Source organism: Boleophthalmus pectinirostris, unplaced genomic scaffold (genome assembly GCF_026225935.1).
Source record: "Boleophthalmus pectinirostris isolate CB_2022bp ecotype Guang Dong unplaced genomic scaffold, ASM2622593v1 HiC_scaffold_8, whole genome shotgun sequence".
Lineage (NCBI taxonomy): Eukaryota > Metazoa > Chordata > Actinopteri > Gobiiformes > Gobiidae > Boleophthalmus > Boleophthalmus pectinirostris.
The window spans coordinates 16,487,578-16,622,770 of record NW_026571515.1 but is presented as its reverse complement, the minus strand read 5'-3'; the positions used below and the strand labels follow the sequence as shown (position 1 = coordinate 16,622,770).

General features: G+C 38.1%; 7 protein-coding genes and 1 pseudogene across 13 annotated transcripts in view; 4 read left to right on the top strand and 4 right to left on the bottom strand.

The window, feature by feature from the left end:
* The window catches only part of itpr3 (inositol 1,4,5-trisphosphate receptor, type 3), a 69,087-nt gene extending 36,082 nt beyond the window's left edge, over positions 1 to 33,005 (bottom strand). The window contains exons 1-4 of one of the 2 annotated variants that reach the window (XM_055165674.1): positions 32,558 to 33,005; positions 15,809 to 15,879; positions 12,482 to 12,603; positions 8,650 to 8,736 (exon numbers count right to left, since the gene is read on the bottom strand). In XM_055165674.1, coding sequence (XP_055021649.1) covers positions 8,650 to 8,736; positions 12,482 to 12,603; positions 15,809 to 15,879; positions 32,558 to 32,649 — 372 coding nt within the window. In that variant the 5' untranslated portion in view covers positions 32,650 to 33,005. The remainder of the gene's footprint in view (positions 1 to 8,649; positions 8,737 to 12,481; positions 12,604 to 15,808; positions 15,880 to 32,557) is intronic. The other variant, XM_055165673.1, reaches the window with a different exon arrangement.
* LOC129412467 (5S ribosomal RNA) lies at positions 1,990 to 2,107 on the bottom strand (annotated as a pseudogene).
* gpr37l1b (G protein-coupled receptor 37 like 1b) lies at positions 33,006 to 44,101 on the top strand. Its single transcript, XM_020922535.2, has 6 exons — positions 33,006 to 33,211; positions 33,788 to 33,870; positions 40,415 to 40,947; positions 41,622 to 41,948; positions 42,366 to 42,725; positions 42,877 to 44,101. The coding sequence occupies exons 3-6, from the start codon at positions 40,507 to 40,509 to the stop codon at positions 43,039 to 43,041; spliced, it is 1,293 nt and encodes a 430-aa protein (XP_020778194.2). The 5' UTR covers positions 33,006 to 33,211; positions 33,788 to 33,870; positions 40,415 to 40,506; the 3' UTR covers positions 43,042 to 44,101.
* A 2,606-nt stretch (positions 44,102 to 46,707) lies between these two features.
* LOC110157949 (ADP-ribosylation factor-like protein 8A) lies at positions 46,708 to 52,534 on the top strand. Its single transcript, XM_055166216.1, has 7 exons — positions 46,708 to 47,110; positions 47,712 to 47,792; positions 48,029 to 48,102; positions 48,234 to 48,327; positions 48,926 to 48,993; positions 49,079 to 49,149; positions 50,579 to 52,534. The coding sequence occupies exons 1-7, from the start codon at positions 46,988 to 46,990 to the stop codon at positions 50,629 to 50,631; spliced, it is 564 nt and encodes a 187-aa protein (XP_055022191.1). The 5' UTR covers positions 46,708 to 46,987; the 3' UTR covers positions 50,632 to 52,534.
* A 10,884-nt stretch (positions 52,535 to 63,418) lies between these two features.
* LOC110157936 (suppressor of tumorigenicity 14 protein homolog) lies at positions 63,419 to 86,484 on the top strand. The gene is made up of 19 exons (XM_020922333.2): positions 63,419 to 63,728; positions 65,595 to 65,745; positions 66,601 to 66,734; positions 67,803 to 67,873; positions 71,170 to 71,360; positions 71,462 to 71,497; positions 71,944 to 72,172; positions 72,674 to 72,807; positions 73,728 to 73,825; positions 73,952 to 74,055; positions 74,989 to 75,122; positions 77,122 to 77,226; positions 77,312 to 77,422; positions 79,301 to 79,417; positions 79,822 to 79,947; positions 80,061 to 80,241; positions 81,100 to 81,371; positions 82,271 to 82,407; positions 84,174 to 86,484. Exons 1-19 carry the CDS (start codon positions 63,687 to 63,689, stop codon positions 84,333 to 84,335), a joined length of 2,535 nt encoding a protein of 844 aa, XP_020777992.2. The 5' UTR covers positions 63,419 to 63,686; the 3' UTR covers positions 84,336 to 86,484.
* Positions 86,485 to 86,643: 159 nt separating this feature from the next.
* Positions 86,644 to 100,597, top strand: LOC110158000 (protein tyrosine phosphatase non-receptor type 7). Of its 6 annotated transcripts, none has more exons than XM_055166323.1 (12): positions 86,644 to 86,688; positions 90,604 to 90,693; positions 92,981 to 93,181; positions 96,165 to 96,345; positions 96,427 to 96,511; positions 97,258 to 97,331; positions 98,251 to 98,388; positions 98,603 to 98,728; positions 99,463 to 99,635; positions 99,735 to 99,848; positions 100,254 to 100,329; positions 100,407 to 100,597. In XM_055166323.1, exons 3-12 carry the CDS (start codon positions 93,030 to 93,032, stop codon positions 100,470 to 100,472), a joined length of 1,185 nt encoding a protein of 394 aa, XP_055022298.1. In that variant the 5' UTR covers positions 86,644 to 86,688; positions 90,604 to 90,693; positions 92,981 to 93,029; the 3' UTR covers positions 100,473 to 100,597. The 6 variants fall into 6 exon arrangements, with proteins under 6 accessions (XP_055022298.1, XP_020778077.1, XP_020778076.1 ...); XM_020922418.2 differs by lacking the exon at positions 86,644 to 86,688 and adding an exon at positions 90,123 to 90,185; XM_020922417.2 differs by lacking the exon at positions 86,644 to 86,688 and adding an exon at positions 90,178 to 90,318.
* A 2,866-nt stretch (positions 100,598 to 103,463) lies between these two features.
* LOC110158109 (uncharacterized) lies at positions 103,464 to 106,429 on the bottom strand. The gene is made up of 3 exons (XM_020922536.2): positions 105,998 to 106,429; positions 104,766 to 105,002; positions 103,464 to 103,959 (listed from the first exon to the last, which is right to left on the bottom strand). The coding sequence occupies exons 1-3, from the start codon at positions 106,427 to 106,429 to the stop codon at positions 103,846 to 103,848; spliced, it is 783 nt and encodes a 260-aa protein (XP_020778195.2). The 3' UTR covers positions 103,464 to 103,845.
* Positions 106,430 to 122,745: 16,316 nt separating this feature from the next.
* LOC110157993 (uncharacterized) lies at positions 122,746 to 128,417 on the bottom strand. Its single transcript, XM_020922409.2, has 3 exons — positions 128,007 to 128,417; positions 126,357 to 126,562; positions 122,746 to 123,545 (listed from the first exon to the last, which is right to left on the bottom strand). The coding sequence occupies exons 1-3, from the start codon at positions 128,257 to 128,259 to the stop codon at positions 123,231 to 123,233; spliced, it is 774 nt and encodes a 257-aa protein (XP_020778068.1). The 5' UTR covers positions 128,260 to 128,417; the 3' UTR covers positions 122,746 to 123,230.
* Positions 128,418 to 135,193: the final 6,776 nt, after the last annotated feature.

The window sequence follows — 135,193 nt, the reverse complement described above, 5'->3', positions numbered from 1 at the left end:
AACGAAAAAACAACAATTGTCTTAATTATTTGTCTTCCAAAACCAAAATGAAAAATGGATAACGATTAGTTTTTTCAGTTTTCAATTTTGTGTTTAAATGAATAATGGAAAAAAATGATAATGACTGTTTCCTGTTTCCATGACTTAAACTGTGATGCCGGACTTTTGTGCCGCATACAGACTGAACCAGGACTAAATCAGGTCCGAGAACAGACCGGAACCAGACTGGAACTGAGACCAGGACTTAGACTGGGACCAGACCAGGACTGAGTCTGGGATCAGACCAAAACTGAGACCGGGACTGAGACCGGGACTGAGACGGGGAGCAGAATGGGACTGAGACCAGGACTGAGGCCGGGACCAGACCAGGACCAGACCGTGATTGAGACCGGGACTGAGACCGGGACCAGACTGGGACTGAGACCAGGGCCAAACCCGGGGCCAGACCGAGACCAGACCATGACCGAGACCAGGACCAGACCAGAACAAGACCAGGACTGAGACTGAGACTGAGACTTGGACGAGACCAGGACTGAAAACGGTTTAGTCCTGGATTAGTAGTGTTTTATTCCTGGTTCAGTCCGGCATTACAGTTTAATTCACAGGAACGGGAAACTGCCGTTATCCGTTTTTTCTATTATTCATTTAAACACAAAATCAAAAACTGAAAGAAATGAATAATTATCCTTTTTTTTTGTTTGTTTGTTTGTTTTTTTGTTTTGTTTTGGGTTTTTTGTTTTTTTCATTTTGTTTTTTTCGTTTTCTTATGTTTGGTTTCATTTTGAACCACAAATGATGCACAGATTATGAAGGAATACCTGTTATAAGCACATTTAAATCTTATTAAGTCTTGTCAGGGCATTTTAAGAGGAAAATGTATTATATTCACAGTTTTGTTAGCCTCCACAATATATCGCAATAAATATCGTATCGTGAGATGTATATCGTGAAAATATCGTACAGAGAGATTTGTATATCGTTACATTCCTATTACATTGTAGTAATTCAGTGCAGTATGTATAATTCAAAAATCCTTTGGCGAGCTGTTTGGAAGAGGGCGGAGAGCTTTAGAGACCCCTGTTTATGGTTATGGTCTCGTAAATATAAAGTTTGAAGATAAAGACTCTCTACACATCCTTCACACTGCTGTGAAAGATAAACTACAACTACAGACTGGACTTTTGCAATAGTAATATGCACAGAGCGACAGAAAGGGGAGGGGCAGGGTCCTCTAAACTCACAGCGGTCATCCAATCAGAGAACAGAACACCCAACTCATTTTTAATAAACCCCACGTGATTGGTTAGAAACAGCGAGGCGGGCAGGTGACTCCAAAAGCAATATTTTCATTTGGGGCAGCGGTGGCTCAGTGGTTACACCGTTTGCCCATCCCAAAGTCTGCGGTTCGATCCTGGCTTCAACGAGGAGCATGATGTCATTGTGTACTTGAGCAAGACAGTTAATCCACCTGGCCAGGGAATGAATGAATCTGTGAGCCATGATTTTGTCAGTATATCCCAGGGCAGACGTGACTACACCACTGTGAGTCAATGAGTGACTAGAGTGTGGTACTATCATTATGTTTACAGCTGTATATATAAGTACAGTAGCCGGTAATGATTGGCAGATTCCTTGGGAGTGATTCATGAGTTTGCCCTGCCCTTTTGTAGTGAACCTTGTCACACCTGGATACAACTATAGTAAGTTGTAGTAAGTTTAAGTACGTTTTTATTTATATAGTGCTTTTCACAGACATGCAGAATGTCACAAAGACACTTTACAGATCATTATTCATTCACTCCATACCTGGTGATGGTAAGCTACTAGTGTAGCAGCTGCCCTGGGGCAGACTGACTGAAGCGCGGCTGTCAATCAGCGCCATCTGTCCCTCCGACCACTACCAACACTCACGCACACTACTTTCATACTAGGCAATGTGGGTGAAGTGTCTTGCCTAAGGACACAATGGCAATTTTTGTGACTGGCACCTCACTGTGGCACCTGATTTTCCCAGCGGTCTCCCATCCAAGTACTGACCAGGCCCGGCCTTACTTAGCTTCTGTGATCTGATGGGATCAGGCTTTGACAAGCAGGTATGGCCACATTATCAGCTTCCAAGATATCAGTTCAGTCAGTATCCCATTTTGGTTTATACAGTGGTGTAATAATACAATTTACTGGCCAAAGTTGGCCCAAAATGTCTCATAATAACTTATATTTTTACAAAGCTTTTATAATTAATTTAAATGATAAATGGGATATTTTTGTGTTTGTGTTTAAAGGAAATAAATTATATTTTCAGTCTCTGCCCCAGGATCAGTTGATATCGGTATCGGCAGATACTTAAAGCCAAAGTATTGACACTGGCATCCCAACTAAAGAGGGGGTGTGGCAAAAGTTCTCAAATCTATAATGTATCTCTATGTATTTGATCCTATAACTGCACAAGAGTTCATGTAAAAGCAAGAATTTACTCAGAAAAGTACTAGGAAACAATGTGTGTTATTACATAAAGACAGACATGAATCATGAGTTTAAACTCCTCCTCTCTGCTGTTGTCTCATATTAAATCCCTATAATTTAAATAAAATTATTAGTTGACTAATACAAATTTTGACAGTCGACTCACAGTTCAGTTTCACACGAACATGAATGTGAAATGCTCTCTGTTCAAAGCCCTGCAGTATAAGTCTAATACCTGTACTATAGTTCCTGGTTAATGTATGTACAGTGTGATATATTACATGGGTGAGGCAGGTGTGGCTCTATACGTCTCTATGTGAATGCACCAGGTCCACTTCAACTGTGTGATTATGAGAGACAGATAAATATGTGTGTGTGTGTCTGTCACTACCTTCAGCAGATAACAAAGTGTGTTCAAGGCGGTGCCAGGCTTTCCCTGTTTACACAAGTCCCCCGGGTCTGTCCGTGCAGTTAGACGCAAAACATACAAGTACACTTCTTCACAAATCTACAAATCTACTATACACAAAAACATATCTACAACCCGTCCACAGAAAGGACATGCAGCGTAATCTAGGACTGTGTAAAAATATTGAAATATCAATATATCGTGATATTAAATTTGGTGATACAGTATTGTTATCATGGACTGCTGTATCGATATATCAAAGAGTATTTTTTTTGTATCTTTTAGCAGTTTTTTCTGTGAAAATGTGAACTGGTTTGATGAGAAAAACTTGTATTTAATTTTAACTTTACACAAGAACTGTTTTAACAAAAAATATTGTTGCTAAAATGTGTTTGGTTCTTAAAAAAACAGCAATATATCACAGAATATCATGTCAATCTATTGTGATAATATCGTATCGCAGAGGTGGGACCAAGTCTTTACTTTGCATGTCTCAGGTAAGTCTCAAGTCTTTGACCTCAAGCCCGAGTCAAGTCCCAAGTCAAAGACAGGCAAGTCCAAGTCGAGTCTCATGTCACTGGTCCATAAGTCCAAGTCAAGTCTAAGTCGTCTGATTTGAGCTTCAAGTCATTTCTACAGTCTTTAGATCAAGGTACCAAATATAGCTTAGATTTTTGCAATTTATATAACTTTGAAACTAAATTGTACTTAAAAAAATTATAGTATATTTATATATGAGTATTTATAGAGTATATAAGAGTATAAGAGTTGTAGAAATTAATTTTGTTAATTTTTCCTCTTTAAATGTTTTGACAAGATCTTAGAGTGAATCATTATGGTCAGAATAGAAGGAATTCAGATTTAAAAGTTCTTCTCAAGTCAGAGGCCTCAAGTCCGAGTCATGTCCCAAGTCACTGACCTTCAAGTCCAAGTTGAGTCCCAAGTCTTAGTCCATTTTATCAAGTCAAGTCTCAAGTCCTAAAAATACTGACTCAAGTCTGACTCGAGTTCAAGTCACAACTTGCAAGTCCCCACCTCTGTCATATCGAGAGTGGGAATCGAGTAATAATGGGTCAGATTTATATAGCGCTTTTCTGGACACTCAACGACGCTATACAGAGCATTATTAATTAACTCCACACCTGAGACCGAATGATACTAGGCAATGTGGGTGAAGTGCCTTGCCTAAGGACACAAAAACAAGCCTTTCTGACACAGGCTCCCCACTGTGGCACCTGGAATTCCCAGAGGTCTCTCATCCAAGTATGAACTAGGCCCAGCCATGCTTAGCTTCTGAGATCAGGTTTTGATTAGCTGATTAATGGCTTATTATGGAGTGTTGTATCAAATCCTGAGGACTCTGCGATTTCCGGCCCTAGTTTGTATTCATAATGAGTCATAGTTTTTTATTCAAACTTCTACAGCGCAAATCTTTTACTATTCTACCAAAATTAACCAAAGTTTTCCTACTAGTATAATAAAAATTTCCCCACAATAAATACTGCCCCCCCAAAAAAGTATTGTTCCATCTGTCATGTACTGAAAGTCAGTATAGTAATTAAGGTGACAGGCCTATAATCTGATCCCAATAATGATGCATTTGTCAGAAATACTTCCCATAAACATTTCAGTTCCTACAATTTGATGAACTACAGTTGCCCCGGGGAAGAAAAACAGACACAACTGCCTTTTTGCACCTTGCACCACTTTCACTTCTTGTGTTGACTTTCTCGTGTATTTCAAATGTGTCACTGTGTCACCATAAGATTGTAAAGGCAAATACATGGGAGCAGCATTTGAATCTCTTGGAATCTCTGGAATTCTGTGCGGATTCACTCGGATTGAATCAGAAGAAAAACAAAATCCCCTGTTCCCTCCACTCCCTTTCTGGGAAAATGGGGAGGCCCTGAGCTGTAGGTGCACTAATCTATACCCCTTTTAATTCTTGTGTGTGCGTGCATGTGTGTGCGTGTGTGTGTGCGCATGTGTGTGTGTGCGTGTGTGTGTGTATTTATAAGATGAGTTATGAATCCCTTCTTGAGAAGCGCAATTTCAGATTAGTTTTGCATATGGACAGCTTAAGAACATTTTATCTTATGACTCTTCTTATGATTATTATATATGGGCATATTTTAGTTTACATTATAAATATTAAAACATCTAGAAGAGACTAAGTTGGTGCTGCTGTTGATCTGTTATAATAACATAATGACAGCATTATTTCACTAAATTAATAATTTTTTTTGATTAAACTATCAAGAAGTGTATTTTGATTAGACTGATTTTGTGATCAAATTAAATTGTCACAAAGTCGACACAGAAATATGAATGAATGTAATTTGTAATTTTCATATTGTGAAATAATAAAGGCCAAGCAGTAGCATCTCCAAAACAAGACAAGTAAGTGGCTGACCTTACAAAGAAAAGTTACAAAGTGCACCTTTAAGCCTCAGATGTTTGATATACACTACAGGTCAAAAGTTTTAGAACACCCTAATTTTCCAGATATTTATTGCAAATCAAATCATGCAAATCCAATGAAGAGCTTGAAATGGTACAAATGTAAGAAATGAACAGCCAGAGGTAAAAAAAAAATAAAAGCTAACAAAAGACACGTCCAAGCTCTGCCAAAACTACCTCAGGAAAAAAACCCAAAAAAAACTAGATAGTGAGCTTGAAAACATGGAGTGTCCAGCACAGTCTCCAGACTTAAACCCCATCGAGCTGGTTTTGGGATGACCTGGACAGAAGAGTAAAATTCAAGCAACCTACAAGTGCCACACTTTCATGGGAACTTCTGCAATAGACTTGGGAAGAACTTTCTGAAGAATATTTGATTTGTATAGTAAAAAGAAAGCCACAAGTGTGTACAGTTGTTATATATGCCAAAGGTGGACACTTTAGAGTATGTTTCGGTCAATAGTAAACAGTAAAAAACTGGAAAAAGTGTGGTGTTCTAAAACTTTGACTGGTAGTGTATCATGAGAAAATGTTTTGTACACTGAAGGACCAAATGCAGGGCACAGTGTAGAGAATAAATACATTTCCCAGCTCAATAAAGTCTATCTAAACTACCAACTTTATGGTGCATGATCAGAGACCATAACTCTTCTTAAACAAGCCTCTGTTTCACACAGATTAATCTCTAAAAAAACATTCTCAGAAAATACTCATCTTGGTCTCGCTTTGTGGTTATGACTCATTTGTTTTATGGAGTTAATTATGACAATTACAGGTGAGCCAAGGTCAGACACGGGAGAGGCTTCAGCTGATGTCATAAGTTGGAAATCAAACAGGAGCTGGCAGAGTCGTATTATCACAAACACACAGGCAAACAATCATTAAGAGCTTAATATTGACCTAGATCACAGGACATGGATAATGGTTTAATATAATATTTAGTTTAAAAATGATTACAAATACTGAGCAGAGGTGAATGAAGTACTCAGTTTTGTTGCTTAAATAGAAGTACAGATACAAGGACAAAAGATTAAAAAAGGTGCTATGTAACTTCTGAGATGGTGGGTCCGCTACTGGCTTGTCTCTGTGGAGATGTTATTTCTTTGCCTGGAATGTTCCACAGTAGGGCATTAAACATATCTCCCTTGCATTTGTTCAATTATAGGTGTTTTATATGGCTGTAGCTGAAAAATATCTTGAAAACATGAATTTTTTTGCCACTTACCATGTGCAGGCTTGTTTCTCCATAGATCTGACCATTACCCTGACTCTGTTCTGAATATCAAGTTTATTTCCATACTGTGAAATAGAGACAAGCAGGTGGCAGACCCTCCACCAGAAAAGTTACACAGTGCGCCTTTAAGAAAACAATATCTAGAAAACACTTTTTTGTGCATTTGTGTATTTAATTTGCTCAAAATTGGGGCATTAACACAAATCTAATATTAGGAGTGTGCATTACCTTGAGTCTGACGATACAACACATATCATGATTCGTGTGTCTCGACTCAATATATCATGATATATCTCGAAAGAAAAACACTGGATGATATATTGCAATTTATCAATAATTACTTCTAATAATACAGTCAACTGCACTTTCAAGAGAACACAATTGTATGAACTATAATTTATATACTTTTTTTTAAATCATGGGAATAGTGACATTTTTATGAAAATTATTATTTTGAATCAATTTTAGAATTGTGCGATGAAGTATCACTATATATGACTGAAATGATTTTTTTACACCTCTATTAAATATGCTAAAAATCATCATTCAGCCATTTCAGCAGGTTTCAAACCATAAAGAAAAATAGGTTTTAATTTTGGAGTAGAAAGTGCAGATACCTACTTCACTCAAATATAGTGAAGTAAAATTAAAACTTTTCCACTGTAAAATGTACTTAACTAAGTATAGATGCCTAAAAATTTTACTCAAGTATTGCATTTTTACTATTGTATTTTTACTTTTGTACTTTGTTAAATTCCATCACTGATACTGACCAGACCTAACCCTTCCTTGACTTTAGGGCTGTAGTTGATGATAAATGGGACAACCACAGAAAAAATGAGTCAGAGAAGAGTTATCTGAAGATTTGGTATTTTTTGGTATTTCTTTATGTATACCAAAAAATGTTATATTTATTTGTGTATTTTTATTTATATATTTTTTTTTAAGTTTATGTTTTAAGTGTCGTATTAAAACCCACTTTTTCTCAGGCTTTTAACACTGTGTGAGTTGTGTGGCCCTCTGTGTCTTTTATTTATTTATTTATTTAATTGATTCATTTTTAATGTATTTTATTGGTTTTATTTATTGCTATTCTGTGGTTTTGCTCTTATTTTATTTTACTGGTTTATTGTTTTTGGACTAGTATGATTAAATCTGAGCGTTTATTTTATCATTACATTGTTATTGTTGTTATTAATATGTATTTGTGCAGCACTTTCGAAACTCTCTGTTTGTGAAATGTGCTATAGAAATAAAGTGGATTGGATTGGATTTATATTTTATATATTTTTTACTCTGTGTTATTGTGATATAATGTGATGTGGGAGCTACTGTGTCCAAGTCATTTCCTTTGTGGATCAATAAAGTTTGTCTAAGTCTAAGTCTAAAAAGAAAACACAAAACACATGAATCACAAATGTATCTGTTTTCATATATTTACATTGTTTCCGAGTAATTTTCCTGCATACTGTGGCTATTTTTGCATAAACTCCAGAGCAGCTGTCGTCTTGTGAGTGCAGTTTGGGTCAGATACATAGAGTTACATAATAGTTTTGAAAGCTTTTGCCACACCCCCTTTTTAGTCGACTAATCAATCAGCACGTTTTTAGTGAACCAAGAATTTCTTTAGTCAGTTACAGCGCCTAAGGCAAGTAGCATGGATTTTGACAAGATTGATAGGGGTCAGTCTTAAAAGTCCAAGAAGATGATTTGTAGACCACACTATTTTACTTTCTACTTCCTGAAGTAGGAGAATAGAAGTAATTTTCCTGTGTTCTCATGGATACTGCTCAAATACAGTCACAGTGTATCATCTGTGTAATGATAATAATAGGTTACACAATATCGAGGTGTACTCAGTGGATCCTCCTCCAGAGGATCCATTGCCGCCAGGATTATAGTGACTCAGCATTTCCTAGTTGGAGGTTTCTGCACGTGTTTTATCCTCAGGGAAATCGACACAGACACGAGGAGAACATACAGACTCCACACAAATGGTCCACCACAGTCAGGGAATCAAACCCAAGACCATCTGATGTGTCCATAACTATATAAACACATTTTACTGGACAATGATAATTACCTGAATAACTGTGCCGTATTTGACAACATCTCCGTGGACCTTTTTGTTTTCCGTCTCGTTCTGTTTCTGCTCCAGATTCGCTGCATGCTGCAAAAAACAAAGGATAAAAGATTAAGACAACCAAATTTTACAAGCATTTACAAGTTCATGATTCTTCTTGAACATGTATTAGTTTCTGCAGTGTTCATAGTTATAGTCGGAACCAGTTACATTTGCTTGAGGACTTTCTGAAGAACAGCGCCAGGGAAAACTAGTGAGAGAGAGTGGCAGGAGGGTCACAGTAGCTCCTGAAATTTCCTTTAGAGGAGCTCATTCTCCAACAGGCTCCTACAGCTTCGCTCAAACACAAGGACTCCATACAACTGCACAACAATTCACCTTTATGTAACAGAAGTAACCCTATGCCCTGCCAATCATCAGATCACTTTTGCACTGTTTTCCTTACAGCCTCTTATATATAGCTGAATAATTTTTTTTATTACTTATTTTCAATTTTATTTTTACTTGTACAGATACATTTATATAATTATGCCTTATTTGACACCAGTCTCTTACTATTTGCCCTACTTATTTAGAATGTATTATTACCATTTATATTTTTTACTGTTTGTTATCATAATATATTGTGATGTGTGAGCTACTGTGTCCTGGTAATTTCCCTTGAGGATCATAAAACATTGTCTAAAAGGCCGCCATGCACTACAGGATTTTTTGGTCTTAAATGATTTTTAAACTTGCGACAAACACGCAGAACACAGACATGAGGAGAATCTTCCATCCATCCATTTTCTTCCATTTATCCAGGGTCAGGTCAGGCCCAGACATCCCTCTCCACACAAACGTCCTCCAGCTCCTTCGGGGGGACCCCAATGCGTTCTCAGACCAGCCCAGAGACATAGTCCCTCCAGTGTGTCCTGGGTCTTCCCCGGGGCCTCCTCCTGGTGGAACATGCCCGGTACACCTCTCCAGGCAGGCATCCAGGAGGAATACAGAACAGATGCCCGATCCACCTCAGCTGGCTCCTCTCGACAAGGAGGAGCAATGCCTCTACTCCGAGCTCCCCCCCATGTGACTGAGCTCCTAACCCTATCTCTAAAGGAGCACCCAGCCACCCTCTTTTCAACCGCTTGAACCGCTGAGGAGAATCTTATGAGATTGTAAACCTCTGATCGCAAAGACTGCAGCAGGATACGGCTGCAGACCACAGGTTCCAAAGGTGTGAGCACGATCGTGTCAGATGTTTCCTGTCTTCAGTAAAACCACTCGCTTTGAGACTTGAAGTGTTCAAACGATCAGAGCACTGCACTTCTAGTTTAGATACAAGACAAAACTGTATTATCATTATTATTATTTGTGAAATGTGGTGCAATATGAATGGTGATAAAGTGCACAGCAAGTAGAGTCACTATCGCTAATATGCAGCTTCACCTCGATCCATGTGCTGTGTGGATGTAAAAAGACACACGTGAGGAACTAGTCTCACCTTTTTACTTTTAAAGAAAGCTTCAAACTGGATTAATAGTGCAGTTTTGTGGACTGGGTGTCATTATTTGTAGAGGACAATATCTATGGATAATATGGATGAGATGCTGCAGTTTAAATGTACAGCTTTACAAAAGGTGAGTAATAAAATCTTCTCATTTTTTTCTCTACTTCCTGAGTTTATATCTTGTGCCTCTGTATCCGTCACTCCTCTGCCCCTGGCCTTTGTTTTATGGTTTGGTGGTTATGATCTGAGTCACACAGACACACACACACGAGGGGTGCAGTAGCTTCAAAATCATACACGAAGCCACAAAGTCGGGTCATGCCTCCCCAAACTTGCGGAGAAACAAATTGCAGTCAAAATCGGGCAAATTCTCCTGTAGTTTTGTGGCAGCCTTTAGTTGAAGTCTAAGTCTATAGCTCCCCCAAAGATTTTTGCCCAATTTTCATAGGACATTCAATTTCTTCTAAACTAAAAATGTTCAAATGAAAACTACAGAGAGTTAAAAATGAGAAAACAACAAAACAATAAGTCCATATTAAGGTTTATAAATCATTACAGGGGCTAACTACCATTGAAGAACTTAGCACCCCCTAATTTACCCTAATGTACCAGTTATTTAGAGTAAACAGTCGGTTACTCTGTTATAAGTAAGCAAGACAAGGGACTAATGTTGGTCATATTATTTCAGCATGCATTTGGCGTACTACTTCAGAAATACTACAGTTTGTTAAGTCTGCAAAATTACACACGGCAGATTAACTCATCAGTCTTTAAAGTGCAGTGTCTTATTTACACAAAACTTATTAACACAAACTATAATATTGACCCAGATCATAATCAGGACATGGACAATGGCTCTGGCGCTAACAGATCAACAGAATACTTTTGTTTAAGGTGTTTAAGATTACAAATACTGAGGAGGAGGAGGAGGAGGAGGAGGGGGAGGAGCAAACCAGACCTGACCTTTGACTGCAGGGCTGTGGCTGTTAAGTCGATTCATTTGTCAGCGGTGTCTTAATGTCATGATTATTGTAAATATAATATAGTTTTGCATCAATCAAGAAGTAATTTGTGAAGAAAAGTTTTAAAATCTGTTGAAAATTACAGGAAATACAGAGTTGAGAGAGTCCCACACTGATGACATGACACTCAGGAGAATTCTGTCCAAAAAGTTCAACAAAGACACATTTTTTCCTGATATTTTAAACATTATTTCAACAATTCCAAACATTATTTAGCAATACAGAACCCTTCAATGACTTGGGCCCACTGAAACAGCATGTGAAACGGTCTGTCACCAACCTTGGCATCAGTATTGAGAGTGATTTTAAATTTGACCAACAAGTGCATGTGGTTGTAAAATCTGGCTTTCATCATTAGCGACTTTTATCTAAAATTAAACCTTTTTTATCTTATTTAGATGACTGTAATGCACTTTTCTCTGGCATTAGCCTCCATGCACTTTCTCGCTTACAGTTGGTCCAAAATTCTACTGCACAACTTTTAATTGGAACCAAAAAACGTGAGCACATTACCCTAATTTTAGCGTTGTTGCACCAGCTTCCAGTTCATTTTAGAGTTGATTTTAAGATTTTACTGATTGTTTTTAAAGCTGTGAAAGGACTGGCCCCACAGTATGTCTCGGACCTCATCCAAATTCACACTCTGCCCCCCCACGTCCAAACAGCCCCCACAGTGAAGAGTTTTAAGTCTCGTCTTAAGACCCACTTTTATTGTCTGGTTTTTAACACTGTGTGAGTTATGTGGTCCTATGTATTTATTTATTTTATTTTATTTTACTTATTTACGGCTATTTTATGATTTCTATGGTTTTGCTTTTATTTGCTTTTACTGGTTTTATTATTTTAGGACTGGTCTGACCAAATTTTAGCAATTTACATTTTTGTTGTCTTCATTTTATGATCTCTGTGCAACACTTTAGAAACTGCTAGATAAATAAAGTGGATTTAAATCTGGATTTGAAAATAAATGTGTTTTTTTGTCATTTTATTTGTCAGATTGTTTTTCCTGTTTCATTAGATGAGTTTTGGACCTGTGAATCTTAAATATAATGATCTTAACTGTGTTTTATAAAAATGAGTGGTCTAAACTGTCACAGGCACAAAGATGTTTTGTCGGCTTTGTTGGATGAGAGCTCTATTTTTGGCAAGTCAATGAAATCTATCCGCATGTGTTTGGACAGAGTTTTATAACTGGTGAATGCGGCGTTTCAGAGGCAATAAAAACATAAACGCAATAAATGTACAGTCACAAATAAGATAACACCACCATTCAATATTTCATAATTTCATTTCATAACCACATTAGTATTAGTAATAGTACCTGTAGTTTTTGCAGTAGTACCACATCGCCAATCTTGTCTTTCTCATGTTTGGCCTGTTTCGCTTTCCAGAACTGCTTCTGTGCCGAGTATCTGCTCATGGGACATACTTTAAACAGGCAGTCTGAAAACACAAAGAAAATACACATAAATATGTAGAAAAACAAAAACAGTTGGTGAAGAACAATGTCCGGTAACTAGGACTGAAGGATTTGGGGGGAAAAAATCTAATTGGAGTATTTCTTTCAAGAAATACGTCCAAAAGAACAACCAGCAACATGTCCCCCAAATGTCAGACCCCGAATGATATAAATCACCAAGTTTATATACACAGAAATGACCAGAAGACATGAGCTCCTGTTGGCATTTATAGCTGGTTCATGTCATGTTGTGTGGTATATTTTACAGGAGAGAGGTCTGAAATCCAACTGTTTGATCTGATTGCATCTACAGTATATTCAAAATGCATTCATCGCTTTTTAACAAGATTAGCAAGCAAAAGGGAACAGAAGGGTTTACGCTGGAAGGTCTTACTAAAATTGTCTTTAACTACCAAACCAAATGAGTTTTAATTAGAAGACCAACTGTGTTTCTAAAGGATGAAATAATCTCACAATATGTTAATTTCCTTTACATACTGCATTGGGTGTGATGGACAATTTGGCTATGATCTTTGTGATCTGCAAAATGTATAGTGGACAGGAGTGACAGGAGCGACAGGAGCGACAGGTGAGGGTGTGATGACAAGTGAAGGAACAGGAGGTAAATATTGCCTTTGGTTCAGATCCTGTTTGTTCTGTTCAAACAGCTCTGGTCTAGTTACATACAATTAAACTATTACACTTTTTCATCATCACACTGGGACCACAGTATAAAAACGCCAGTCAATATCAATACTATATCCTCTTACATATATATTTTACTATATATTTTTGTACTCAGCATTTATTGTGTACATTTTCTTCACAATAGTGGGGAGATTTTTGTTATTTTTCTTGTAATATGGTCAGATCTGAGCAGCAGAGAGTTGAATAAGTCACTTCTATGGCTAATTACTGATTCATTCTATTATTCAGGGTAGTCGACGGGGAAACACACGGGTCTGTTGTCACGGGCCCCACGGTTTTAAGTGCCCAGAATTGGACCCTCTTCCTATTAACATATATTAATTGTGGCAGTGGCAGTAGCTCAGTTGGTAGAGCATTTGCCCACCGATCTGAAGGTTGGCGGTTTGAGTCCAGCTCTTGACATAAACATCACAAGTTGAGCAATCAGATCCACTGACCCACAGGTTGGCTGGTGTGATTTCAGCTCCTAAAGATGAATGCTGTCATTGTGTCCTTGGGCAAGACACTTAACCCACCTTGCCCACAGTGTCTGCGTACACTGGTGTGTGAATGTGTGTGTGGGTGAGTGGTTCCTTGTTGTAAAGCGCTTTGACCACCTTGAAGGTGGAAAAGTGCTATAGAAAAATGTGACCATGTAATTTATATTAGAGGGGGTCCCATGTGAATCTTCTTGCCCTAGGCCCCCAGATTTCTGGGCTTGCTACTATTTATTTGTTGCAGGACATGCCTTTTTTAAAATTATCATTCTGTATATTTAAGGCCTATTCATACTTCATAAGAATATAATAACTTTGTTCTTGTTCTTTTAGTGATAAGAACAAGAACAAAGTTTGCTTGAGCTCTGACATTTCTTACTTCAAAAGATGTTCTGCTGCCAAACTGCGCCACCCCCTCACTCCTATTAGCTGAGTATTAATATCTTACATCCGTCTGACTTGAAATAGAAGTCATATTGGTTACGTTTCCCTGTGTTTGTTGAGGTTTATAGCGAGGGTATGTCTTTTCGTCCTCAAACCTGACCACTCTTTGTTTTTGTTAACCCGCTTTTTGGCTTTCGCAAACTCTCACGGAGATTACGCCAGACTTTTCTACACTGATTTTTGTTAGAGCCTAAAATGTCTGCGATCTCCCTCCATGAATTTCTTGCCATTTGGTTGTTTTTATAGTCATTGAGTGTCCTGTTGTGTAGATTTGTAGTTTATATTTTCTCATCATTTCCGCCAGCTGTGACTCAAAACCATCCTTTTTTTTTTTTTTTGCTCAACACCGGCAATGAAGCAGCCATCAGATCTCCAGTTGGCTCCAGCAGATAAACCAAGCCTACATAATAACCAATCAGAGTGAAGATGTTGGACAGCGCTGCCAAACTTCTGAACAGGAGTTGGCCGAACAAAAGGACACCATTTTGTTCAGCCAGTCCTGAGCATGAGAAGGCCTTAAAAATGGTTACAGGGATTGTCTCGCTTTATTATTATGGTGCAGTGTGACATAAAGTAGTTTTAATATTATCGTTTATCGCAATATGTCTTTGTATCAATACATCGTGCTAGAAAAATATGTTATCGTGATAGGTCTAGGTAAACAATAGGTGACAACTATTCACCAGATGAGTGAATACAAAAAAATATATATCCCAAATCAATAAACCAATACATATATTTTTTGTTAATGAAAGAAAGAATTTTACTTCATAACAATCATAGTTTATCAAGTGTTCCTGTTTTTTTTTCTATGTGAGATTATGACTAACTTTCCAAAAACTCCAGTTGTGTGCTCCACTTAGAAACTGGGTCTGAACCAGGCCTAAACCAGGTCTAAACCAGGTCCAGAGCCGGTCCAGAGCAGATGGGCTGGACTCACTTCAGTCAGTTCTTTATTCAGACCGGGTCATGTGATCCCCAGAGTCATGTGACCTCTTCAGGGAAAACAGGAATAATCTTCATCTATATTAATATTTTGTCGATATCTGGACTTATCCGCTCTCTCACTGACCCAGGAACAGCCCCGAATTTGACATATTCTAGTTTAGTTTTTACCCTAGAATGATGACTATACCAGGATTATTTTATATTTTAATAAAAAACAAAGTCAGACTGTCTTTATTTCAATAAACCACTCAACATTTCGCAAACTGGAGGCAAGGTGGGTTAAATGTCTTGCCCAAGGACACGACAACAGCAATGTCAAGCGCAGGATTTGACCAACCTTCAACCTTCAGATCAGTGGACAAACTGAACCAAATGAGCTACTGTCAATATTATGATAATTTTTACAGCTGTAATGAGTCACATCTGACTTGCGTTGCCAGATAAGACAGTATTCATCAGCTTTTGAGATACATAATAAAATAAATATTTGAAATTCAAGGCATTTTTTCTCATGTAGATACTTATTTTGGTCATTTATTTAATATTGTTAAGCACAATAGGGAAAATGTAGATGTCTCCACTCTCACTGTAGTTTAATGTTATAAAATGTTACCTCTGAATTTCTTGGGAGGGTTGTCCAGGTCTCCGGCGTTAGGCTCCACCACACATCGATCATCCACCAAACTGTAACAGCAACAAGAGACAACTGAATAACAGGAATACAGATACAACAAAAAACTTATTTATTTACATATTTATTTATTTAAGACACAAACCACATTCACTGACAGGAGACTAATGGCTGTAAGAAAACCTCAAGATGAACTGCAGCCACATAGCCCACTGTTAACTAGTGATTTTAAAAGGCTCATACTATGCAATTTTCTGATCTAAAATGTTGTTTCCTCATCAAAACACACAGAGTTGTGTTTTGTCTCATGTTTAACACAAACCTGCATATTGAGGCTGAAATAGAAAATACTCTATTCCACATTGTGATGTCATGTGGTAATACAGGAAGTGCTCCACTGTGTTTTTAAACTCGATACACTTTCAAAAGAATCATTTGAATGATTTCAGTCCTGAGATTCAGTAGGTTTCCCACTCTTTTTCACTGACAAAATTTCAAAAGTTTTTCATGATTTTTTGTGACCTTAAGTGAATTTTCCATGAATTTACAGCCCCCACATGTGTAGAATTGATCAGACTTTTAGGGCCAAATATGAAATGTTAACCCTTTCCACTCACCTTATGGTTTGGTATTCAAGTTTAACATTCAAAATACTGTCAGTACATTTTAATTAATTTAATCTTTTAAACAAAAGGCGCATACATTTGGAAATAATCATAATAGCCTAATGAGAACTTAACAGAATGCTGTAGTTGTGTGACAGAGATACTAAAATTCCATGACTTTTCCAAAACTTTCATTGAATTTATAAAATTATATGACCGTGGGAACAGTCATGCATTGCCAGTCTCTTCTGAACTAAAGGTAAAAAGTAGCTGTTACCTTGAAAACTACCACTTCATGCATTTTGAGCTTTGGCGATGAGGTCAAACTAATAATAAAGGATTACTCAAAACTGTGAGAATGAAACAAAACACAACTCCAGGTATGTTTTTGATAAGGTAACAACATTCTTACATGACTTAAAGCTCACAACAGACCTTTAAACCAAAGCAACAAATCATGTCTTATCTTTTGATCACACAATAATAACATCTGTCACAGTTTTTAAATATTCCTTTTTATGGCAAAGAGTGATTTTAGAGTTGAGTTTGAGAGCGGTCTGCCGTATAGTTCAGTGAAGGATGAAGTTTTGTCTACGCAAAGAGACTCAAAAAGGTCATGAGTGGATCTGAGGGAGCAGGGCCTGACCAAATAAAGTCCTGTAAGAGTCCATACTAAAAATGAGAATTGGTGAAACGAAGCAGAGGAAGGTTGTGCATTTAGTGTTCTAAAAGAATGTATGGAAATTGAAAACTACTAGTGGGTCTGTTTTTATTTATTTTAGTATTAAGGAATAGTTTTGTTACAGTACTAAAATTTCAAACTCGATTTAGATACCGAGCAATGCACTCAATACTCAATACCGATTCTGATATCATGATAATAATTATAAAAGCACTCTTTATTTATCTTTTGATACTAGTTTTAATATCGATCAATATATGATTTTTTATACTTTTGAGAATCCTACTAAGAAAACTCCATGACTGTTTATAATGAAGTGTATTTATTTGTACATTTTCCCATCTCTTGCTTTTTAAAAAGTTATGTAAAGTGGATTGAAGTGTCTGTAATTATGCAAAACTGATCTCAGAAAAACGTATTTGGAGTTTTGTTTCAGCACATGCTTTGGAAGGGGTACAATCTGTGAAAATATGTGATATTCAGTAACAATATTATAGTAATAATGTTGTTTAATATACTTTTTGATCAAATTAATCCAGTTAAAGTTGCACTAGGGGGTCCGTCACCTGCTTGTTTCTATGGATATGTCATTGCTTTGCCTGTAATGTTCCACAGTGTGACATTAAACAGCTCTACCTTACATTTATTCAATTACAGGTGGTTTTATAGCTCAAAAATACCAAGAAAAACCGACGTTCTAACTGTGAAGGACTGCCTTTCCATAGATCTGACCTGTAACTTGTTCTCCATCAAGATAGACTGAAGAAGAGAGAAGAGAGAAAATCATTTGACAGATGCTTCACCCAAAGTTACTGTACATAATGCACCTTTAAATTAATAAATTCTGACTAATAGATGCATAAATGATTTACTAGTAAAACATAACATTTGTAATATAGACTAAACCAACATCCAAATATCAACAGAAAAATCAAGAAAAATGTTTACTTTTTTTGCAATTAACTTTCAGAAATCAGTAACTTTCTGTAAGATAAACTGTAGTTCTTTGAGTTTTTGCAACATATTTATTTTCTGGCATTAGTGATTACTGCATTAGCCAATTCTGCAATATCAGTATATTGCGACATATAATAATCTTATAATCTTGCATATTTAGACTGAATCTGTCAGAGCTCAAAACGATCGGCTCCACTGTATGTTTCATCAGGTTGTAAACAAAACAGTCTCGTCTGTGTTTTTAAAGTTCATACTACAATTTGTTCTTATTTTATATTGTAGACAAAGACTAAAGTGTCCAAAGTATTGAAACTGTCTGAATAATGGTCAGGTTTTCTAGCTGCAGTCTGTGGACACAGGAGAGTCTTGTCCCCGTCTCTGTGAGGAGGAGATCACTGGAGCGAGAATGGATTAACTTTAACCACAAACATGCACTCTCCTGCCTGCTCCTGTCTGTGTGCTCCTTTCTGTGTGCCCCTGTATTTTGTAATTGTGTGTTTATAAGTGTTTATTGTACATAATGTGTAATGAAATGTGAAATGTGGAAACTGCCACTCAAATCTGCAAAACAAATTTACCTACAGGTACGAATAAAGCAGCCTAACCTAATCCTGTCTGTCTGCTCCTGCCAATCGGTTTCTGTCTGTGTGTTCCTGTCCCTCTGCTCCTGTCAGTCTGCTCCTGTCAGTCTGCTCCTGTCTCTCTGCTCTTGTCTATGTGGTCCTGTCTGTGTGCCCCTGTCCGTGTGCCCCTGTCTGTGCCCTGTCCTGTCCTGTGCTCCTGTCTCTGTGCTCCTGTCTCTGTGCTCCTGTCTCTGTGCCCCTGTCTCTGTGCTCCTGTCTCTGTGCTCCTGTCTCTGTGCTCCTGTCTCTGTGCTTTTTTTGATTTTAGTTGACTAGAGGTGGGAGATATATAAAAAAAAAAGTCTAATATCTCAATTAAAGATCGATCGATGTATTGGTTAGTAGCTATAACGGGACGATATTTGGACTTTTCAGTGTATCAGCTATTGACCTTAAATCTCTAGCACAGGCCAATTTTTTGTTTTGGTCGATTTGCTGCCTAAAAAACACACACAAAATTTTATATTAACGCTTTAGGGTGAAGAGACAGCTGCACAAAACATGACTACACAACTCTCTTAACAGTTTGTGGTTAAAAAAAAAAAAAAAAAGGCGAGTTTGTAGTAAATGGAAATAACATAATTTGAGGAAAATCAATCAAAACTGTCCCTATGTATCGGCCTAAAATATCAACAGAGTTTATGACCCATCGGTTCCTCTGGATTCTACACAATCGATATCGGCATCAACCATAAAAAAAGTACATAATACGGTTAAAACTGCAGCAAGAACAGCAGATTAAATATAAAAATGCTGCGTAATCTTCAAATAATGCACAAAGTGATATTTTGTGGTTAATTTTACTGTCCATTGTTGAGCACTTGAACCTCAGCCACACCCTTTACACGTTTCTGCCTCATTTTTCATCAGAATACAATATTGTAAAAAGAAAACAAAACACTGGAGTAAATCATTTTTGTCAGTATCACCCATGCATCTCTAAACTTCCATCACATTTGACCCGTGACCCCCTCAGTTGGATGTAATGACATAAAATTAAAAATATAAAATGCAAAAGTGAACATAATGTGCTTGTTTTATTGAGTTTTAAACCCTTCTCTTTCTGTGTCCCTCTTTCTCTGAAGCACTGATTTCGATTCAGGCTGATTTGCTTCTGATTTGAATCCACAGATTTGATTTGAATTTAGTCAAAGTGAGTCCGACAACAGGAACCAGAGCACGATTATTATGGGCTTAATATTGAAATTTAGACTAAACTGTGGCTTTGACCTGAAACAGAGGAGTTACATATGAACATAGTATTTTAATTAAGTCATTATTTTGATGGCATAAGAACATCCTACATATTTACAAGTACATGTTTTTTTTTTTTTTTTTTGCATGATCTTGTCTTTAATATGCATTGTCCCTTTAATAAATAATTACATAGAATAACCTCTACTTTTACATAACAAAAAAGTATTAACTACAATTACAGGATAAAATTATAGATTTATATGAATTCAATATGTCTAGTACAATAATTATATGGTAAGTAAAAAGTTAATTAAACAAATATGCTAAAGTATGTTATTATCGATTCCAGTTTGTAAAGCACCTACACAAAACTATAGCCAGGCTGGCGCCACCTAGTGCCTCCGCTCAGTTTTATTTCTCTCCAGCGACTAGGTCAGGAATCTGAATACACTGGACGGTTTGCAAGAACCTGGATGTTGTAGACTGCACACCAGCCAGTCAGCAAAAAGATGTGAAGCCATGACGTCAAACTCAAGCTTCTGTCTGGGTCTCTTTTGTGGTACAGCACAACAGTAAACAAAGCGGTCGAGATGGATGTAGATGAAGACAGACATTCTGCGTTGGCAACGATTCCCAAGATCGAGGATTTAAAGTCGGAACCAAGAGAATGTTTGGTGAATTTTATCAAGGGGAAAGACGTTATTGCCCTTCTTCCTACGGGATTTGGAGCATTACATATGTCACGACCAAATAGCATCGATTGTTAAATAAAAAAGTACCCGCCTACTATTGAGTGACCGAATCCTAATGCTGCGAGGTCAGACGGTTTCCACGAAGTGAAACTGGCTGATGAATCAGGCTAACAAAACTATGCTTTAAAGGTTTCATTTTACGCTATTTTCTGATCTATGTTATAATGTTGTTTCCTCATCAAAAACATACCTGGATACCTGTTTGACACACAAAAACTGCATATTTAGACAGTTCTTCTCTCAAATAGAAAACACTATGTTCTACCTTGTGATGTCATGTGGTAATACAGGAAGTGCTCCACAGAGTTTTTAAACTCCACACACCTTCACTAGAATCATTTTGATCAATTCAGCCCTGGAATTACCAATCTCTAATGAAAAAAGGTAAAAGGAGCTGTTGACTTGAAAACTACAATTACATGACATCATACAGTTGAGCATTTTGATCTTATACAGATTAATAATAAAAGATTACTCAAACATGTGTGAATGAAACAAAACACAACTCTAAGTATGTTTTTGATCATGTAACGTCATTCTAACATGGCTAAACGCTCACAAAAATCAATTTTGTGGTATACAGAACCTGTAAATACTATTATTATGGATGTATTTTAGTATATATTTCATTTACAGTATTACAAAAAGTAAACAAAAAGTTGGTGATGGCGTGAATGGCGCCCTTCAACCAAATTGAACCCAATCCTCGCTGAAATAAATCAAATAAACCTAAGTAAAAACCTGTGTAATGAAAACGAGTGAGAGATCTTATGGGCGCTGAGTTGTTGTGGCAAGTTTTATTCAAATGACAGCAATTCTCATTCAAAGCACAACAGCCGCAGCGTCCACGTGCTCCCGGTGTGTGTGTGGCAGAGTGGTTAGCCCTGGGGCAGTGGGTGGGACTCCTGATCTTTCCTGGAGGTCTTTTTTTTAAATATAATGACTCTGAAGGACCATTTGAGATGAATGGAGAGAGGCGCAGGACGTGTCAGGGCAGATAAGACAGGTGAGACATGGAACAGTCACACTTGAGACTGGGACAAAGCCGTCGCCATGGAGACAAACAAGAGGAGGGGCTGCAGGTGAGGGTGGGGTGGGCAGGTGCGCGTGTTCTTTCAGTGGAGAAAGTACAAAACAAAATGCCCTGGGTCTTCACAAGAATAGTCACTGATTAGTTTCAAATGGCTCCAATTTGTGTTAGATGAACCAAAAACAAGTTTGCCCCACTAGTTACTCAACCAGAACACTAAACATTCACAATTTAAAGGTCTTATATTACGCTAAACTGACTCTTGTGAGCTGTAAGCCATATTAAAATGTTGTTACCCCATTAAAACATACCTGGAGTTGTGTTTTGTTTCACACGTTTGAGTAACACTTTATTATTAGTTCTTGTGGAACTTTATTACTGTTCCACCTTGTCATGTTGTCGGAATTTTCAAGTTAACAGTTTTTACCTTTTGTTCAGTAGAGATGGGCAATTCCATGGCTGAAATTATCCAAATTATTCTAGTTATTTTTTTGAAATATTGAAAAATATATATATATATGAAAAATTGCACTTCACATATACATTTGCATTTCATGCAAACAGTGCAAATGCAAAGTGATATCAATAAATGTTAAACTGTTAAAGCAAGGGGATATAAATACATATTCCAACTTAAAATATCATCATCATCAACATCATCATCATCATTATTAGCTTTATTCCGGACTCATGGTCCATTTTTAAAACAGACAAGGACAGTGACATTACAAAACAATAAACATTTATGTTTTTAAAAGACAGCCATACCAGTGTCTCCACATATTGGACTGATATCTTATTGCACTGAATCTTATATTGTGACTGATGTTAATATTTCATTGTCCAATCTGTTGAGCCTGTTCAATATCTTAGTTGCACGCATCAGTCGTGGCCTTCTCAAAAGCACCCGCAAAGTGTCACTGTAGGCCACCTGCAGTCTTTGCAAAATGGCTTTTTTGTAATTAACTCAGAGGTAAGCTGTGTACAAGGGTGTACAACATGATACAATGACAAGCATTTTACAGTTTTCAATTAAAAGTGTATAGAGTGTTTTCTGTTTGAGAGCCTAAATATGCAGGGTTTGTGTGTTAAACATGTGTGAATGAAACAAAACACAACTCCAGGTATGTTTGTGATGAGGACACATTATAACATAGATCATAAAATAGCCTAATGGGCCCTTTAAAGACACACTGCATATTTTCACCTTCATGATTCTATGGATATAACACTGAAACTTTACATCCGAACATTCTCCATAGTGATAGATATGTTTTATGCTGTACTGTGGAATATTAAAGCCAAAGAAAAACATTTCCATGGAAACAAGTAGGGCAAGTAAGAGTCATAAATAAGGTTCGTGGAGATGCAAGCACGCTCACAGTAAGGATGCAGGTTCTTCAGTGCAACACATCCAAAATAAATGCTTTTATATTTTTGGCTAAAATGGAGAGGAGGACAGAGGGGCTTGATCTGCCTCCAGCTCACCAAATTATTACAGGACTAGGATGTTCATCTGAAATACCAAGGTATGAGTAGAAATCAGGGAATTTCTCTAACACAATCAATTGGCTATTCACACAATCAGCAATCTCAAAGGTGGACACAGTTTAAAGGGCCCATATTACGGTATTTTCTGATGTAGTACATTATAATGTTTCCTCATCACCTCATTGTTTCATTCACATTGTTTAAAACACAAAGTCTGCATATTTAGGCTATGTTTATCGAATGACCGGTCTGAACAGAAGACCCAAAAGTGGCATTGCATCTTCACTTTTTATTCCGCGGTCAGGCAAACATTTTCAGGAGGAAATCTGCATGAATACGGTGACGCAAAAATGTGTGGAATTCGATTGGGTATGTTTGTACTTAAAGCAACAAGTGCATCTTTGGACATACAGAAGTTTTCACGTCACACATTTTCATCAGCTACTCCTTCCACAAAGTTGTCCCACTATAGACTGGTTCTCCCAGGTCTCGTCCATAGACGTCTGACTCGCCTGCGACGACCTGGTGCATCCAGAATTTAACAGAGGTAATTGCAGATCCTTCTCTCTTCACTAATAGTATCTCTGCATATTCTCTACATTTGTTGGGACATTTGTTTCTGTGTACTGTATGTATGTGACGTAAACACGTACACGACATGAGCAGATCTGACCAGAGTTTTGCGTCTTGGGCAGTGGAGACAGAAATTTTACGGCGGAGCGTATTCAACTTTTCCACTCTGGAGGGTGGTCTCAGATTTTTGTGTTTTTAAGCCCCAAAACACCGTCACTTTTTAAACGAAAGGCACTTCCGATAAAATATTTTGTAATTTTTACCCGCAAGCGTTCTCATGTAAACAGGCCCTTAGTCTGAATTCTTCTTTCAAACACAAAACATTCTGTTCCACCTTGTGATGTCATATAGTAAAACAGGAAGTGCTCCACTCTGTTTTTAAACTCCATATAACTTCACTTGAATCATGTGGATAATTACTGCCCTGACAGACTAATAAGAAAGGATTACTCAAACAATGAAACAAAACAAAACTCCAGGTATGTTTTTGATGAAGTAACAACATTATAACCCGACTAAAAGCTCACAAGAGTCAATTTTGCGTAATATAAGACCTTTAAGGAGGGCTGATGGTTTGATTCTTCATTCCCTTCCTTCATTAGGCAACACACTTTAGCTTTCTTAGAACTGCAGAGGTGTGAGATTCCAGGAGAAAATACACAATGTCCAAATGCAAATATTACTTTCAGATTAGGAATCTCATTAAAGTCTTTATCAGAGACACGCCAGGCTACAATTCTAATGTGTTTACACTTACTCAGACTGTCCTCAGGGCTAACAGGTCTGAACCAGGACTAAACCAGGACTACATCCAGATAATCTTCAAAATCTAACCATCAATGCATCAGTAATCTAAAGAAAAACAACTTCTTTATACACACACTCAATACTATATTTATCACAGCTGAATAGGAATTTTAATGGATAAAATTATCAAACTGTATACAAGGCAATTATTTAAACTGGGGGTGTTATTATATTTTATCGTGTATTAACTTGTAACACAAACATATTTAGATCAACATGTTATCTTTTATTGTTAGAAAATACTACATCCACAGAAAACAAAGTATTAATATATGACTTTCACTTTTGTTTCTAATGCTCTGAGACTCCGCTCCCTTTGCTCTCCTTGTTAAGTCACTCCCCCTTCAGAGTACGGTGCCCGACGGGGGGCAAACACACTGCAGCAGCCCAATGCATCTCAGGAGAGATCACTAAATTAAATAACTGAAACATGCATGAATGGATTTTTATTTTGCGTAACACCTCTCTTTAAAGCAGAACTATGCAAAATCGACTTTTCAGATCTTTTAACCATGTCATAGTTCTTCCTCCTTCTCATTTACACTCTCAAAGTTGTTTTTGGAGTGATTTGTGCATGTTTGAGTAAACTTTAATTACAGTATTTTTCAAACTATAAGTCACACTTTTTCATGGTTTGGGTGGTCCTGCGACTTATACTCCGACGGGACTTATATATAAAAATTTTCACACTGACAGCTGTGAGAGGTTCTAGGCTTGTGTGTCAGTATCTGCTGCTCCTATTACTCCTGTACCACTGTCACTTGGCTCGACTGCGCATGTCTCCTGCAGAAAGAGCCTCTGTCCTCCCTCAAGTAGTGAAATCTGCAGCCGAAAACAGTAATCCAGCAGCAGAAAAAAAATCTGGAGTGAGCAAGGAACTTGTGACAACCGTGAGAGTGCGACATCAAACTTTCCTGGAAGTCAATGGATGGATCGAAAAAAGCCTGAACTTCAGTGACACCAAAACCATCCTGTCGGGAGAAAGGCCGGAATAATTCTAACTGGAACTGATGCTGAGTCTGACGACAGCTACACAGAAGAGGAAGCAGCACTCCGTTTATCTCTGGAGGTCGCGGAGTTGTTCAGAAGTGATTCCGAGGATAAAGAATTCAATGGATTTAGTGATTTGGAGTGAGATGGAGAGTTAGATAAACTTGTTATCTTCTGTTGTTTATGTTGTAGTTATCTAAAGAACTCGTTAATATGTTACGTTAACATACCAGACACCAATTCATCCTGTTCTCTGTTCTGTTGTTATTATTGCTGTAACTTGACTTTCAAGATGAAATGTCGGTTCCTGGTCTCTGATTTTATAAAATAAATTTCCCCCAAAAAGTGTGACTTACAGCCCGGAGCAACTTATATATGTTTTTTATTTCTTCATTACGCATTTTTGAGCTGCGGCGATTTATACTCTGGAGCAACTTATAGTCCAGAAAATACGATACTTATTTTCAAAACGTCATATTGCTGATCAGTCCCTGTTTTCATCACCAACAGTTGACGCCCACTGCTCTGTACTTAACTTTGTTCTTCAGTTTTATTTTCCTAGTCAATGATACATGTATGATTTGGCAGTTTTGCAATTTTTGTGATGACATTTACAGCTCCCATTGGGCACCGAAGTTTCCTAATGCAGAAGTGAGCAGACTTGTTTCTTTTGTTGCTTTAGTTGTTGTTTTAGATCAATATTGTGGTTTACAACGTGCTAATTAAAACCATCAATTAGAACCATGGTGTCTTAGATTATAACTATAAAACAAACAAAGCACAATAGGTCTTCTTTAAAAATAACGTAATTTCTTTTACAAACAACTGACTGTTATTATTTAGATTAGAACCTGCCATTCAGTCTACACCACTTCAGACGTGTTCTGAAATGCGTGGGATTCTTTAATTAAAGTCTCAAACGTTAATCCTTCTGGACTTCTTTTTATTTTGTGTTCTGAACAGAATTCTGTCTATAAATCTCACATCTCATCACAATCACAATGCTTTCCCAAAAAAATGCATTTATACTTGTAGAATTTTCCCCAAAATGTCTGAGCCCTAACCACAATTACTGCTAAATTATTTTAAGATACACTCATTCCCTGTGTTCTGTCTCATCTCATTCACAGTTTGTTTGGAGGGCTGAGGCAAGTTTATTTGTTTAACACAACTCTAAAGCACCAGTTCCATCTTTGTAACTCAAGAAGAAGCAGACACTTTCAACTATCTTTTCTTAAAACAAAAAACAAGATTTAAATGGTCACAGTTTCCACAAATGACAAAGCACTTCCAAAATAAGTACCGTATTTTTTGGACTATAAGTCGCACTTTTTTTCATGGTTTGGGTGGTCCTGCGACTTATACTCCAGTGCGACTTATATATTAAAATTTTCAGACTGACAGCCGTGAGATGGCGCTCTAGATTACTGTGTCAGTATCTAGTACTACCTATTACTGTTGTACCACTGTCACTTCGCACTCTACTGCGCATGACTCCTGTAGAAATAGTCGCTGTCTCGCTGCAAATAGAGAAATATTCAGCCAAAAACGGTAATCGAGCAGCAAAGAGAAAGTGGGAATGGAGAACAGAGCTTCATGGCAACCAAGCAGGTGCACCATGAAACTTTCCTGGAAGTCATGGGATGAATAGACAAAGCCTGGGCTTCAGTGACAACTGAAACCATCCTGTCGGGATTCAGGAAGCGGCGCACTGTTTACCTCATGAATCTACGGTTTATCTCTGGAGGTCACGCAGAAGTGACACAGAGGATGAAGAATTCAATGGATTTACTGCTTTGGAGTGAGATCGTGAGTTAGGTAAACTTATGTTCTGTTGTTTATGCTATAATTATCTGAATAACTGTTAATATATTACTTTAACATATTAAAGCCTATTCAGCCTGATGTTGTCTATTTATACTATAACTTGCCTTTCAAGATGAAATGTCGGGTCCTGGTCTCTGATTTTACAAAATACATTTCCCCAAAAAGGGCGACTTATAGTCCTGTGCGACTTATATATGTTTTTTTCTTCTTCATTGCGCATTTTTTGGCTGGTGGGACTTATACTCCAGAGTGACTTATTAGTCCTTATTAATACGGTACATGTATTGATGTTACACAGCAATTTTAATGTCCTATATGATGCAATATCAACTCTTGTGAGCTTTAAGTCATGTTATAATGTTACCTCCTCAAAAACATACCAGGGCTGAAACCATCCAAATGATTCTAGTGAAGGTGCTCCTGTCTGTCTGTTCCTGTCCGTCTACTCCTGCCTGTATGCTCCTCTCTGTTTGCTCCTGTCTGTTTAACATACCAAGGGCTTAAATCATTGCAATTCCAGGGCTGAAATCATCCACATGATTGTAGTGAAGGTGTATGGATTTTAAAAACACAGTGGAGCAATTCCCGTATCACCACATGACATCACAAAGTGGAACAGAGAGATTTCCATTTGAGAGAAGAACTCTTAAAAGCCTAAATATGCAGGATGTGTGTGTTAAACATGTGTGAATGAAACAAAACACAACTCCAGACATGTTTTTGATGAGGAAACAACATCATAGATCAGAAAATAACGTAATATGGGCCCTTCAAGAAACTTTTTTATTTATATGTATTTGTATCTATTTATTGAAGGGACAATGAATATTAAAAGACAAGATAATGCAAGAGACTAGGAATGTAATGATATTTATTGTGATATTTTGTGGAGGTGTGGATTGTGAATATGCTACTTTTTCCTCTTAAAATGCCTTGACAAGGCTTAATCCAAAGAACTAAGATTTAAAAGTGCTTAGAACTGTTATTTCTTCATGTAGTTTGCAGGAAAATGGGGCAAAGGATCATGGTCGATGTAGTTCCCTCTGTTTTTTTAGCTATTGCTGCACCATAACAATGAATTTAAGCAAAGAAACTTGTGACTCGATATATTGTGATGACCCAAGATATTATTGAGAGACTTTTGACAATACAATATCATGATATTTTGGTTATTGTTACACCCCTACAAAAGACTGTAATGTACTTTTAAATATGCAGGACTGTAGAAAAAGCTAATTTCCATCCTTAGACCCCTCCTGGACCAAGGTCAGCCACATCACCCGCACAAAACATGATAAAAGCCGACAATACCCCCGCCCACATGTATCTCTCACTCATACACTACAAAACAAAAGTTCAAATTAATTCATAATGGTATTCAGACAGATTCATACAGTAGTACACATATTTTCTTTTTTGGTAATGTTTTGCGATATAGTCGTCACCATAGATTTCATTTGATGGCACTCAAATTAACTCAAAAACTCACTAATTATCATTAACTATAGATTCTCTTCCTCAAATCAATCATCCTAAAATACTATATACTTATTCTAAACTTTTGCCCCGTTAAAGTCTTGTATTCGCTGTATTTCCCAGAGTTCAGTGGGAGTGAGGGAGGGCTGTTCTAATCTGTCTCACCACACTTCCTCAGAAGAATGACCTTTTCTGTCTCAAAGCACCCTGTGGTACATTAACTGCGATTGTACAACTGCTCTTGCTACAACAGACTACTACGACTACTTCTACTACTACTACTACTACTGCTACGAGTCAGACTTGAGTCACTATTTTTAGGACTTGAGACTTGACTTGATAAAATGGACTAAGACTTGGGACTCGACTTGGGACTTGACTCTGACTTGAGGTGTGTGACTTGAGAAGACCTGAAAAGCACTTTTAAATCTGAATTCTTTCTATTCTGACTGTAATGATTCACACTAAGATCTTGTCAAGACATTTAGAAAAGAAAAATTTACATTTCTACAACTCTCATATAAATACTCATATATAAATAGACTATAAATTTTTTTTAAGTACATTTTAGTTTAAAAATCATATAAATTGCAAAAATCTAAGCTATATTTGGTATTTTGGTTTAAAGACTTGAAATGACTTGAAGCTCAAAGCAGATGACTTTGGACTTGACTTGGATTTGACTTGGACTTATGGGCCAGTGACTCGATTTGGACTTGCCTATATTTGACTTGGGTCTTGACTCGGACTTGAGGTCAAAGACTTGATATTTACTTGAGACTTGCAAAACAACTACTTGGTCCCATCTCTGACTACTACTACTACTACTACTACTACTACTACTACTACTACTACTACTACTACTACTACTACTACTACTACTACTACTACTTATACTATTACCAGTGTTGGGAAGTAACTAAATATGTAATCTGAATACTAATTTAAGTAACTGTATTCCAGTATAGTTATTCATTTGGTGGCATTCCAAATACTTTTACTTTTCTAAAATCAAAGTTATACATTATGGTATTTGCTCATGTATATTAAGATTCATCCTGCATGTTTACTTGTGAGAAATATAGACGACACTGCTCTTGTGGTGAGACATGTGTGGTTTTTACTTTCTCCAGTTAGTGATGGTTAAGACAGTTACATACAGAGAAACAAATGTAAAGCTGTTTCTAATCCTATGTTGCGTCTTTACACTGTAATTTAAATGTGACTCGATGTAAAGGTATTCTAAGTATTCAGAATGCAGTACTCTGATTGGACCATGTATTCAGGTATTCAGTATTCTGTAACTACAAACGTTTTCAAAGTGTTCTTCCCATCACTGCTGTTTCACCTGCTTGTTGCTTTACCCTTAGTCTACTGCAGTGCTACAACGATAACTGCAAACTAGGGATGTAACCCAAATATTGTGATACTGTATTGTCAAAAGTCTCACAATAACACTGTGGGGCGTCACAATATATCAAATTACAAATTTCTTTGCTTAAATGCATTTTTTTATTGTAGCAACAGCTAATAAACATCGGGAACTACATATTCCATGATTCATTTCAGTGTACCCAACAAGAAGAAATATGTTTTTTACTTGAATTCTTGGGATTATGACAGTAATAATTCACACTTTACATTCACTTTACTGCAAACTGATGTAATACCAAAACAGTATAGGCAGGAGCTAGAAGAGACACAATTCCCACAACACAAAAAGACTCATTTATAATATAATAAATAGTGTATTACAGTTGACCATTTTGGCCTCAATTTGATTTAATATTTTTGCTCTCTAGTAGGGATATAACAATATCCAAATCTCTCTGTACGATATTATCACGATATGCATCTCACGGTACGATATTTATTATGATATTTTGGAGAAGCTGATATAATTGTAGATGGGAATCTATTTTGCTTCCTTGATTTTGGCGTGAATTTTTTCCATTATAATCCCAAGAATTCAAGTAAAAAACATATTTCTTCATGTTGTCTGAAATGAATCACGGGATATGTATTTCTCTCTGTTTATAAGCTGTCGCTATTGTAAAAACCATGTATTTAAGAAAAAGAAAGTAGTAATTTGATATATTGTGACAGCACACAATATTATTGTGAGACTTTTGACGATACGATATCACGATATTTCGGTTATTGTTACATCCCTACTCTCTATATCACTGAATTTTGTATTTACACCTCCTCAAATTGTACTTCCCCAGCACTTTAATGTCCAATATAAATGTAAACTTCTGAAAAAATCTTAAAAAAATATATATATATATATTTCTTGTTGCGTAAAATCTTGTCTTATCTCTAGTTGTAACCAGGGAAATGTCTGACTGATTTTTAGATAAAACCATAGACTGTAAATATTCTTTATAAAGTGTACGGATAGAACAAATAAAAATGACTCTAATGTCAATATAAAATTTACTCATCTAACTACTGAGCTCTGCCTGGGACTAAAGCACAACCAGGACACATATCAGATATTGGAAAAGATTGTTACGTACTGTGATGATGACGATAATACTGCAATATATATTCAAAAAAATTTGCTCTGTCATAGTCTGACCAGAAAATCTTGCAATGTTTGAACTTGTAGTTAAACAAAGTTCTTCTGTAGCTCCCTGAGAGTTATATAATAGCTACATGACACAGTTGGATCAGTTTTGTCTTATTTTATTTTAGTTTTAAGGTATCTGCAGATCCTTAAAGTTATAGTATCGAGATCAGTATCGAAACTGAACAAGCTCGATGCATATCTATTTTTTTCGACTTTTTGACACAATAATTTCTGTAATACTGAAACTAAACTGTGCATCTATCAGTTCACTAAAAACTAAACCAAAACAAACCCTAAATTAAATGAAAGCTACAGTAGAAATTTAGGACTTAACATTACTTTTCTGTCAGCCGTTGAGCCTTGAAATTATTGCAATGTATTTAGTGTGTTGCAACATCAATCATTTTGGCATTATATTGTGCAGTCTTAATGATTTGAGCGTTTCATGGGAAAGCCTGCTCCTGTGCACAATGAATGAATGAATGAATGCAGAGTCAGTTCTTCTGGGCTGTGGTTAATTAGTGCTGAAGAGTTCCACAGTGATAAGAGCAATAAACCTGATAACTCCCGCAGATCCAAACTGGACTGAAGATAAGACCTACTGTGGGCCTGAGGTGGGTCTGTAAACACAGGCAGGGACCAGGATGACCACTCTGCCGCTTTTATTCAACTATTAACTTGAATTTGTAGTTACATGTTTACAGTAGTACAGATCTACCCATTCATCACAAGTGAAAAAGAGCAAATGAAAGTACAGGAAGAGTGGACCCCACATTGGGAAACCTTGGCATGTGCTGAAAGAGTCTCTCATCCAAGCTCCATACTGGATGAAGTTACAGTATATGGGCAGCTACATGAGTGCTTTTCAGCTGAGAAGAAATCAGAAATAAGCATAGTACATAAAATAGTACCTTTAGACACCAGGTCTAAGGTAAGTCCATAAAGATCTAGTGTAGCTCTTGTTTACAGTGAAAAGTGTGTTTGCAGTGACAGACAGTAGGGATCTGCGAGAATACAGGAATTGACTGGGAAGCACAAAGGCGCACAGTGCAGGTAGACTACAGCAGCCGACAGAACAGGACTAAACTTCAAAACAGGCCAAACAAGACAAAAAACTACTTTAACCGGGTCCAGCTCTGATCTTACCCCAAAGTACTGATGAAGCCATTGACAGAGCCCTCCGCGAACAGAGACACGATGTCTCCAATGTGGAGGAAGCTGGAGGCGGACTCGGACATCCTGCGGGCCGGGGCAGGTGGTCCTCAGGTGGGCTCAGCTCCGAAACATTCCGCTGCAAGCTCCGGACTCAGAAACACGCGAACCAGTGGCCCGTGACGCGCGGGTTGTAGTCCTTCAGTGTGAGTTGTAGTCCCTGAAAAGTGCGCTCTGAGCTCCTGCTCAGTGTCCGAACGTGCGCCAAAGTCTGTGCGTCCTGTCCGGAGGCTCGCGCGGGTCAGGACTGACTGTGCGCGCTCCCGTGCAGAGGTAGGGGCGTGTGCACGTGCGGACACGCGCTCGCGTGGAGCGAGTTTAAAATGAACAAACTTCAGAAAAAAGCCGGAAGTGGAACAAGTGCGAGAAAAGGCGGATTCACACACGCCTCAAGTAACAACACGAGGAGGAAGTTCAATCGTTCTGCTTAGTTACACCCGGGCGAGTCCTGGTTGGGACCTGGTTTAGTCGTGGTGAAGGATCTAATCCATATTTGCCCCTGTTCCTGGTTTAGCCCACAGTGTAGACTTGATTTAATCTTTTTTAGACCTGTTTTCCTTGTTCCCGGTTTCGCCTAAAATAGTCGAGGTCAGTATGATACGGTCAGTGTGCAGTGATGATGATGAGTGATACAGACATTTTTATCTCGATAAGAAAACCACCCCACACCCCTTCCTCCGAGAGCTGCAGCTCACAGCTGACTTTTGTATCTATTAGATTTAGAACATAATGAGGATTAGAAATGATTACAGGAGCAGACGGCACAGGCGCCATGCAGAAGAAACATTACAAACATTATTTTCATTATTGTAAATAAGTGAATATAACATTTTATAGGGTTTCTTCTTGTTATTTTGACTCTCAGTTTATTACAGTTACAAGTGAAAGGAATCTGTACATCTTATAGGCAAAAATGTGTTGAGTTGTATTTATATTTATGTCTATAATTACTTTGCAGTTGAAGCTATAGTAATTATAGAGTAATTTATGGTAGTAGTGGTGTATTAGCAGCAGGCCGAGTCACTTCAGCTGCTGTGGAGTATCTCAGTGTGCTGTTTTCCATGTGTTTCCAGTCTGTTTCTTTGTTTCAGTTTCTTTATGCGTGCTCTGCTGTTCTTGGTTGATCTTGTGTCTAAATAAACTGGCTGCTGGGGTTTTGTGCAGGGCTGGACTCAGATCAGAACCAGTTTGGAGATCAGGAACCGGAAGAACTCACTGCACCAGAAAATCCTCCTTCCATTCTCCGGGTAACAGCTACTAGACCGTGTACTACTACTACTCCAACTACTACAGGTTATCTGAGCTGTCAATCACTGCACAAGTGAGAGTCAAGCTAATACTACAACTACCTCCAGGTACTACTACAACTGTCACTTAACGTTGCATCAGTGATGGAAGAAGTACTTGGTTTTGTTACTTAAGTAAAAGTACAGATACCAGGGCAAAAAAAAAAAAAAAGAAAAATACTTAAGTAAAACAAAAAGTGTCACATTAAAAATCTACTTAGGTAAAAATATTAAAGCACTTGTTTAAAAATGAAGTATTTCACAGAGATTTGTTGTGATTTCATACAAATTTGTGCAGATGTCGAACTATAATAAAAAATTCTACTGAAGTTAAGTACAGATACTTAAAATTTTTACTTAAATACAGTACTTTGTTACTTTTAGTTCATTACTTTCCACTACTGCGTTGCAAATAGTAGTCACAAAATGCATTCTAAAAGTTTTATTATGTTTATATATCCAAACCTGCAAATAAAATACTATTCGTAATATTAGTAGCAGTAATAATAATAAAATAAAAATATAAATCTACATTCAGGACCCAAAAAATGTTCCACTGGTTTCTGGTCCAAGTCTTTTACTCCTTCCTTCCTCCATATATTTCCCTCTCTCTTTGTGCTTTGGCATGATTGGTCGATTCCTCTGTGTCGTCACGGTAACCGGTCAGCTGTTCACTCCTGTTGTCATAGAAACCAAACAAAAACAACAAAACCGCACATCAATTAAGACGACAGAACCAAAGAGGGAGCGCTTTTTCACAGTTTCCCTCTGTAGTGGATACAACTAAAGGTTACAGTACTACTACACGCGGGCTCTTAAAGGTGCTCGGTGTGAGTTTTGGCGGCCTCTGGTGGTGACTTTTAGATCACTTTTGCCAATCTGAAGTTCCTTTTACCATAGTGAAATAATTGATCTGTGTCCTTTTGTCTGTATCAACTAAAAATATATGACAACAATTCATTTATTAATTTGATTTTAGATTCATCAAATATAACATCATTTAATCACAATACTCCAATGTTCTCCATCCTTACACTAACATTACTTAAAAGTAGGGATGTAACGATGTCCAAATCTCTTGGTATGATATTATCACGATATGCATCTCACGGTACGATATTTATTGCGATATTTTGGATTGGCAAATATAATTGTAAATAGGACACTTTTTTGCTTTTAAAATACCTGGACAAGATTTTGGTGTGAATTATTACTGTCAGAAAAGTAAAAAACATATTTTTTCATGTTGTCTGTGCTGAAGTGAATCGTGGGATATGTAGTTCCTTATGTTTATAAGCTGTTGCATCTATAAAACCATGCATTTAGAAACTTGTAATTCGATATATTGAAACAGTCTATGATATTATTATGAGACATTTGACGATACGATATCACAATATTTTGGTTATTGTTACATCCCTACTTAGAAGCTTAAAAATTATTTATATGTTACACGCTCAAGTTGTATTCTGGTCTGGTTATGGACAGATACTGGCGGAGGAGGACTTGGACTCAAGTATGACTCAAAATAATGTGATATTGTATCGTTAAATCTCTAACCATGATATTGGAGTCTGTCACAATAAATTGGATTACATGCTCCCTCGCTTAAAGTCATTTTTTTGTTGACAACTAAAAAACAGGGAACTATCATGATCCTTTTCATTGCAGACAACACAAAGATATTACAGTTATGAAACACTTTTAAAATAAATATTAATTCTTAGGATTATGAGTAATGATTTGCACTAGTCTTTTCAAGAAATTTAAAAAGGAAACCCTTTAAAAGTAGTGCAATTTAGTAAAAAATATATATATTTGAAATGGAAAAATACAAGCTGTATTCTTAGTTTTTTTAAAGTCTTGAAATGACTTGAATCTCAAAACAGCGGACTTGGACTTGACTTGGACCTGTGGGCACTGACTCGTGGTCTTGCCTGTCTTTGACTTGAGAGTTGACTCGGACTCTACCCAAAGACTTGAGACTTACTTTGGACTTACAAAGGAACAACTTGATCCCACCTCTGGATGTTGGTCTCTCCACTCTAAGGCTGTGCAATTAATCAAATTTTGATTCGCAATTTTGATTTGCATGTCAAACGATCTCCAAACTCATATAATCGATTTGAAACGATAATGCGTAACAAAGTTTATTTTGGTTTATTTATACAAATAAGCATATTTATTTTATTTTTAAAATATGGAGATTGTAGAACAGCTGGATATATGGTTTGTTTTGGATACATTTATGTTCTTCTGCCTTATTTCATGTTCAAAGTATATTTTATTTATTTTATATCTTATACATTGCAAAACTGCTCTAAGGTTCATATTTGTAGCCTATATTTATTTTCAATTTGAAAGTTTTGCGTAAATTTACATAAACAAAGTGTTTAGGTTTTTTTTGAGAGGGAGAAATGCTGAATAAATGCATCCTGTAACTAAAATAATCATCATTTTAAAAATCATGATTTCAATATTGACCAAAAAAAATCGTGATAATATTTTTTTCCATAATCGAGCAGCCCTACTCCACTCCACTATGCCGACTCTCCACAGATCTCCACCTTTACGTTTTGTCTCTTTTGATCCGAATCCTTGTTCCTTCCTGGTGCAGTTCGTTGTAGCCTTACATATTGTCGTGGCCATATATAGACTAGTGCGTTTTAATATATGCATGTGTTTTTCTTGTACATGACTGGTGGATTATGGAGCTCATAGTTCAGACGCAGACAGCTGTAAAAACACTAGGCAAAACTAAAAATATCTGTAATAGACAGGAGCTGGAAAACCCTTCATCATCCGGACAGCTGAGATGTTTTGAGGTTAAGTTGATATGGGCATGTGTCTGTTGTGTAGAAGGATGCAAAGATTATGGAGATTAACAAAACCAGCATCGGTGGCACCAGCTCTGCTTCTCTCCATCTCTCTTCACTGTCTCCCGGGTTTCTGCACTCATCACTTCTTCAGCGTCTCTTGGAGTTTCCGTCCCTTTTATGGACCACCTCAAGCTCAGGTTAAATTTAGTCTGAAAAACCACAAAGCGCTGCCTTTTTCATCACAGACATTTTGAAAATATCAAGTTCAGAGTCAACAGTGACGAGAGGAAGTCTAATTATCTTTGCAGAGCCGAAAATGGAGAAGAGGCACGTTGACACAAAAATGGGAAGTTTGAGGTCTATTCACACTAGAAAATGTATTTACTGAAATATTACAGCTCTGCCTCACATATTTGAAAGTCATGTTATATTATACAGAGCTGACTCTAGTGAGTTTTAAGTCATGTTAGAGCAGATCAGAGCCACATACGGCCGTTTGGTTGACTCTGACTGACCTGTTTAAGCTCATTTGGAATTACAAAATAAACATATTTTATCATTTTACCTCATGCATCAACTAAATCTGCATTGCTTTTATTTTAGAGGTGTTTTTTAATAACTTTTTTTGTAAGACAACCTCACTTTTTCATTGCTTAGTCATAACATAAACTATTACCAGTCTCATCAGCTTATCAAAACAATGATATTTACTGCTTTTTATAAAGAAATAAAATTAATATTACGCAGAGTTGTGTTAAGCATTTTGGGCTGACCCTCCACAATATTTTCTGTTTCTCATGTGGCCCCACAGAAAAAATAATTGTGTTTTGTTTCATTCACACGTTTGAGTTTATTTATTATTCATCTGTCTACAGCTCAAAAGCTCAATAGTGTTATATTCCACCTTGTGATGTCATGTAGTGGTAGTTTTCAAGTTAATAGCTCCCTTTACCTTTACCTCTTGTTAACATGTATGGAGTTTAAAAGTTTAAAAGCACAGTGGAGCACTTCCTGTATTACCACATAACATCACATCACAAGGTGGAAAAGAGTGTTTTCCGCTCGAGAGGATGACTTTGAGAGCCTAAATATGCAGGGTTTGTGCGTTAAACATGTGTGAATGAAACAAAACACAAATCCAGGTATGTTTTTGATCAAGAAACTTTATAACCAATCAGAAAATTGTGTAATATGGGCTCTTTAACACCCATACCCTTACTGTGAATAAACCAGAAGGACTCCATTATGTTTTTAAAATCCTTTCATTACACTCACTGTTACTGAAGTTGTTAAATCACCTTCACTCTGCTCCAAACCAATTTCAATATTATAGCAGACATGTCAAACTCAGGCCCGGGGACCAAATTTGGTCCGCGATATAATTATATTTGGCCGGCGAGATCATATTAAATATGTATTAAAGAATACAAGAGACATTAAAGAGACATTATTTAAAATGTTGTTATTATTATATTATTTTTATGTTTGTTCTGGATTCAGTGTTTAAGCAAAACTATTATTAAATATTTATTTAATAAGAAAAGGTTTAAAATTACATATCTCGAAAGAAGAGAAAACAGGCAGATGTTGTTGAAATTTTTTGATAAATATTTAGTTTGGACCATGACTTTGTGACTCTGTGAATTTGAGTTTGACACCCCTACTATAACATATATTTTTGTTCGCCTCATTATAACAGCTTCAACCTTTAGTGCACCAACAGATGGAGTCCTGGCGACCTCCGTTTGCACTTACACACAAATAAAAGGCCATAGTTCAACTTGTTTTTAAGACATTTCATACATGATTTTAATTCATTAATTTTAATCGAATCGAAAATCGCAGGTTGAATGGACGCAATTAGTAAAAGTAACATAATTTCTGCCAAAAAACAGCAAAATGTCAGGTCTTTTTCTGCATATAAACATTTAAGATCTATACAAGCATGTTCTTAAGTGTGATTATTTATTAGTTTGTTAGATCTTGGCCTATTTGAGTATTTCTGTCTCCTGGACATGTTTAAAAAGTGAACTGTCAACAGAATCCCTTAAAACAATCGCAATGCTTGTCAGGTAAATCATAATTAGATATTTTTTCCCAAATCGTTGAGCCTTACATGATAAACGACATGAACGCCCAAGCCTAAGGTCCTTCTTTAACTATTTCTATTGAATAAGCATAAATCAAGTGAGCGCAGGTCTCTTTGTGTCCAGCAGAGAGCAGCGTTTTCACATAAACACACTCTCCTTTGCTGTTCGTTTATTTATTTGGGGCCAAACCTGAATTGAGACAAAAGATTCCTCCTCCTCCTCTCCCTCCTCACTTCCTTTTCCTATCAATTCTTTCTTAGTTCCTTTTCATTTCCTTTTTTTCCTCATTTTAGACCCCACCCATTTCCTTCTCTGATTCAGTGGACCACTTTTTTGTCTTTTTTTTAGCTCAGTGAGGCCTGCTGCTACTTTTAACTTGTTTCAGAATACAATGCACAAATTATTTAAAGCTTAATCTCTACTTTTATTACTCACATTTGCACTTTAGTCAGTATTTTTATTTGTACATACACATTTATATATATATTTTATATATTTATGCCATATTTGACACCAGTCTTTTGCTGTATTTCTTATTTCAAATTTATTATTACCATTTATATTGTTGCTCTTTGTTATTATATTTATTGTGATGTGTGAGCAACTGTGTCCAAATAATTTCCCTTGTGGATCAGTAAAGTTTGTTTAAGTCTAAGTTTACATGAGTACCATTAATAGTGCGTAGTTGAAGTTGCTCCCATATAGAGAAATACTAATGTAAATATGTGCATGTAAAAGATTTATTAAAATATATATAAGCCTGCTTTAAATATATTTTAAACGTATTTTTCTTTTTTCTTCTGACCAAAAACAAAAGCAGTTTGGGAAGGTCCTGTCCCTCATTAAAGCCTCAATGGTGCTTTTGGAGGGCCCTATGTTCCCACGTGCATGTGTGAGCTCATGTTTGTGTGTGTGTTTGTGTGCGTGTGTGTGCATGTGTGTGTGTGTGTGTGTGTGTGCATGTGTGAGCTCATGTGTGTCTGTGTGTGTGTGTGTGTGTCTTCACAAAGCGTCCATCGAGCCGTGTTGTGAGAGCCCCCAGTTCCCACAGACCCCTCCCCAAACAGAGCTCCAGCACGGACCCCAGTCTGTGGACCACCACTGCCCACAAACCACAGCTCTATCTGGGACACAGGCTGGACGGACACCCCCTTTTCCTCTGGAGCTCCATCACCACCACAGACACAGGTTTAGAGACAACTTGGAAAACCTCAGAATCTGGATAAAATTTCATTATTTGCGCAGGACATTTTGACAGAATTTACGGATTTATTGCAATTTTTTTTGCACTTTTTGCAGCCAGATCTAGATTTTCACTTCTTTGCCTTTTTACCAAACTTAAAGAAAAACTAATTTATTTTTAATGCAAACCGCTTTGTATTGCTGCTGCATTTGTAATCTTTCAGAACACACTTTCGGACACTAAAAAGTGACAGATTTTGGCCATATTTTGAAAATGTTGTAACACTGAATGCTTCAACAAAAATATTTCTCCAGTTTTATTTCATTAAATGCAATAATTTAATTTTTGTAGCATAATGGCTCAGTTTTTTGTATCCTGGCTGTATTTTTCTGCCCTGCTTCTTGTTTATGAAGTGCACAGTGTTTCGGACCAGAGCAGAACCTCCTCTCAGGTGGAACCAGAACAGGTGTGGTTGGGGCAGTTCCCGGAGAACCCTCTTTTGGAGATGTTTGACCTGGATGTAGTGACGCCGCGGCGTCAGGTGCGAGGGGCAGAGGAGGAAGATCAACAATCAGCCTTCGGTCAGTCCCTGGAGAATGACTCTGTGACAGTCTCCGCCTCCAACCTGAGCGTGCTCAATGAGACCACCTCAGAGCCAGGCTTCAGGAACCCGCTGTACCCGCTGAGGGAGGGGTCCGTCCTGGGCTGGGCCATGCTGGTGCTGGGGGGGCTGGTGTTTGTGCTGGGGGTCGGGGGAAACATGGCGGTTATGTGTGTGGTGTGGAATAACTACTACATGAGGTCGGGGTGGAACTGCCTGCTTGCCAGTGTGTGTCTGTGGGACTTCCTGGTTCTGGTCCTGTGTCTCCCGGTAATTTTGCTGAACCAGCTCTCTGACAGGAGGATCCTCCCTGACATCACCTGCCGCATGGTCCCATATATGGAGGTGGGTGGGGCACACACTTTCCCATAAATAAATCTCCTATTTTCTACACCTCAAAACAGACCTAATGAAGCATTTAACTACAGACTTGAGTAAATCCTGTATCTGAGGCTGCCTCTTTCTGAACAGAAGAAAGATCTTGGCATCGTATAAATTTGTCCTTTCTCCAGCACATTTTTGCTGTTCAGTTTTATAAAATACAATATAAAGCATCAATACGTTGGGCCATGTTGCTAAAGGCTGCGCTATTTCAACATTATTTCAAGTTTTCATGTCACACATTGTGAAGGAAAGGCAAACACTTGTATGCTCTCAGTTTGCTCCTGAACAGGATTTACATAGAAAAGAGATTCTGAATCTAAGTGGCACTTGGGACTCCATAAGAAGGCCCTGAGGGGTCAGAGTCTGCTGTGTCCATAGACCTGATTGTGATCTTCTCTGATCCTGTTTTTTGGGAAGGACAAACATAAAACAGTCTCAAATTTAGTGCTGACGTGTGTCAAATTTAAGGGTTCAATCCCACTTTCCCTGTTTGAGAGTGTGAGGATGTGAGATTTGTTTAGTCCAATCAGAGCAGTTGTTCCTTTTGGGGTTTTTGCTTCTTGTGAGTGGCTTCCAGGAACAATCCGGATACAAACTTCTCAGTGTGGCTCTTCTGTGTTCTCTGTTTGTTTCAGGTGGTGTCTCTGGGCCTGTCCTCCTTCACTCTCTGTGTTTTGGGGATTGACCGTTTCCATGCGGCCACCTCCTCGGCAGCGTCTGATTCTTCAGACAGGTCATGTGACGCGGGTCGTGTTGAACGCTGCAGGTCTGTTCTGTTCAAGCTTCTGTTTGTGTGGCTCACAGCTCTGTCGTTAGCATCTCCCGAGCTGTTCCTGTGGGAGTCCGGCCCCCTCACACTCGTCAGTGGGCGATTGGTCGATACCTGCATCATCACCACATCGTCTCCTCTGACGCTGCTCCTCCCAGACTCTCTGCACTCACTGCTGCTCCGCTACCACCAGGTGAGAAACAGAACCAAGAGTGTTTCTCCATGTGCAGCAATTTACAGCAAGGACACGGAGCTGAGACACGTTTGAGAAAAAAAAATCTTTCCCAATGAAACAAATGACAATAAACAGCAACAAAGAGGAGTGTTCAGGAACAGTGGGACGTTTGGGCAAACTAACTTTCAGTCAGACAATCAGTCAGGGACAGGTGAGCTCTAATGGACAGGTGAGCTCAGAGGGACAGGTTAACTCAAAGGGACAGGTGACCTCTGACGGACAGGTGAGATCTGACAGACTGTCTGAGCTCTGAAAGACAGGTGACCTCTGACGGACAGGTGACCTCTGACAGACAGGTGAGCTCTGACAGACAGGTGAGCCCCAACAGACAGGTGAGCTTGGTTATGTCAGTCTTGTCTGTCTCCTCTGTCCCAGGCTCGTTTGTGGTGGTGTTTTGGATGTTACTTCCTGCTGCCGGTGCTCTTCACCATCCTGTGTCAGATGGCGAGTCGTAACGTCACTCCGTCGTCCACTCAGAAGTCGCCTTTACGTCACCACGACGATGCAGCGTCCAATCAGCGCAGGGCTTTGGAGCGGCAGAGGAATGGCGCCCTCTTGTGCGTGTGTGTGGTGTACGCTTTGTGCATTGGGCCTGAATATGTGACCAACATCGCCCTGACAACTGCCCACATCAGTGTCACCCCAGAAATGTCCTCCATGCTCACCCTCTTACATCACTTCCTGTTGTTCCTCAAGGCGGCAGTGTCTCCCCTGCTGCTGCTGTGCCTCTGCAAGGTCTGTGCACTTTATAACGAGTATTACATCATGTGTTAGAAATAATATTCACTAGAGAAAGGAGGTTTGTGTGCTTATACTTCATCAGCCTGCCTCAATACTGTGAGAGAAGATGATGTGGGGATCTAATCTGGTCTGGTCTTGTCTACAGTCTTTGGGCCAGGCGTTTATGGATTGCTGTTGCTGTTGCTGCTCGGAGTGCCAGCCAATCACATCACAGGGAAGCCCCGCCCACATCAAACTCAAGTCCAACGAGACGTCGATCTTCTTTGACAAAGCCAAGGACACGTCGGCCATCTTGTCCATCTCCAGCTGAAGACGCTCTGTCCTGAGCATGGTTCCCTTTAACAGCCATTGGTTTACCTTTTTTCTTTCATAGATTTATTGTTGTTTTGTGACATCACTGTGAATAAGTTGTTGAAGTTTACTGTAAAGTAGCATCCACACTGAGATAAACTAAGCAGAACGAAAGCCTTTTTCCAAAAGAAAATAAAACACAAAAGCACAAAGTTGTCAGAGCAGTGGACCAGATCTGAGCCTGGATCCTCGTCTAAACAGGAGAATCCTGCTCAGCAGAGCTTTCTCAAGATCATGGATTATTGTGAATGTTTTCACTTCTTATTTCCTTCCAGTATTACCAACAATAAGGATGAAATGGAAAAAATAAGATAATGTTGTCTCAACTGTGGATGCTCCGAGTTTGTAATATATGTTTGTGTGTTCTGTTAAAATGATTTTAACTGTAGTTTAACAGCTAATGCTGAACTTGCACAAACGGGAAAACAAAAAAAAAGACATTTCAGAATGTCCTGGAGGTTTATTAGTAAAAAATAACAACATGATTGACAAGGGAAATATTTGGACATTTTAAATGTGATCCAAAAACTGCCATAAACAAAATTTTGACCACTTTTATTTGAATGTAAAAGCAGTAAGTAATACCACTACAAGTCCAACTATGTTGGACACTTAGATACATGTGGAGATTTGTTCTGGTTGGTCTTTCTCATAACCTATTTAATAGGAAAGTCTGTACTAGGAGAGTCTCATTGGGTTGAATCTGGTCACGCATTGGACTTATTGTGGTCTTAGACTTCACTGAAACAGAACCAAGACCAGTCCAGAACTGGATTTAACTTTGACTGGACCAAGACAAACGAGAACTGGACGTTCAATGCAGAGTGGAGGCCTTAGTCGACCATGAGGAAAGTAAAACATGCTGAGATGACAATAATGTAAATGTAATCAGATGAGTTTATAATATTAATGTTGTAGCACTTTAACTGAAGCTAACTGAGCCCAGACTTTGGACTATTAGAGATTTATGTCACAGAATATGGATGTTTCACAATAAAATGGTGACAATATAAAAATGATCCATGACTGTAGGCCTATTCATTTAAACTAGGACACAAACCAAAATAAACAACATAACCAGAACAAAAGCGATCCTAAAACAGTCTCAAGCAAATCCGGCCTGTAGGTAACTGAATGTTTTTTAGAAGTCAAATTTAAAGCACAATAATTATTCTAACTCCAGAAGAACTTTTGACATTGGCCCTGGTGAAATTCTTGAGTTGAGTTTAGAGCTGTGCTGAATATTAACAAGCCCACCGCTGTCACATCACCAGGACAACGGCTTTGACCTCTGACCTTGTTGCTACAGAGACGCAGACAGGGGCTGAAGGGAAATGGAGTTTGGATTAGAACCAAGGACTGCCACAAGAATAACATCATGGGAGTAAAGGGATCCACAGCTAAATTGGGACTAAATCTGTTCCAACTTGTGCCAACAAGGTCCAAGTCATATTTTAAACACTCTTTTAATTGGAGAAAACCAGGGGGGCTTCAGACATCAACTAAACCAGTAGGAAAACTGAACTAAAACAGCAGTAAACAGAGTAGAAGTCTAACACCTGTTCAGGATGACCTCACCTGAGAAAGAGAGAGTCGCCTGAGAAAGGTAGCCTAGATTTCCTTGAAAAATAGTACATATTTTATTCACATAGAACGTTCTTGTAAACAATGAGCGTTCTGAAAGACATTATGTCACAGTCTGGACCTGGTCTGGACCGTTCCAGGCCTGCAGGGTACTATTCATGCAAAGAACGTCTACTCTGAATTAGACTTTGCTTTATCTCACTCCCGGAATTAACTGAAAGCTGATAGAGTGGTCAGGATTGGCAGTCTGAATCCAGCTCCCATTGGTGTATGCTGTTGTTGTGTCCTTAGGCAAGACACTTAACCCACCTTGAGTCCCAGTGTCTGTGTAGGCTGGTGTATGAATGTCTGTATGAATGGATCAGTTTTGTCTAATTTCTGGTTTATTGTTGGGTTTTTTATAGTCTTATCCACGCTCTTTTGGAGCCTGGTTTAGTTTGGGCCCCAGTTCACTTTTTTCTCCTGGATCTCATGTTTTATGCCTGGCCTTGAGCCTGTCCTCTCTCTCTTCCCTCTCCTCGTCTCCTCTCCTAAACCCTCTGCTGGTGAATAAACCCAAACGCGATGTGAATGACAGTGAGCTGAGCACAAAGCGTCTCTGTTCTCGTCTCCACAGAAACTCAGTGCGCTTCGGCACACGGCTTTGTCCCTTGCTCCACAACCACTCAACAAAAACTCAGAAAAAATGCAGTTTTGTCCAGTGCAATCTCTGATGAGAGACTCAGAGAGAGAAAGAGAGAGAGAAAAAGAAAGAGAGAGACTCAGAGAGAGAGAGAAAGAGACAGGCAGAGACTTAACCTTTAGGGAAACTGAACCTTCTTTACTCCGCTGAAGTGATGGGAAAAATTGTTTTTATAGAGCAGAGCCTGGGAAGAGATAGGCCTAACTGTTTCAAAGAGATACCAACTGAAAAGATAATATGTTGACTGTTAACTAGTTCCACAAAACAAGCAGATGACACCACCAGGCCAAGTTACAGGTCAGATCTGTGGAGAGGCTATCCTAACTATAACTGAATAAATCACTAAATAAGTTTCATGCCATAATATGGAAAATTTCAAGCAATGCTATAAGTTACTGAGTTATAACTCCTGTTCTCTGGTCCCTTCACACTCTGCTCATTCAGTACAGGATCCTCTGTACTCTTCCTCCTCACGCACCAGTGCCTATGAACTGCCCCTGCCCACATCAGCGAGCTCCTCGCCCCACACACCACCTCAGGAGGCCTTCACTCCAACACCTCCTCTTACTGTCTCCACCAGCCCAAGACCAAGCTCTGCACAGTAGGACACAAAGCCTTCAGGCTGTCACTCTGCTGCTTTGGAGTGCCCTCCCTGAGGGCACCACAAAGAAATGTAAAGTGCATTATAAATAAAATGAAGTAAAAATCAGAGGTGCATTTCACTGTCTGAACAAACTCGGGCAAAATAACCCCCTCTGGCGGTTATAATGTGAATTACTTTGCATAAGCCTATGTTTTGTAAATAGACCTTTAGCGCCACCGCCTCGAGAGGCCAATAAGTCAAATAACACTCTTAAAACATTATTGTCATGACATTTAAAATATATTTACAATTATTTGTAAATATTATTATTATTTAACTCTGGTTTTACTGACGAGGCCATATTTTCAACTGTAGTGTAGTGAATTAATCCAGAAAATTTCCCTTAAATTTGCTAAATGCGAATCTGGGGAAACATTCTCATTTACGGGATATTTTATCCACAATTAAAGCGCAATTACCACATTTCCAATTATTTCCACTAGAGAGCAGTCTATCGACCTCATAGATTTCTCTCTTTTATGCGTTTCCTCTTCTTCCTTTACGAGCCCCACCCAAACCGGAAAAGGCCTTTTTTATTTCAACTAAATTTATTTTAATTAATTGGTTAACCAATTTCAACACAGCAGCGCTATACTGATCATTTGATAATTTAACATTCGGTTGATAAACATATATATTATGAAATTAGCTTGAACCAAATGTTTGTATATTGTTTATTTTATTCTGAAATAAGGATCCACACCGGAAGTGGTGTTTGCAGCATGTCGCGCTTGACCGAACTGAAGGCTAACAGCTAATAAACATCCTTGTATCATTTTGGTCCCGTTTATTGCTGAAAAAAGGCGTATTTTGTTGATTCCTTTGGGGTGTTCGAAGAAATACACTAACCAACACGACTCTCTTGGCGTCGGCAGTTCTTTCAGCGACTGTCAGCCTTGGGGAAGGTCAAAATTGTGACGTTTTTTTTAGAGAAGTGAACGAGGCGACGGAGACATTGCAGCCGCAGTTAGCATTGGGAGCTAGGCGAAAACAAAGATGATCGCGTTGATTAACAGGCTTCTGGACTGGTTCAAGGCGCTTTTCTGGAAGGAAGAGATGGAGCTGACGCTGGTGGGGCTGCAGTACTCGGGGAAGACCACCTTTGTGAACGTGATCGCGGTGCGTGGGGGTCCGTGTGCGGGCAGAGGCAGGGCAGATGCGCCGCCGCAGCTGGAGCCTCTTTGTGTTTCTCATGGAGCCTGGGTTGACCTCGGCTCGGGACCTGTCACGGGTTTAGACACTGAACAGCTCATTAAAATATTATCAGATAGGATATGTGTGTAAACGTGGATGTATTTTGTTGAAACATTGACTCGTAAAATGTAGTTTTAAAGAGAAGACTCCAGTCTGGTTTCGTCCTGGACTAGTACCAATAAATCAAGGCTTGGACCGAGCTATCCCCATTTATAATTTTTTTTCCATTTAACCCTTTGCTTTGGTATCACATCATTTTATAATATGAATCACTGTAATGTAATATTGTAGTACCAAAGCTGTCAATGAAGTGAAATGAAGTCAGATTTATAGCTGGACATCCATATACAATCCAATAATTCCAAGGCAAGGCCTAGAATAAAATCAGCTTTTAGAAATGAATTACTTTACTATTATTAAAATTTGCCAACCTATTATATCCCTACTGTTTTTTTTTATTATTGCACTGTGTATTTCTCTGCAATAACAAACATTTTTATGATTTTTTTTGAAATATGTTTTCCAGTCTGGCCAGTTTAGTGAAGACATGATCCCCACAGTTGGCTTCAACATGCGGAAGATCACCAAAGGAAACGTCACCATCAAGGTTCACATTATCTCAGTTGCATCTAAATATTTTGACTGTGCCCTAGTTACAGATAACATATGTCTGACTACAAGGACACTTTGAGTTGTAATGTTATAATCACTCTGGTATGCAGTGGCTGAATTCATACAGTGCCCTCCAGGTTTATTTGTTCACTTATTAGAATCTCCATTAGCTGTACCAGAGAGCCAGCTAGTCATCCTGGGGTCTCTTTAAATTGTCCCTTTGTGTTTTAGTTGTGGGATATCGGAGGCCAGCCCAGGTTCAGATCCATGTGGGAGAGATACTGCCGAGGAGTCAGCGCCATTGTGTGAGTGTTTTATAATCAATGTATCATTTTTTCCGCTGTCATATGTAACTGTCAATGACATAACCCTTTTTCCAAGTTCATAATTTTTTATTTATTTATTCGTAATAATTTAAAACTGATCTATATTACAGATACATGGTGGATGCTGCAGACCCAGAAAAGATTGAAGCATCAAAAAATGAACTCCACAACCTCCTGGACAAACCACAGTTGCAGGGAATACCAGTAAGTTTCTATCAAGAAAATAAATACAATATTCATACAACATCTTCTTTATGTCCAAATAGTCTTAATCACACATCTAACTTCCTTCACAAACATCTAACCACAGCCCGAATCATGAGTCATGAAAACAGAATAGAAACTTCTGTAACTCTACTCTGTTAAGAGATTGTGCCCAAACATTCACAGCTTCAAGAAATTATAAAGAGCTTTTACTTTTGTGGTATAAGGGTGAGTGACAGCACTGGGTGATGTAAGTAAAACAAAACAAACAAAACATAATACAGTACAAGACAAAAAAAAGACAAACATTTTTAAAAAATGTTTATGTCTATAACACATTTAATTTGTACAGTGTGTAATTTTGCTCTCTGTAAATATTTGTAAAGTCTCAGTGATCGATGTGCATAAGTAACCACATCATTTTTTTAAAACTATGTAATCAAAGGGTGTAGGGTAATATAAGTTTTCTTCTTCTCACTCCCATTTGCTTTTCTGTTGTTTCCAATATATATCTATGTATATGATTATTTTTTTTCTCTCTTGGCACAAACTTGAAATAAAAACAAATCAATAAATTTGAGGACTTTGTCTTTTTCAGGTGTTGGTTCTGGGGAATAAGAGGGACTTACCGGGAGCCCTGGATGAGAAGGAGCTCATCGAGAGGATGTAAGATCTCATAAACAAACTTACTTCATAATCTAAAGTTCCATAGGTGTCCACCAGGGGGCTAACAACCCAATCTATCCCACAGGAACCTGTCTGCGATCCAGGACAGAGAGATCTGCTGCTACTCCATCTCATGCAAAGAGAAAGACAACATTGGTAGGAGACACTACCACCATACATTAACACGCTGTATATTAAAGATGAAATCATATAACTGCCCTAATAATATTCTTAATATTTTTTATGGAACCTGTCAGACAAGGGCATAGGTTTGGTTTCGGCTTTGGTGGGGACATTATTAGCTAATTATCAGTTCAGCCACTAACAGGGCACGAGTAGGACTCCGTTTGAGAGGTGCTCTTGTGGCAATAGTCGCTCTTTTTCTGCGGCGACCCATGATAAGGCAAGTTTAATTGAAGGTGAAGCCAAGTTGAAAAATTTTACAAAAGTTGGTGCGCAGCGTCTTCACTCACGCCTGCTAAAGCTGCCATCTTCAGGTGCGGCCCTGTCCTATCGCTTCCCCAGTTCAGGCTCCTGGCACCACTAATGACATCACTCTGTCACAGCCAATGAAATAGCAGCAGGGGTAACCCTGTCGTCATATCACTGAATACATCTCAGAACGTCTAATAAACAAAATGTTAACTGAAACATGTTCAGTTAATACTATTGAGTTTGGAAAAATATTGGAATAAATTTATATTTTTGTTTATTAAAATAAAATGGCAAATATTGGTAGAGACTATTTTGTCTTGCCCAAATATTGGTTGTGACATGTCCCTACTGTCCCTGCGCAAACCTACAGCTGTCAGAGCCATAGACTGTATATATTAAGGGACATAGCTAACCCATCAGCTGTGCATTCCACATAGTAAGTTAGCATGGGGGTGTTTCTGGTTCCATTGACTCTGGCTCCAATTGTTGGAGACATTCCTCAGCCGTCAATAAATTTCACAGCTCAGTAGCAGCTTGGGTGAGCTGCGAAATGTACTCCGTAAATAAATTCCTGTTCCTAATATGGAACTCGTTTCCAAATTCACTCCTATATCTGCTGGCATCGTGAGCTTCATTCGACTGGAGCCAAAAGCTATGGCTGATGTCACACTCCCTTAGTCCACTTTTTTTGCATGTTCTCTGTGCAAAATAATAGAGCTAAGATCCTGGCTCAGATCTGTAGATGGACATAGCTTCTCCCAGCAGCGTTAGGAGGTGGGCGTCAAATGCTTTGGTATTTGTTTTTAATGTTTTTAACCTCAAATGGCACCTGCACTAACGGGGAACTGTTGCCTGGGAAACAGAATACACACTTCGGTAATACTTTGGATAATCTTCCTGAGTTCAGATGGGCGTGATTGATAGGTGGATTAGCCAATCAGGGACATGAGTGGTTTGTCTGTATCATAACAAATATGGCTGTTTATGAGGAAAAAAGAACTAACAGGAGATAGAAAAACATCATGGATTTCTGTAGAATCAATGAACCTGTCTCGAGGCGATTGGGAAAAAAAGTTTTATTTTTAGAGCAAAACTGTCCAGCTCTATATTTATTATCTATAAGTGTGTGACAGCTTCTCTCTGCCCTCAGACATCACCCTGCAGTGGCTGATCCAACACTCCAGGACCAAGAGGACTTCATGAGACTCCCTCCTCCCTCCTCTCTAAACGTGCCCTCCATTATTAGTGTCATCCTCCATCATGTGCCGTAACTCTTGGCAACCCTATGAATTCTAATGAGCTAAACTTATTGATTAAGTATTCTCCGGCGATTTGTACTTGTTTTTACTGAAATGAAATAGTCCAACTGCTTTTTAACATTTGAGCAAAAGGAGTTTTAAGTGATCTAGGCCCCCAAAACCTCCATGAATCACTACTGGACAACTGCAGAGGTTAGTTGGGTCTAAAATTATTCAGATCATGGAAGCTTTTAACACAAGGACAGTAATAATGGAGGGCATTGAACCGTCTCCTCATTCCTCCTTTCCTCGTCTCCTACCTTCTCTTTTTTTTTTTTCTTTTCTTTTCCTTAAGGTGCACTGTGTAACTTTTCTGGTGGAGGGTCCGTCATCCACTTGTCTCCATGGTGATGCTATTGCTTCACCGGGATGTTCCAAACAAATGTATTTCTTCAATTACAGGTGTTTTTATTTCTCAAAACTACCACAAAAAAATGTATTATTTCTGTGAGCGAGTCCAGTTTTCCACAGATCTGGCCTGTAACTTGGCCTGGTGATAGATCCTGCTCGTCTCCATGTAGATTAAAGATTAAATGCCATACAGTAGAGAAAAAAGCAAACAAATGGAGTTGAACAGGTGGCTGCGAATAGCCAGGCTGGCACCACCTAGTGTCTCTGCTCAATTTCATTTCTCTCCAGCAACTAGGTCAGGAATTGGAATACACTAGACGATTTGCAAAAGTTGGAGTTCAGGCACCAGCCAATCAGCGAAGAGCCATACATTCTGTGTTGGCAACGATTCCCAAGGTCGAGGATTTAAAGCCGGCACAAAGAGAATGTTTGGTGGATTTTATCAAGGGGAAAGACGTTATTGCCCTTCTTCCTACGGGATTTGGGAAAAAGTTAATATACTACTTAGCCCTGTTAGTGGCGCATTGCAAACGTCACGACCGAATAGCAGCGATTGATTAAAAAAAATAAAAAATGTACCCGCCTACCGTCGAGCGAACAAATCCTAATGCTGCGAGGTCAGACGGTTTCCACGAAGTGAAACCGGCTGATGAATCAAGCTAGGCTGCGAACCCTCTGCTAGAAAAGTTACACAGTGCAGCTTTAACCTTTGTCTCCTGCACTCACTGCTATATTTGGCAGAATTATCAGTATTTAGTGATATAAACTGAATTGAAACAGGTCAAATTTCTTCCCTTTGCAGCAGATCTTTTCTCTAACATGGCACTCTTATTTTTTGCGATCAGACGTTAGAAAATGTTCACAACCAAATTAAAAGTGGTTATTTCCATTCCTTCTCTCTGATTGGCTGTTTACTCAAAGCAGTGTCCGTGCAGATTTACCCCTCACTTCTCTTACCTCTTCTCATGGATGTCTCCTTTTTATTGCACTGTTTTGTTTTTGTAAAATATTAATGATCAAATCCTAATAATGTTAATAAGAAGAATACAAAAACAGTGTCCAGGCTTCATCCTGATTGACACAGCGCCCCCTACAGTGCAGATCTGTTGAACTGCAGGGGGCACTGTTTGAAGAGATGTAGCTTTGTTTTAATATTTTTTTGTTGGTTAAGAAACTCATTTTTCTATGATTTGTAATTTTTGTACATTCTGTTTATTTTCTTTTTTGTTTTTCGCGAAGTTGGCGCTCGTCCTTCTCAACTTCCATCTCTTTCGGCCTGTTGCTCGTGATCTGTTTATTCTTCCTTCCTCTGTCTGATCTCAGTTTTATTCAAGTGCACAATAATGAGACTGGTGATAATAATAGAAGGTGGGAAGGACGCGCTCTGATTAAAGTGTTTTTATTTAAATATTTTGCTTTGTGTCAAAAAATAAAACTGAACTGGATTAAAATGTAAATGTCTTTCTTGTAGTAACTTGACTCTTCACGACACAAGTGAGTACATATTTATACAATAACGATATCCAAATCTCTCGATATGATATACATCTCACGGTACGATATTTATTGCGGTATTTTGCAGAAGCTGACAAAATTCTGAATATGCTACTTTTCTGTAATAATACAAATAATTAAGATTTAAACATGCTTAATAACAGTTGTTTTATCATGTAGATGGGGCTAAAACAGAGCAAAGGATCATGGTCTATGTAGTTCTGTCTGTTTTTAAACTGTTGCTGCACCATAACAATAAGAAACTTGTAATTCAGTATATGGTCCACGATATTATTGTGAGACTTTCGACAATACAGTATCACGATATTTCGGTTATTGTTACAGCCCTAATTTATACCATATCATACCAACTTTATTTCTAAAGCAATTTAAAAACTTTAAAAACAGCTGGCCAAAGTGCTGTACACAAACACAGGACAGACTAGGACAATCGCAGTACAAGACAATACACAATACAAACACAATATAACACCTAAAAATATTGAAAACCATAAGATACTCAAACAACAAGAAATGTGCATGTCACTTGTTAAAAGAAAGTGAAAAAAAGGTGCATTTTTAGGAGTGATTTAAAAACAGATATAGACTCCGCCTGTCTAAAATACACCATACAGTAGACCAGATCTGGGGCATTGTACAGCTTCCGGGCCACATACAGTCCCCTTGTTTGTACAAAATAAACATATTTTATAATTTTACTTCATGCCTGAAGTAAAGCTGCACTATTTTTATTGTAGGGGTGTTTTTTTTAAATACAATTTTTTGTAAGGCAAACTCACTTTTTCTTTGCTTAATCATAACATATACTGTACTCTTAAAAAACAATGATATTTACTGCTTTTTTATAAAGAAATACAATTAATATCATGCAGAATTGAGTTACGCATTTTGGTCCTGCCCTCGACAATGTTTTCTGTTTCTCATGTCGCCCCTTGGAAAAAATAATTGCCCACCCCTGACATACACAGTATAAATAAGTATAGACTGTATACAGTCTATGATTTATACATATATTAACGGGGATGTAGCACTATCACTGTAAAATATCATGTTATTTTACTGTGATATGGAGGGAAGGCTCACGACAGTATTGTGGAAATGAAACTTTTTCTTTCAAAAGTCCAGTCTTTAGTGCAATGATTACATTTGTATTGTAAAGGACAAATATTTAAAATGTACTTAAAATTATGACTGAATACTTACAAGGACAAAGTTCAATGTGTTTTTTTGTTTTGTTTTTGAGTGTTATAGGCAAAGGAGCTTGCAATTCTTTGCCAGCCACACACCCACTTCCATACTTGATCATAAATACTTTTTAAGATTGTCATATTTTTTATATTTATTGTGCTCCAAACTGTAGAGGCCCTTCATGGGGATAGTTTTAAGTGTTTCTGAGTTATGTTTTTATGTTTTAGAGGGAAGTGGCCAATTCATGCTGCTGATTATGTGTCAGATCTGATTGGTGAAGAGGCTGCAGGTATATGGTGGGCGGAGCCATGTGTAGGGGGCGTGGCTTTACATTCAGACCACACCCATCACATCTGAGCATCAGGATCCTAACATCCTAGAGAGAGTAAATGTCTAGTAAACACACAACAGCAGAAGGGTGGTGTGTAGGGGCTGCACATAGACCAGCATATGCATAGTTTATTTCAGTTTAACCACTCATCAGTTTCTCAGTTTTTGTGACGATGGTGATTCAGTGCGACTGCAGCCTGGACCGCTTCAAACAGGAGCTGACCAACTTGTGTGATCCAAAGTGTCAAAGGGCCATTGTCTATGCGGTAATATTCCTCATAGTTCTCGTCCATCTCTTCTTTACAGGTAATTATAGAACAATACATGATTTTGTGATGTTGAAGTAGAATTTTTGTAGAAAAAATATAAAAAATTGTTAAAAATGTGTTTGGTTCATCACTCAAATCACCAATTTTCCTATAGGCTATTTAATGTTTTGCTTTTTTAGTGAGTTTACATTTCAATTGACAGCAACACCTACAGGGTAAAGGTGCACTGCGTAACTTTTCAGGTTGAGGATTAGCTGGGTTTCATTAAAAAGTTGCCGATACAATACATACTTCGATACATAGTCCACAATACAATACATATCTTGACACGGTGCACATTTGGTTCGATACGATATATTTCAAATTGATTAAATACGGTTCAATAAAAAATTACCAAATAATGGATGTGATACTAAAAGTCTTTGTTAAATCACTTTTTGTGCAAAATTCATATGAAACACAAATATTTTAATCATCAAAATAGTGAAAATGTCAAATTTGTGGCATAAACAAGTTTCCTTTTAACTAAACTAACAACAAAACTTTAACACTGTAAGAAAATAATTTTGTGAAATATAGCAAAAAAATACTCTTGGCAATATATCGATACAGCAGCCCACGATACTGATACTGTATCATCACATTAAACTATACAATATATTGATATTTTGATACTTTTGTACAGCCCTATTGAGGATCCACCACCATGGAGATGCGTTTGTTTTGCTCGTAATGCTCCACAACAGGGCATTAAACTGATATAAGATGCGTTTATTAAATTATGGGTGTCTTTATTGCTCAAAAATACCTTTAAAGCATGCATTTTTACAGATCTGACTTGTAAATTGGTTTGCTTGTTTCTATGGAGATTGGAGATGGTAAAAGACAAGGGAAATAATGCATACACAGAAGTATGTATCTATGTTAATTGTCGGATTTTTTTGTTGTTATTGTTGTTCTCTTTAAATTGATACCAACAAAATAATAGCATGAGTAATAAAAAAAAAAAAAAAAAAAAAAAAAAAAAGATTGAAAAGTTTAATGTCATATTTTGGAACACTGCACACTAAAAAGCAATGACATCTCCTCTGTCCTCTACCAGAAAAATGACACAGTGCATCTTAAAGCATTTTTAGATATCAAACTTGATGAGGAACAATTATTCTTGCAGGTTTAATGAATTTATAAACAAATAATTGTAATCTTACCTCTGTCTTCTCTTTGTCGAAGGTTTCACCTGTTCTTGCGATCCTCAAACCCAAACCGTAGCCTGCCACGTGTATCTGATCTTACCCATGTTTATAATCATGCTGCTTCTCCTGAGGCTGGACCGGACCTTCCACAGAGCGCTCTGCAGGTCGGCAGCGTCTGTGTCCTAAGAAAATATAGGATTTAGATGTAAATAAGATAAGATCAACTTTATTGTCCCAGCAGAGGAAATTTGTCCCAGGCGTGAAGTACAAGGTGCATAGACCTCAAACAGACGAACACAGAGCAGATGACAGGAGAAAAATAACAGAAAATAATACAGTAACTCGTAAAAATCAGTGCAGTAAATAAGATTCTTAAGTTCATAATCAGAGAAAGATTTTTAAAAAGTAAAGCGGTGACAGAAGGTAGCAAAGTAAAACTAGAAAAGTACTGTACTTAAGTGGATTTTTTTGGTATCTGTACTTTTTTACTTTTACTTCACTACATTTGTGAGCATGTATCTGTACTTTCTACTCTGGACTGGACTGAAAAGTAAGAGGGTTTATTATTGTTTGAGACCTGCTGAAAAGCCTGAGGGTTTATTTTAACATAATCTGAGCAAACAAATAGAAACAGGACAAAAACAAACAGTTGCTTTAATTGTTTCTGTTGAACAAAAGTTGACTGAAATCTTTCTCAAAATCACTACATTTGAAGCTTTATTGGATCTCAAAATATGTGCAAAATACTTTTACTTAAGTTGATTTTTTTCATGTTATACTTTTACTTGAGTTTTTTTAATGCTCCAGTGTCTGTTCTTCTTCTTCTGGCACTAATGGACTAACTTATGTCCATAACATGGTTGTTTTAAATCCAAAAAGGCAGTTTAAAACAAACATTTCCGCCAAATGTTTTAATACCTTCGTGGTTTATTAAGTTTTGTAGCTGATTATCCCTGAGCAAGCTTTCAAAAATGATGCACTTTTTGGAAAGTCTATGAGAAAAATTTATGGGAAATTTAGTTCTGAAACCATAGTCGGGCAGTCACTGTTGAACTCCACTGACAGACAGGCATAAGTAATAATTTATCTTTTATCTGGTAGCATTATATAGACATTTTTCACAACAGCTGGAAGTGCCGCGATGTAGAGTAAACATCACGTACGTCACTGCTTTTCTACGGTAAAATATCTGTGGAAATGTCTCACGTAATTTCCTCCAGCTTCACAATTCTGCCCCATCACCAAATCTCCATCCAACAAGATCGACAAAGGATAAACATTCTACGATGAAGAATTTTTCCACAACTATCAAAGTAAGAAAGACGAAAACGTAAAAGTGAACAACGACGAGCAATAGTAAACTACTCCTGAGCAAAACTAACATTATGGTCAAGAATAAAACATAAGTAAGTTGTTAACTCAGACTGATTCTACAATTAAAATTTAAAATCGATATCATGATGTCGATATTAGCATAGACAGAGAGATTTGTGCAGTTTGAATGCTACAGATGTTTACAGATTACATGCCTGAGTTCACAAGTTACTTATTCTTCATGGACAGAATACATCCTTCGTCGACCTTGTTGGATGAAGATTTGGCAATGAGGCAGATTTGTGAAGCTGGTGGAAAATATGCCAGACATTTTCAGAGATATTTTGCCAAAGAAAAGCAGTGATGTACGCGATGTTTACCTTACATCGCGGCACTTCAGGCTGTTGTGAAAAATGTCTATTTGGAAATGTGCACTGACACACAGGTAGCTAATAGTAGGAGTAATTATGCATTTTTGCTCCAACAAATGTGAAATACTATTCCGCTCAATAAGTCAAGTTTAAATTTCTAGATACTTGCCCCTTTTTTTTTTTTTTTTGAGGTGGTTACTATAATCACTGGTTCAGACTTTGCTCATGACACCTACAATAAATATGTGGTTTGGAAAAGTAAATTTGTTCTCTGTCCATCTATCCACAGGTTGGCTCAGAGTTGTTCGTGCCAGCAGGGGGCAGTAGAGCAGGTGCGGTGCAGTACTCCTCTGTGGTCCCTGGTGGTGCAGCTCTTGAGGGCCCTCGCGGTCAGTCTGCTCTGGGTGGTGTCTGTGCTGTTCAACGGGAGCTGGTGGGTCTGCTGTAGGATCCAAGGCACCCAGGCCGAGGTCCAAGTCCCCTGCAGAGACTCGTCGGAGCTGACGCCGAGTGACAAGTCCATCCTCGCTCATCTGAGGAGTTTGTCCAGAGTGAGTGGAACAATTGGAGAAAAAAGTAAACATTATCAACTGACTGTGGGTGGCTGCTTCATTGGAGTTATATTTTTATGTATCTGTACTTTTTACTTTTGCTTCACTACATTTGTGCTCACAAATGTATCTGTACTTTCAACTCTGGACTGGACTGAAAAGTAAAAGTGTTTATTATAGTTTGAGACCCACTGAAAAGCCTGAGGGTTTATTTTAACATAATCTAAACAAACAAAAATATACAACTAGAAACAGGAAAAAAACAAACAGTGCTTTGATTGTTTCTTTATCAAAATCACTACATTTGAAACTTTATTAGATCTCAAAATATGCGTACTTAATACTTGTACTTTTTACTCTTTAAGTACATTTTGAATGGGTAGTTTAATACTTTTACTTGAGTAGATTTTTTTCATGTGATACTTTTACTTGAGTATTTTTATGCTCCAGTGTCTGTACTTTTACTTAAAAAACAAAACAGAGTACGTCTTCCTGCACCAATGGGCTAACCAATGTCCATAACACGGTTGTTTTACTTCCAAAAAGGCAGTTTAAAACACAAGACTCTGCGAAATGTTTTAATCCCTTCATGGTATATAAAGTTTTCTTGCTGATTATCCATGAGCAAGCTTTCAAACTTTTAATATACATTTTTTTGGAAAATCTGTGAGAAAAATGAATGAGAAATTGAGTTCTGAAACTGTGGGTGGTCACTGTTAAGCTCCACTGACAGACAAGTAAGGAGAAATAATTTATCTCTAACCTGGCAGCATCTTAATTGGAAATGTGCACTGACACACAGGGTCCACAGAGGAAGCAGCACTAGTAACAACAGAAACTGTGCAATGTGAAAATATTGTTTCTGTTGAACAAAAATTGGCTCAAATCTCAAAATCACTACTACTGAAGCTTTATTAGATCTCAAAATATGCGTGGAATACTTTCTTTTTACTCTTTAAGTACATTTTTAAATGGGTAGTTTAGTTTTACTTGAGTATATTTATGTTTTACATTTTTAGTTTTACTTGAGTATATTTATGTTTTATGCTCCAGTATGTGTACTTTTACTTAAATTATCCAAATGATTCTAGTGAAGGTGCATGAAGTTTAAAAATACAGTGGAGCACTTTATGTATTACAACATGACATCACAAGGTGGAGCAGAGTGTTTTCTGTTTAAAAGAAGAACTCAGTGTAAATGTGCAGAATTTGTGTGTTAAACATGTGTGAATGAATCAAAACACAGTTCCAGGTGTGTTTTTGAAGTGGAAAATATTGTGACGTAGTTCATAAACTAACGTAATATAGGCCCTAGACTATTTCAAAATTATCTTAAAATTGCAAAACAAAAGGATGGTTGCAACAAAGGTTTTTCATATAGAATCGTTCTTTTTCAATGTAAATCAGATTTCATTTTTTGTCTTTTCAGGCATCTGCTCTGGGTGTGCTCCTGGCCATGCTAATACTGTCCGCAGGTGTTTCAGTGATGCGCGTGTTCTTTAAAAAAGACGGGAAACTCTCTGACGTGATCTGGGACGAAGGTCAGAACCTGGTGTTCGAGATGGTCCGATCTGCGGCGAACAAGAGAATAAAGGAGGACGTGGAGGTCTTCATCAGCAGAGAAGAGTGGAGCCAGTGTTCTAATGTAGTGGAAGATTTCCTCAAAAAACTTCAACCACCAAATAACATGAGACACTTCAGTCCCAACCAAGACCCTCCTCAACCCGGTCCAGCTGGGGAGAGCTCCACAGCGCCCCCGCAGGACACCAGCTGTAAGCGTTTGGCAGTGTCTCAGCTTTAACCAGAATCAAGACTCTGAAAGACATAAATATTTGGTTTTGGGTGAATGATCACTGGACTGTACGGGGCATTTCTGAGGAGATTTGCTTGTTTTCTGGTCTCTGGTCTTTACCTTTTGTTCAGTGAAGATTGGCAATTCCAGGTCTGAAATTATGCAAATGATTCTAGTGAAGGAGTGTGGAGTTTAAAAACACAGTAGAGCACTTCCTGTATTACCATATTACCACTGTTTGAGGGAAAAACTCAGCCTAAATATGCAGGGTTTGTGTGTTAAACATGTATGAATGAAACAAAACACAACTCCAAGTCTGTTTGTGATAATGAAACAACATTATAACACAGATCAGAAAATAGTATACCGTATTTTCCGCACTATAGGGCACTCTGGATTATAATGCGCACTGTCATTGAATGGTCTATTTTCAAACTTTTTTTTGCACCGGACTATAAGGCGCGTTAAACGAAACACAACAGTTAGATAAGCCAGTCAAATTTTATTTAACGCATTCACAATAACTCTCAACTTTGTTCAGTTGTAACGCGTAAAAAAAAAACTACTAAGACCACTAAATTGTTAGTGTATTCACAATAACTCATAATTGTTCAAACAGTTGGGCGATTACGGCGTCCAGCACGTCCGCATCCCTCTTGTCATTATCTGAGTCAGCGTGGTTACTGTTACCTGGCACTTCAGTGATGATTCTGGTCTTGGTGAAAGCTCAGACCACAGTTGATACTGATCCCTTAGCCCAGGCGTCCACGATCCATTGGCAGATCGTGGCGTAAATCGCTCAGCGCCGTCTCCCTGTCTTGGTAAATGTGTGTTCGCCTTCTCTCATCTACTGCTCCCACACAGCTCGCACTTTAACTTTATAATAGCCTGGAGTTTAAAGTGGGCATTGTAAGCGTGTCTCTTGACAGGTGCATTTTGATATTAAAATGAATCACAGTGTGTATTACTCCGCGATGCTCCTGACTACGGTAGCTGTAATGCTGCAAGTGTTGCGACTTTGTAGTTTACTAAAGTCGTGTTAAGACACTTGAATAACTTCATATATAAGGTGCTCTGGATTATAATGCACGCAGTTGTTTTTTGATTAAATTAAAGGTTTTTAAGTGCACCCTATAGTGTGGAAAATACGGTAATCTGGCCCATCCATGCTGTGAGCTGATTTATGCAGAAATGTGTAAAGTGAATGTAAAAAAAATCATATAATACATGATAAAAGAAAGGAAATTATTAAAATGGCAATATGAAAGTTTGTTTTTTTCCCCTCTAAACTTTGATTTATTGCCTGTTGGACTCAAATATAATGAGAGAGAGAGGCAGGACTGAACAATATATCTTAAACATATTGATACTGCAAATAATCAATAATGACAAAAATAAAAATACAATACAAAGTTCTCCATATGAAAAGAAATGAGTTTTAAAAGTAGACACAAAAATGGCAGATTTTATTCACAATTTCCTTATTGTGTACTCCTTTAACCCAGTTTGGTCTTGGTATAAGTTTTAATTTTGCTTAACTTATTGCGTCAAAAAATGTAAGTACCAGTATTGCTATGATATAGTTTTACAATACAACATATACTTCTATCAAATATCTTTATCTCATATCATGTGGCCCTTATTAAATGTATTGGCAACTATTTCCCACAGGACAATGTCTGTGCAGCTAAACTAACTACACAGCAACGGTCACTATGTAATGATGGATCCTTCACAGCCATCCCCCCTCCCGGCAGCTGAGAGTGTTTCTTAACCTTCTATGAGATCAGTAATCTAGTTTGCTTGGTTATATTATACCGTTTAATCAAATATGAATAAAACTGTAAAACTCCAAGTGCGCACCTCTCTGAATGTGTAAACGTAATGGGATGTTATAGCAGATGAAGCTCGTCATTTTGGCTAAAGTGCAATTGCTGTAGTTCATTTTATTTGTTTCGTGTCTTCGGATGGAAAACAGATGCTGTTAAGAAACCCCCAAGCTGTGTTTGCTTTACAAATACTTGTTTTCAGTTACTGTATGGTCTGCACACTGATGTTATTTATAATATATTTGGTAGGCGATTGCAAGAATGGAAGAAGTCCCCAGCCAACCCACATGCACGATGGACCATCCAGGATTTGAGCCTGTGTGTCTCATTATACACTCCCTTCAAAATGCCATTAATGTGTACAAAGCAGTTTGGAACATAACATCAGCAGTGGAACAGTAGGTTGACTTTTTCAATATGGTGCCAATTTATTGTCAAACAAACGCTAAACATTATAACAAAAGTACAATCAAATAAAACATATGATAATGCACATTGCATCAATAAATACAAGAAGTACTTTACTGGCACTGCAAACACAGACAAATACAAAAATATTTCACAATAAGTATTACACACTATATAACTTTGTTTTAACTTTAGTCTCACTGCAAGCACACCCAATAAAAAACTTAAAAAAACACAAATACATAGAGTAACTATAAATATTGTACACTGTATAAATGTATATACAGTATATATTTACTTTAGTCTGCAACCACAAGGTTTTAGGATGACGTCCAACCTAAATATTCTAATCCAACCCTTTTCGCAGGTTGTTCCTGTTTAATTTTGTAATGTTTAATACTGCTGCAAGAATAAAAAGTACATCTGTAAACTATTCTGTAAATCTGTAAAGATTGTAATGTTGAATAAAATGTGTAATGTGTGTAGAATTTACAAAGAAAAAAACAAACAAACATGTTTCTCAAACTAAATTATGAAACGTGGGGAAATCTGACGGCTGTGCTATACTTTTGAATTTTTACTTTTTGAATTTTACAGAGAAAAACCTAAGAACCAAGTACCCCAGAACAGTGGCCCCATCTGCTGGAGAAGAATACAAGAACCAGACCTCCGGGTTCACAATATTCAAACACAGAACAAACAGAAATCTCCGGTCACAAAATTTCATTTATTTTTTTATTTTCTTTTTTTTGCCCGTAAACCAGATACGATCGGAGCACCTTCCTCCAACTATGCAAGTGTAAGATCTTATTACAGATCCATGCCTCCATACCATTCATCAGATTATTAGACTCACATGCAGCTGTACTCAGGTTAGTCTCAGTTCTGTACAAGTTTTATTACCGACTGTTTTGTAGTTTGTATTATGTTAGCGGGGTTAGTATATGGAATTACCTGAGTGATGATTTTAAAAAGTCTAACACTGTAAAAGCCTTTAAATAAGAGTATAAAGCATTATGTTTTGAAAGCTATAGAGCTCTGGAATGAATGAATTATGCATTAAATTTTGTTTGTTTTAATTTATATTTTGTCTCTTTTATATACAGTAAGTCGTAAGTAAAATTGTAAATGTTAACTTGCTGTTCATAAGCTGTTTCTTTTTTGGAATTCTGTCATTGTTTAAAGGGTTTGGCATTATAAGTACTTTTTACTTCAGCCTAAACACTTTGGGTCATGATCTATGGGATTGTAGTCTATGATTTGTTTTGTTTTGTAGTGCTGCAAAATGACCGAATAAAATACTACTACTATTATACTGCTATTACTATTACTTTATTACTAATAGAAGGCCTCTGTGTCATTAGGGAGTCTCCCCTTTAATTGCTTTACCCTCTTAACCTCTTTTGACATGAACGGGAGCAACACTAATCTTTTGAGGGGCCCCATATGGGAAAGAGGCAGTGGCCTGGGGACAGGTAGCAGCAGTGCCGCGGTGCATGCTGGGAGTTCTCGGAGCACAGGTGTGACTTGGATCACTGTTCACTTCCTTCTTTAATTGCACTGAGCCTCCGTGAGTCCGGACGTAGCGGACCGGACCTGATCCAGTGTGAACGAGCCGACACTTCCCATTACACTACCTCAGACACCGGGACGGCGATTTTGCACAACTTTAAAACGCTGACTCTAACTTAACTTTTTATTTTTGTTTTTGTTTGTTTTATTTTATTGGACAGAAGCGAGACCGGGAATGGGAGTGTCGCGGATTTAACAGAGGAGCAGTGGTTTGATTAGATTTCTTTCCAGGTTTAGATCAGTGTTTTGTAGATTTTGACCGCCCCGTGGAAATAAAATGGACGGATTGGACTCTGGACAGAAATTTAGTCCGAAAGAGGTGAGTGTTTCTTTACCTGTAGCAGGTGCACAGCGGAGAGAGACGCACAGCCTACGCAACCACGTCACACCGAGAGTGAGACTGACAGGCCCGCGTTAGTCATAGTGTTGTGGCTGATTTTCACAGAGAATAGAAACCAGGATTATCTTGTTTGTTTAAAAATGATTAAATATAAATTAGCATGATAATTGTTTAATAGGCTATGATAGGCTTTCTATCTACAGAAATATCTCTTTCTCGTGTGTCAAATGTCTCATACAATCCAAACAGCAGTAATATGATGTTATTGATTTATTAGATTATTTTCCAAGTTTACCTTTTAATATAAGGTATTGGTATTGGTCTGACTGCTGTACTTCTACAGCTAGTACCAGCACCCCTATACTTTACTATTACTTCTAGCTTCAGATTTAGACTACGATATAATAATATGAAAATCCCACAGAAATGATAAATGTACTACTACTATTACTACACTGATATAACTGTTCTAGAGCCGAAACAGATACTATAGAAACTGAAAGAGTGCAGCCTCAGGGAGAGAAATTAGAGCCCCAAAAAGAGAGGACGTAAACCTATATACAGTCTGTGATGTGAACTTTTCAAACTGCAAACGTCCATCATGTTTAGGGTCAGGGTTAAATTTCCTCACGTCGTGGGGTTGAGAGAGAGAGTTTACATTTGTGTTTACAGAATGGCTCTAATTTAGTATGTCAGCGTTTACAGTGACCACAAACCAGATAACCACTCTGCCAAATCAACACAGGAATTACAGGATTGTTTAAGGCAGTGGTTCTCAAAGTGGGGATATGTGTGGATGATCTCCTAAAAAGATGTGATAACAGTGATCATTCACTTCTTATGATATACAATCTCAAGCATGTATGTTTGTTTCATCCAAACATCAATATAAAGATGATGTAAACAATGTTATAGTGATGCCATCATGAGGAAGGGTAAAGAGGATAATTTCATACAGATAAAGGGTCCCTGGACTGAAAAACACTGAAAATCCCTGGTTTAATGACACTGTGATCCAACCTTTCCTGTTCTGATACTGATGCCGATACTAAGGCAGAGACTAAAGAAAGTAAAACTATAATTTATTTCCTCTAAGCACACGGTGTATGGTAAAACAATGAGCCTATCCAAATGTGTTTTGTAACTGTTTCCTATCATTTTAAAAAACAATTTGGGCCAACACTATCCAATAAATCATCTTATTACACAAATTTATAGACCAAATCAGGATACAAATGAACTAGGGGTGTAATGATATTCAAGTTTCACTATATGATATTCTCACGGTATGAACCTCACGGTACGATATTTATTGCAATATCGTGGGAAAGCTCATGATATGGTGGGGAGGCTCACAATTAGGGATGTAACAATATTAAAATCTCTTGTACGATATTTATTGCGATATTTTGTGAAGGCTAATATGCTACTTTTTCCTCTTAAAATGCCGTGACTAGTCTTAATCCAAAGAACTAAGACTTAAAAGTGCTTAGAACTGTTATTTCTTCTTGTAGCCCACACTGAAATGGAGCAAAGGATCATGGTCTATGTAGTTCCCTCTGTTTTTTTTTTTTGTTTTTTTTAAGCTATTCCTGCACCATAACTCTTAATTTAAGCAAAGAGACTTGTAATTTGATATATTGTGATGGTCCACGATATTAATGTGAGAACTTTGACGATACGATATCACGAAATTTTGGTTATTGTTACATCCCTAAAATGAACCAATATCTGATCTATAAAACTGTTCAATATTGGCGCTGATGTCCAATTCCAGTATCATATCATCCCTTGTAATGTTGCTGTTGTAAAATATATATATATGTGTGTGTGTGTGTGTTTTAGGGTCCGGAGTGGGACACATTCCTCCCAGTAGCAGATAGCACTGAAGTGGAGAAGCGCTCTGGTCGAAAGAGACTTTGGATCGGTCTGGGACTCACCGCTGGAGCCGTTTTTATAGCTGTGCTCACCACCGTCCTGGTGCTGAAACATCACCGTAAGGACATTTGTTTTAACACCCCCCCAAACACACACACACTAAACTAAAATTCCACAATCTAATCTAATATCCTGACACTAAGTTATAGGCAAATAATAGGTCATAGATACTCCACACTGATAACGACACTAAGCCTGTGATTTTATTCTTGTTCTGATAAGACTTAAAGGGCCAATATCACGCTATTTTCTGACCTCTTTTATAATGTTGTTTCCCCATCACGTACCAGAGTTGTGTTTTGTTTCATTCACACATATTTTACACACAAAGCACAAGCAAAATATTTCAGCTTCTCTCAAACAGGAAACACACCTTGTGATGTCACGTGGTATTAGAGGGAGTGGTGTGTCCGTTCACTTTTGCTGGAGGCATTTGGATCATTTCAGGCGTGGAATAGCCCATCTCTGCTGAACCGAATATGAAATGTAGTTGCATTTTGAGTTTTGGAGATGTAGACAGAGTAATAATAAAGGGGTTACTCAAACGACTGAAACAAAACACAACTCCAGATATAGTTTTGAGGAGGTATCAGCATTATAATATGATTTAAAGATCACAAGAAACAATTATGTATAATATAGAGCCTTTAATATTGTTCTGTTCAGGAAAGGTCTTGTGTTTTTTCAGTGTCAGTATTCGCTGAAATTAGAATCCAGTTTCTATTCTAGTTTTTGTATCGATTAGTGTCAAATTTTTGTATCAGATTTTTTGACAACCCTAACACAAACACAAAACTGCAAAAGCATCCTTCAATATAATCTATATAAAATACAATAATATAAATTTGGATTTGTTGTTGGTGTTTGTTCTGGTATTTCTACTGATAATAATGCATGTCTCTCTCTTTTTTAGATGAGGGTGAGTCGAAGAGCTCACCCAGAGTCTACATTGGGTCAATGGAGATCCGAAACCGGCCCTTCTATCAGGAATATGAAGATTCAAACAGCCAGCGCTTCATAGAGCTGTCGTCCCTGGTCAAAAAGCAGGTCTGCATCAGGTCTAAATCTAACTAATTTACAAACCACTGCACAACTTTTCTGGTGGAGGGTCCACTACCTGGTGTTATCATGCACAATATTGTCACCGAGTCAAAATAATCTATGAAATATGTTGCTACGTTTTTGAGTGGAAACTTCTTCAGGTCATTGATTCATTGACTTGGTCTTGAACAGTTTTTATTTACAGAAAATCTTCATACTCTTCTTTGATTAATGTTTTATATCTTTTTATTGAGCCAATGTGAAAGGTGCACTAGTTGTAAGGTGTAAGGTCGCCCACCTGCTTTTCTCCATGAAAATGTTATTGCTTTGCCTGTAATATTCCACACTATGGCATTAAATTTACCTGTCTTGCATTGTTCAGTTACAGGTGTTTTATGTTCTAAAACAAAGGTGTCAAACTTGAATTCCCAGAAGGCCAAAATTAAAAACTGGGATGTGGGCCAAACTAAATATTTATTGAAAAATTTCAACAATGCATCTGCATGTTTTCTCTTCTATGTCATGTTAAACCTTTAATATATATATAATGTCTCTATAGTCTATCTGTATCCGGCGCGCCAGCTCTAATACATATCTGATATGATCTCGCAGGCCAGATATAATTATATTGCAGGCCAAATGTGGCCCCCGGGACTGATTTTGACATATCTGCTCTAAAAGATTCTGTGAGCGGGATTACCTCTCCACAGATCTGACTTGTAGCCTGCTTGACTCCATGGTAACAGAGAGTTTAATGCCATAAACAATCCCACACTGCCAGCTCCTCTCAATATGTGCATTTTACTGTGACAGGAAGGGCATCAGGCATAAAAATATCCTAATCTTGACTGAGAAATGATAGCTGCCTAAAACATGCTTCTGTGACATTCATTTTCCTTTAACTTTATGGCGCATGCTTTAAAAACTTCTCTAACTTGGTTTCCTCTTTTTGTCAGGCTGTTCTGTATTCCTGTGTTTGCCATAAACATTTTATAAACAAAACTAATAATAGTAATACAGTAAATGAACTGTATATATTTACATTTAATTTTTATTATTTTTCCTTCAATTTAGCTCAGAATCATCTACAACAAGAACTCAATCCTGGCAGGGCACTTCACAGGATCCACTGTCCAGGCTTTCAGGTATCATCGTCATTTCATTTTCCTCTTTTTTAAATCGTCTGCTCTCACAATGTTTGCATTTCAACTCACTGTTAATTAGTCATGCATTTTGAAACTCATCACCATAATAACCTTTTCCCAAGAGTAACCGTGACTGTCACTTATGCCTCCAGGTGAGTGAGGCAGGTATGTGCTTGTGTTTTTAAATATCTGCATAGCACTGGTGACACTAAACCAGTTTAACTCAGATCGAGACCCGGTCTATAGTCAGGACTAAGGAGTGTCAAGGTGAGGCCCTGCTATAACCTGTTCTGCACTCATCATCAGTCCGTGTTTACACTTAAGATTCAGTTTCTCTTGAGGAAGGAAAGGAGGATAGGAATGATGCTGGTTAATGAGAAGATGAAGGCCACTCAGTTTACAGGAAATGTACGCTAGAGTTATTATAATGTTGACGCCTGTTATTTGCATTCTTCTGTGACAGCACAAAATGTGACTGGTATGCTAATTATCTCAAAAAAGAAACTACTACTACTACTACTACTCCTACTACTACTCTGAGGGCCTTGAAGGTGGAAAAGCGCTATATAAAAATGTGGCTATTTCTACTACTATGAATATGGCTGTGAAATAATTAAACCCGGCAGGACCATAGACTGTTTATATAAATGGATATATCTAACCCTCTAGTTCAGTGTTTCTCAAAGTTTTTTTTCTGGGGACCCATATTTTAAAAGTCACAAACCTTCACGACCCAAGTCAATAGACATTATTCGTAAATCACAAAATAAATGTAGATTTCACCATTATTGAACATTAAAGAAGATATTTTATTGTTGACTGAGTGATCCTGTTTCTCTGAACAATTAGTATTACTCACGTTTTAAACAATGAAAAACATTGGAAGAGCAATAAAAGGGATCCTTAAGTCGCCTGTTTGGATCTTGAATATATCCCTGTATATTGCAGACCTTCATGAGAGCCACCGATCTCATTAGAAAAGTTAAAACATGTTTTGAATAATTTCTGATCTTTTTGTAATTATTTTATTGACTATGTTGTTCCAGTATTGCTGGTTCAATTGATTGTTGAAAAAAAGAAGAAATGGGCTGCATTTAATGTCCAAATAGGCGACTTATGGATCCTTTTATTGCTGGTTAAATGACTGTGTTTCATTGTTTAAAACTTGAGTAATACTAATTGTTCAGAGAGACACGATCACTCAGTCAACAATAAAATATCCTCACTAATGTTCAGTAATGGTGAAATCCATATTTATTTTGTGGTTTATTTTTTGTGGAATAATGTCTATTGCAGGGGTGTCAAACTCATTTTGGTCTGGGGGCCGTATCCAACCGACTTTGATCCCAAAGGGGCCGGATCAGAAAACTCATGGCATATTTATCCCAAAAATAACAATAAGTTCAAATATTTGTGCAGAGAAACACAAATCAAAATATTATAATATTATGCACAACCTGAAAACTTTAAGAAAAATGCAATTTCAACACAATGTTTTAACATGAACTTGTATGCAAATAGGAATAAGTAAATTTTTCTTGGAAAATCCTGTACTCGGCTCCACTTTTCTCATGTTGGACATTTTTCTGATGAGGGTGTCACGGTCAACAGTCAAAATGATCGTCCTTTAAGAGCGTTTGGAAAGAGACAAGTCTTCATTTGTGCTGCTCTGGTGGGAGGGGCCACGTACAGAGACGCTGGAGACGCTGCTAATGCTAAGCACCGCAGAAAATTACCAATATTTAAATAAAAAATATAATTAAAATATTTTAGTAGAAATAAGCCGAGGGCCAGATTAAAGGTCTTGGAGGGCTGCATCCGGACCCCGGGCCTTATAAGCCTTATAAGGTTTGTAACTTTTAAAATATGGGTCCCCAGAAAAAAAGTCTGGGAAACACAGGTCTATGGTACAAACGAGACACAATGAAGAGAAGATGTAGAAATGGTGGTAGGTTAATATGTATTTTATAAAATGAAGCTAACTCATGATTTTGTAAATACCTATCGCTCATTGTTAAGGTGTGTGTTTGTATTGTACGCGTGATGTTGTGAGTGTGTTTGAGTCAGAGAGTGGACAGTGCGAATTATTGTGAACAGAATGTAATTGCTCTGCATAATATTTCTACTTACTTAGCTATAATCTGGTGTTACTTCTGTTATATTACAATGTTATTTCTCTACGTGGAATGTTCCACAGTATGACGTTTAACAGATCTACCTCAAATTTATTCAATTACAGGTGGATTTATAGCTCAAAAATACCTAGAACAACAGGCATTGTGACTGTGAGTGGGGTTGCCTCTCCACAGATCTGACCTTTAATGTGACTTGATTTGGTCTCCATGATGATAGAAAGGTTTATTGTCATAAATGTTAAATATTTAAGACAAAGCAATAACATCTCCATGGAGAAAAGCAGGTGGCGGACCCTCGACCAGAAAAGTTACACAATGCACCTTTGAGACAAAATAACAAAAAACTAAATTAAAATTAAATTAAATTAAGTCAGGCAAGTTTATTTGTATAGCACAATTCGTACATGAAGTAATTCAAGTCAAGTCACTAAAAACAAAATCACAATAAAAACAAATCAAAACATAAATAATCATCAGAAAATTAAAAAGAGAGAGAGAGACATTAAATGAGAGAGAAGAGAAGAGTGTGGAATGAAAAATGAACTTTTCAGTTTTTCAAAATGAAGACTAAACTAATACAAAGAAGCAAAGGTGGGGAATAGAAAGTCATGACTTGGACTCGAGTTTTTAGGACTTGAAACTTGACTTGATAAAATGGACTAAGACTTGGGACTCGACTTGGACTTGGGGCCTGTGACTTGAGAAGACTTGAGAAGCACTTTAAAATCTGAATTATTTCTATTCTGACCGTAATGATTCACACTAACATATTGTCAAGACATTTAAAAAGGAAAAATTAACAAATTTAATACCTCCCACTATTCTATCCTCTGTAAATACTCATATATAAATATACTGTGATTTTTTTAAGTACAATTTGTCTCAAAAGTCATGTAAATAGCAAAAATTTAAGCTGTATTTGGCGCTTTGATTTAAAGACTTGAAATGACTTGGAATTGACTTGGATTTATGGACCAGTGACTTGAGACTCGACTTGGACTTGCCTGTATTAGACTAGGGACTTGACTCAGACTTGAGGTGAAAGACTTGAGACTTACTTAAGACTTGCAAAACAACGACTTGGTCCCACTTCTGCAAAGAAGTACAAGTAAACATCTTCTTAACGCACTCAGCTAAAAAGTGACTTGGTTTATTTTCCAGTGAATCCAGCGACAACAGCATCGTGGCCTATTACCAGTCTGAGTTCTCTGCCCCGGACTCCCAGAAGGCTTTGTTAGATGAAGCCATGAACTCTCTGGATACGAGTCAAACCCAGAGCATGACCGCGGGCAAAGGACGACTGCTTATACCCCCTAAAGATGCGCTACAGGTTAACCAGGTCATATCTGGAGGTACATATACTGTATACACATACACACACATACAAATCAGACCTGGATAAAAAAAATACAGCTAGTACTTCTTTTATCTTATTATAAATTATTTTTTACAGCTATTGATCCTCGTATGAACAGGAAGTCTTTATTTGGTGAGTGGAATATTTTATTCTTTGGCTAATCTTAGTAGTTTTCGAACGAAATCTACAAATCTACAAATCATGAAATATTTGAATTAGGCCTGTCACAATAATTACTGAATTGACTTGAAATTCAGTATATGAAAGCTGGAATAATATTTTTGGGGAGTCAATATTAGTCTTTCTTTGCACTACTGGGAGATTTTGGTTATTTTTTTGGCTACATGATAAGATTTAAGTTGTAAAAGGTAGAATTAATAACTTTTATGACTCATGCAAACTACCATAGTGTTTCTTTCTGCTGTTTATTTATTGCAGCTTGTGTGTGTTTTTTTTTATTATTAGTATTGAACATTTATAATAGTTCATGTTAGATCTTGGGTTGTTTTGTCAGTGGCATAAAGTAGGTTTCAATGTTATCGTTCGTTGTTTGAATCTCTTGTTTTCTATTTTTCCAGTAAAGAAGTCCTTTACGTTGCGAGTAAAAGATGGAGGAGTGGTGGAGTCTCCTGGTTTTCCAGATAATCCGTACCCCCCGAATGTGTTTGTGCAGTGGAGACTCAAGGCAGAACCAGGATACAGGGTCCATCTGGACTTCCACATGCTCATCCTGGAGGACAACTGTGAGCAAGACTTTATCAAACTCTACGACTCGCTGGCCCCCATCGAAAACCGACTAATCACAGAGTAGGAATATTCACCCATCTGCTCCCTTCTGCTCTGCTCCTGCCTGCTCCTGTCTGTGCTGCTCCCCTTTGCTCCTGTCTACTCTTGTCTGCTCCTGTTTGCTCCTTTCTGCTCTTGTCTGCTCCTGTCTGCTCTCGTCTGCTCCTGTCTGTGCTGCTCCTGTCTGCTCCTGTCTGTGCTGCTTCACTCTGCCCCTGTCTGCTCCTGTTTGCTCTCGTCTGCTCCTGTTTGCTCCTGTCTGCTCCTGCCTGCTCTGCTCCTCTCTGCTCCTGTCTGCTCCTGTCTGCCCCTGTCTGCCCCTGTCTGCTCCTATCTACTCCTGTCTGCTCCTATCTACTCCTGTCTGCTCCTATCTACTCCTATCTGCTCCTGTCTGCCCCTGTCTGCACCTCTGCTCCTGTCTACTCCTCTATCCTCCTGTTTGTTCCTCTCTGCTCCTGTCTGCTCCTGTCTATATTTTCCTGCCGTTCATGTTTTATAATCCTCTTCTTTCTCTCGTAGGCAGTGTGGATATCCTCACCAGTCCCTCTCTTACTTCTCGTCTGGAAACGTGATGCTGCTGACGCTCGTCACAAACGATGAGAAACATTTCCCTGGATTCAGAGCAAATTACTCCCAGATTAAGATCAACAATGGTACAGAACTGGATTTTGAAATATCACATAAATTACATGGATCTGTTTGTACTGACACTTTGTACTTAGATGAAAAGTACACAAGCCTGACAGTAGAGGGCAGCGTAAATCAAAGTGTTTATCATTTAAACTTCTTTATTTACACTGCCCTCTAGTGTCAGGCAGAAAGACTGCACATTGTTATTCAGTCATAATGGAAGAAGTATTAAAATTTGTTACTTAAGTAAAAGCAGAGATACTGGAGCAAAAAAATAAAATAAAGTAGAGTAAAAGTACAAGTAAAAGTATTACATGTAAAAATCTACTCACATTAAAGTACCTGTTTAAAATGTTACTTAAAGGGTAAAAAGTAATATTTTTTCAGCTAGCTGTATTTATGTGCATATTTATGTTTTCTCAAAGTATGAAATTATAAATTATTATTAAATTATCCACCCAAATTCAAAATGCACATTCAGCAAGACAGGGAGGCAACGGCGGGTGATTTACTCCACGATCTGCCGATGGATCGTGGTTTCCTGGGCTAAGGGATCAGTCTCAAGTGTCATCCATTTGCTTCGCATAAAGTTGATTTAGCATAATATGTGTTCTTTAATGCATCTTTTAATCTGGTGAGAAGAGAATTCAACATTATTGATATTGCCGCTTTATAATCCAGTGCACTTTACAGTCTGAAAAATACTGTAAATGGACATAGCTAACCTGCTAGAAGCCACGGGGGCACTTCCAGTTCCATCAACTCTGGTTCCAACTGACTTTAGACTGAAAAATTGTCACTCCTCTCTAGCTGTTTTAATGTGCATATTTTTATTTGCTCAAAGTATGAATGTGTTAGAAATGAACCTACAAAAATGCAGTGGAGTAACAATGCCTCACCTCTGGGTAACAATGCTTAGTAGTTCTGTGATGTCTCTGTGCAGAATGCGATGGGTTGCTGACCACAGGGAAAGGCGTGTTCTCCTCTCCCTTCTACCCCTCCAACTACCCCCCTCAGATCAGCTGCTCCTGGGATATACGGGTCAGTCCACACTGTACACACAAGTCCACTCATTTCTACCCCAAACATGGGTCAAGTGACTATGATTATTAACATCTCACAGCCAGAAACACAGCTTCTGACTTTGTTCATATATCTCCTCCACAGACGTCAGTGGATAAGTTCATCAAAATCCAGTTCAGGAAGTTCATGGTGGGTCATGATCAGGACAAGGACTGTTCCAAGGACTATGTGCAGGTCAACGACAAAAAGTGGGTCTCAGATGATAAACTGTTACAAATATCATGTTAAAGGTCCTACATTACGCATTATGAACTTTAAAAATGTTGTTGCCTCCTCAAAAACAGACCTGGAGTTGTGTTTTGTTTCATGCACACATGTTTGAGTAATCTAGCCTGATTCCTTAGAAGGTTTCACTTCATGGAAACCGTCTGACCTCGCAGCATTAGGATTTGTTCGTTCGATGGTAGGCGGGTCCTTTTTTAATTTAACCAATCACTGCTATTTGGTTGTGAAGTATGTTATGCACCACTAACAGGGCTAACTGGTATATTAAGCTTTTCCCAAATTCCGTAGGAAAAAGGGCAATAACGTCCTTCCCCTTGATAAAATTCACTAAACATTCTCTTTGATTTGGCAATTAATCCTCGATCTTGGGAATTGTTGCCAACACAGAATGTATGGCTCTTTGCTGATTGGCTGGTGCCCGGACTCGCACTTCCAGGGTTAGTGTATTCCAATTCCTGACCTAGATGAGAGAAATGAAATTGAGCAGAGGCACTAGGTGGTGCCAGCCTGGCTATGAGTAATCATCTCCAAAGCTCAAAATGCTCTGTTCCACCTTGTGATGTTTTGTAGCTGTACTTTTCAAGTTAACAGCTCCTTTTACCTTTAGTTCTGCTGAAATTGTTCAAATGTAGTGAATGTGTATGGACTTTAAAAACACAGTGGAGCATTACTACATGAAATCATGAGGTGGAACAGTGTTTTCTGTTTGAGAGAAGGACTCAGCCTAAAACATAACTCCGTGTAGGTTTGTGATGAGGAAACATTATAATAGATCAGATAATAGTGTAATATGGGGCCTTTAAGAATTTCTTGGTTGAATAAATAGCTGCTTATCTTCCAATTGATTTAAACTAATAAACCCACAGATTTATATGTAACATTCAAATATTTTCCAGATTATGTGGCAGCAATCTGAAGACATCGGTGCTAACGTTTCGCAGCTCTCAGGTCTCTGTCAAGTTTCACTCAGATTCTTCCAACGTGAACCAGGGTTTTACTGCAGAGTACGAGGCCTATATCCCCACAGACCGTGAGTCTTGTTACACTTTGCACACCCCACCGACCAATCACTACTCTGTAGGTTTACATTAACTTTTTATTAGATGATTTCAGTTGGACAGCAGGACCATACTTTACACATTATTGCCATTTTTAAATAAATATAAAAACTGAAAATCCACAAATGTTGAACAGGATATGAAAAACACTAGAGAAAAACGCTATAGTAATGATCATATTCTAGGATATATTTTGCTTCCTTCCATCTCATGTCACAGTATTCCAAAGGGTCTTTAATTAATTAAATTTAATTTGTTTAGAATCTAGAAAATCATAGACTGTATATATACCGTATTTTTTGGACTATAAGGCGCACTTAAAATCCTTTAATTTTCTCAAAAATCGACAGTGTGCTTATGTATTAATTCTGGTTGTGCTTACTGACCTCAAACCGATTTTATGTGGTACATAGCACTCAAAAATCTGTCAAATTCACTATTTTTTCAGCGCTTGCAGTTTATGCAAATTAGCCATGTGGTTTTAAGTTTGTTTCTGAAAAACGTAAACATATGTGCGCAAAGCTGCATTAAACACATTATTACTCGGTGTATATTTGAGTCTTCCTCACAGGAAATTAAAAAAAACAAAACTTAATCATCCACCCACATTCACATTCATAATACACATTCACCAAGACAGGGAGGCAATGCCGGGCGAATTACGTCATGATCTGCCAATGGATCGTGGAAGCCTGGGCTAAGAATCAGTTGCAAATGTCGTCCCTTTGTTTCACTTTATGCACCTTATAATCCGGTGCAATTTATTAGTCTGAAAAATACCATAAATGGACATAGCTAACCCAGTCGCCACATTACATATAGGAAATGAGCATCAGGGGGCACTTCCAGCTCTATCAACTCTGGCTCCAACTGACTTTACACTGAAAAATTATCACCCCTCTCTCTGTAGCTGTTTTATCTGTTCATAAATTCCTATTCCTACTATGGAACTCGACTCCAGATTTACTCCTATAACCTCTAGAACAGGGGTCTCTCCGGTGAGCTACCTTTACAAAAACAAAATGCCTAAGAGCTGAATCTTGTAGTGGTAAGGTGATCAGATTTTCAAAATTCAAAACTCGGACACTCGGGACCCGAGTTGGGATGGTTGCTATAAATAACACTGTGAAAAGAGCGTGAAACATCATAATCTGAAGGAATTCTGACACTGCAATTTTTTGCTCTGTTGTCATTTTCAGACACTGTTTTAGTATTTTGGCAAAACAAATGACAATCTATGCTCCTCTTTACTGTTAGCAGGGATCAGATTAGTCAAAAATTGTGATAGTCCTGTTTTAGTCCTTTTATAATCCTGTTTTAGACTTGATGTAGTCCTGGTTTAGCCTTAGTTTAGTCCTGGTTTGACAAAATTGGTCAAAAATAGGGACACTGGTCACACTATTTAGCGGATAGTGAAGAAAAGAAATTGAGGATAGGACAGCCTTTGATGGGAAACGGTTAGATACTGATAAAACTTTAATCAATGACTAAGTTTGTGCACTAATAAATGGATAAGTTAGTTCAATTACTTAATTCAGAAATCCCTTGGTGAGCTACTTGGAAGGGGGTGGAGAGCTACTGGTAACGCCAGAGCTACAGGTTGAAGACCCCTGCTCTAGAATCATGAGCTTCATTTGATTGGAGCTGAACACTATGGGTGACGTCACGCTCCATTAGTCCACTGCTTTATACAGTCCAGGGAACAAACTAGGAGTGATGTAGTGATATCTAAAAAATAGATGTATTTCATATTAACTTTGCACAAGTTGTGGATTAACAAAGAAATATTGTTGCTAAAATATATTTGGTTCTTAAAAAACAGCTACATATCACAGAATATCATGTGTAATACTTAGATTAGCACATGTATATCATGATAATATCGTATTGTGAGCCGTGTATCGTGTATCATAATTGTGAGGGACCCTGTGATTCTGAGCCCGAGTGTGTCTGTGTTTGTGTCTTTTCCAGCGTGTCCCGGAAGGTTCCAGTGCGCCAATAACCTCTGCGTGAAATCTAGCTTGAAATGCGACGGATTTGACGATTGTGGAGACGCCAGCGATGAACAAAACTGCGGTACGTCCACTAATAATACCTCCCTCTCCCCAGACACCTCCTCCAGACTCAGACACAATGTTTAAAAGGGTTTTGTTTATTACAGTTTGCACTGAGAACCAATTGAGGTGCAGGAACTCTGGACTCTGTAAGCCCAAGTTCTGGGAATGTGATGGCTCCGATGACTGCGGCGACAACACAGACGAGGAAAACTGTGGTGAGCATTACAAGAATCAGGCCAGAAGTGTCTTGCCCAATGGCACATCAACAGTATTCTAAGACAACAGGAATCAAAGTGCAATTTTTTTCCTTAAAGGTCCTATTTTACTCAAAAAATTACCGTAATTTCCGGACGATAAGCCGCTACTTTTTTCTCACACTTTGAACCCTGCGGCTAATAAAACAACGCGACTAATATATGGACGGATTATTTGTTTAACACATTTGTTGGACATTTGTTTAACACATTGTCCATTCATAAAAGTAATTTCAATAAATAGTAAAAACTGTGGGACTTGAAAGGCAGAGATTTTGTTTGCTTTGTATTGATTTTCATTTATGGGAAAACATATTATGTTTTCTACATGGGACATGTTTTCATGTTATTTTTTTTCTCTTATGAGGTGGATTACCAAAAATCTCCATCCATCTGCTCCTGGTCCAGCCCTTCCATCAAATTTTAGAACACTTTCTGGCCCACAAGCCAAAAAGGTTTCTCACCCCTGATCTAGGGTTAACATGAAGTTGCTACACTTGCTACCAATATTGTCAGCGCACTCAAATAGTTTATCACCGTGCGATAAAATAAGTTTTGATGCTAAATGAACATTAGTGAGGGGGATACGTCTTACCCATTTGCGTAAATGACGAGAAGAACCGTCTCAAACGTCAGTAGCTCGACATCCACTCATACGTGATTGATAGAACTAGCCCCGCCCCTGCGAGAGCTTGAAATCTGCTGAAATCCTCTAAGACCTTGACATGATACAGACAGGACAGAGACTCTTTCTGCAGGAAACATTCGCAGCAGAGCACGGGGAGAGACGGGGGTGATGTGCCGAGGAAGATGCTCGTATGATTGTGTTTTGAACAGTTACTTTGCGCTTCATACACACACCTTCCTCATGGAAAACACACGAAGAAATGCAGATGATGCAGCTTTTAAGTTAATGGCAATTGATGTGGCTGTGGAAGGAGGAAATAGAGCTGCTGCACATGAGCTCGCCATCAGTGAGTCGATGGTGAGATTTTAGCGACAGCAGTGTGACAAAATGAGTGCAAAAACACAACAAAAGCTTTCAGAGGTGATAAAAGCAGATAGCCCAAACTTGAAAACGTTCTTGAAGACACCTGCGGACACCTGTGGCTTATATTCAGATGCGGCCTATATATGTGTAATCTTAAAATTTTGTTACAAATTTAGTTGATGTGGCTTATATTCAGGTGCACTCAATAGTCCGGAACTTACGGTAACTCTTGTGAGCTTTACATCATGTTGAATGCTGAATGCTGTTACCTTGTCAAAAACAGACCTGGAGTTGTGTTTTGTTTCATTTACATGTTTGAGTAATCCTTTATTATTAGTCTGTCTACATCTCCAAAGCTCAGAATGCTCTGTTCCACCTTGTTTCGTCATGAAGTTTAGTTTTCAAGTTAACAGAAGAAAAAACTCAGCCTAAATATGCAGGGTTTGTGTGTTAAACATGTGAATGAAACAAAGCACAACTCCAGGTATATTTATGATGAGGAAACAACATTATAAGAGATCAGAAAATTGCGTAACGTGAGCCCTTTCATTTATTTTCAGTGTTGGAAAGTAACTCAATACATGTACAGAGAATACGTATTCAAATCTAATTCTGAGTAACTGCATTAGAGTATTTAATCATGTAATTTAAGCTTTAACCTGCACATAACTAGTGAGAAAAATAGAGAAACAGCACGCTGATTGGACCAGTTATCGGAATATGTTATGAAATACATTTTAATGCAGGTATTTAGTATTCTGTAACTAAATAAAAGTATTCTTCCTATCACTGTTGATTTTTCACCTGTTTAGTCCTGCTCTAAGGATCTTTTGGTCATTCCTTCACAGAGAAGTGTAAAGCCGGAGAGTTTGTGTGCTTCAATGGACACTGTGTCTCTGAGAAGCTGAAGTGTAACGGTGTGGACGAGTGTGGAGACGGATCTGATGAGGCCGACTGTGAGAAATGTGAGTCTAACCCGAAGTATTCTGCAAACCATAAACTGTATTTAGCAGTGGTGGAACATACTGAAGTAAAAGAACTAAAGCACTGCACTTAGTATACTGTACATACACACTTCACTACTTTTGAGAGAAGATAACTGTACTTCCTACTCCATTATGTTTTTGAACAGGACTGATTTTTTATGATAGTTTGAGACCTGCTGAAATGCTGTAGGGGTTTTTAACACATCTACAAAAATTAAAAACAGCTAGGAAAAAAAATAATTCTTCTGTTGAACAAACACAGATCTGTATTAAAATCACTACATTTGAATCTCAAAATCTGTGCAAAATACTTTTTACTCTTTTTTTAAACAGACACTTTAATTAATTAAGTAGATTTTTTTAACATTATTGCTCACACACAGCTCTGGACCTGGAGACGTGCTCAGAGTTCTCGTTCCGTTGTTCTGACGGACACTGTGTGAGTCGCTCAAACCCCGAATGTGACGGACACAGAGACTGCACTGACGGGTCGGACGAGGAGAACTGTGGTGAGTGAGAGATTCAGAGATACAAAACAATATTGTCTTTTATGTTTTTATTTTGCAGTGTTGTAGTACTTAAAAAAAACACTTATAGTAGAGTAATGTTGCTGTGCTTTTAGAGTGTGGGGCTCGTCCGTACCGCTCCTCTAGAATTGTGGGCGGAGTTGAGTCCCGTATGGGGGAGTGGCCATGGCAGGTGAGTCTGCACCTGAACAAAGTTCATGTTTGTGGAGCCTCAGTCCTGAACAAGAGATGGATCCTGACAGCAGCTCACTGTGTGTACCAAAGTTCCACCAACAGGTCAGTGAAAATACTGCAGTATACATCTGTGCACCCAACAGTTCATAGTCTATACAGTAGTGTTTCATAGATGTAAATACTGCAATTTACTACAGTGTGGCTAACAGGTCAGTGAAGAGACTAAGAGCAAATGCAATGACACAAAAATGAGTCATCTCATACAACAGCAGCATTTCTGTCCTGCAGGACTTTACTCATAGAAACAACAACAAAACACCTGGAGCTGGTTCTGACCTTGTGCAGCTCTCTGAGAGAATTCAAATGTTTGAGGGAACTACACTTTTCCTGAATTACTAACATCAACAAGAAAGACCTTAAAGGCAAAATATTCTGCATAATCAACTTTAAAAGAGCTTTTCACAATGTTATAGCGATCCTCATCATTATTTTATTTAGAGCTTGAGTGATCTTATAATGTTTGACAAATGCATAATATGTCTTCTTTAACACACACGGGACTGGGCTGGCTGTATTCAAATCTTGGGTTAGAAAATCAAATGCTAAAAAACAAAATCTATAAACAACTCAAGAAATAAAGCGCTGTTGATACTTTGCAGCTGATGTCGTCAAAATTCTTTGGAGGCATGATGCTAACTGTAGGCACTGCTCTGTCTGAAGCTCTGTCAGTCAAGTTAGACTTTAATCTTTGTTTTAATCTTTATGTGACCATAAAGAACTGACATAATTGGACCAACAACAGGTGAGATGATTTGTGCTCTTAAACAAGTCTCTCACACAATTAAAATTACACTCATAAGCTATTAGCCAATAGTTTTGTGTGATTTTTTCTTGAGCTTTCAGACAATCTTTAAAATTGTTTTGACAGTGTTTGCGTATGTGTGCTCCGTGTCAACTCAGGTTCACTTCAGCAGACAAGTTTGACGTGCTGCTGGGGCTCCATGCTCAGGGCAGTGCCAATGAATGGACAGTGAGGCGCAAAGTTCAGAGGATCATAGCCCATCCCGAGTACAACTATATGACCTATAATAATGATGTGGCTCTGATGGAGCTGGACAAAGACGTAGTCCTCAACCAGTACGTGTGGCCCATCTGTCTCCCCGCAAAGACACACCGCTTCAGCCCAGGGACCGAGGCTTGGATCACAGGCTGGGGCGCCACCAGGGAGGGAGGTAAGACTCTAAAAAAGACTCTAAACTCTACGTCAATCACTATTTCATATTTGCACCATTTCACCTTACGGCCACTTGTATAGTGCTGAGAAATATATTTGTATTTTTATATTTCTGTGCATTATTTTTACCTCATCTTAAAACCAACTTTTATTCTCTGGTTTTAACATGTCATAAGCTGCTTTATATTTATTATTATTTTTATTTTTATTTATTGTTTTTATCTGCCATATTTTATTCTTTTTAGTACTGCTTTTATTTATAGATTTTATTATTTGTATCTATTGCTTCTGTTACTTCCTTTTGTGTGGTACATAATTCTGCTTTTTAGAGTTAAATGTTTTTCAAAATTTGCTATACAAATAAAGTTGGATTGGATTGCATATACATTTATACAGTATAATGTTGCTTTATTTGACACCAGTCTGTTGCTATTTTTTCCACTTACTGTATTTTGAATTTATTATTACTATTTATATTTTAGCTTTTTGTTATTAGAATTGAATTGTGATGTGTGAGCTACTGTGTCCAAATTATTTCCCTTGTGGATCAGTTAATTGTCTTAAAGGTGTACTGTGTAACTTTTTAATTCAGGGTCCGTCACCTGCGTGTTTCTATGGAGATGTCATTGCTCTGCCTGGAATGACATTAACCAGCTCTGCCTTACATTTTTTCAATTGCAGGTGATTTATAGGTCAAAAATACCTAGAAACATATACATTCTGACTGTGAGCGGGGCTGCCTCTCCACACATCTGACCTGTAACTCGGTTTAGTTTGTTTGCCTCCACAAGAAAAGTTATACAATGCACCTTTAAGTCTCAGTCTAAACTACTGTAGCTCTGCACCAGTTGTTTGAGGTGTTCAGATGCTCAGACTTGATCTTCATGATGCTTTCAGGTACCGTAGCTCAGATCCTGCAGAAGGCCTCGGTTCGTGTGGTGAACTCCACTGTGTGCAAGTCTCTGATGGGGGACGATGTGACGGACACTATGATGTGTGCAGGAGTCCTTCAGGGGGGAATCGATGCTTGTCAGGTGAGGCTCCACATCTGTCCTACATCACTGCTTTACTTGAGTTATTGTTCAAAAGGTAAACACATAATGACCTATATTACACAAATGGATTCAGTGAGTTTAAGCCATGTTATAATGCTGTTACCTCCTCAAAAACATACCCAGAGTTATGTTTTGTTTCATTCACACACCCTTTATTATTAGTCTGTCTACATCTCCAAAGCTCAAAATGCTCTTTTCCACCTTGTGATGTTATTTAGTGGCAGTTTTCAAGTTAACAACTACCTTTTTAGTTCATTAGAGTCAAGTCTAAAATTATCCAAATGATTCTATTGAAAGTGTGTGAAGTTTTACAACACAGTCAAGCACTCTCTGTATCACCCTATGACACCACAATGTTTGAGAGAAGAACTTTTATTTATTTTTCTTTTGTTTATTGGGTCCCCGTTAGTCTTTACTGTGGTCAAGACTATTTTTCCTGGGGTTCAAGTTAGCATAATTTACAATAAAATGTTCCATTATAATAACTATAAAAGTTCACACCTAAGTTCATACAGTCCTTTTCCATAGTAACTACATCATAAACATTAAGTATAATATATCCAATAAATTACAATGAATAAATAGTGACTAAATATAATATAAGGTTGAATATACAGTTAAGGTTTGGGGGAGCGTGTTACAAAGCACTATCGCTCTGTACATAACAGTTCTTTTTTTTTCTTAGTCCTGGGAAGTGAAAGTATAAAATGGCCCTGTGAAGCTTGTTTTTTGTTAAAACCATCCCGAACTCATCCTAAATATGCAGGATTTGTGTGCTAATGTGTGAATGAAACAAAACACAACTCCACGTTTGTTTTCAATTAGGAAATAACATTATAACATACAAATAGATCAAAAAAGAGCATAAAAGGCCCTTTAAAGTAATTCGTCACATCAAAAATGTTTAACATTTTAATAATAATAATACATAAGACTTACATAGTGCTTTTTGGACACTCAAAAAAGCTTTAGAAATTATTAGAAATCAACAGAAATCATGGAGGGAAAGCCCGATTAAACAGGCGAATTTTTAGAAGTGATTTGAAGTGCTGCAAGGCGTCCGAGTTCCTGATGCATTGTGGGAGTGAGTTCCAGAGGGCGGGGGTGGCAGCAGCAAAGGCTCAGTCCTCTAAGCAATCCCCCTCAATCTCCAGAGTTGAGCTTTTAATTTATTCAGGGTTTTGGCAGAGGGCAGTTTTTAGTTTGCTTTAGTTCTAACCAGTGTTGAAAGGTAACAAAGTACAAAATACTTAGGTGCAATGTTTAGGTACCTGAACTTCACTTGAGTCATTTTTACAGTGGATACTTTTTGCTTTTACTTCACTACATTTGGGGGCATGTACTTTATATTCCACTACATTTTTAAACTGAACTGAAGAGTAAAGAGTACTTTTCTTTTTTATATAAGACCTGCTGAAATGACTGAGACTTATTTCTACACATTTAATTTGAGTTGACATCCCAAATTTGAGCAAACTAAATTCAAAAACAGCTAGAAAACCTAAGAAATCAATTGATTCACTTAAAATCATCTACATTCTTTATCAAAATCACTACATTTGATGCTTTAAAAGTAAAAATTAATCTTAAAGTATATTTTTAAACAGGTACTTTTTTTTTTTTCATGTGATACTTTTACTTTTACTTGATCTTCTTCTTAATCTTTTTCCCCTGTGTCTGTTACAAAATTGAGTGCTCCGTCCACCACTGGCTCTAACCATGTTGTGTTGTGTTGTGGCCCTCAGGGAGACTCCGGGGGCCCTCTCTCGGTGCAGGAGCCTAGCGGGAGAGCCTTCCTCGCGGGGGTGGTGAGCTGGGGAGATGGATGCGCTCATAGGAACAAACCTGGAGTCTACGCCAAAGTCACAAAGTTTAGAGACTGGATCAGGACTAACACTGGGATCTGAACTTAAACCAGGACTAAACCTTCCCTGACCAGCCGTTTTTTTTTCTACTTTCTCTCCAAATCCATAAGGAACTAGAACTGGACCATAGAGTGTGAAAAAACTCTGAGACAATCCAACCACAGCTGCTCATTTGTATCATGTGTCTTTCAAATGCAGAAGACTTTTCTCCTCTCCAAAATTCCCGTAACGTTCAGAACAAAATATACTGTATAACTTCTTTGACCAGAAATAAGTAATAGTTTGGTGCTTTGATTGCTGATTCTGTAAAATTCTGCATAGTTTTTCAGTCCTTTATGTGGCTTTTTCTTTTTTTTTCTTTTTCTTTTTTATTGTAAACCCCCATGTTTCTTTTGCCTCTCTCTGATTGGTTAATCCACCTGTCAATCAAGCCCTCTGAAATCATGGAGACAGAATCCAGTCGGCTCCAGATCCACTCACCTTTGTAAAGTTTTATCAAAGCGTGTGCTTCTCAGGTCAGGTAAGACTAAACCAGATCTGATGTGGTGCAAGATCAATGCTGGACCAAACCCAAAGGTCTGAATCAGGACCAATCTATAACTAAACCAGGGTTAAACATGGACTAATATGCACTGTTTGAAAAGAAAAGAATGAAAATGCCACAGGGTTTTTATGTGAATTTATATTTGAATCCAGGAATTACTGTTTTATCTCAGGTTTAATCTGGTTTATCCCAGGAAAAAAAAATGTTTTAGAGCTCATTTTTCAATCAAACCTGTTGTAATTATTGTGTTTGCTGCACTGTGTAATTCTTCTGTGATATTACTGTTATGAAACTATCAGATCTTTTTTATAAGATTTTACGTCTTGTTGCACTGCAGAGGTCTGTTTTTCCCCCATCCATCATAACAAGACAATATACAATATATTTATATTTTTTTTATTCAGGAGCTCCAGAAACAGTGTATACTCTTGGACATTTTTAAAGGTCCTATATTACGCAGAATTGACTCTTGTGAGCTTTTAGTCATGTTAGAATATTGTTACCTCATCAAAAACACATCTGGAGGTACGTTTTGTTTTCATTCACACATCCTTTATTATGTTACCTTTAGTCTGTTTATGTCTCACAGCTCAAAATGCTCTGTTCTTCCTTGTGATGTCATGAAGCTGTAGTTTTCAACTAAACAGTAACATTTTACCTTTAGGCTATGTTTATATAATGATGGTCTGAACAGAAGACACAAAAATGGCTTTGTGTTTTCACTTTTTATTCCGCGTTTAGTCGAGCGTTTTCTGGAGGAAATCTACGTGCATATGGTGACGCAAAAGTGTGTGGAATTAGATCAGGTATGCATGCCAGGTTTCTGTGTACTCTATGTATGTGACGGAAATCTGACCAGAGTTTTGCGTCTTGGGCAGTGTAGACGGAAACGCTACAAATTCAACTTTTCCACTCTGGAGGGTGGTTTCAGATTTTTCGCGTTTTTTAGCCCCAAAAACGCCATCACAGTCTAAACGAAAGGCACTTCCAATAAAATATTTTGTTGTTTTTACCTGCAAGCGTTCTCATGTAAACAGACCCTTAGTTCAATAAAGACTGCCAATTCCAGGCTGAAATGATCCAAATGATTCTAGTGAAGGTGTGTGGAGTTCAAAACACAGTGGAGCACTTCCTATATTACATGACATCACAAAGTGGAACAGTGTTTTCTGTTTCAGAGAAGAACTCAGCCTAAATATGCAGGATTTGTGTGTTAAAAATGAGTGAATAAAACAAAACACAACTCCAGGTGTGTTTTTGATGAGGAAACAATATTATGACAGAGCAGAAAATCATGTAATATTGCCCTTTAAAGCTTTGCAAGTACAATATTACATGATTTTTAGTGTGAATACAACATTGCTTTAAAGAAACGCCTTGGGAACAAAATATTATCGTCTTAATTTCGCTGGGTATTGCAGGCACAGTCGTCGCTTCTCTTTGCTGTTTCTTATTTATTTGTACATATTTTTTTTCCTTTTTGTTGCCGCACATGTCTCTTTATGTCAACATTAAAACTGTAATACGTTTGTAATATAATTGTGTTTCTGCAGTCACTTTGTGTGTTTAATTTCCCACATGGTCCATTAGCTGCAAACTGATAGGACTCATTACATTCTTATTAAAAAGCCTGTGAACATTTAGACACATGATATTTTTTTTTTTTTTTTTTTTTGAGGTTACAGTAAATTTCCATTCTCCAATGAGCAGGTTTTGTGTCTCCTCGGGGTCTGAATCAAATAAACAAATGAGTGGGAGGAAGCAAGGACACAAGGAGGTAGGGAAGGAGACACAGAGGAAAGGAAACACAGCTCTGAGGAAGGAAGTATGGATCGCTGAAGAAAGGGACAGGTAAAAGACTGCGTTTATTTCTATGATTCATAAATATTTTTGCTGTTATCCTCTCAATTATGTAATAGTTTATGTGTATGTTTTCATGTTTGTCTAATTCTGGTTAATACTTGGCTCATTGGGGTTGTAGCTGTGGTAGTAAGTAGTACATTACTGTACTTAAGTAACATTTTTAAGTATCTGTACTTTACTTAAGTACATTTAAAGTGGATACTGTTTAATTTTACTTCACTACATTTGAGAGCAGATATCTGTACTTTCTACTCCACTGCATATTTGAACTGGACTCAAAAGTAAAAGTATTTTTATTATAGTTTGAGACCTGCTGAAGGTTTATTTTTAACACGTTTGTAGTTTGAGCAAACAAAAATATACAAATAAAAACAAAAAAAAATGTATTCATTTGTTTCTGTTTGACAAAATTCAGCACAAATCTTTATCAAAATCACTATATTTGAAGCTTTATTAGAGCTCAAACTCTACTTAATGTGATACTTTTACTTGAATTTTTTTATTATTTTTTTTGCTCAGGTATCTGTTGCAAAACTGAAACTTCCATCACTGACCTGTGGTAAATATTAATCATAGTTTCACATCAGTTAAGTGGCAGTTTGTGGGGGGAAAAAAAAGTTGAAAAGAAAATGACAAAAACACAGGAAGTTGTGCTGAGTTCTAAAACAGAATACCTCTTATTCTTATTCTGTTGAAAATGCAGAGACAATTTGTGCACAAGGAAAGCATTTTTCTGACACTTTTAACATTCAAGTAACAAAAAAGGTGTTATTGTTTATTATTATTAATCTAATTGTATCTATTGTGCAATTTAAATAGGCTTTGGCCCTTATTAACATTATGGATGCTAAGTAAGAGTTATGAATAAGAGTTTCTGCTGCCCATGTCCAACCAGGAAGGACAGTGAGTAAAATTAGTACAAATTCACAGAAATGCTAAAACTAGAAAAGAATTAGACCCAGTTTCTAGTAAATCTTAAATACAATGATGTAGACTATGTTTTAGTGAAATGAGAAGTCTAATATGCAATTTTAATTTCCTCTATTACACAAATTGACTCTTGTGAGCTTTTACTCATGTTATAATGTTGTTACCTCCCCAAAAACAGACCTGGAGTTGTGTTTTGTTTTATTCACATGTTTGAGTAACACTTTATTATTAGTCTGTCTGCATCTCTAAAGCTGAAAATGCTCTGTTCCAGCTTGTGATGTCAAGATGTGTTAGTTTTCAAGTGAACAGCTTCTTTTACTTTTGCCTTTAGTTCAGTAGAGAGCGGCAATTCAAGGGTCTGAAATCATCCAAATGATTCTAGAGGAAGTGTGTAAAGTTTAAGAGCTGTGGCCACACCGACTTGTCAAAGCCTGATCCTGTCAGATCTCAGAAGCTCAGCAAGGCTGGGCCTGGTTAGTACTTGGATGGGAAACCACTGGGAATTCCAGGTGCCAAAGGGGGGCGCTAGTCACAAAAAACTGTAGTTGTGTCCTTAGGCAAGACACTTCACCCACATTTCCAAGTATGAAAGTGGAGTGTGTGTGAGTGTTGGTGGTGGTCAGAGGGACTGATGGCGCTGATTGGCAGCCACACTTCAGTCAGTCTGCCCCAGGGCAGCTGTGGCTAGTAGTTTACCACCACTGCGTATGGAGTAAATGAGTAATGATTTGTAAAGTGTCTTTGTGACATATGTCTGTGAAAAACACGATATAAATTAAGAGTTACTTAAAAACACAGTGGAGCACTTCCTGTATTGCCACATGGCATCACAAGGTGGAACAAGGTGGATAATTTCCTGTTTGAGTGAAGAACTCATCTTAAATATGCAGGATTTGTGGGTTAAACATGAATGAAACAAAACACAACTCTGGTTATGTTTGTGATGAGGAAAAAACATTATAACATAGCTCATAAAATTAATACGGGCCCTTTAAGACAAGATTTACTGGATTTTTTAAACATCATTTTCTTCCCTACTCAGTTCTTTTGTGGCTTAATACTTTGTGAGTCAGTATCAATATTTACTTTAGACAAGTTAATACTTGCAAATCACATTTAAGGCATGTGGACTTCATTATGACTTATATTTACTTAGTTCTGGTACTTGGATCCACATTCACTTTCTGATAAGCATCAATACCTCAGTTGCATAAACTGAAAAAAAAAAAAAAATCTTTATAGGATTTTGAGTTCTGTTATTTCTTCATTAAAGGTGCACTGTGTAACCTTTCTGGTGGAGCGTCCGTCATCTGCTTGTCTCATGGTGATGTTATTGCTTTGCCTGGGATGTTCCACAGTACAGCATTAGTGTTTAAAAATATATCTTGTATGTATTCATTTTTATTTGTGTTTTTATTCCTCAAAACTTCTGCAAAGACATGAATTCTTACAGTGAGTGGGCCAACTTCTCCACAGATCTGACCTGTAACTTTGCCCAGTGATGTGGTCTGCTTGTCTCCATGGAGATAGTTAAATTAAATGCCATACTGTGAAACATTCCAGGAAAAACAACAAACTATGACATCTACATAGAGTCAAACCCTTTACTAGAAAAGTTACATAGTGCACCTTTAACGATAAAATAATCTGATAGCCTGATTCATCAGCCGATTTCATTTTGTGGAAACCGTCTGACCTCGTAGCATTAAGATTAGTTCACTCGACGGTAGGCGGGTACTTTTTTTAATTTAACCAATCGCTGCTATTTGGTCGTGACGTATGTAATGCGCCGCTAACGGGGTTAACTGGTATATTAAGCTTTTCCCAAATCCCGTGGAAAGAAGGATAATAACATCTTTCCCCTTGATAAAAGTCACCAAAACATTCTCTTTGTTCCAGCTTTAAATCCTCGATCTTGGGAATCGTTGTCAACACAGAATATATGGCTCTTTGCTGATTGGTTGGTACCTAAACTTGCACTTCTGGGGTTTTTGCAAACCGTCTAGTGTATTCCCATTCCTGACCTAGTTGCTGGAGAGAAATGAAATTGAGCGGAGGCACAAGGTGGCCCCAGCCTGACTAGCACGGTGCACCTTTAACTATAAAATATTCAGCCATAGTTGTAGAGTGCTTGTCTTCTGGTGGGAAGGTTGGCGGTTCGAGTCCTGCTCTCAACACAGGTTTGTGGTACGGTTACAGCTCTCACAGATGAATACTGCTGTTGTGTCCTTGGGCAAGACACTTAATCCACCTCATCCCTAGTGTATTATTGTGACTGTGAGTGAGTGGTTCCTTGATCTAAACTGCTTTGTGTGCCCTGAAGGTAGAACAGTTTTATTTTAAAAGTGAACATTTACTTAAAGGTTCTAAATTGCAGTGTTTTCTGATCTATTTTTATTTATTTATTTATGTTATAATATTAATTGTTTTCTCTCAGTCTGTTCCAACTTGTGATGTCATGTGGTAATACAGGAAGTGCTCTTCTGTTCCACACTTTCACTAGAATCATTTGGATAATTTCAGCCAAGGAATTGCCAGTCTCTACTGAATTTAAGGTAAAAGGAGCTGTTAAATTACCACTACATGACATCACAAGGTGGAACAGAGCATTTTGAGCTTTTGAGATGCAGACAGACTAATAATAAAGGATTACTCAAGCAAAACGAATGAAACAAAACACAACTCCAGGTATGTTTTTGATGAGGTAACAGCAGTCTAACATGACTTGAAGCTCACAAGAGTTAATTTTTCATAATATAGGACCTTTCACTGACTTTATGAGCAAAAGTTAAGTTGAAAAGTGAAATCAAAATTCTTTGTCACAAGTCATGCCAGTTCCTTTTCATTTTTTGCAGTGCGTGTTTGAACTGCTGTTTGTATTTTTGTTTCATTTCTCCCTGAGGAGGTTTGGTCTGAATCCGTTCAAACCTGAATATTCTCACATGTTTAATCTTGCCACTCTCTTTCTGCCAGTGTTTCCCTGAACTGCAGCTTCAACTAAACGTGGCTCCGAAGTCTGTTTTTTCTGAACTGAAGCTCTGAGTGAAAACAGGACAGACCACGGTGAGTCGAATACCTCCTCCAATAATACTGTCTCTACTCAGTCAGTAGCTCTGTTGTTTTGTGGTGTGTGTGAAGGTAATGGTGGGGAGACGCAGCGGTGAATGAAGAAAGTTTTGTTGCTAGTAAAAGTAAAAGCAAAAGTATCACTTTAAAAAAAAATCTTCTTAAGTCAAAGTGTTTAAAAATGTGGTCAAAATGTGCATTGTGTAACTTTTCTGGCTGAGGGTTCACCAAATGTTTTTCTCTGTGGAGATGTTATGGTTTTGTCTGGAATGTTTCACGGTGTTAGAACATATGTATAACTTCTTACAATCACTTCATTCAGGATGTTACTATAAACATGGTAAAAAAAATCCTTAATAACCCTTAAAATTATATGTTAAGTACCTTTACTTTTCATTCCAGTTAAAAATGTAGTGGAGTAGGAAGTACACACACCTGCTCTCAAATGTAATACAGTAAAAAGTATCCACTTTACAGTTCAATTCATGTGAAGTACAGATATTTAAAAATTCTACTTTGCATGTACTGTATTTTATTACTTGTAGATGGATCTTGTCACAAATATGAATGAGCAGTAGGTCAACATCTGTGGCTTTTATTATTATTTTTTTATTAAATATTTGAAAATATTTTGTGACTACCTCAAATAGTTGTAAAAGTAACATAAGTCTTGTATTGTGGTGGGACACGTTGGTTTCACGGTGACTCTGCACCTCTGAGCTTGTCATGTTTTGCAGTTTTATCTCCCAAACACAGTGTCACACCGTTAGAAAAAAGTGTTAGTTTTATGAAAGGGAAATGTATGTTATTATGTTTTGTACTTTTCTCACTAATTCTTATCTGATTTGAAGGACAAAACATTAAATAATGCACAAAATCTGGTGTCAAAGGATAGACACAAATAAGAGAAAAATAAAAATAATAATATTGATATCTGATGGAGCGCTGCAAGAAACACAAAAGTTTAAATAATTTGATAATGTCAGCATAAAACTTTTATCACTTGTGGACTTACTCACAACAGGAAGAGCATCCAGTACTGTTACTTCAATAAAAGTATTACTCAATAGGAAATACACTAGTGGAAAAGTACAATTTCCTTAAAAAGTTACTCAAGTTAATGTAATTGAGCACCACCGTTGCTTTTGCGCAAGAAAACTACAGTGACCTAAATAAGTGGGAAAGGGCAGGTGGTCACTATAGGGCCGAGATCTCCAAACTTTTTCCTCTGGTGAGCTGCCTCTACAAAACTAAAACACCAGAGAGATCCTCATTTAAGTGGTCCTAAGAAATTGAGCTTAAAACAAGACTCAGATGAGGTACAGTTGATTCTTATAAAACCATGGATCTATTAAAATAACATACAAAAGAAAACATAGATCCATTATTTAGTTATCAGAGCACAAGGTTAGTTTAAAATGATATATGTACAAAGATAATTAATCAAATTCTATCCAGTTCAATACATATAATTCAGAAATTCAGGTTGGAGATGTCTGATGTAGGAACAGATTCAGCTGAAAACTACTATATTGTGAGTCAGTTCTTTCTATTGACATTGCATACTGCGGGGGAGTTGTTGTACTTTAAGCTCTCTGCAAGTTTAATTGTAGCTATGATTCCTGATGGTCGCAGAGGCACAGAACAGCAGCCACATCTCTGTCAGTCTGCCCCAGGACAGCTGTAGCACAGTGACTAAGAATGCAAGGGAAAGGAAAATGCACTTTGAGTCCATTTGCGTGATCTTAAATGCATCTTTTATTAATACTATTACTGCTTTTGCACACTGGACTGACAGATACTGATGTGATGTAGTGACAGTTTTCATGGCGTGGGCGTATGGCGCTTCCTGTTGCTCTTGTGTCACTTCCTGTGGCTGTGGTGTCACTTCCTGTTGTGGGATCTTTAGATGAGTGAGACATAAGGCTGAAGGTTTATATGAGAGAAGTCCTGGAGTCTGGTGAGTTCAATAACAGACGATACATGTTTTGAGTTTTTTTTTTTTTGCATTTCATTTTATTCTGAAAATCTTCGACCTGGCGCTAAAAGTGATTGTATATTATCTGTGTAATAAATATTTGACTAATTGATTAAAAAGTTTGATCATTTTTGACATTCTGTATTGCTCCTGTTGCGACTGAAGTACTGGAACATCTATTGCAAGAAAATATATTATAATTCACGAGACAATTCACATTTTTCAAGATTTAAGACTCATTATTTTAAACTGAAACTGGATTCACTGAATTATAACTTATGTAATGTAATATTTATGTTATTTCAGAGTGAGATATGTCATCTTAAAGTACCGCCAACAGCGTAATTTCTTCAGAATGAGCTCTTCCGGTCCACTTTCTCCAGAGGTACAGACTCCGCCCCCTGGTCCTTTGACTCTGTCCCCTTCGGTGACCACACCCCCTCCTCTGACCACACCCCCACCTGTGACCACGCCCCCTCGGAAATGCTCCATAAGACTTCAGGAAAGGTGAGTCTGATGTAAACTACCAGTCAAAAGTTTTAGAGCAGCCTAATTTTTCCAGTTATTTATTGCAATTCAAGTAGTGCAAGTCCAATGAAGAGCTTGAAATGGTACAAAGATAAGAACTGAACAGACAGAGGTTATAAAAAAAAAGATAAAAGATACAAAACACAAGTCCAAGCTCTGCCAAAATTACCTCAGGAAAAAAGAACAACATGGTGATCTTGAAAACATGGAGTGTCCAGCACAGTCTCCAGACTTAAACTCCGTCAAGCTAGTTTGGGATGAACTGAACAGAAAAGTAAAAGACAAACAAACTACAAGTGCCACACATTTATGGGAACTTCTGCAACAGATTTGGGAAGAACTTTCTGAAGAATATTTGATTTCTATTGTAAAAAGAATGAGCCACGAGTGTGTTCAGCTGTTATATCTGCCAAAGGTGGACACTTTCATGAATCAAAAGTTTAGATTATGTTTTGGTCAAGAGTAAACAGTAAAAAACTGGAAAAAGTGTGGTGTTCTAAAACTTTGGACTGGTAGTGTAGATTTAACTTGTAGTTTATTTTACTCTAAACCTGAGTATCTACATCCCATCTTTTTAAAGGGTCCATATTACACTGTTTTCAGATGTTATAATGTTTCCTCATCACCGACATACCTGGAGTTGTGTTTTGCTTCATTCACACTGCACAAAAATCCTTCATAATGTTGACTGAGTTCTTCTCTCAAACAGAAAACACTATATCCCGTCCTTTGGCAATACAGGAAGTGCTCCACTGTGTTTTTAAACTTCATACACCTTCAGTAAAAGGTGACGTTAACTTGAAAACTACTGCTTCATGAGATCACAAGATGGAACAGAGCATTTTAAGCTTTGAGACTAAAACTAAAACTAAAATTAAAAGATTGCTCATACTGCTGGTGAGTTGTTATACTTTAAGCACTCTGGATGTTTAATTGCAATCATATGTTAATGTGAATGAAACAAACCACAACTGTAGTTATGTTTTTGAGGAGTTAACAACGTTCTGACATGGCTTAAAGCTTTGTGTAATATATGACTTTTAAGTGGAACCAACTCAGTAACTCTTCAGTTTTTTCCTGTGTGTTTGCCCATCTCTTTTTTCTTGAACAAACTGTGATGTGTGTCTTTTGTTGCATGGGATCCAGAGCACAGGATACACATTGTCTGCCATATCAAAACTGCTTATGAGGAAAAAAGATAGGAAATAATATCATAAGGGACTGAAAAACATTGCAGATTTCCGCAGAATCAATGAGCGTAACACCAAACTCTGTTAATCTGAGGTGATAGAAATGTAATTTTGTTTGTAAATACTTTATATGTGACCAGTGAGCTCTCATTTCACATGTCACCAGTGTTGGGAAGTAACTGAATACATGTACAGATAATACATATTCAGAATACTAATTTTGAGTAACTATATTCTGGTACAGTTACTTTTTCATTTGGTGGGATTCAGAATACTTTTCTAAAATCAAAAGAATCATACAATTTTGGGTTCAAACTGCACATAATCAAACAAAAAACACTGCTCTTGTGGTGGGTGCAAGAGTCAAACAAACAGTGAAACAAACATAAAGCTGTTTTTAATTCTATGTTGCCTCTTTACTTTACAATTTAAATGCAACATAAAGATTAAAAGTATTCTAAGTATTCTGAATAAAGTTATCTGATTGGAACAAGTAGGAATATGTTACAAAATACATTTAATGCAGGTATTCAGTAACTAAAGTATTTTTCCCATCACTGTCTCACTGATATAAACATCCAGGAGACACAGCGGAAGACGTGCGGTCCAGACTGATGTCAATCTGTAGAAAAAACACACAGATATCAGTCAGGATTTAACAGATAACACTTTTTCATGAGACTTGAATTTTAAGAGAGCCTTGGCTACCTCAGCAGCAGCAGACGATTCTAGACTCTGGAAATCTGTCTCTCACAACGCCCGCCATTTTCACACAGTACAAGCTTCAGGGAGATGGGGTCACTGATGAAGAGTAACTTGTTTTGTTAAAGAGCTAATATCACACTGTTTTCTGATCTATGTTATAATGTTGTTTCCTTGTCACAAACAGACCTGGAGTTGTGTTTTGTTTCATTCACACGTTTAACACACAAACCCTGCAGATTTAGGCTGAGCTCTTCTCTCACTGAAAGCACTCTCTTCCATCTTGTGATGTCATGTGGTAATACAGAAAGTGCTCCACTGCTCTAGATGCTCTAGATTCATCAGCCAGTTTCACTTCGTGGAAACCGTCTGACCTCACAGCATTAGGATTCGTTCGCTCGACAGTAGACGGGTACTTTTTTTATTTAACCATTCGCTGCTGTTTGGTCATGACGTATGTAATGCACCAAATCCCGTAGGACGAAGGGCAATAACTTCTTTCCCCTTGATAAAATTCACCAAACGTTCTCTTTGTTCCGGCTTTAAATCCTTGATCTCGGGAATCGTTGCCAACACAGAATGTCTGTCTTCGTCTACATCCATCTCGACTGCTTTGTTTACTGTTGTGCTGTAACACAAAAGGGACCCAGACAGGCGCTTGAGTTTGACGTCATGGCTTCACAGCTCTTCACTGATGGATGCACGGCTTTCAAATTCCGAGGTTCTTGCAAACCGTCTAGTGTATTCCGATTCCTGACCTAGTCACTGGAGAGAAATGAAATTGAGCGGAGGCACTAGGTGGCACCAGCCTGGCTACCACAGCTCCACCATTTCAAGACAATCATTTGGATAATTTCAGGAGCTGGTGACTTGAAAAATACAGCTTAATGACATCACAAGGTGGAACAGAGTATTTTGAGCTCTGAAGATGCAAACAGACTAACTAAATAAAGGGTTATTACATGTGTAAATGAAACAAAATAAATAAATGAAATAAATATAGAAAGGAACAAAGCACATTTTTTTGGGACCATCTCTAACCTGCTTCTCTGATTGGTTCTCTGTTGCAGACGAGGCTCTAATCTCGCGCTCCTATTGGATGTGTCCAGCCTGGAGGAGGAGCCTCTGTGCTCTGTGTCCACGCCCAAAGAGGTGTGGCTTCATCTGCTACACACCTCCACACGCAGACTGTCCCCGGCCGAGCTACAGGAAGCAGCAAAGGACACATCAGCTCTGACACTGGAGTACCAGGTTATAAGTGGTTTCTAATGCTGACATTAAATTCTGTATAAAAGTATAAAGTCTAATAATAATCATATTTATCTTCATCAGAAAATTCCTCCAAACTTTGTCAGTTCAGTGGAGTTAAATGTACCTGGTCACATGATCAAAGATCGATATAAGACCATCCTACCTAGTGAGTATTATGGTTAACACAACTGCTATAACACACTTACTACTACTACTACTACTACTACTACTATTGCTACTGCTGCTCCTACTTCTACTACTATTATTACTACTACTATAACAACTACTACTACTACTACTACTGTTGGTACTGTTACTATCATTATTGCTACTTCTACTGCTGCTACTACTACTACTATTACTATTACTATTACTACTACTACTACTACTACTACTACTACTACTGTTGGTACTGTTACTATCATTATTGCTACTTCTACTGCTGCTACTACTACTACTATTACTATTACTACTTACTACTACTACTACTACTACTACTGTTGTTACTGCTACTGCTGCTGCTGCTACTACTACTATTACTACTACTATTGCTACTACTACTACTACTACTACTACTACTACTACTACTATTACTACTATTGATACTATTACTATTACTGTTGCTGTTGCTACTGCTACTGCTGCTACTACTATTATTACTACTGTTACTACTACTACTACTACTACTACTAGTGCTACAAGTACTACTACTACTACTAATACTAGTACTGCTACTACTACCAGTGCTATTACTTTTAACGCAGCTGCTATAGTACTACTACCATTACTACAACTACTGCCAGTGCTATTGAAATAGTACATAACAATATACTGCTGTATACATAACACAGTAGTAGTAGTAGTAGTATTTATTAGACTTGGTTGAAAAAACCCTGTTCTGCTCGTGGTCAGACCCAGAGACTCGAGTGGTTCTGAAGAGTCCAGAGGAAGGTCCAGACCGGTACATCAATGCCAACTACATTCGGGTCAGTACTGCTTCTACTACACCAGTACTACAACCTCCTCCTCCTGTTCTTACTACTGCTGCTGCAATGGACTCTGTCACAATAACAATGGAAACCTCACTGTGAGCGTCACTACTTCCTCTCCAATTTTATCTCTTTGGGGTTTTTGCTGCGTCGTGCTAAAATGAATAAATATTTAAAGATGAGGCAGTGTACAAGAAGCTGTGGGCAGTTGTCACTGAGAACTACAATAAATAACTTTTGTATTTAGAAGAGAGATCTTTGTGTCTCAATGCTAACGCTAAAGCTAATTTGCTAATGCAAATTTTCTAATGCAAATTTGCTAATCCTAAAATAATAAATGTCACAACAGCGTCACAAACTGAAGTAATCTGCATGTAAAAATAATTAGGAAGGCTACTATTTGAATCAATTAGAATTTTAATACACTGTTTATTTTATGTTGTATAATTGTAATAATAGTGACAGTTAGTTTTGAGACACAATGAGCGAGCTAGCCACTGCATAAAATCACTCCTTCCCTGGGTTAGTACTGTAATTTTTTATTCTACTTCAAATTCTAACTATGCTGTGTACTGTACATATCAGTCAGAACTACACCACAGCAAATGTATTTACCGGGGACAGTCCCAGTTTCTAGCCGTGTGTCCCCTGTCCCAGCAGATTTATACAAAACCAGTGATTTGTCCAAGTTTTATACAAGAAATGTCCCAGATGTCCCTATTTTTGACCAATACCTGTCAACAATAAAGAGAGTAATACATTGTCATTTGTTTAGGTAAAATACAGAAAAGCTGCTTAAAAATGAACCACAAACCACAAAGAAAATGTGACTATACTGACAGCAACGAGGAAATTATAACATGGCTCAGAAAATAGTGTAATATGGACTAATAGTGTTTTTATTTTCATTTTGCAGGGGTATAAAGGAGCACCTAAAGCATACATCGCTACCCAGGGCCCCATGGTGCACACAGTGGGGGACTTCTGGGACATGGTGTGGCAGGAGAAAGCGCCTGCCATTGTCATGCTCACTAGACTGAAGGAGGAGCAACAGGTGCAACCTCTTTCCCCAGACACTTCCTCTATGTGATACAAATAAATGAAATACATACATTACTTTAGACTTTGTAGTAATGGAGTTGTAATGTATTAAACAGTGACACAGTTTCTAGTGTTTGGTGAATACAGACGTCAACAGATTTCTTTATAATTACAGTTATCCACTGTTAAACGTGTTACACAAAATCGACTCTGTCTGTCTCTCTCAGAAGTGTGAACTGTACTGGCCACAGTCCGACTCTGAACGGAGCTGTGGATCTTTTGGACGATTTCAACTCCAGGTCACAGACAGGAGCGAGAGACACGGCTTCACCATTACCGACATCAGTGTACAGGTGAGAATACTCCACCACCTCCCACTCCCCAAACACCTCCTCTCCCCCAGACACCTCCCTCTGCCTAGACAGTTTCTCTGACTTTTCCCCCCACATCACAAAAATGTCTGATATGAAGGACTTGAAAGCTACGGAGCCCTTAAAGTCCCTAAACTTGTTTGCATAGCAACAGCATAGCAACAAGGCAAACTGATAAAATCTGACAGGAAATGACAATGTAATTTTGATCAGTAAAAACAGAATTGAATTTAATGAATGATCAATACCTTCTCCACAGAAAAGAGCAGGTGGTGTACCCTCACTAAAAAAGTTGTATAGTGTATATGGTTAGAGCAGTATCGATATCAGTAAAAGCCCTTCTTGGGTCATTATGTTGGGTCTGTACGCCCTCTTGTGGCGATTTGTGATAGTGAAGGTTGAGTCAGTACTTTTTGGTTCATTTGTGGATCATATTACATTTGTGAAAACATGGCCTACAAATCAGTGTGTTTTCTAATAACATTATTAAATTAGTAATACAGTATAAGTTTGCCTTGTTGCTTTGGTTATAAAGCAAATTATCTTGTGTGAACAAGATTTTTTAGGGGACTTGAGCGGCTCTGTAGAATTCAGAATATTAGATTGAATTTGAGTAATTTTAAACAGTTAATACATTTTATTTTATGCAAAATAGCTTGATCGCAGATTTAAAGCTATTTTAACTTATTTTCAGTGCAGAATTGTTTGTTTCTCAGTTAAACTCAGAATCCCGAAGCGTCAGACATTTCTGGTTCTCGTCATGGCTCGATCACCATGTCCCAGAACACACCTCTGCTCTGCTGCGACTGGTCCAAGAGGTCGAGGACTTCTGCCCTCAGCCAGTCACAGATGAGGAGAACAGGAGTGGACCCATCATTGTCCACTGCAGGTTAGACCGTTGTAAACTGAAATGACTTGAATTTTGAGTAATATGTTTGTAGAAGTAGTATATTATGTAGAACAGTCATTATTAGGTGCTGTTCTTCAGTGCAGGGATAGGTCGCAGCGGCTGCTTCATTGCCTCCAGTGTTTGTTGTAAACAGCTCAGAGACTCTGGGGCAGTCGATGTTCTAGAGACGGTCTGTCAACTGAGACTGGACAGGTACTACTACTATTCATTTAATATTCATCTACAGATTCATATACTACTACTACTACTGCTACTACTACTGCCACTATCACTACTACTATTACTACCTCTATGATTACTACTACTGCTATAACTACACCTAAAAAACTATTTTAAAGGTCCTGTATTACTCAAAATTGACTTAAATCTGTAAGCTTTAGACATGTTATACTATTGTTACCTCCTCAAAAACATACCTGAAGAGAGTGTTTTCAGTTTGAGAGAAGCCTAAATATGCAGGGTTTGTGCGTTAATGGAATAAAACACAACCTCAGGTCTGTTTTTGATGAGGAAACAACATTATAGCATAGATCAGAACATAATAGGATAATATGGGCCCTTTAAAAATCACTGTGTTTTCCGCCCCCTGCTGGTCAGAGGAGGGATGATCCAAACGCAAGAGCAGTACCAGTTCCTGTACTACACCCTGGCACAGTACTCATTACTACTACAGGTTAGTACTCCAAGACTACTGCCATTTGAGTCATTATAGTTCAAAGTATCAGTTGTATTTCTTTCTCAAACCTACAGGGTGAGAGTGTGGAGAACTCAGAGCTGGATTTAGACCTGCACAGACTACAGCTACACGAACAGTAGCAGGAGCAAAAGAATAAAAGGTCAAGGTTTTAGTATTTTTTGTCGAAAAAATATGTTTACTGATTTTTTTTAAATGTTATATTAAATGTAACTTAATGTAAATAATAAAAACTGTCATTGAGGTATCTTTTGAGTGTGTGTCATATGATAGATTGTATTAGTGTTGTCGAAGGTTTTGAAAATCTGATACTAATTGATACAGTTCGATTTCAGTTCAGTTTCTTTATTGTCATTGTCATATAAAATCACAATGAAATTACATCAGAGCATCACCACAACTGCATAGTATATTAAAAGTGCATAATAGTGTAAAGCACCCACCCTATAAGACCCACTATGTAAACATTAACATTAGTAATAATATCAGTGCAGGAATAAAATATGGTAAACAGTAAACAAAAGGGCATATAAACAAAACAAAATAAATCAAAAGAAGTGGGACATCAAGGACAAGGTGCATCCAGTCAGATTGTGTATTTTGGGCCAGTCTACATGTTCTGGTGTGTATGGACCTGTACCTTCTACTTGAGGGCAACAGGTGGAACAGGTGATGGGCAGGATGGTGTTGGTCACGCAGGCCAATGATTTTCCGTGCTGTTTTACCAACCGCTGGAGTGCCTGCTGATCAGCCTTAGTGCAGCTGGAGAACCACAGTAGGAATCCACATGTCAAAACACCATCATCTGTTTTCAGATCTTCTCATTTGCCTCAGGTAGTAGAGCCGTTGCTGGGCCAGTCACAGTCACTCCCAAGTATCTAAAAAGTGTCACCCTCTCTACCACCTTGTTACCAATAGAGAGTGGAGGTTGATTGTATTTTCCTTTGCGGTAATCCACAATTATCTCCTTGGTCTTCTTTGTGTTCAATACCAGGTTTCTGCTGGCACACCTGTTGTTTTTTGTTGACGCATTTTGCTGACAAAAACTAATATCAAACTTAGATACTTGAGCAAGTTTTGATGCTAAAAAAGTCACATTCACACTACAGAAATTAACCTCTCCTGAATAGCTTTGGAAAGAACATGAGCTTCATTAGTACCGTATAAGAACTCATAGACGAGTGTATGCCCATGGGCCACTATATAACCTACCTGGATGACTATAATATAAAAGAAAGCACTATTATTTAACAAAAATCGCATTCCTTGGCCTAAATAAAGTGTTTTTATTATCATTGTGGTATCGTAGTCTGTATTGAGTACTGAATCTATTCTTTAGTATCAAAATTGAGTTTTAAAGGTCTTTTATTACACAAAATTGACTCTTGTGCACTTAAAACCATGTGAAAAATCCTTCAGTCGTCCAGGTAGAATTCATGGCAAAAGTTTATTTGGTCGAATACGTTTCGCAGCTCATCCAAGCTGTTTCTTCAGTTCTGGTCAGATGCTGGTGGACACTCCCTTATGTCTGCCTGCAGGGAGGAGCTAACTAACAATTCTGAAACTAACGCATCTACTTGTTGACAGTTTCTGTTCGTTAGCTAGGCCTATTGAACTGCACTGAGTGTGGGGTCTCATTAGCATAACTCAAAAGAGTGGCCCGTGTCTTTTAGCTGGAGATTTATAGCAGACTGAGGACCACTATTGCTCTCTCTTCCTGTTGTGGAGGGGCTGTTTAGTTTCTCCAATGCAGAGCTCACTGCAGTCTTCACTACATTTACATGTTATAATGTTGTTACCTCATGAAAAAAAAGACCTTGAGTTGTGTTTTATTTCATTCACATGTTTAACGCTTTAATATTAGTTTGTCTACGTCTCCAAAGCTCAAAATGCTCTTTTCCATCTTGTGGTGTCATGAAGCTGTAGTTTTCAAGTTAACAACTACATTTCCCCTTGTGTTACCCATGACATCACAAGGTGGAGTGTTTTTTCTTTTTTTCTTTTTGAGAGCGAAGAACTCGGGCGAAATATGCGGGGTTTGTGCATTAAACATGTATGAATGAAACAGAACACAACTCCAGGTATGTTTGTGATGAGGCAACAATATTATAATATAGATCAGAAAATAAAATAATATAGGCTCTTTAAGTTTTAGTATCGTGACACTGGATTAGGATATTTTTGTTGTGTTTTTAGACTTAGTGTGTGGCAGTGAAGTGAGTTATCTTTGTGTCACATGTGCGTCATGGTCTGATTAACAGTGTACAGAACTGGAACTGTCTTTCAAGGAAATGTTTTGACTGATAATAATCAGTCAATCATCCTTCAGGGATTGGCCTTCTAAACAAAAGCTGTGTGACAAATTAATTTTAGAATAAGTAAACAAACATTTTTCTCATTGTAATATATACACATTTTCTCATAATTGTGCCTAGTTATATTTTAGTTGTAGTTATACTTTCCTAGTTGTATTTTAACGGACAAAACATAATCCAATTTTGTTCCAGATACATTTTTTTAAGGCAGACCTATTCAGCAAAATTACTTTCCAGAGCTTTTTCTGTGCATGCTTGAGCAATCTAATGTTTTTTTTTTTTTTTTTTTTTTTCATTTTCTTATTATTTTCAAGATGCCTTATCATGCCAACATCAAGATGCCAACATCAGCTCCCATTGGGCACCTCTATTTTCTAACACAGAAGTCAGCACTTTTGTTTATTTTATTATGTTGTTTTAGATGAATATTCAGATTTAAAATGTCCATATGATAATGGACATTTTAAATCATCATGATCCACAGGTGTCATAGATTATAACTATATAGTAGATGCAAGCACAATAGGTAAGTGAAATAGATAAAACAAGTATAACACAAGGATGTAGTGACTGTAACACAAATACATAAACAATATTCTTCTCCCAATCCCATTTTCAATATCCTGGAAAATAAAATATTGGCATCAGTGTCTAACTCAACAGCAAGCAACAAGCAGCAAAACCACAACTGGAGTTAACTGAGTTCACTGAGATTCAGGAGCAGGACCACACCTCAACCTCCCCCTGTTCCTCTCCAGTTTATCTTAATTACACCTTCAATTACCAGAAGCCCTATTTATACAAGCCTATCCTGTCTGTCTTTGTTCTCCTGACCCCCTCCCAGTCCTTGTCTCTTGTTCATCCTCTACAAATGGGGGGGTTGGGATGTGGGTCCTGAATCAGGTGGACTGACCACCTGAGACCAAGCCCCCCCCATCCAGAGTCTCCTCCCAGCCATCACATTTATCGTCAATGAATATTTTTATCATATTCCATTGTTGTGGCATGGTCCTTGCTAGTGAATACCAAGTGATAGGAACCTCAGGAAAAAGGAACATGAGAAAGTAAAGAAATCCCAGGGACTCAAAGGAGAGCTGCAGAAGGCCTGACAGGTCAGAGCACTCGAGGAAGTATATTATTGCATTATATATATTGCAATAAATGCAATTCAGAATGACTGTTAGTCCGTAGCGCCATACGACCCCACATTCATTCTGTCAGAATGGGGCAGAAGTCTCTGGACCTCTTCAGGGCTGGTGGTGGTGTCCTCCGCAGACTGGTCTTCCTTGGAGCCCTGTGATATAGAGGCTTTGTTTTAATTGGAAAATATTTCCAATTGCAGTATAGTAGTTCTGAGAATTGGGGTGGGTGATTTTGACCAAAAAAAAGGAAAAAAAGAAATGTATGTACTCAGACATGTACTAAAACTTGTCTTTAAATGCATTTGTTGAGGTTTAAGTGTCAGACAAGTAAAATGATTCTAGGTGTACCCCCTGTACTTTGACTATCAAAGCATCTCTGTGTTTCTTATGGTACAATCTTAATCTTAATCTTAATCTTTTTCCTGTATCCATGGATACTGTGCAAGAGGTTAGATAAGTAGCTAACTGAGAGGCTAGTTGTGGACATTTGAGATGCTACAGGCTTTTTACTCCATATGTGGCAGCAGATCTTCCAGAAGAAACACTTTGAGAGAATGGACCATTTCATCACCAACCAAAACACTAGAGCGGAGTAAAACAAGGCCTTTCCTGTTGACCCGACTCCTGGACATTGCTGTGATGCTGAAGGACACTTTAGCTCTGACCCTACCTGGCCAGTCCTCCGGAGACCTGAGAACTTTGACTGAGGCACAAAGGCCACTGAGAAGCACAGTGGAAACAATGCAGCAACATCATCAAATGCAACAACTTGCTGCAGTAAAACTTGAATTTGCTTCGAGATCAATAAAATATCTCAGTTCAGCTAATAACATTGTTTTGAGTACTTTATATCCTTTTTTGGACATTTACAACAAACGTTTCATGAACAATACTAATAAACTGATATATTTTTATGACCTGCCCAGTGCCCACAGGGGGTGCAGCCTGTGTGACTCACCTGTAGGTGCTTCATGAGCTCGTCCCCCACACAAAGACACTTGTCCCATTTTCTCCCCTTTATGCGATCTTTAAGACACTTTTTCAGTTCATCTTTGACCCACTCCCCTTGTTCTTCCATCAAGATCTTCTCCTCTTTTTCCAAAATGATGTCTGCCCACATCATTTTCGGCGATACTAAACACTTCACCACCAACGCCAGAAAGAGCATGAACAAAAGCAGAGACAGGCCACATATCTGGGGAAAAAAGAACACGTTTAATTGTGAAACCCTGAAATGGCTGACATGAAAACATATTAAAAATGTAAAGACATTAAGTTGGATTTTAATGTATTTTCTTTGCAACAAGCAACAGCAGCTAATGTGTTCTGGCATAGCCTTCTTAATAATAATAATAGTACATATTTTGAGTGGGGAAATGTCCTCACAACATTTTTCAAATCAGGAAGGAGTCATTTGCCTGGGAACCCACAAATTGGCCTAATTTTTAATAAACTGAGCCAGTTTAGTCTGATAATCTAATAACTGAAATTGTGTGTCCACTCTGCCCTCTTTCCATCACATCAGGTCATTGCATTAGTCTTATATAATATTTCCAGATTTTCAAACTTGTTTTACAGTTTTGTGTTTTTAAGCTGTCATTGTGTTCACAGCTGCTCTAGGTTTGCCAAGTCAGTGAAAGTCCCTCCTACTTTCAGTTCAAATGCAAGTGTAACCTTTGATTTATTTTGATGCATATTATTTAATTTATTCATATAAATTTGTGTGATTATTATTTTATATATTGCTTGGATAATTAATTAATATTATTTAGCATTTATTTTATTAACAGTTCATTGTTGCATTGTGTTGGGTTCTGTTATGTTGTTTAGTTGTTTCAGTGGAGCGTTTTTGGGGAGCGCACCGGTGTGGATAGAAGAGAACGTGCACTGCGCGCAGAGAGAGAGAAGTGTTGCTCAATAAAGCATATTGGACACTGTCCTGCCGTGTTGGTTTTTTGTAGCAAGGAAACCTACAAGAACTTACAATTATAACATCTCAGTGTAACCCGACACACCACAGCCTTAAGAGACTGGTAACAACAACAACATTTTAGGGTTACACAAGTATCATCAATCATTATTTATTTATCAATTACTCAATCATAAATGTGGTTTCGACTACAGACAAGTGCTGGGTTAGACTGGTGGGAGCATAGAAAGTGATAGAAAGTTTTAAAGAGGTGCACTTACTCTAGAAAAATTCTTCCATTCTGTCACATCACGTTGGTGTTGTTGTGTCAGGCGAAAGTCTTTGTCACATGAGACATTATGTTTTAAATCGTTGAAGCAGCAGAGCATCCAGTCACCGTTAACCAGCACCAGCTCGACCCAGACAAGAGCAATGAACAACGCTTTACTCAAACGCAACAGTGCAACCCGATAGAAGACTCCGAAGATGGCTCTCTGGAAGCGCTGGTCCACACACAGCTGAGCAAACAGGATGATCAAAAATGGTACAGTCATGTAAAAGATGCAGTCTTTGAGGGGGTTCTCACAGGTGCAAGGAAGTTCCACCTCAAAGACAAGGTGGTAGATTAAGACCAGGGTGATGAGGCTGAAGGCCAGTGCCTGCTCCAAGAGTTTACCAAAGACATGACCCAGTGCCTCGTGAACCCCATCCATGGTTCAACACAGCAAGAGGTTTAAAAGCTTGGTTTCTCTTTTACTCTTTTATTTATTCAGAAATCACAGCCTAGTCCAGATGTAGGTGTTACTATTTCAGGCAGTTCCAGTTGGTCCACATTGTTTAGTTCCAGTTAAAGGTCAGTTTTAATTATTAAAATAAAACTATATGAACTTCTCAAAACAATTTTAAGGTGCACTGTGTAACTTTTCTGGTGGAGGGTGGATGGAGATGTAACTGATTTGACTGGAATGTTTGGCAGTATAGCATTAAACTTGTCTGTCTCCATGGAAACAAGCAGGTCATGTCACCAGGTCAAGGTACTGGTCAGATTCGTGGAGAGGTGACCTCACTTTCACTAAGTATGCATGTTATTCATTGTATTTTCTGAGACATAAAAACACTTCTAACAATTTAATGTCAAATAGATAGTATTATAGTCATACTGAGCAACATTCCAGGCAAAGCAAACACATCTCCATGGAGACAAACCTCTGATCAGAAAAGTTATATAGTGCACCTGTAAGGTACAGTTTATTGCCCCTATATGGACGATGCATTTCACCCATCTTTTAATGCCAACCTGTCAAGAACACTGGGTGCTGCAGTATCACGCCCGGGGACCCATCTCCTGATCTTGAGCTTGACTGGAGGAAACTCACCCAGACACAGGGAGAACCACGCAAAAGAACAGGACAGGGGCTAACACATGTCCCTGTGGTGTCCTGTGTTTGGAATGAACGGGTGAATCAGCCCCCCATTCACCGCCAAGCAGAGAGCTGTCTGAGCAAAATGTCAGTTTGCATTGCATTGATCCTTTGCAGTTGATGCCATCTACATTCTGGAGGTGTAAAGCTAACTGTAGGCACAACTCTGTCTGAAGCCCTGTTCCTCAAATTAAACTTTAATGTGAGCTTTGTTTTAACACAATCTAACCATAAACAAAGTGTAGCTGGAGCTACACCAGGTGAGCTGATTTGTGCTGTTAAACAGGTCAGTTAGTCACTCTCCCCTTTCTGTTGAAAATCAAACACGTCAATGCAACATAAACAGGCCTGTACATTACAGACATGAATAGAGTGAGAGATGGCTGCACCTTGGAGCAGATGAAAAATGTTTTGTTAAAACACCACAGTGTATTTTTCCTTAGTGATTTTGGTTTCTCTTTTAAAGTTGACTGTTGTTGATTAAAAATCCTGTCACTTGGGTTTTCCTCGTCAGTCCACATTCCAGCTGTGTGAACATAGGCTTTTTCAGATGCAGTCACTTGGTTTCACTTTTATTGTTATGTAAAAATCTTTGGAAACCCCAAAGTATCAACTCCCCTACGGTCACAGTATATTCTCTGGTTCAGACTGGAATATATAGGCTCTATAACTGTCAAAGTGCATGAGGGTCTTTATGACTTTTAACATCCAACCATGGAACAAACCTCAAATATCAGAAGATGCCTATCCAACCAAAGAGTTTGATCAGGGGAGAAGGAGCTTTTAGAGCTGAGCAAGAGTTCAGTAGTATCACTGACTGAGCTCTTCATGGAGATGGAATAAGTTGGAGAAGAGTCTTGGACAGGACATCTTAAAATTCAGTTTTGAGCGAGTTTATTTAGACAAACACAAAAAGGAAAGCTGGATATATGGTCAGAGCTTAATTTGTAAAACAGTTGCCAGCCCCTTTTAACACCAGTAGAATTTCTCAGATAGTTGTCGGATTCTCCAAAATAATTCTCAAAAAAATCAAGAGGTGAGTAATACGTTCCCCTGCGAAGACTGTACTGACCTTATTTGGCCCCACCCGCATTTGCCTCTAAATGCTTCTAAACCAACTTTCGTGGTGGTGGCCCCTCAAATTAAGTGGGGATCCCTTTCATTTCATGAAGAATTAAAGAAAAGTTTTGTTACTTTTGACTTTATATGACATGAAGTAGGTTGATTTGTGTCAGATGTTCAATATCAGGACAGTGTGCACCAAAATATCTCTTTTCTGGGAGGCTTTAAAACAGCTCAGAATTTGTTTGGTGTCAAGATTTACAGCCCCATGCAAATAATACAACCCAAATGACAATGCCGATGGTCCATAGCGACTTCTGGAATAAGATGCCTTTAATCCAATCTGATTGGTTTGTTACTAATGTTTATATCTTGATTTAAGGACAAAATAGTAAAATAAAAACTCCAGGATAATCTAGGATGAGTTAAAAGATCAAAATAAAACAAAAAGTGTAATATAAAGTGTAAAATATCCAAAATGTGACACTGTTATATTAGTGTTAGGAGTCATGATGTGATGTCTAATGCTTGGAGATTAAGGGGATGCACTCAGAATTTGAGCGTGTTCTTCCATGTGCAGATGAAGCCCCCTGGTGGCCTGGAGTCCCATGTAAAGTGACTGCAGCTGTAATCTGGGACAGTGTCTCCTCTGATGGGGGGTTTGTAAGCACCTCCTCTCCCACATTGAAGCAACTGTCCCAGTTGGATTGTGGAATGTGGTCCTTCAGTTTGTCCAGCAGCACCAGCATGGCCACTTCCCTCATTTTTTGGGGAACAAACTTATCCCCTTCTTCCAGAACTATGGCCTCCCAGCTATCGCTTGTCCAGCATTTGATTTTTTTCTGGACTAATGATACAAGGAATGCTAGAAAGAACAACACCAGAAGAGCAGACAGCCCATAAACCTGTAAAAACAATACAAAGGCACATTAAGGTACGTACATGGAAGGTACAGTGTTACTGCTTTGTGTGAAAAGTTTAAACATCTAGTATCTTCATCAAAACAAGTAGATGACACTACCAGGCCAAGTTGCTCAAACTAATCTAAAAGTAGGCTCTTTGTACTTGTCATCTGCTGATGAACAGGTTGCAGACTGGATACAACATTCACAACTACATCTTAATATATCAAAGTCAGTTGGTGTGGCATATGGCAGTTGGCTGGCATGGAAACAGACCCAGATGTATTTGTGCTTGGAACAAAACTGGAACTGGTCCATGAAGTGAAGTATCTGGGAGTCATACTGGACCCACAACTATCGTTTAAACAACACGTCAAAAGAACAGTGAATAAAATCAAATATAATTTATCAAATTTTTGTCATATAAGAAATAATCTAACAACAAACTCGGCAATTATGTATTTAAATTCAAAGATTTTGCCGTATCTAAATTATTGCATTAGTAGTTGGATTCTGAAAAGCAAAAGTACTCTTAAATTAGCTGAAACTATCTAAAAAAAAACAACAAAAAACACTTAAGGTATTAAACAAAAAGACCACTAATTATCACTATTGCAGAATACTTGACAAATACAAATATCTAAATTGGCACAATACAATTAAATATGCAGATTTAATTTTGGTATACAAAGTTTTTAATAATCTTGCTCCACCTCCTCTAAAGGAGTTTGTGAAAAGAAAGTCAAATCGCACAGCAAGAGCAGCTCTAGAGGCGACTGCTCTGTGCCGTTTAGGAAAAGTGCTTTTGGACAGACTCTTTTACTTATCGAGCAGGACAAACATTAAGTACAGTGCCTGCTCATATACGAGAACTTCCAACACTGGCAGAATTTTCTAAAGCTTTAAAACAGTGTTTGTTCAATGGCCAAATATGTCCCCATGTTTAACCAAATAATTTTTTTTTTTATATTGAGAGGTTGTTGGTTTAACTCTTGATTTAACTCTTAAACTCTTGATTTTGAACTTCAAATGAATTGTCTGAAATTTGTATGTATAGTGAGTGTACAGTGAGTGTGTTGTTCTATGTATAGTGAATGTGCTGGTGCTGTACTTTTGTGTGATTATTGTTGTACATTTCCCTGTCCTGTAGATGATTTCACAACAACCTGCTGAGGGACTAAAGATGGAAATTAGCCACATTGGCTATAATCTTACATGCTTATATTTTTATTGTTCATTAATATGTGCTGTCCCTTTACAAATAAATAAATAAGAAAATAAGAAATAAGAAACTTGAACCAGGACAAACTTTAAACCCATTGTTCAGTGTGGGTTTGGTCCGGAGCTAGTCTCTTACTTCTTCTCAATACTTGCGGCCACAGAGCATTGGTGCTTCCACTGACACATAGCTGAGGGGATTTTCTAACACTGAACTACTGTACAATAACCATATTATGCCATACTGTGAATACTTTAAAACTTTCCAGCCAAGGCAATGATCACAAACATTTGACAGAGCCCCACCACAAGAAAGGTGCAAGATTAACATTTATTCATCTGAATATGAGAAATTGCCAGAAAAATGTGCCTACTTACTTTAGATTTCCCTTTCAGATCATTCAATTTCAACCTCCTTATCGGACAGCTGACACTCATCTTTACAAGTGATGTTTTGGTGTAAGAGGTCAAAGCAGCAGACTGTCCACTCCCCGTCGATGAGAGCTGACACTGGCCAGATGAGGCTCACAAACAAGGCATGACATAATCGGCTTAATGTGAGACAACACCTCCCATGACAGAAGGCTCTCTGGCAGCGTTTGTCCGTCCACAGCACAGCAAAAAGGATCACAAATAATGGTAGACACATGTTGAAAGCACAGTAAGTCTTTGGATTCTCGCAGGAACAAATCAGCTCTTCTTCAAACAGAAAGTGGTAGCCAAAGATGAGGATGACCACCACGTACAGCTTAGCTCGCTCCCGTACATGTGAGACGATATGGCCGGCCATCTCAGGAGAGTTTTCCATGTTTGACCCTCGCTGCCTGCGCACTGATACCCTCACTGTTGTATCAGAGGAGACTTCAGCCTGTGAGTTTTGGTTTCTCTTGTCTGTGTTTGTTAAGGAGACAAATCTTTTTGGGGTTTTGCCAGGACAGCTGTCATTCAACACTGACTTTTCTCTTCAGTCATTGGGCATTTTGAGTTGATAAAGATTTTTTCAAACCTGTTTTGTACCTGTATGCTTCGTGTGCAACAGCGCAGAGTTCTGAGAATTCATCTTGTTTTTATTTCATTTACTTTCATTTATTACTTCTCTTTCACTACAAATGTGTGCTATGTCAAATGTAATACTTTATCTAGTTACTTGATTAAACCTGCATTAGTAACCATTTACAATAAAATACAACAGAGTAGAGAGATCTATACAATATTTAGACTAACCCTCACTGCCCCTACCATACTACCTTGGAGATGTTATCAGACTATGTCAGAAATGTTATGTGAAAGATAAAATGCCTACACAAAAACAATGTGGTGTATTGAATCTATTACAGTGAAGAAAGATACAAATTACACTTTATCAACACAGACGGCCAGCGAGAGGGTTGTGGGTTCAACTCCCAGCCCAGGCCTTTCTGTGAGGAGTTTGCACGTTCTCTCTATGTTTCTCAATCAACCTAAAACATGCACAGTAGGAAAAATCCTCTGTGCAGTCAGATCTGTTTATTTCTGTGACACATGTGCATAGGTTAAAGTAGATAAACCTTAACCTTCTACTTAAAGTCACAGATCATTCAGTTTGGAAGACAGGAGCAGATATTCAGCAGAGTGAAGGTGTGGTTTGAAAGAGTGGCAAGAGGGCGTTTTTTGTTAAAAAAAATAAAAAATAAATAAAAATATTGAAGTGCCTGTGACAGGTTGTACTACACGTTTCACCAAAACTCAGTTAACATCATCAACATTATCATATTTAAGACTTTATTAAATATTTTACACTTTTTTCCAGTTCAGCCATTTTTTAGGTTTCAAATTTTGCTTCCTGATCATCATCCTTATCATTTTATTATTTGACAAATAAAATTAAAAGAAAACACTTATTTTGTTATAAATTGTGCCTATATTTTGGATAGAATTCTCCTTAGTGTGATTCCTGTAATTTTCAACTTCAACTTTTGCTTCTTGGGTGGTGTAAAACTATAATTTATATTTACAACAGGTATTATAGCACCAAATTAAGTAAACATTAAAGAATCATCAAAACATATCATATGCACTAGGAACATCCAACAATACACATGTACAAAAATAGTTCAGTTGCACAAGTCCGATAAGGTGATCTGCAGTCAGTGGATTGTTTTTTTTCTAATGTCAGTAGAAACAATAACAGCTCATCATAAGTTGCAGTATCCAAAACCACAATGACGCTCAGAGCAGGGCACAATCATGATCACTTCCTAATAAAAATAATAATAAATTATTTTATTTTAAATGTCACTCTGTTATGAACATCTTTGTAATAGTATTTTAAAAGCCACTCATATGTCCCTTGATGGAAAATGTACCATTTTCTTTCCTTCTGTTATCATTTCTGGGACGCCTTCTAAAATCTTCACAAGATTGGCCTCTCCTGCCTTGAGATGTGTCCTCTTCAGGTGTATCTCCTCCAGACGTGTTGTCCTGTGATCCTGACGGTGGTTCTTCAGAGCTCTGGGCTCCTGAAGAGCTCCACTCAAAGATCTCTTGACCTTTAAAAAAGGCCTCTCTCCATTCCCCTCTGTCCACATGGTCCTTCAGCCCCAGCTCTGCTCTGGTCCTCATTGCCTGTCTCACCTTTGGCATCACAGCCCTCTCCTCTTCTTCCATCAGTAATTCAAAAAGCTTCACATCTGCTAAATATTTCTTTACTAATGAATTTGCAAGAATTATCCCCGCCATCAGAAGAAGAGTGTACATGCCATAGTTCTGAAAAACAGTCATTAGATTTTCTTAACTTTTCTGTTAAAACTTAATATTTGTTTAGTCCCACTGACACAAGTTCAACATTACTCACCCAGGAAGTTGTCTTCAAAACTGTGTCACTGACTGGACTCACAGGGTTGTTCCCAGAGCAGCAGACATACCAGTCCCCGTCCAGCAGCACAGACACGGCCCAGATCAGACTCACACAGAACGTGAGGACCAGACGATTCAAGGCACATCTCCAAGACACACCACGAGACTTTTCCTCTTTCACCATGCGGGTGATGGATTTAAGAAAGAGTTTGTCTACAGCGAGCAGCAGGATCCAGATGACCAGACAAGGGACGAGCAGGTAGACCACACAGGACTCAGGAGAGCTACAGGAGCAGTCGAACCTCCTTCTGTAGACACTGTGAAAGGAAAAAGTCACAATAATTCTGAGGAAGAATCCCACATTTTTCTGGACTTGGGTCAGAATCTTCCCTAAAGCTTCTTGTGCATCCATCTTGAGAATTGGGTTTAAGACTGGACTTGTCTTAGGAAAACATGTTTAGTCTCAGTTTATTGGATTTATATGTCATATGATGTGTGGGTTTTGTTTTTTTTCTTACTGTCCTGTATAAAATTGTGGATTTCATGTGTACCGGCTGTTTGTTGTTACTGACACTAGTTTATTAAACAGGGAAAAACATTCAGACAAATATTCGATGATGAGGAAGTGGTTAATTGTGAAAATGCAACAAGCACCGTTTGCAGTGATTTTATTTGTATGTTTTATTTGGAGGACATGAGGTTGACTTATGGGGCCCTCTTCTGGCTTTCCCATCCTGTTTTTACACTGGCTCTTTTGTTTTAGTTTTTCATGATTTTTAGCATTTGGCCCAAAAGTTTCACCATATTGTTTTATTTTGTGAATGATTTTTTTTATTTATTTTTTTTTTTATTCTTGATTTTATATTTTTTGTATCTGTCTTTGTGCAAGCTGCTTTAGATGAAGTTCAGACAGGACAAAATCAGTTTGTGAAGATGGAGGTGTTAACTCTTCACATCTTTGTGAGTTGTGTATTCTAGATCCCAGGGTCTGAATCGTCCCTAAAGCTTCTTGCACATCTTGAGAGTTGTGCTCCAGACTGGGCTTGTCTTGGTGCACACCACAGGTGAAACTAACAAAATGTGTTTAGTTTCAGTTAGTGCTGTCAAACGATTAAGATGTGTTTGACCAATGTTAAATTTTAAACTTTCTAATTTCAAGCATTTTTTAAAAATTAATGAAAATGATCTTATTTAGGCAAATTATTACACAAATTTAAATTAATTATGTTTAACCCCATTTTGTAATAATTTAAGTCTAAACATTGTATTTCATTATGAATTATTAGTACTGCATGTTCCAGATTAATGCAGGATAAATGACCAAGCAACAGGTTTCGTGGGGTTAAAGGCTTTACATTGCCGCTTGCAGGTGTAGCCGGCTCTTAATGTGACAGAGGCAAGTTGTTGAAATGTTTGGCCCATAATACTCATTTTAGCGCTCACACGTGACCTTTATTTTTCCTCAAGGAGCGAACACTGTCTTTGGTTTGATCTGCCGCGTGTCTCGCACTTGTAAACAGCCACGAACCAATCTACGCTCGTCCACGTGAGAACTGATGGATTTTATGAGTAAATGACTCCCAGCCCAAATTGTGAGGTTGGTCAAAACAGAACATGTGATTAATCTGTGTAAATTCATGGATGATCAATTTGTTTTTGATTAATCACAGGCGTTAACGTTGACAGTCCTAGTTTCAATACAATATTAATCAAAATAACCAGAGGCTGAAGAGAAAATTGTTGTTACTAGTTTTTATGCATGTTCATGTAACATTCACAGTCTTACCACAACAGAGCTTCTGTGTTCTCTCACAACAGCTGATTATACCTACTGCATATGTCAAAAAGTATTTCAGAAGCATCAGTAAAGTAACACATGGCATTTGACAATCACTGACATTTATGTCCATTCCTGCCCATAATGAGGGGAGACCACATCAGGAGCAGTGAGACAGAAGCAGAGTCAGAAGATATTAAACAGTGTATGAACAACTGGAAGTTAACTGGAGGTCTTGTGGTTTAAACATTTGAGTCCCTGTCATTGTCTTAAGTCAGAATGTGTTGAAAAAACACAATTAATCCAGCTCCAAATCAGGATATAAAACTTTATATATGGTGTGAACAAGGACTAAAGCAGGACCTAGTCCCAAAGGTCCTAACAACATGAATACTATTTTATCTGCATATCTGCTGTTTGCTGTTTCACAAACCAGTTTATTTAACATAGAAAAACATAATCAGACCGTTTTAATGTAGGGAGATTGGGTGCTGAGTGTATATATTCTCAATCTACATATTAGGCTACTATGGCACAATAGTCTGTGTACTTACAGGTGAACAGGAGGACAGGATGTTGTCTGACAGGGGACAAGTTAGTGTCATAGTTATAAAACTGTGAACATGTTTACAAATCAAAAGGAAATCACACCTACCTTTGTGCAAGCTCTTAAAGATGTGCTGCAGACAGGAAGAATTTGCATAGTGTGAAGATGGAGCTGTTTAAAGAAGCTCTGAAGAAGCTTTTCACTCAGGTCCAAGAGAACTTAAGCCTCTATGTTACAATCATAGTAACTGTCAGCTACCACTTGGCATTTAAAAAGGATTTCGTCTGCTCCTGCAAGCCTGAGAACCAGCAGCATTCGGCCTGTATGATGAACCTGTTTCTGCCTGTGGTACTTCTGTGGGTGATCCTGCTCCTGAGAGACAAAGGCTTCCAGTATATCTGCTCAAGGTATGGATAAGTGTCACTGCAAAATAATCTTATTCAAACCTATAGACCATATACTCGCTGTTCACATATTTACTTTACTAGCTTATATACAGTTTACTTGGGGATGATCCTACAGACAATTTAAATTTACAGTAATATGACTAAGTACAATTAAGTGTATAATGTTAATGCTGGTAAGGAATAGGAGCATACGCAATGATAAAAAAGGTACTATTTCATGCTCCTTCTTCTAGAAGTGCTGCAAAACCTGCGTGTGTGCAGTGTGTGTGCGTGTGGTCCTTACACTGTGTGTCAGTACGATCTGGGTAGCTGCAGTCTTTATGGACGGAGACTGGTGGCTCTGCTGCCGCAACGATGGCTCTCAGATCCAGGAAACAGTGGCCTGTAAATCCCCCTCAGAGCGTTCCACAGAGGAGAAATCCATCGCTGCAGATCTTCAAAGTCGGTCCAGGGTGAGTCATGGACTATTGACTATAACACCATAATACAAGAAAAAGGTTAGTGCAAAAGTCTAGGGCAGAACAATACTGAGGCCAATTTCAACAGACTTTACAGTGTATGCTAAGATATAAAGTGAACACGTTCTGAGTGAGTCTCTGTGAGGACGGCTCCTGGCCTTCAGTGACAGCCAAAACAGATGCAATTTAAATTCATCCATTTCTCCATTATCAACAATCTGAATTATCAGTTACCTGCCAGACTCATTAAAGACGACTAAGGGACCCTAATGGCCAAGGCCTCAGAGCAATGTGATTTACTTTAAAATAATAACAATCATATGTAATGGATGTAAACAAAAATGTAATTGTACAAGCAAAGAAAAAAAAATATATATATATATATTTAGTTCTGGTTATGTAGTAGGGCTGCCTATAATATATATATATATATATATATATATATATATATATATATATATATATATATATATATATATATATATATATATATATATATATATATATATATACACACACACCTTAAAATCTGGACTATTGAGCACACATGAGTATACGCCACATCAACTAAATTTTAACAAAATGTTTAAATTACATATATAGGCCGCAAGTTTGGGCCATCTGCTTTTATCGCCTCTGAAAGCTTTTGTTGTCTTTTTGCTTTGAGTTAGTTCGTCACACTGCTGTCGCCAAAGTCTCACCATCGACTCTTTGATGCCGAGCTCACATGCAGCAGCTCTGGTTCCTTCTTCCACAGCCACATCAATCGTTTAGTCCTGGTTTTCTATTCTCCAGTTCTATGGTCTGGTGGTGCTTCTGGGAACCACAACTTTAGCACTCCTTGTGTCATCTGTGCACTCATGTTGCAACAGTGAACTCGCTGGGGTCATCTTAGAAGAGGGTCAAGAGTTGGTGTTCAATCTGCTGCACAAGGCCGCCTTGTAGAATCTGACTAAGAATGTGGAGACTTACGTGGAAGACGGAAAGTGGAAGGAGTGCACTGAGGATGTGGGAAAGATCATCCAGGAGATGACATGCTCAGAGCAAACACCCCCACAGACCACCGGATGAGACATTCCATTGCAGCATGAAAGCTCCTCCATGTCGAGAGGAGCCAGTTGAGGTGGCTCGGGCATCTGTTCCGCATGCCTCCTGGACGTCTCCCTCGGGAGGTGTTCCGGGCATGTCCCACCGGGAGGAGGCCCCGGGGAAGACCCAGGACATGCTGGAGGGACTATGTCTCCCGGAGGAGCTGGAGGATGTGTTTGGGATGAAGGAAGGAAGTCTGGGAGTGATTAGGCTGCTGCCCCCGCGACCCGGCCCCAGATGTCTACAAATCAAAAGGAAACCACACCTACCTTTGTGCAAGCTCTTAAAGATGTGCTGCAGACAAGAAGAATTTGCATAGTGTGAAGATGGAGCTGTTTAAAGAAGCTCTGAAGAAGCTTTTCACTCAGGTCCAACAGAACTTAAGCCTCTATGTTACAATCATAGTAACTGCCAGCTACCACTTGGCATTTGAAAAGGATTTCGCCTGCTCCTGCAAGCCTGAGAACCAGCAGCATTCGGCCTGTATGATGCACCTGTTTCTGCCTGTGGCACTTCTGTGGGTGATCCTGCTCCTGAGAGACAAATGCTTCCAGTGTATCTGCTTCAAGGTATGGATCAGTGTCACTGCAAAATAATCTTATTCAAACCTATAGACCATATACTCGCTGTTCACATATTTACTTTACTATCTTATATACAGTTTACTTGGGGATGATCCAGATAATTTAATTTACAGTAATATGACTAAGTACAATTAAGTGTATAATGTTAATGCTGGTAAGGAATAGGTGCATACGCAATGATAAAAAAGGTACTATTTCATGCTCCTTCTTCTAGGAGTGCTGCAAAACCTACATGTGTGCATTGTGTGTGCGTGTGGTCCTTACACTGTGTGTCAGTACGATCTGGGTAGCTGCAGTCTTTATTGACGGAGACTGGTGGCTCTGCTGCTGCAACAATGGCACTGAGATCCAGGCAACAGTGGCCTGTAAACCCCCCTCACAGCGTTCCACAGAGGAGAAATCCATCGCTTCAGATCTTCAAAGTCGGTCCAGGGTGAGTCATGGACTATTGACTATAACACCATAATACAAGAAAAAGGTTAGTGCAAAAGTCTAGGGCAGAACAATACTGAGGCCAATTTCAACAGACTTTACAGTGTATGCTAAGATATAAAGTGAACACGTTCTGAGTGAGTCTCTGTGAGGATGGCAGCTGGCCTTCAGTGACAGCCAAAACAGATGCAATTTAAATTCATCCATTTCTCCATTATCAACAATCTGAATTATCAGTTACCTGCCAGACTCATTAAAGACGACTAAGGGACCCTAATGGCCGAGGCCTCAGAGCAAATTGATTTACTTTAAAATAATAACAATCATATGTAATGGATGCACACGTGAGTATACGCCGCATCAACTAAATTTTAACAAAATGTTTAAATTACATATATAGGCCGCAAGTTTGGGCCATCTGCTTTTATCGCCTCTGAAAGCTTTTGTTGTCTTTTTGCTTTGAGTTAGTTCGTCACACTGCTGTCGCCAAAGTCTCACCATCGACTCTTTGATGCCGAGCTCACATGCAGCAGCTCTGGTTCCTTCTTCCACAGCCACATCAATCGTTTAGTCCTGGTTTTCTATTCTCCAGTACTATGGTCTGGTGGTGCTTCTGGGAACCACAGCTTTAGCACTCCTTGTGTCATCTGTGCACTCATGTTGGATGCCAAACAACAGTGAACTCGCTGGGGTCATCTTAGAAGAGGGTCAAGAGCTGGTGTTCAATCGGCTGCACAAAGCCGCCCTGCAGAATCTGAGTGAGCGTGTGGAGACCCACGTGGAACAGAAAAAGTGGAAGGAGTGCACTGAGGAAGTGGGAAAGATCATCGAGGAGATGACGACATGCTCAGAGCAAACACCCCCACAGACCACCGGACGAGACCATTCCATTGGTGCGTTTTACAGTTTTGTGACTTTAAATCGGTTAATAATTGTGTACATTTTCATGTAAGCGGCATGAAAGGCGGGGCTTTTTGAATTCTCTGCTCAACAGATATATCAGATAATACACAAAAATAGTTTCATTTGGTTTGTTAAGTCAAACTCATAAAATGCACACCACATCTATTAAAAAAATAGATTATGATTAATTATCATGGACATCTATATTTTATGCTTTTTGTGCATTTTCCCCCTTGACCCTTACATGTCTTTGTAAAGTTTTGTCAGTGATTATGTTTAGTGTTAATCAAGAAACAATAAACACAATCCTAAAATAGCACAGAGACTGAACATGTAGTGATAGTGACCAAAATCACTCTTTGTGTTTGTTAGTGTGTGTGTGCATGTGCAGACATGAGCAGATGTGGCTGAAAAGAATGTAAGGAAATGAAAGAAAGCAAAATATTACACTAAAACACCTTTTACATGTAGTTTCAAATTTGCTGCATATTTAAGTGCTTAATGATACAAACGTGATTTTAAAAACATAGGGAAAAAGAAAGTTTAGAGGTGTGTTTATATCGCATAATGTCATAACTGTAATGATGCCGATACCATTTAATAGTCTCACAATTTTGTGATGAAAAGAATTTTACTCTGGAAAGAAAAAATGTATGTGTATCCTTAAAGTGTTATTGAAAAGTAATGCAGCTAGAAAGTAGTTCCACAGTTCACCTGTTCACTTACCTGATGAAGATCACTTTTTGTCTCTTGCCAGATGGTTTGTATTAAATGGTATCTCTATTTTTTAGATAGAGTGGAAAGCTGGATCTCCTGACACAACATGGAAGGGAGTGAAGACAGCTGGAGCTAGTGCAGGAGAAGGGACTGAAGACACGCATATATAATCTGCTTTTGGGTTTAATATTTTACCATTCATCACTCATTCACCTTTTGGCTGTTTTTCATGTAATTCTCAGAACATTTTTTTTTATTCTGTTTTCTGTTATTGTTCTTTATTAGACAATTAGACACATATCCCATTTCAAACCCACACTTGTGGATGTTTGCAGAATGTTGCATAATCAAAAGTTTCAGGAAACAAAATAAATGAAACTTAAAGACCCAGTGACTGAAACTTTAAAAAATATTATTGTACTTGGATATTCTTATAGCAGTACCTCTCTGTATCAAGCAAATTCTTTTGTCTGAAAAGACACTTGGTTTCTTAATGGTTCATTCTGTCTTCAGTTTTAAACTATTAAAATTTTGAGGGACCTCATGCTGAGGCCCTGGTATTTTTTCTTAATACATTTTTGATAAAAGCCTACTTATTTTTGATAAGATCAATCATTCTGAGAAGAATCTGGACCAATTTATACAAAAAATGCCACACAAATTTAATAAGACTTTTATATTAATTCCGCCTGTACATTTTTTTATTTTTTTTTTTCCTAATTACAATTACAAATCAAAGCTTAAGCAGATTTTAGTGAAATCTGCTTCAGCTTTGACATGTCAAGACCCAACAAATGCTCAATCTATAGTCTATTAGCCCCAAGGATATCAGTTATACCATTCTCATATTTACCCCAAATAATTCAAGCGCAGCTTAAAATCTGACTTTCCTCTGTGTAGAACTTGTTCCCACTTGATATGAGAGCGAATCAGACAAAACTACAGAGCCTCAGCTTCACAAAGAGTCAACCATTTGTCTGTGCTATAAAGGGTTCAGAAACAGATTCAGGCTGAATTGAGAGTAATTTTCGTCAAACATTTTAGGAAAAACAAGTCAAAAAAGTAAGAGGTACTATTAAATAACAGCTCCTTTTTGTTAGAGTTTGTTTACATTCTTTATAAGTTTCAGTGACTTCTGTAGCCTTCCTCAGAAGTGTCATGTGATGCTGTAGTGACATGTCTTGTAAGCTGCTTTACTTGGTTTTGTTAGACAGTAGGGGAAGCTTAGACTGTCTACTGTCTGACTCCAGGACTGCATGCCATGTGTATAAGGTGTAGGCTCTCTTGTCTCGATTCATGCTCCTTGGACCTGGTTTTCGGATCTGGCTGGCCTCTCTGATCCAGCACTGGTATTTGTTGTTTTCAGCACCTGATAGGTCTGGCATTATGTTTCGTTGCTTGTTCTTATGTGAGGCCTCTGAGGAATTTTACAGGAAGTAGCTGAACCATAATAAAGACACTTCCTGACCAGATTGTATCGAGCTAGAGCAAGAATCTACTAAACTCTGTGACTTATGCGAAGTGTGGATATTGACATTGTGTTTGCTCTTGTGGTTTAGCTGCATACTGTGTAGCACTTTTGTCTCATTAAATAAACTTTTTTTTTTTTTTTTTACAAAAATATTGAAAATGATGGATTCTGTTATACATTTATATAATTATGTTTTATTTGATACCAGTCTCTTGCTATTTTTGCTACTTCTTTTTAATTCATTATTGCCATTTATATTTTTGCTCTTTGTTATTATAATATATTGTGATCTGTGAGCTACTGTGTCCAAGAAATTAACCTTGTGGATCAATAAAGTTTGTTTAAGTCTAATGTGGTGTTTTAGTTCTCCAGTTATCCATTCGCCATCCATGCACTCATTTGGGTTACCAGTTTAAATGCTGAAATCCATATCCATTGAATATAAACTTAAAAGGACTCTCACTATACCTGATCCCCATTCATTTGTGTTTGTAATACCTTTTTAAAAGCAGAAGGTACAGGGTCCCAAACTGTAAACTGAACAGATTCAAACATTCTTTTGTGCCATTAGCCGTTAAACTGCTAAACTCAGATAGTGCAGTTAAAAAATAAATGTAAAAGGCTTAGGGAATGTGCAATCAAAACTGCACATAGGTTTAGGGAATGTGCAATCAAAACTGCACATAGGTTTAGGGAATGTGCAATCAAACTGCACATAGGTTTAGGGAATGTGCAATCAAAACTGCACATAGGTTTAGGGAATGTGCAATCAAACTGCACATAGGTTTAGGGAATGTGCAATCAAAACTGCACATAGGTTTAGGGAATGTGCAATTAAAACTGCACATAGGTTTAGGGAATGTGCAATCAAAACTGCACATAGGTTTAGGGAATGTGCAATTAAAACTGCACATAGGTTTAGGGAATGTGCAATTAAAACTGCACATAGGTTTAGGGAGTGTGCTATTATTAACAGAAAAGAAGAATGCAAAGGGCTTGCCTGTAAAGAATGTTTTAAAAGTCCTGTTGGTGCATCACTCGTGGTCATACTTGGTTTCGTATCTGTTTCTGTTCTATGGTGTTTGTTTATGTGGTGCTTTGTGTTGTGTTGTCCTGTTTTTTGACAAGACTCAAATCTTATCTTATCTTATCTTATCTTAAAAGCATTCAGGCCTTTAACAATGATTCCATTCATACAAATCTTGGTTTCGGAAGAAAGCACAACTTTAATGTCTGTTTGAGATGGGAATAGATAAAATAAGAATTGTACATTGGTGTGCATCCAGAGGTACAGAGGGATAATGCACTTGCAGGACTACAACAATGTTTCACTATAAGTTTCCATCTATGGGCATCTGAGTCCAAATCTGAGCCAGAATCACTACTCATACTTCCACCATTCATCCTCAACAAGTTTACTGAATTAATTAATTTAGTAATTTACACACAAAATGAAAAATGGAATTTAATCTGATCCATTAAACATTCATAAAAAGGTTAAAAGGCTAAGTAAATAAAAGTTGACAATGAGCAGATTTAGCCTGGTTTCAGATCTGGGTATAGTTCTGGTTCAGTGCTTGGTTAGATCTGGTTCAGTCATGGTTTAGTTTGGTTTTGTCCACCTGTTTGGACTCACTTCAGTCCTGACCTCCTCCTGGTTTGATCCTTGTGTATCTTTCACTAGTTTTATTTTATACACCATCTGCGTTGGTAAGGGAGCTCATGAGAACCGAGGTCTGAACTTCGGTCGGTGCTTTGGTTTGGGAAAGAAGCAACTCTTTCTCCAGCTCCTCCCACTTCCTCCAGTCGGCTCCTGATTGGTCCACTTTGGCTCGGAGCTGCTCTCGAGCGATGGTTCTCATTTGCTGACCCATCGTGAGCTCAACCTCCTCCAGCACCGCCTCTGACCAATCAGAAGAGGCAAAGGAGCACCAGCGCTCCCATGGCAGCCAAGACAAGATGGCCCCTGCGAGGAACATCGAGAGCACAAGCAGGAGTCCGATCACCTGAGGATAGAGGATAGGTTTATGATTATTTGAAGAAAGTGTTCACCTTTTGGCGTTTTTATTCTATTCTGACTGTGAATTGGAAAAGTATCTTGTCTATGTGATTTCTGATGGGCGTGATTGACAGGTGAAAGAAACACATGGGCGGTCAAAATAAACATGGCAGATTACGAATACAAAAATAAGCACTGGGAAACAGCGAGAAAAAAGCACTAAACTCTGTATTTTTATCTCAGGTACGAGAGGTTATATAATTTATTCTAAATGATTCAAATATTTTAGAGGAGATGGGAAGGAGGCCCTGAGGAAGACCCAGGACATGATGGAGGGACTACCATATTTTCCTTACTATTGGGCGTGCTCTTAAGCCTCCAGCCTCATCAAAACAGGACTGTGCACCCCACAATCCAGAGTGTGATTCCACTCGGGTGTCCCAGCACAACTTCAGTAAACTACAAACCCGCAGTGCACGCAAATACACACGGAGCAGACAGCGACCACACAGCGAAAAACACCCACAGCCACACTCATCACTCCACGCGGACGAGGAATGGAATGGAGGAACAAACTGAAAAAGCGAATCTAATGTGCCACTTCTAGACACAACTGAACAACTGAGTCACTGCGAACACGGCGACAATCCAATGGTCCCCAGACAGCACCCTCCCTACACGCCACAACTGAACAAAGCCAAGAGTCACTGTGAACGCGCCAAACAAAGTCTGACTGAGCCATCCAGTTTAAAGTCCAGTGCGGTTTATTTGTGAAAAAAGTTTGAAAATAGACCATTCAATGACAGTGCGCTTTATAATCCAGAGCGCCTAATAGTGCGGAAAATACGGTATGTCTCTAGGCTGGCCTGGGAACGCCTCGGGGTCCCCCCAGAAGAGCTGGAGGAAGTGTCTGGGGTGAAGGAAGTCTAGGAGTCCCTGCTTATACTTCTGCCCCTGTGACCCGGCCCCGGATAAGTGGAAGAAAATGGATGGATGGAGGTGTTTACCAATTGAGAGACATTTGATACGAATTGTCTTTTTTAAATTTGTTTATTTTCTTTGTCTAATTTGTTTTGGCTTTGTAAAATCTTAAAATGGATAAAAAAGTTGAAGGTGCATTGTGTTTTTTATTGGAGGGTCTGTCAAATGCTTTCCCCCATGGAGATGTTATTCCTTTGTTTGGAATGTTCAGATCAGATCTGTGGAGAGACGACCCTGCTCACAGTAAAATGCCTGTTTTTGCAAGTATTTTTGAAATATAAAACCACCTGTAATTGAATAAATATAAGGTAGAGGTCTTTAATGACATACTGTGGAATATTCAGTCAGCAGTATCTGTCCTCATAAGGTTATCACGAGGATTTCAGCTTTACCTTTAACATTAAAAGTAATTTGTGTTAGTTTAGACTCATAATAAGACCTGCTGCTTACTTACTTGAGGTACATTACTAATCTTTGTCACCGTTAAACCAGAACCAGGTGATGTTCACACAGTAGAATTTTCCTCTATTGCCTGTTCCTCTTGCGTTACTGAATGAAAGATCTGAGAAAGTCCAGACTTACAGTCACTTCCTGGGAGGAGGCCTGAGGTGATCCTTGTGAAATTATTTTGAAACAAACTGTGCTTCTCTGTCAATATGCAAAAAATTCACTTTTTTTTTTTTTTTTTGTCTTTGTGACATATGTCTCTGAAAAGTGCTATATAAATAATAAAACATACTTACTTTTTTCCCCTCATTGTTTTTGATTCGCTTTCACTTCTCCCAAATACAAACCACATATTTGAATGGGCCTAATGTTACTCTATCCATCTAATACTCCCACCCCCACCTAGGACTTATTCTCTCTCTCTTTCTGTTTGTCTCTCTCTCTTTTTCTCTCTATTTCTCACTCTCTCTCTCTTTCTCTCTGTCTTTTTCTCTCTCTCTCTTTCCCTCTATCCTCTCTCTCTTTCTGTCTCTTTCTCTCTCTCTAGGTCTCTCTCTCTCTGTCTCTTTGTCTCTGTCTCTTTGTCGCTCTTTTTTTCTCTCTGTCTCTGTCTCTGCCTCTCTCTCTCTCTCTTTCTCTCTGTATCTTGGTCTCTCTCTATGGATATGGTTTAGTCCTGGTATAGTTTTCACCTAGGACTTGTTCTTTCTCTCTTTCTGTCTCTTTCTCCCTCTGTCTCTTTGTCTCTCTGTCTTTGTCTCTCTCTCTCTCTCTTTCTCTCTGTCTCTCTCTATTTCCCACTTTCTGTCTCTCTCTCTCTCTTTTTCTGTCTCTTTATCTGTCTCTCTCTCTCTCTCTCTGTCTCTTTCTCTCTGTCTCTGCCTCTCTCTCTCTCTTTCTCTCTGTATCTTGGTCTCTCTCTATGAATACAGTTTAGTCCTGGTATAGTTTTCACCTAGGACTTGTTCTCTCTCTCTTTCTGTCTCTTACTCTCTCTCCCTCTGTCTCCCCTCTCTCTTTTTATCTCTATTTCTCACTCTCTGTCTCTTTCTCTCTGTCTCTCTGGATATGGTTTCATCCTTGTTTTGTCTCACTAGGACTTGTTCTCACTCTCTTTTTCTCTCCCTCTCTTTTCTCTCTGTCTCTATCTCTCTCTTTCTGTCTCTTTCTCTCTGTCTCTCTCTCTGTCTTTGTCTTTCTCTCTCTCTGTCTCTTCGTCTCTGTCTCTTTGTCACTCTCTTTTTCTCTCTGTCTCTACCTCTCTCTCTTTCTCTCTCTCTCTCTCTCTCTCTGTGTGTGTTTCTCTCTCTCTCTCTCTCTCTCTCTCCGTGTGTGTGTTTCTCTCTCTCTCTCTCTCTGTCTCTTTATATGAACATGGTTTAGTTCTCACCTGGGACTCGTTTTTGATCTCATCATAACTCGGTCTCTGATTGAAAATATCGTTGTAGGGGTAGATGCCACAGCGGATATTTCCTCGCCCACAGCAGATGTACCAGTCGGCGTCCAACAGCAGCGACTGCACCCAGAGGAGCCCCACGAAGCTCGCCTCCAGCACCCGCCTGATCAGGACCGGGAGCACCTTAGCCCGCACCGCACCTGTCACATTGAACATTCACACAGATACAATTATTTCTCTAAAAAAATCTGAATCTGACAAAAAAATAAAAATAAACAGGACCATGAACACTCCTATTCATCACAGACTCCTGAAAATGTGTTGTTCAAATAAATAAATTTTGTATTTTTCAGTTTATCTTAAAACTTTTTTGGTAGTTATTGTTCATGTGTGCATTATGTCACCATGGTAACTGCCAAACATTCAGCCATAGGCATACAGGAAAAGCACCACAGCACGATATCATTGTAAAGTATCATGAAAACACAGTGTTAATTGCTGCTAAAATAATTCAAAACAATGTGACCTTCTTTTAACTTTATTTAGTTTTTAATATTTTGTCTGTAAATAGATTTTCTGCCATCGTGTATTGTGTCCTATTCTATATGTTAATATATATATGTGTGTGTAATTTTTTTTTGTTACTCATAAATTATTGTAATATAATTCATGATTGTGTCAACTGACCGAAAATAAACCAACTAACTAACGAACTAACTCCTACACTTGTTTATTCAAGGGCGTAGGTTTGCATAGGGAAGGTGGGGACATGTCACAACCAATATTTGGGGAAGGCAAAATAGTCCCTACCAATATTTGACATTTTATTTTAATCAACAAAAATATTTATTTATTCCAATATTTTTCCAAACTCAATAGCATAGTGAACTAAAAACACGTTTTAGTTCACATTTTGTTTATTAGATGTTCTGAGATGTATTCAGTGATATGACGATAGGGTTACTCCTGCTGCTATTTCATTGGCTGTAACAGAGTGATGACATTAGTGGAACCAGGAGCCTAAACTGGGGAAGCGGCAGGACAGGACCGCACCTGAAGATGTCGGCTTGAGCAGGCGTGAGTGAAGACGCTGCGCACCAAACTTTAAAAAAACTTTTCAAAAGGAACTTACTTGGCTTCATCTTCATTTAAACTTGCCTTATAATGAGTCGCTTCGGAAAAAGAGCGACTGTCACCACAAGTGCACCTCCCAAACAGAGTCCTACTCGAGCGCTGTTAACAGCCCGACTCTATTGACAATATTCCATGGAAAAATGTACAGTCATTACCTCACAAATATCTCATCACCAACAAGGAAAGGGAAATCTGCTACAAACTTCTACATCACTGTTATCCATTGAAGAATCATCTTAGAAGGACAATGGACTCAAACTGTACATTTTGCGAACTGAAAAATGAAACCACCTCTCACTTATTCAGTGCACTAGATCCCACTAATGCATTTTGAGAGCAAGAATTTTATAGGCTAATGTTATTTGTTATCTGGAATGTTTTTCTGTTGCACAAGAGCTCAAAATGTTCTTAAAATTAAAAAAAAAAAGGGAAAAAGTAAAGTGTTGTAGTATTCAGCAAAGAAAAAACAGTGTGTACTTCATGATATTATTTTGAGTGTGACAGACATACCTTGGCCACGTCCGTAGAGATATCTCATACCTCGAGCAAAAACCAGGTCCACGCAGAGCTGGACCACAGTCAGAATTAGAGCAGGGGCCAGGAGGTAAACCCGGCAGTCCCTCGCTTGGGACAGACAATAACAGTTCATATCTTTTTCCAGTCGTATGTGGTAGTAGTACAGACAGAACAGAGTGAAGAGAAAGAACCAGCGCCGAATCAGCACCTGCAGCAGCCACAGCAGACAGCTCCTGATGGACTCCATGTGGGACTCTGGCGGAGGACGGGATTAGAACAGCTGAGTGCAGGAGGGAGTCTAAGAGCTCACACGCACAAACACGGAGATAAAGATGAAGACAAGGGGAAGAGGAAGCTGGTTCAAACCGCCAAACCCCAGAATAAAGGTGAAGCATGAGAAATACAAGGCTTTGATTCTGGTTGCTTCAGTCTTAGCAGCGTTTGCGAAACCTTTCAGAGACATCATGTGCCATTGCAATATTTTGTAGAGGCCTATAAAGCTGTTGATATGCGACTTTTTCCTCTGAAAATGCCTTGAAAAACTTAATCCAAAGAACTAAAACTTAAAACTGCTTAGAACTGTTATTTCTTCTTGTAGTTTGCACTGAAATGGAGCAAAGGATCATGGTCTATGTAGTTCTATGTTCTATATAGTCCTTTAGACTTGTAATTCGAGATATTGTGATGGTCCACGATATTATTGTGAGAACTTTGATGACACGATATCACGATATTTTGGTTATTGTTACATCCCTACTTATAAGGCTTCACATGTAGTAATTTTTTTCATCAAAAACAAGTGTATACATTTTTTTCTAGCTGTTTTTATTTGTATATTTGTGTTTGCTCAAATTATGAAGGCTATCCATCAATTTTCTTCTGCTTATTCAGGGCTGGGTTGCTGGGCCAGCAGTCTAAGCAGGGACTCCCAGACTTCCTTCACCCCGGACACTTCCTCCAGCTCCTCCATGGAGACCCCAAAGCATTACCAAACCAGCCCAGAGACATAGTCCCTCCAACCCTGGGTCTGTCCTGAAACTGAACACCTCAGCCAGCTCCTCTAGACACGAAGGAGCAGCGGTTCTACTCCGAGCTCCTCCCGTGTGACTGAGCTCCTTATCCTTGTATCTGCAATCTCGTGCTTTCGGTCATTACCCAGAGCTCATGACCATAGGTGAGGGTAGGGATGAAGATTGAGCAGTAAAATCGAGAGCTTTGCCTTTCGAGTCAGCTTCCTCTTCACCACAATAGTTCGATACAGCAACCGCATCATTGCCGACGCAGCATGAAATTATGAATGTGTTAAAAATGAACACCTCATCCTTTTCAGCAAGTCTAAAGCTGTAATGAAAAATACTTTTATTTTTGAGTCCAGTTCAAAAATGTAGTGGAGTAGAAAGTACAGATACCTGCCCTCAAATGTACTGAAGTAAAAGTAAAAAGTATACACTGTAAAATGTACTTAAATAATGTACAGAGACCTAAAAAATATACTTAAGTACAGTGCTTTGCTCCTTTTACTTTATCACCTTCCATCCCTGGTCATGCTATTATATTCGTGGGTCAGAAATAAAATGTAGAGTAAAATGAGCAAAAAGCGGCAGCAGTAAAAACAATTATCATCATCCATTATCATCTTCATCATCATCATCATCATCATCATCAGTACCATAATCATCATCATCTTCATTATTATCATCATCCTCCTCCTATGCATCAACAAAATGTCACAGATTTCAGCAAAGACCGTCCACAAACTGCATATGTTGTTTTTAGTTTGCACCTGTAATGTTTGACCTTGATGAATAAATGGGCCCCTCAGTGTGTGCGGCGTGTGCGGCGTGTGCGGCGTGTGTGGCACATAAACAATTATGACTGAAGATCGCGGCAGGTCCTGATGCCCACTTTAAGAACTGTTCTAGATCATGGTCCCAAAGAAAAGGAGGATTGTTTCAGTGTGTCTTGGTTGAAGAAAGTAATAGTATTTCTTTGTAAAATACAGGATACAGTCAAAAGAGAGGAAAAAGAGGCACAATGCATTCTGGGTCCTGTAGTTTTTATTGTGGAATGGAATATACACTCTGTGCTTTGACAGTGTTTTCATTCATCTATTCATCTGTTCATGGAACTCCACTCTGTTGTCTGCAACAAATAACTCAAAATCTGGAAAGATTCTTTGTTATACAAATACAAAAAAAAAAAAAAACTAAATGAAAAAACAAACAAACCCAGAAACAATCTCACAACAGATAAACCTGGAAACAGTGCTCGGATTCTTGTCCAATCCAGGAAATAAACAGGACTAACAAGACTAAAACTAAGTCTAATGTAAGGCTAAATCTGGTCTGAACCACGACTACAGCAACTCTAGACTTGACTTTAAACTGAACTGAAAATAAATGACTGCAACAATTTACACAGGACACATTTCTCTTTCTATAGATCATGAAAACTGAAAACACACTTTGAGGCAAAAAACACATAACGTTTGATGTTTTCAGGTTACAATAAATGGCACAATAATTAAAATAAATAGTTTTGAAAACAGCATTGTGTGGTTGTCCTTAATAGAAACACAGGATTTGCTCATTTTTAATCTGTCCAATAAATATGTATGACATATTAAACAATAACACACATAAAAATAATAATTTAATAAGTATAAATTATCAGTAAAATATAATGAACAGGCAAAAGAATGTTTACAGCAAGAGAGTGGAGTCTTAATATACCTACAACGGTATCACACATGCAACTGCAGACCCACAAGACCAAAACTAGAACTATGACAGGTCTAAATCAGATCTAAACCAGGTCTAAACTGAGTCTAAACCAGGATTAAACCAGGGCCTAACAGGTCTTGTATCTTGTGTGTCTCTTTTTCTGTCGTTTTGACAAAAATCTTTTTTGGTGCAGACAAATCAGAAACAGGAAAAACTAAAGCCCATGCAAAAGCAGAACCAAAGCTCTGCGTGATGGGACCAAACAGGATCAGACCAGGTCCAGACCAAGACCAGACCAGGATCAAACCAGGACTAGACCAGGACCAAACCTGAACTAGACCAAACCAGACCAAGACCAGACAAGGACCAGGTTCAGCCCAAATCAAAGCCTGAACCCGCCCAGGACCAGACCAGGACCAGACCAGAACAAAGACCATGCCCCGACCACGACCAGACCAGGACTAGACCAGGACCACATAAACTTTTACGAGCTTTTAATCATGTAAGAGTGTTCAGTTACAGAACTCTGCGTTGTATTTCAGTTGCTTCATGTTTGAGTTATCCGGTCTTGTCTTGCGTGAAGTAAAATGCCACTATGATGCAGTTCTGTTTGGAGCAGAAGTCAATGGACCCGTCTCTATTATGAAGCCGTTTTAGTCCAGCATTGCTCTTTACAGTTCACATAAAGTTAAATATTCATTGTTGTATGTTATAGTTTAATTCTAAATGCCCAAAAAAGCACAATATACTGTATCTTTTGCCTTTGAACATGTTTCATTCACAAACCCAAATGGCCTAAATGGCGCCATCTCCTGACAACTAGAGGTGTATAATATCAGTTTCTCTTGATGGTTAAGGCAGATGCAACAGTTAAAGGCCCCACTGCCTCACATGTTTAGCTTTTAAACATGTAATAGTCTAGATCCTTCTGTCCCACCCAGAGATGAAACTGAAGTGAGAAAGACAGCGCAGGTATTTAAAAAATTAATGTATCTGAACCGTTGTGTGGTCATAGTACATGTAAACAAAAACTGAAACCTGGATGTTTACATTCCAATCTGTGATAAAATTAAAAATAATACTAAAGGTTCACATCCCCTCCTGATTTAGAGCTGGTCTGAGTCCTGGTCCCGGTCTGTGGCAGTAGTGCTACTTCTACTGTCTCTATGAGGTTCATGCAGGAAGTCCGGAATCACGCGGCTCCTATTTTCTTTATTTTCAGGATTCATTGGAAGATGCAGGTGATGTTTATGATACAAAATATGTTACAATATGTACGATTTTTCCTCTCATTTGATAATGTCACTGACAGAAGAGACGCTGGGATAAGCTCTTGTATTTTCAAACTAATTTCAGAATTTATATGAATTTTTCTGTTATATAAATTAGATTTCCTCTGTGATATGGCCATGATAATGAATTTGAAAGGTGGACAGAATAACTTTTCAGGTAGCGAGTCAGCTACCAGCTTGTCTTTAAGCCAGTTTTATTGCTTTGACAAGAATCATACGTTGTAGGGCATTAAACTTATCTATCTTGTTGGAAACAAACAGGTGTCACTAGTTCAACTTAAAGGGCCCATCTGATGCAAAATAACTCTTTTCATATTGTATCTTCTGCACATATACAAACACAATTTGGATTTTGGAACATCCATTACACAATAGTTATGAAATCTTACTGATTTCTTGGAGACATCACAGACCAGGAACTGTGAAAGACCGACTATTGCTCATCCCCCCGCCCGTCCTGAGAAAGCACAGGCTCCGCCCTCCAAACGTGATGTAGGCTCTGAGTGAGTCGCCCTTCCTCCGCCCATCTCAGGGAGGGAGGGGGAGACAGGCGTGCACCCTGATAGTGGTTTGAATAAATTTTTATTCATCATGGCGATACAGCGTGTTCAGCCGCATGTGTTGGACCTGCAATCGGACGAGGACTTGGAGGTGCACGAAGCGCAAGCACCGCGTCGACATCAGCTGAACATTACTGATTGGTAAAGTATTAATAAGCGCTAGTAGATAAACTTATTATATCATGTTCACTGCAGTGTAGAACAATTAGCTTTTGCTGTCACTTTTGTTTTGGTGTTCATGTAGGAATTGTCAGCCGATGCCCACAGAAACAGAGAGTGGGGGACGGGGGCGGATGCGAAGTGCCTTCTGCTACGTCAAACGCGTCATAGGTGTAGCTGGCCATGTCATCGTTGTAGCAGCTTTAGTCACATGGGAGGGTGGCAGAAATACGCTGCAATTTGCTAAAAAAATGCCGAATCAATCTAAAAACCACTTCAGCGACATATACACGGCCGACACATCACTCTTAGAAGGTAGAAAGCTCTGAAAAGCTGATTTTGCATGAGATGGGCCCTTTAAATGTCAGAGGCGAGTCCACTCACAGTAAAATGCATGTTGTTTTACCAATGAAGATACATGTTATGAAAAAACTATACTCCAGGCAAAACATCTCTGTTGGGACAAGCAGGTAGCGAACCCTCCACCACAAAAGGAGCTCAATGTATTTCTAAAAATAATCATTAATTATCTCTTTTATTTTTACAAACTATGTATGTATCTTAATCGGTCAAATGTTTAAGAGCTTTTGTTCCCAGCGTTTCCTCTGAATATTGCAGAAATGTGTCCACTCACCACACAGTTCATATGATCATTATGACAGATATTACTTTATATTATTGATATTTCTCATATACTTTGTTGATGCTGTTTTCCTGCTAGTTGTAAAGTTGCATATTTTGAAAAGGCTTTTGTTTGACAGTATCCAGGCTCAGCAGACTATTCCAGGTGACAAGATTCATGCGTCTTTCACGACAGTTTTAGCTTTTCTTCACTGATGTGAGTTCTCAAACAGGAAACGTCTCAATTTTTCGACGCCAAGTAAAATCCAAAATGTACAGTGTCCCGTTGTGGTCAAGAGAGTTTGCAGCAAAAGGCAAAAATCTAACTAGCATCTTTTGGCGGCCGTTTCGGGTCCAGTCAAAGCAGCAAAGATCTTTTCCGTAATTCACCTCTTCACTCCACAGCGGATCCAATAATTATGCTTCTATCTCCTTCTAGAAACTCCAAGGGCAGATAAGAAATGTGAATAAATTCTTTCAACCTATTTTGGGTCCTTACAAAGTCATCCTAATACTTTCCCAAAACAGTGGCGTTATTCCAAGTTTATGTGGAAAGTAAAAGGCAAAAACAATCCAGTCTTTTGGCAGCCATTTTGGATCCTTTCACAGTTTCCTCATTAGGTTTGCAGACATTTTTGTCCAAATAGGCATACAAATACAACATCTTTTCACAATAATCTTTCACGCCAGATACAATTCCACACTCTTGTTCAAAGTTCATAAACTGAATTCCACTTTTTGCAAATCCATAATCCAGCCACTGTCCTTCGTTGTCGGCCATTTTTGGATCTGCGCTGAGTTCTTTTCTATTTGGTGCCATCAAAAATCCAGCTAGTTTCTCCCCGAGTTTGTGCAAGGGTTAGACTTTGTGCATATGTGGTGTGTCAAAATAAATTGGTCAAGGCTTGAGGAGGTTCACTTGAACATTTAGCCCAAGTGGTGTGTCCGTTTAGTTTTATGTGTCAGCTTATTTTTCATATTTGATACCCTGTTTTTAATGCCACAAGTTAAAGAGGTTTCAAAGGGACAGGCTTGCTATCTGCTTATGGCTTAGGAAAATACAGGCACTGGCTCCAGTCCCCCGCCGCAACACAAACCATGATTATCCTCGCACTGTGCACTCGGACGTTTGTGGAGGCCATTTTGGATTTAACAAATCCCCAAATTAATAAAGACAAATAATAAATGAAAAAAAATAAAAATAAATGTCAAAATAAAAGTAAGTAAATAAAATGTCAAAATATTTCAAAAAAGGTGTAATTCAAAAGAAAAAAATTCCCATCGGTCATTTTCTTTTGGGGCTTTAAGTACAACATTTTAATTAAATTTAATTTAAATCTAGGAATTTTGAATATTTTTTTCTTAAATAATAATAAAATAGAATAAAATAAATGTCAAAATAAACATAAATGAATACATAAATAAATAAAATGTAAAAATATTTCAAAAAAGGTGTAATTCCTAAGACAAATTTCCCATAGGTAATTTTCAGAAAGACATGCTTCTTTTGGGGCTTCAAGTACAACATTTTAATTTAATTTGATTTAAATCTATGAATTTATATATTATTTTTCTTGAATAATAATAATAAAAAAAACATTAAAATAAAATTACATTAATGTTAAAATAAAAATAAATAAATAAAACGTAAAAATATTTCAAAAAAGACAAATTTCCCATGGGCCATTTTTAGAAAGACGTTTCTTTTGGGGCTTTAAGTACAACGTTTTAATTTAACTGATTTAAATCTTTTTTTTTTTAAAGAATAAAAAAAATATATAAATAAATTAAATTAAATAAAGGTCAAAATAAAAATAAATAAATAA

Bases quoted from the DNA above. Each gene is read 5' to 3' on its own strand.
- gpr37l1b (XM_020922535.2), top strand. From the start codon at position 40,507: ATGTTTGACCTGGATGTAGTGACGCCGCGGCGTCAGGTGCGAGGGGCA. The intron at 40,948-41,621 runs GTGGGTGGGGCA...TGTTTGTTTCAG, and splicing joins GCATGGTCCCATATATGGAG to GTGGTGTCTCTGGGCCTGTC. The intron at 42,726-42,876 runs GTCTGTGCACTT...TCTTGTCTACAG, and splicing joins TGCTGCTGTGCCTCTGCAAG to TCTTTGGGCCAGGCGTTTAT.
- LOC110157949 (XM_055166216.1), top strand. From the start codon at position 46,988: ATGATCGCGTTGATTAACAGGCTTCTGGACTGGTTCAAGGCGCTTTTC. The intron at 47,793-48,028 runs GTTCACATTATC...TTTGTGTTTTAG, and splicing joins AAGGAAACGTCACCATCAAG to TTGTGGGATATCGGAGGCCA. The intron at 48,328-48,925 runs GTAAGTTTCTAT...TGTCTTTTTCAG, and splicing joins CACAGTTGCAGGGAATACCA to GTGTTGGTTCTGGGGAATAA.
- LOC110157936 (XM_020922333.2), top strand. From the start codon at position 63,687: ATGGACGGATTGGACTCTGGACAGAAATTTAGTCCGAAAGAG. The intron at 77,227-77,311 runs GTACGTCCACTA...TGTTTATTACAG, and splicing joins CAGCGATGAACAAAACTGCG to TTTGCACTGAGAACCAATTG. The intron at 80,242-81,099 runs GTCAGTGAAAAT...GTGTCAACTCAG, and splicing joins TACCAAAGTTCCACCAACAG to GTTCACTTCAGCAGACAAGT.
- LOC110158000 (XM_055166323.1), top strand. From the start codon at position 93,030: ATGAGCTCTTCCGGTCCACTTTCTCCAGAGGTACAGACTCCGCCCCCT. The intron at 99,849-100,253 runs GTACTACTACTA...CCTGCTGGTCAG, and splicing joins TGTCAACTGAGACTGGACAG to AGGAGGGATGATCCAAACGC. The intron at 100,330-100,406 runs GTTAGTACTCCA...TCAAACCTACAG, and splicing joins AGTACTCATTACTACTACAG to GGTGAGAGTGTGGAGAACTC.
- LOC110158109 (XM_020922536.2), bottom strand. From the start codon at position 106,429: ATGGATGGGGTTCACGAGGCACTGGGTCATGTCTTTGGTAAACTCTTG. The intron at 105,003-105,997 runs GTAAGTGCACCT...TTTTTTCCCCAG, and splicing joins AATGGAAGAATTTTTCTAGA to ATATGTGGCCTGTCTCTGCT. The intron at 103,960-104,765 runs GTGAGTCACACA...TCTATATCACAG, and splicing joins AGCTCATGAAGCACCTACAG to GGCTCCAAGGAAGACCAGTC.
- LOC110157993 (XM_020922409.2), bottom strand. From the start codon at position 128,259: ATGGAGTCCATCAGGAGCTGTCTGCTGTGGCTGCTGCAGGTGCTGATT. The intron at 126,563-128,006 runs GTATGTCTGTCA...TCAATGTGACAG, and splicing joins TCTCTACGGACGTGGCCAAG to GTGCGGTGCGGGCTAAGGTG. The intron at 123,546-126,356 runs GTGAGAACTAAA...CTCTATCCTCAG, and splicing joins AGATCAAAAACGAGTCCCAG to GTGATCGGACTCCTGCTTGT.